Raw genomic sequence first — 144,179 nt, 5'->3', positions numbered from 1 at the left:
TGATCGCCTGAGTCGACCTCAGTCTCTTGGTAGGAACTAGACATTCCTACATTGGTGACCCCGACTTTTGCGAACGGTTTTCGCAGAAGGAACGAAGCATGGAAACAAACGCCGTTGCATTGAATCTACCGCAATTCTGGGAGCAACAAGTGACCACGTGGTTTATCCAGGTCGAAGCCCAGTTTGCATTACGGAACATCGTTGCGGATCAGACCCGTTACTTTTACGTGGTCTCCGCGTTAGACAGCTCCACCGCATCATGGATCGTCAGCCTGCTTGAGAACCCCCCGGACGACCGCAAGTATGAAACAATCAAGGCGCGGTTGTTACAGGTCTTCGGGCTCACGAGGTCGGGGTGCGCCCGCCGACTGCTCGCTATGCCCGGCCTCGGGGACTCCAAGCCGTCTGAACTCATGAGCCAAATGCTCACGCTCCTTGGTTCTGAACCAGAATGCTTCCTCTTTAGGGAGCTCTTCCTCAGCCAGTTACCGGAGCGAGTGCAAGCTGCCCTGGCCAGGTCCGAAGTCACAGACTGCGCAGCGCTTGCTGCCAAAGAGGACAAGATTTTCGCGGTGACGCAGCAATACTGCATTGCCACGAGGCGCCCATCCCCCACAGACGCCACCCCAGCTCCTCAACCTTCAGGGCTGTGCTCCTACCACGCGCGGTTTGGCGCGAAAGCCAGATGTTGCCGCCCTCCCTGCAGCTTCTCTCCCCCGCAAAAAAGTCAACTGCAACCCCGCCAAAAGAAGAATGGGTCTGACGGGCGCCCTGCGGCTGCGATGGCAATTGGAAATTCTGGAAAGCTCCTGTTTATCACCGACTCCCTCTCTGGTCGACATTTCCTATGCGACACCGGGGCGCAGTGTAGCATCCTATCCATGTCAAATCTTGATATACAGGCTGGGAGGCACGGCCTCTCCCTCGAGGCGGCTAATGGCGGGGCTATTCGGACCTTCGGCAGACGGCGGGTCCAGGTGTTTTTCGGCGGCCAGTGGTTTTACTGGGAATTCATCATGGCCAAAGTCTCTCAAGCCATCCTCAGTGCGGATTTCTTGTGCGCCAACAGCCTCCTGGTTGATGTAAGGCACCGACGGTTAATCAATGCGGCTACGTTCCAGTCCATCCCTTGCCACCGCAGCAACGCCATGTTGCGCACCGTCTCCTGTGCGTTCCTGCCTCCGGATGAGTTTGCTCGCCTGCTAGGAGAATTCCCAGACCTGACCAGACCCACCTTCTCCTCTACGGCCACGAAGCATGGTGTCAAACATCACATCGCTCCTACTGGCTCCCCGGTCTACGCACGGGCCCGGCGCCTCGAACCTGGCAAGTCGCGGCTGCGAAAGCGGAGTTCGCCACAATGGAACGGCTAGGGATTATTCGTTGGTCGAATAGTCCCTGGTCTTCACCTCTCCACATCGTCCCGAAACCTGGCGGCAGATAGCGGCCATGCGGCGACTACCGACACCTTAACGACGCCACTACTCCTGATCGGTACCCGATCCCTCATATCCAAGATTTCTCTGCCCATTTGGCAGGAAATACCATTTTTTCCAAAGTCGACCTTGTCCGTGGCTACCACCAGGTCCCCGTGCACCTGCAAGACGTCCCAAAAACTGCAGTCATCACCCCATTTGGCCTTTTCGAATTTCTGTGGATGCCGTTTGGACTGAAGAACGCTGCACAGGCTTTCCAGAGCCTGATGGACTCCGTACTGCGGGACCTCAAGTTTATATTCCTCTACCTCAACGACATCCTCATTGCCAGCCCTAGCAAAGAGGAGCACATCTGCCATTACGCACCCTCTTTAGACGCCTCAGGCAACACGGCCTGATCATCAACCCGGCCAAGTGCCAGTTTGGCCTGCAACAGATTGATTTCTTTGGCCATCGCATCACATCGGACGGCGCAATTCATTTGCAAATGAAGGTGGAGGTGGTAACATCTTTTCCACGCCCGCAGACCATCAAGGCCCTGCAGGAGTTCCTCGGCTACCACCGTTTCGTACCTCAGGCAGCTCTGCTCATGCAGCCCCTGTACGAGGCCCTCAAGGGCAAGTCTGGCAAGGATCCGGTAAGCTGGACGGTCGACATGGACCGGGCGTTCGTTGACACAAAAAGCGCCCTCGCCAACGCGACCATGCTGGCGCACCCGCTGCCAGGCGCCGCTATCGCCCACACCACCGACGCGTCAGACTACGCCATCGGCACAGTGCAGGAACAGTGGGTTAATGGAACGTGGCAACTGCTGGCGTTCTTCAGCCGTCAACTATGGCGAAACGAGCGGAAGTACAGTACCTTCGACCGGGAGTTGCTGGCTCTTTTTCTGGCCATCCACCATTTCCGGTTCTTGCATGGAAGGACGCCCCTTTACTGCTTTTGTGGACCACAAGCCACTAACGTTCGCTATGGCCAAGACCGCTGAACCGTGGTCAGCCCAACAACAACGTCAGCTAACGTTTATCTCTGAATTCACGACTGATATTCAGCACGTGGCTGGTAAAGACAACCTGGTGGAAGATTGCCTCTCCTGCGCGACCATTCAGGCAGTCCAGCTCGGCATCGACTATGCCCTCATGGCTGCGGATCAAGCCTCGGATCCAGAGGTACAAGCTTACCGAACCAGCCACTCTAGCCTCCAAGCAGCCGACGTCAAATTCCATGCCGCAGACATCACGCTACCTTGTGACGTCTCCATAGGAGATCCTTGCCCTATCGTGCCGGTCGCCTGGCGCCGCAAAGTTTTTGACGCCATACACGTGTTGTCCCACTCTGGCATGAAGGCCTCGCAAAGGCTGATGTCGTCCAAGTTCATTTGGCGGGGCATGCACATGGATGTCCACGACTGGGCCAACACCTGCGTGGTCTGCCAAAAGGCCAAGGTGCAGCGTCACGTCAAAGCTCCATTGGCCACCTTCGCTGTTCCGGAGCGACGGCTCGATCACGTGAATGTGGACCTGGTGGGGCCACTTCCACCTTCTCATGGGTTTACACATATCCTTATGATGGTAGATCGCACCAGTAGATGGCCAGAGGAGTCCCCTTGTCATCCACCACTTCGGCAGACATGGCCAGGGCATTCATCTCCTCTTGGGTTGCCCATTTCAGGGTACCGGCGGACATCTCTTCTGATCATGTACCGCAGTTTTCCTCTGAGCTCTGGAACGCAGTGGGTCATGGGGCTCAGCATCAAGCTACATCGCACCACAGCCTACCATCCACAGGCGAACGGCCTGTGCGAACGATTTCACCGGTCGCTCAAAGCCGCACTGAGGGCCAGCCTCCAAGGCACTGGATGGGTTGCCAGGCTACCATGGGTCCTGTTGGGTCTTCGCACGGCACCCAAGGAGGATCTTCGCTCGTCCTCGGCAGAGCTCATCTATGGCCAGCCGCTACGCGTACCAGGGGATTTCTTTCCGACTCCAACAGAGCCATGGTCCGCATCCAATCAACTCATCAGCCACCAGGAGGCAGCCAGGTGTTTTGCACCAGTACCAACGTCGCACCACGGCTTTCAGAGCTCCCACATCCCAGCAGAGCTGAAGAATGCTGAATATGTGTTCATCCGCCACGATGCTCATCGGGATCCGCTCAAGTCCCCTTACACTGGTCCTTTCCGCGTGATAGAGCCGGGAGACAAACCTTTCTCGGTGGATATCGGAGGTAAACCGGACCACATTTCGGTTGACTGTTTGAAGCCGGCACACTTGGACCTTGACCGCCTGGTCGAGACCGCACAGCAGCCAAAACGTGGCCGACTGCCCACAGTCGCCGTGCCAGATCAAGCGCAACCACCCGTCAGCCCACCTGCCGTCCAGCAGCTTCCACTTCAAGTGTGCAGAAGTCGCTCTGACAGGCTTGTCAGGCCTCCTCGCCGTTTCACTTTTTCTGTTAAAGACAATTCTGGGGGGGCGCATGTGGCGGAGCCACTAAGGGACTCCGATCAACTGTATATAATTCCCTTTAACAATATGTTAGCTACAGCCTGAGTCTGTATCTTTGTATATACTGTTTGCATGTACAGAGCGTGGTCCCTTTAAGAGCGTGGGCAAACAAGATGACGTCACGCCGTTCAGCACGTGATCCCCCACCGGTGGGAAAAACGTGATGATGTCATGTCACCAGCCACGGGACCGCCCAAGCAGTCCTCGTGGAGCCTCCGAACTGACTAGACCTGTATATGTAGTTCTCGTGCATTTGTTTGTTAAATTCTGTGGGCTAGATTTTCAGTATAGGCAGTTTTGGGGCGCTAACCTTAGCGCCCGCCCGAAGTTAGCGCCCGCCCCAAAGTAGCGCCCCGTTGCCGGAAATTCAGTGGCTTCGCCCTAAGAGGTTGGTGGAGCGCTAAAAGAGGCGTTCCACTACTATCTTTAGGCGCTAAGCCGGCGGTCCAGAGGGATAGCGCCCAGGCGGGGCGCAGCGCGGGTGCGGTCATTTTTGGACTGACAGCAGACCCCGTGGCGCCGACCAGCTCTTAAAGGGGGAAGGGACGAATTGGTCTGCTGCCACGCCCTGCACACTGCAGCCTTGCAAAGAGGCCTCAACACTGCTGCTCAGCCCCAGGGAGTCATGGCAACGCCAGAGAAAGCCCGTCAGCGTGCCCTGCGCTTCTCAGAGGGTGATCTGGACATAATGGTCACAGCTCTGGAGGTGAGGCGCAAGACCTTGTTCCCAGAGAGTGGGAGGAATCCAACCCACCACGACTACACCAAAGCCTGGAAGCAGATCGCCCAGAGGGTGACGTTGACCGGCGATGCCCCCAGGACCCACAAACAATGTTGTAAAAAATACAACGACCTGACCAGGATTGTCAGGGTGAGTACCCTTTCCAGTCTCCTCCTCATTCTTGCATGTACACCTGACATGATGGGCAAAGGGAGCTGAAAGTCCTATTGGCCAGCCCTCAGCCAGCAGCATTGGGACAGTCATGAGCATCAATTGGCCATTCGGCACTCTACACTCTGGCCAAGCTATTCCACCATGGGAGGCTGTGCACACTACATCAGGGCTTCACTCTGGCCAAGTTATTCCACCATGGGAGGCTGTGCACACTACATCAGGGCTTCACTCTGTCCAAGCTATTCCACCATGGGAGGCAGTGCACACTACATCAGGGCTTCACTCTGGCCAAGCTATTCCACCATGGGAGGCAGTGCACACTACATCAGGGCTTCACTCTGGCCAAGCTATTCCACCATGGGAGGCTGTGCACACTACATCAGGGCTTCACTCTGGCCAAGCTATTCCACCATGGGAGGCAGTGCACACTACATCAGGGCTACACTGCGCACTTACAGCCCGTCCTTTCTCTTGCAGGCTAAAGTAGCCTTTAATCGCCAGGCCCATGCCAGGGGTGGCCGCGCCAAGCTGCAGAAGCTCACTCGGCTGGAGGAGCGCGTGTGTGTGCTCATGGGAGCCCGTGTGATCATCCCCACAGCGTGCGGAGTAGCCGACCCTCCACTGCCCGGCAATGGTACGGACCTCGCCTTTTGGCCCTCTCGCGTCGCACTGGCCCATCCGAGCTACCTCCTTTGCCACTGTCCCACCAATGCGCTGAATGCCACCAGTCCTAACTCCCTCGCTGACGCCGTCTCCTCACTCTGAAGCTACTCTTGTGCATTCCTGCTTTCAGCTGGTGACGACCAGGACCCTGAAGCTGCCAGTGACAGCACCTCCGAGCAGGAGGAGGAGGAGGAGCAAGCTGGACCATCGGGGGAACAGTCACGCCCCGCAGGAGAGGAGGAAATGCTTGACACCTCCTCACTGGACGAGTGCCTGGAGGAACTGTCGCAGGGCAATGCAGCTTCTGGGACCAGTGGCGTCCAGCCACCCAGGAGCCGTGCGCGTGGCCCACGGCCTTCCCCCCAAAGGGGGGAAGGATCAGAGGGGAGTGCTGCTGATCGGCACACTCGCTGCCACCAACGTGGCAAGGGTCCCCTAGTTCGGCCCCCTCCTCCCCAGCAGGAGAGTCGCGACTCCAGTCCGGACACCTTCACCTCGGAGGAGGTGCGGAAGCTGGATAAGATGGCCGAGGATTTGGACCGGCGCCACACGGAGCTCATGAGCGTGGTGGGGCGCATGCCTGAGGCCATCGAGTCGCTGGCGACCAGTGTGCGCGAGTTCGGGGCAGCAACTGCCGCGAGTGGCGGCATGCTGACTGATGCCATCAAGACCCTGGCGGATGTGATGCGGGCGCACACCAGGACAACAGGGGCACTCACTGCTGCCACACGCGCTGTCTCAGGCAGGCATCGCCAGGGCAGCCGCCGCGCTGGACCATCCCAGCAAGCCGCCCCTCGGCTGATTGTTGCGGATCCTGCAGTGCGGGCCCGGCCGAGTGCCACCGCGCCACAGCACCAGCCAGCGCATCCCAGACGCCAGCTGGCCCACATTGCGCCATCCGTCGCCGCCATTCCCCCACTGGGGCGTCAAGGGCAAGCGGCTGCAGCTGATGGTGGCCAGGCTCAGGTGCGCCACTCAGCAGACGGCCCCTCGAGGCCCAAACGCCGTGTAGGCCGCCCCCCAGCGGCATCTGGCGGAAGGGCATCTGAGCCTCAGGCGCCTTCCCCCAGCCTCGCAGCAGCCACTGGGCAGAGCTTGCGAAGGAGCAGCAGGCCGGGCAGGGGAGGCAAAAGGCTGGGCAAGGTCTCGCCCTCGCGGGCCACTCAGTAGAGGGTGTGGCCAGCTTTCCTTTTATATGGCGGTGGCCATCTTTATTTTGCCCATGGTTGTGTTGTTGGAGGGCTTATTTTTTGCGTTAGGCCGACGTTGAGGCCCGGTTTGAAGAAATGTGCAGTGACTCCTCCCCAGTTTGTGGGAGTGAGTCGTTTGTTGGGCTTTTTGTGGGGCCCGTTTATTGTTTTTGGGGATTCATGTGGGAAGGGCTATTCATTTTTGTGTAATAAATAATTATCTTTATTCATGCAGTCTCCATGGTTGTTCTTCTTAGTGTTTGTTGGCTTCGCCGGCTGAGGGCTTGCGGAGCGGCTGCATTCATCTTCCCTCATGGCCCCTGGCCATTCCCTGACAGGGGGCTTAGAAGTACCGTGTAATAAGGTGGCGTCGTGCGGCCCTTGGGCCTGGTCGCTCCCTCCTGGGAACATACTCCTGCTCCTCCTCCTCCTCCTCCTCATGCTCCTCCTGCTCCTCCTCCTGAGGTGCTGGTCCAACGTCAGGTGGCAGTGCCTGAGTCCTGCGGATAGCCAGGTTGTGTAGCATGCAGCAAACCACCACAAATTGGGAGACCCGGTCCGGCGAATACTGGAGAGCTCCTCCGGAGCGATCAAGGCAACGGAACCGCTGCTTGAGGACCCCAATAGTTTGCTCGATGATGTTGCGGGTGGTTTGATGGCTCTCGTTGTAGGCCTCTTCAGCAGCGGTCCTGGGCGCGCGGAGCGGGGTCATGAGCCAGGTGCACAAAGGATAGCCTTTGTCCCCGAGTAGCCATCCTCTTGGGGGAGGCTGTGCCTGGAACATGTCATGCATAGTACTCTGTCGCAGGATAAAGGCATCGTGGCTGCTGCCTGGGAAGCTGGCATTGACTGCCATGATGCGCTGCTTGTGGTCACAGACCAGCTGCACATTCAGAGAATGGTAGCCCTTCCTGTTGCGATACTGCTCGCCATGCTCCAGAGGGGCCCGCAAAGCCACATGCATACAGTCAATGGCGCCCTGCACCAAGGGGAATTCCCCGAGTCTGGCAAATCCCAATGCACGCTGATGCTGGCTCGCCAGGGCCATGGGGAAGGAGATGAATTGGCTTCTCCTTCTGAACAGTGCTTCGGTCACCTGGCGGATGCAGCGATGCGCGCCGTACTGGGAGATGTTTGCTATGTCCCCAGCAGCGTATTGGAAGGAGCCGGTGGCATAGAAGTTCAATGCCACCGTCACCTTCACTTCCACCGACAGAGACGTCCTGCACCTGAGCTTTGGCCGCAGATCTCGGCAAAGCAGGTGGCAGATCTCTGCAATCACCTCCTTTCGGAATCGGAGCCTTTTAACACATCACGCGGCACTCATGTTTAGGTAGGAGCGCTGCTGGCGGTATAGCCTGACTGGGTAAGGCCTACGTGGCCGACGCCTGTAGCCCCCTCTGCCTCTAGCCAGGGCTGCCCCTCTCACAATGCGTCTGCGAGCCCTACGGACATGGAGCTGCAGCTCCGCGTTGGCACCCCATGCAACCCCCATCAAATCCTGGCAAACACTCCAATTTCCAAAAGGCCACTTGCAGCGCTTTGGCCTGAGTCCAAAAATACTTGAGCTCTTGCTGCTTGAAACCAGTTAGCTATCCTCCTTGTTGTGTCTCCAGAAATGCGTTGCACAAGAGTGTTTTCTGAAAAAAGGCTGGCCTTTATACTGGAGAGCACGTCCCCTTTAATTTGCGCCCCCCGGGGCCCGCGCTGGTTGTGTTGCGTTCCTTTTTCCAAATGCTCCGGCCGCCAGCCGCACAATGGGGCAGTCCGACTGAAGTTTGGAATCGGGGCGGCCAAAGGGCGTTGCACGAGGATGTGACGTCATTTTCTGCGCGCGCATCCGGGCGGGTGCTAAACTTTGCGCCGGCGCTAACGGGCAACTTAATTTGGGGCGGGGCGCAAACTGCGCTGCGCACGGGCGCTACATGCATAGCGCCCGAAAATCACTTCTCTTAAGGCGCTAACTGCTGGCGCTAGCAACTGAAAATCTAGCTCTGTTTGTTTTACATTAAACATCATTTGTTTGATCGCCTGAGTCGACCTCAGTCTCTTGATAGGAACTAGACATTCCTACAGTAGTGTATATTTTCCTGTCTCAAAATAAAGATCTGAATTCTTTTGACAAACCCAGGTATCTGTTGCAAGTTTTAGTACGACCCCTAAATAAGTCCAAAGTCTAGAACAAGGGAATGGGAGTGATTCAAACCGCTCAAAGGAGTCAGAGGTGAAGCTGACTGCACACACCACCCCCTACAATCCTGATGAACTAATCTTGAGTTTATGCATTTCTGATATATTTTACTATATATATATATGCTTTCATACTATGCTTAGCGATGTGAGTGGTTAATTATAGTGTAAGGGGTTTTCCTCGAGAGGTTTCCCTGAGGTTTCTCTCTCTAGAGGCCTCTCTCTCTTGCACAGTAAAACCTTGAGTGGTTCGACCCACTCGCCCCTTAGATTCTATACTCTGGACTTAGGGGCAGGAACTACAATGTAGAGAAAACTCTTGTCGACCAAGTTTGATGAAACAAAATGAAATTTTATTGCATAAGGAAAAATATCAATTCAAATGCAAGCAGGTAGGGGAGTACATGGGAGGAAAAACACACAAACAAATCATAATGACACAGTACTAACTAAGGCAAATACAGGCATCTTATACTCTACAGAAATCATTTTGAAATAAGGAAACACACGGAACATCGAGGGACAACAACTCATGTTAATTGTACCCTTAAATCCACCCCCTTATTAAACCTATCTAGATCTGATTGTGAAGGGCCAGAAACATGCTCACCAATCCCACTAGTAAGTGCAAGGTTTTGAAATCAAGTCTGTGTTTGGTCCTTTCAGGCGTTTCGTCTCCACGTGGATCGTGGATCCCCTGCGAGCTGCGCCACACCTCTCTCCTGAGGTGGGTGTTGGGGGCGGCTGGACACCGGCGGGCCTGGATGTCGGCGGGGTCGAGGATTGTCGGCTTGACCCTTGTTAGAGGAGCCTTGGGCTGGCTCCCATCGCTTCTTCAGGTTCCTTTTCTTTCTTCTCCTGAGCCGGGGTGGCTGGAAGGTTTCTTCTCTTGGGACTTTTATTTTTTTGTCTCTTCTCCCAAGTTGGGTCGATGGCCTCTCATTCCGGCAACGGCCTGGGGATGGTCGATGATCTCCCAATGTGTTTCCCCGGGGCGGGACGCCGGCTTCGAGACGGCCTTCTCGATGTTGGCTTTCTTCTTCCTCCTGCGATTGCCTGCTTCTTCTTCTGGGTGTCCGGATTCAAGCTGTGGGTTTCCAGCTCTCCAAGCCTGCGTGTCTGCCTGTGCGCCTGCGTGTCCAAGTGCCCAAAAAGTCTTCCAGATATACTTTCTTCCAGAAACCTCCGTCTCCTACCCAAAATCCTGTTAGTCTTTGTTTAATTTTTGGCGGGCTGGGAGCACAGTGGGGTAGTCATTATATTTTTAAATGTCTTAAATGGCTGGTAAGAGGCCCATCTCTGGTCTGGAATTAGCTTCATTGTTTTTAATGTCCTGCTGATCTCGTTACCTAGTCCTGGGTGCTGTTGTCATGAATATGAAATTGTTCCCTTTTGTCTGGGTCAACATTTAGATGGCCTCTGTCTCCAGGCCGATCTTGACTGGATCTGCATCTAATCCATATGCATACTAGCTGGGGAGCCCCACGTTGCGAGGGCAATTTTGGGGCGCGAGGGCAATTTTGGGGCGTTTGGTCTCCCTGCCCCTGTGTGTCCCCCCTCTCCCTGTCATGTCCTCTCCCTGTCCTATCCCTCCCTCCCCTCTCTCCCTCCCCTCCCCTCTCTCCCTCCCTCCCCTCCCCTCTCTCCCTCCCTCCCCTCTCTCCCTCCCCTCCCCTCCCTCACTCCCCCGCTCCCCCACTCCCCTCTGTCCCTCTCTTCGGCCCCTCCCCCTGTCTAGCGCCTGAGGTCCGGTGCCGTTGCTGAGGTCCCCCGCGTATCGCGCGGCTGATGGACGGCCGCTGCGTGTGGCGGGCGGCGCATGCGCGGTGAGTGCGGGCGGCGCATGCGCGGTGAGTGCGAGCGGCCCGCGGGAGCCGGCAAGGCCGTTAGCGAGCGGGAAACTTTGGGCGGCGCGTCCGCGCTCCGTCCGCGACACCTGAGAGGGGGAAGTAGAGAGAGACAGAGAGGGAAGAGGAGAAGGAGAGAGAGGGAAGAGGAGAGAGGGAAGAGGAGAAGGAGAGAGAGGGAAGAGGAGAAGGAGTGAGAGAGAGGGAAGAAAGAGAGAGAGAGAGAGAAATTTTTTCAGCTTCAGGCCCCGAGTCCCCCCTGCGCGAGGGTGAGGAGGGGGGGGGGTTGCTAAACACAATATAAATCTCAAATAAATTGTTAATTAATTGCCTAACACATAATTGAAATATTTACCTTAGTTCCCTAACACACAGAAATTGTGGGGGAAAAAATCGTGGAAAATCAAGATGGCGGCCACTCACCTCGGTTCAGAAGGATAAGGCCCGCCCACACACGCACCGATTGGTCGACCGGTCAGGTCACCGAAGCGTAGGATTGGTCAATCGTCGAGTCACTCGACACTCAACTGTAGGAAGACCTCGACGTCACACGGTCGCTAATGAGATGCTAATGAGCAGAACGCTGAACGTTTTTGGGATACCGCGGGCGGGATTTTTGTCCGGCCGAAACGTAAATACGCCTATGACCGGTCCGGAATCGCAAGCTTTCTTTTGAGGCGACGCGCGCGTCGGTACGCTCTGTAACTTCCAAACGTATAGAGACCAGGCGGACAGACAGACAGACAGACATCGGGACAGACAGAAGAGCCGATGCCACTTTTTCTGGTCTTCTTTTAAAACAGTATTTAATATCATGGCCTCTTCTGCCATTTGACCCTTATTAATATAAAGTCCAATTTTGCGAATCCTACATTAGAGCAATTTATTTTCTAAATATTATTGTGTCAGTTTAGTGCTGAACCTCTATTCACCATGCAATTACAATATTTAGTCATCCTTTCCTTCTCCTGGAAGAGTGCTGAAGGTTGTTTACTTGTTTCTGATTCTTACTTTCCTTTCTGCCTTTTGATAGCTGACTGCTGAATCCTTGTCGATTGTTTATCTACCTGACTTGGGAAGGAAGAAAGGGTGGCTTTTTATATCTTAAATCTCATTGAGGCAAGGCCCTTTCTGGGATTAAATCTCAATATCCAGTTCAAAGGGTTAACTGGATCATGTGAATCCATTCCAATTTGTCAATCAATTTCAGTAGGCATACGTCCGGACTTACGATCAATTTTTCATCTGTTTTGATGAATACCAAGAAAATCTGGCCTCTTACTTTTTAATATTCAATAGAAAGTAGCTATAACTTGTGGCCATTATTCAGACATCAATGTATCTTAAAGAGCAGACTTGATGGGCCATATGGCCTACTTCTGATCCTATTTCTTATGTTCCTATTTCTTATGTTTGTCACCAGTCAGTTCCCAAATAGATCTGTCCCATCCATCCATTTTCCAGCTGATTATGGGATAGTTCTGTAATAATAGTGTTTTCTGGAATGCTCAATTTGACAACAAAATCTAGTTTGATACTCCGGTGCAGTACTGAGGGAGCGCTGCACTGTCGGAGGTGCCGTCTTTCAGATGAGACGTTAAACCGAGGCCCCATCTGCTCTCTCAGGTGGATGTAAAAGATACCATGGCACTATTTTGAAGAAGAGCAGGGGAGTTCTCCTCGGTATCCTGGCCAATATTTATCCTGCAGCCAACTTAATTAAAATAGATTGTGCTAGAAATTTGTCTCCTTTGCGTCTCCAAAGGGTGCTCATGGGGTGCAAAGGCCTTATCGCCCATGGGGATGGGGGGGGGGGCAAAAAAAGCGCCTCACGAGGAATTCGGCGGGGCGTTGCCAAGGCGCTACCCGATAGCACTGCGCCCCCGCAAGTAGCACCTCGGGCCGCTGCGCCTCAGGTGATGACATCATCACTGTTGTATCTGTGTGTTAATAGAGACACGGAAGGCAGGAGTAGGTTTCACAGGTGTTTACTGAACAAAGTTTGGAGGTGAACTAACAGATACAAGTCAATATACAGGCTTATATAGCCTGAGTGGCCATTACCGGCATTACAGTAAACAGGGGGCTCTTAAAGGCACATACACCACAATTCCTCCCCTTTTAGACAACCAGTACATAATATTTTAAGTAATCATTAATTAACATGTTACAAGAACAATAATCTACACATTGCTGCAGTTAATCAATTATAAGTCAGTCTTTCTGGAGGCTTCCTGACTCGGTCCGGATAACGCCTCGGTGGTGTAGTAGTTTCTGGTGGTGTAGTAGGTTCTTTTGGCAAGGCTGATTTGGCTTGAATGCCAGTGTTGGGTTCATCTGGTTCCAGTATCACCGGATCGGAGGTAGATATTATGGGTATCTCTACTTCATCATTAGGCATATAGAGTTGTGGTGTAGGTTGTCCCTTTTCGGATGACTCTATGACCTGGTCAGCATGGCGCCTTATTATGCTTTCTCCAATGTCCACGGTATACATCAGCGGTCCTAGTCGTGTGCAAATAGTTCCAGGCTGCCATTTCTCGGTACGGCAGTCCCGGGCCAAAACTTGTTGACCTATCTGGAAGGTTCTAGTTGGCCTTTCATTCATGCCTTGAAATTGCCGGTTCGCCACGTCCCTTCTGATGTTTGGCTTGATCAAATCCAGCCGGCATCTTAGGTTTCTATTGAAGAACATCATGGCGGGAGTTTGGTTTGTAACCACATGTGTCGCATTCCTGTATGCAAACAAGAAGTTATCTACCTTATGCTGAAGTTTTATGTCTTCATTACCCATGGCCTTTATGGCCTTCTTGAAAGTCTGGACAAACCTTTCAGCCAATCCATTGGTGGCGGCATGGTATGGGGCGGACGTGTAGTGCTTAACCCCATTGTTTTTTAAGAACTTCCTGAATTCTTCGGACACAAATTGCGGTCCATTATCAGAACAGATCTGTTCAGGCAGCCCATTCCTGGCAAATATGGTCCTTAATACTGTGATGGTTTTTTCCGTGGTGGTGGAGGACATCTTTATTACCTCCGGCCACTTGGAGTGTGCATCAACCACGATTAAGAACATTGAGTCCATAAATGGAACAGCAAAGTCGATGTGTACCCTTTGCCTTGGAGATGAGGGCCACTCCCATGGATGTAGAGGGGCTTGTGGTGGGGCGTTTTGGACCTTCTGGCATCCTAGGCAGCTCTTGGTCATTTCTTCGATGTCTCCATCGATACCTGGCCACCACACAAATGCTCTGGCTAGGTTCTTCATTTTCACTCCACCCAGATGCCCCTCATGAAGCTCCTTTAGCACTTTATCCTGGAGTTTGGGTGGAATCACCACTCTGGATCCACACATCAAGGTTCCTCGGCACACTGACAGCTGTTCTCTTCTTTGCGAGAATGCTGGCAACAGTGGTTCACCATGTGCTGGCCATCCCTTCACTGTTAAATCGTAGACTCGTGAGAGAGTCGGGTCATTTCTCGTTTCCTTTTCAATGGCAGAATTTGTTACTGGTAGACATTCCACTATGGTTGAGTGGAACATCTCCACTGGGTCTACTGTAGGTGCCTCTTCTACCGTTGGCAACGGTAGGCGCGATAAACCATCAGCACTCCATGCTGTTTTGAACCTTTGTATTCTATGTCATATTTGTGTGCCCCTAGGAAAAGGGACCACCTCTGTAGCCTTTGCGCTGTCATAATGGGAACACCATTTTTAGGGTTGAATATGGAGACGAGGGGTTGATGGTCAGTTAACAAGGTAAATTTTTGTCCATGTAGGTAATGGTTGAATTTCTTCACTCCCCATACCAGGCTGAGTGCTTCCCTGTCGATCTGGGCATAGTTACGCTCAGCTGAGTTCAATGAGCGTGACGCAAAAGCTGTCGGCCGTTCTGAGCCATCAGGGAATCTATGTGATAATACCGCTCCTACGCCGTAAGGGGATGCATCGCACGCCAGTCTGATTGGCAGTGATGGGTTGTAATGAGCCAAAACTTCCTTGGATGTGATCAAGCCTTTACATTTATGGAAGGCACGTTTACAGTCCTCGCTCCATTCCCAAATTACTCCCGTTTGTAGCAGTTCGTTAAGGGGGTGCAGAATAGTTGACAAGTTCGGTAAAAATTTATGGTAGTAATTTATCAATCCCTGGAACGACCTTAATTGTGAGACATTTTCAGGTGCTGGTGCTTTTATGACCGCTTCAATTTTCTCAGGGGACTTATGCAACCCTTCTTCATTAATTATGTGGCCACAATATGATATTTGTTTCTGGAAAAATTCGCACTTGGCGCGGTTTGCTCGTAGGCCCCGTTCTCTCAGCCTAGTGAGTACCTTCTCCAAATTGGCAAGGTGTTCATTGTCGTTTTCTCCTGTTACAAGGATGTCGTCTAGGTAGCATTGAGTCCCAGGAATCCCTTGCAGGACTTGTTCCATAGCTCTTTGACAGATAGCTGGAGCAGATGCTATTCCGAAAACCAGTCGATTGTACTGGTACAGGCCTTTGTGTGTGTTTATTGTGAGATACTTTTTAGAGGCCTCCTCAACCTCCATCTGTAGATATGCCTGTGCCAAGTCAATTTTTGTGAAACGTTTCCCTCCGGATAGTGAGGCGAAAATTTCTTCTATCCTCGGAAGAGGATACTGTACCGTGTGAAGGACTGGGTTTACAGTCACCTTGAAGTCCCCACAGATGCAAATTTTCTCTGTTCTTCAGATTTATCATTATTTAATGTTTTCTTCATGACCGGGATGATGGGTGTTGCCCACTCGCTCCAATCTATCTTGGATAACACGCCTGTCTTTTCCAAATTCTCCAGCTCTGCCTCGACTGCTGGACGAATTGCGTATGGCACCGGCCTTGCCTTAAAAAACTTGGGAATTGCCGCATCATCCACCTTTATTGAGGCGGTGACGCCTTTCAAGGTTCCTAGTTCCTGTTGGAACACTTCTTTGGCGTTGGCCAAGATGTCTTTTAATCGTTCAGGTATGATGTCATCATCATTTTTTTTCTTACTGGCACCGTCAGTGCCTGAATGGAGTGCCAGTCCAAACGTATCTTCCTGATCCATTCACGTCCCAACAGCGGTGGACCACCATCTTGCAGAACGTATAAATACAACTTCTGTATTTCCTTGCCGTTGTATACAACAGGCACCTTTATTTTCCCTTTGGGGTATACTTTCTGCCCCGTATATGTTTTCAAGATAATGGATGTGTCTTTCAAAGGTATATGCGGAAATAGCCGCTCGTAATCCCGTCTACTTATGACGGTCAGAGCTGATCCTGTATCTAACTCCATTTTAACTGGGGACCCCGCTATCGTGAGGGTAACCCAAATGGTCCGGTAAACTTCTTTGGCAATTACATTATGTAATTTGAGAGAGCTTTGTCTCTTGTTTCCGGAGTCACTATCGCTCTTCTGGTCTTCGGAGCTACTGTCCGTCATCATTTGTACCTTACTGTACTTTTCCTTATTGATTTTTTTTCTGTCAGTGGATTTTTTGTTTCCAGATCGGCATACACGTGTAATGTGTCCCATCTTTCTGCATTGCCTGCATGCTTTGTCCTTGAACCAGCAGTCCCTCTGGTCATGGGTGGATCTGCCGCAGCGATAACATCTCTTGAAACCCCGTGTCATTTCATGGGTGCCGAAGTCCTGTGGCTTTTCCTGTATCTTTGCAGCTCCTCTTGCTGCTGCTTTGTATGATACAGCCACACTGAAAGCCTTGTCCAGTGTCAAATCTTTCTCAGAATGTAGCTTTTTTTGTGTTCCTTCACTTAGGAGACTGCAGGCGAATTTGTCTCATAGAGAATCTGCCAGTCCTGTCCCGAATTGGCAGTGTGGTGTATCAACAATCTCCTTAAAATTCTTGTCCATTGGTTTGGCTGGAGTGATTAAGTTTCGTAACAGCCCGTATGTCCTTGCGCCCATTAGATTTTGAAGTACCGATGCCTTTTTATCATCTTTTATTTCATTCGCTGTGCAATATTTCTCCACTCTTTCCACATATGTGGTCCAATCCTCTATATCGTTATCAAAAGCATCAATATTGCCAGCCTTAGGCATCCTGGAAAATAATGGCGCTTCCCGCGCTTTCCCGCCGCTGCTGCTGCTGACAAAGCTGTTTTCCGCGTTTAAAAAAAAAAATTATTTACAGGTGGAGACTCGTTCCCACCGGACTCTCTGGGACTTTTCCCCCCCTCTGCTAGGTCCGAACGCCGACCTGCTTTGCAGCGCTGGCCGTCTCCCGAGTGCTCCCCCCCACCTGTTTCTGCTTGCCTCTGCCTTCGCTGCTTGGCCTCGCTGCAGAGCCAGCCGATGGAGGCCCAGCCCACCGCCCAGGAAGGATTATTGCAGTACCTGCCAGCAGCTCGGCTAGCTGGTGAAACCAAAGCTTTTTTTTTTTTTCTTGCTTTTCTTCGACTTTGGACGTCTGAGGAATCGATGTCCTTGAGGTGCTGCCGAATTGCAGGTAAGTCCGTTTCCAATTCGTCGCCACTGTTGTATCCATGTGTTAATAGAGACACAGAAGGCAGGAGTAGGTTTCACAGGTGTTTACTGAACAAAGTCTGGAGGTGTACTAACAGATACAAGACAATATACAGGCTTATATAGCCCGAGTGGCCATTACCGGCATTACAGTACACAGGCGGCTCTTAAAGGCACATACACCACAATCACCATGTGCCATGACCCCTTTGCGCCACACAGCAGAAATTCAGCTGCGCCCCACGAGGTTGCTGCGGGCGATGTCAGCGGGTCGCAAGCTGGGCTGCAAGCTGGGCCAACCTCCACTCATGGAGCAGTATTTAAAGGGGAGATGTGACCGTGACCCGCGCCAACATTTTCTTTTTTTGGCCGACCTCCAGGTCGGCCCTCCGTGGTGGGCCGTGGCGTGGTACTGGCCGCCATTGCGCAGCTTGGTACCGCATCTCAGTGCTGGGCTGCGGCTGTGGCAACACGCCGCTCTGGTGGCCTAGTGTGGGCCATCGGAAGCCCTGCACATTGCACAGTGGCCCCTCCCCTTTAACTGAAGAGGCGGGGCGTAGAAACTCAGCAGCGCTCCATGGAGCCTCCGACATCACCTCGGTTACCACCCCACCAGGAACTGGAGTGCCCGAGATTGCGCTCCACTTTCTGGGCGGGGCGGTTAGCTGAATTTAGTGATCAGGGCACTACTTCCATGCCAGGCGCTAAATATTCACCCTTAACTCGGTTACCGTCCCCAAATGGGGCATAACTGAATTTCACGACCATTATCTGGTCATCAACACATTGCTGTTTGTGGGCCCTTGCTGTGTGCAAATTAGCTGCTGCCTTTCCTACATTACATAGAATTACATACATTTCATATCATTTACAGCACAGAAACAGGCCATTTGTCCAATTGGTCTCTGCTGGTCTTCATGCCCCACACAAGTCTCCTCTGACCCGACTTGATCTCATCCTATCAGCATATCCTTCTATTTCTTTCTTGCTCATGTATTTATCTAGCATCCTCTTAAATGCATCTATACTATTCGCCTCAACCACTCCGTATGGTAGCAAGTACCACATTCTAACCACTCCTGAATTACTTATTGGATTTATTAGTGACTATTTTATATTCATGGCCCCTAGTTTTGGACTATAAATACAGTAAACCCTTGTTTAAATATACCTAATTATCCGTATTTCTCTAATAATCGGCAAAATTCAGGAGTAGGTTTTGAGGCTTCCGTGTACTGTATATTTGTGGCTGTGTAACCGGGGTTCTCATACCTTTTGCCATGCAACCATGGCTCCTGCACCTCTGGTTGTGTAACCAGGTCCCCTGCACCTGTGGCTGTGTAACCAGGGCTCCAGCACCTGTGGCTGTGTAACCAGGTCCCCTGTACCTGTGGCTGTGTAACCAGGGCTCCAGCACCTGTGGCTGTGTGATCAGGGCTCCAGCACCTGTGGCCGTGTGATCGGGGCTCCAGCACCTGTGGCTGTGTGATCGGGGCTCCTGCACCTGTGGCTGTGTGATCAGGGCTCCAGCACCTGTGACTGTGTGACCGGGGCTCCAGCACTTGTGGCTGTGTGACCGGGGCTTCAGTACTTGCGGCCGTGTGATCAGGGCTCCAGCACTTGTGGCCGTGTGATCAGGGCTCCAGCACCTGTGGCTGTGTGATCAGGGCTCCAGCACCTGTGGCCGTGTAAACGGGGCTCCAGAACCTGTGGCTGTGTGATCAGGGCTCCAGCACCTGTGGCCGTGTGATCAGGGCTCCAGCACCTGTGGCCGTGTAACCGGGGCTCCAGCACCTGTGGCTGTGTGATCAGGGCTCCAGCACCTGTGGCCGTGTGATCAGGGCTCCAGCACCTGTGGCCGTGTAACCGGGGCTCCAGCACCTGTGGCCGTGTGATCAGGGCTCCAGCACCTGTGGCCGTGTGATCAGGGCTCCAGCACCTGTGGCCGTGTAACCGGGGCTCCAGCACCTGTGGCTGTGTGATCAGGGCTCCAGCACCTGTGGCCGTGTGATCAGGGCTCCAGCACCTGTGGCCGTGTAACCGGGGCTCCAGCACCTGTGGCCGTGTGATCAGGGCTCCAGCACCTGTGGCCGTGTGATCAGGGCTCCAGCACCTGTGGCCGTGTGATCAGGGCTCCAGCACCTGTGGCTGTGTGATCAGGGCTCCAGCACCTGTGGCTGTGTGATCAGGGCTCCAGCACCTGTGGCTGTGTGATCAGGGCTCCAGCACCTGTGGCTGTGTGATCAGGGCTCCAGCACCTGTGGCCGTGTGATCAGGGCTCCAGCACCTGTGGCCGTGTGATCAGGGCTCCAGCACCTGTGGCCGTGTGATCAGGGCTCCAGCACCTGTGGCTGTGTGATCAGGGCTCCAGCACCTGTGGCTGTGTGATCAGGGCTCCAGCACCTGTGGCTGTGTGATCAGGGCTCCAGCACCTGTGGCCGTGTGATCGGGGCTCCAGCACCTGTGGCTGTGTGATCAGGGCTCCAGCACCTGTGACTGTGTGATCAGGGCTCCAGCACCTGTGGCTGTGTGATCAGGGCTCCAGCACCTGTGGCTGTGTGATCAGGGCTCCTGCACCTGTGGCCGTGTGACCGGGGCTCCAGCACCTGTGGCTGTGTGATCAGGGCTCCAGCACCTGTGGCTGTGTGATCAGGGCTCCAGCACCTGTGGCTGTGTGATCAGGGCTCCAGCACCTGTGGCTGTGTGACCGGGGCTCCAGCACCTGTGGCCGTGTGATCAGGGCTCCAGCACCTGTGACTGTGTGACCGGGGCTCCAGCACCTGTGGCTGTGTGATCAGGGCTCCAGCACCTGTGGCTGTGTGATCAGGGCTCCTGCACCTGTGGCCGTGTGACCAGGGCTCCAGCACCTGTGGCTGTGTGATCAGGGCTCCAGCACCTGTGGCTGTGTGATCAGGGCTCCAGCACCTGTGGCTGTGTGATCAGGGCTCCAGCACCTGTGGCCGTGTGATCAGGGCTCCAGCACCTGTGGCTGTGTGATCAGGGCTCCAGCACCTGTGGCCGTGTGATCAGGGCTCCAGCACCTGTGGCTGTGTGATCAGGGCTCCAGCACCTGTGGCCGTGTGATCAGGGCTCCAGCACCTGTGGCTGTGTGATCAGGGCTCCAGCACCTGTGGCTGTGTGATCAGGGCTCCAGCACCTGTGGCTGTGTGATTAGGGCTCCAGCACCTGTGGCTGTGTGATCGGGTCTCCAGCACCTGTGGCTGTGTGATCAGGGCTCCAGCACTTGTGGCCGTGTGATCAGGGCTCCAGCACCTGTGACTGTGTGACCGGGGCTCCAGCACCTGTGGCTGTGTGATCAGGGCTCCTGCACCTGTGGCCGTGTGATCAGGGCTCCAGCACCTGTGGCTGTGTGATCAGGGCTCCAGCACCTGTGGCCGTGTGATCAGGGCTCCAGCACCTGTGGCTGTGTGATCAGGGCTCCAGCACCTGTGGCTGTGTGATCAGGGCTCCAGCACCTGTGGCTGTGTGATCAGGGCTCCAGCACCTGTGGCTGTGTGATCAGGGTTCCAGCACCTGTGGCTGTGTGATCAGGTCCCCTGTACCTGTGGCTGTGTAACCAGGGCTCCAGCACCTGTGGCTGTGTAACCAGGGCTCCAGCACCTGTGGCTGTGTGATCAGGGCTCCAGCACCTGTGGCTGTGTGATCGGGGCTCCAGCACCTGTGGCTGTGTGATCAGGGCTCCAGCACCTGTGGCCGTGTGATCAGGGCTCCAGCACCTGTGGCTGTGTAACCAGGGCTCCAGCACTTGTGGCCGTGTGATCAGGGCTCCAGCACCTGTGGCCGTGTGATCAGGGCTCCAGCACCTGTGGCTGTGTGATCAGGGCTCCAGCACCTGTGGCCGTGTGATCAGGGCTCCAGCACCTGTGGCCGTGTGATCAGGGCTCCAGCACCTGTGGCTGTGTGATCAGGGCTCCAGCACCTGTGGCTGTGTGATCAGGGCTCCAGCACCTGTGGCCGTGTGATCAGGGCTCCAGCACCTGTGGCCGTGTAACCGGGGCTCCAGCACCTGTGGCTGTGTGATCAGGGCTCCAGCACCTGTGGCCGTGTGATCAGGGCTCCAGCACCTGTGGCCGTGTAACCGGGGCTCCAGCACCTGTGGCCGTGTGATCAGGGCTCCAGCACCTGTGGCCGTGTGATCAGGGCTCCAGCACCTGTGGCCATGTGATCAGGGCTCCAGCACCTGTGGCCGTGTGATCAGGGCTCCAGCACCTGTGGCCGTGTGATCAGGGCTCCAGCACCTGTGGCCGTGTGATCAGGGCTCCAGCACCTGTGGCTGTGTGATCAGGGCTCCAGCACCTGTGGCTGTGTGATCAGGGCTCCAGCACCTGTGGCCGTGTGATCGGGGCTCCAGCACCTGTGGCTGTGTGATCAGGGCTCCAGCACCTGTGACTGTGTGATCAGGGCTCCAGCACCTGTGGCTGTGTGATCAGGGCTCCAGCACCTGTGGCTGTGTGATCAGGGCTCCAGCACCTGTGGCTGTGTGATCAGGGCTCCTGCACCTGTGGCCGTGTGACCGGGGCTCCAGCACCTGTGGCTGTGTGATCAGGGCTCCAGCACCTGTGGCTGTGTGATCAGGGCTCCAGCACCTGTGGCTGTGTGATCAGGGCTCCAGCACCTGTGGCTGTGTGACCGGGGCTCCAGCACCTGTGGCCGTGTGATCAGGGCTCCAGCACCTGTGACTGTGTGACCGGGGCTCCAGCACCTGTGGCTGTGTGATCAGGGCTCCTGCACCTGTGGCCGTGTGACCAGGGCTCCAGCACCTGTGGCTGTGTGATCAGGGCTCCAGCACCTGTGGCTGTGTGATCAGGGCTCCAGCACCTGTGGCTGTGTGATCAGGGCTCCAGCACCTGTGGCCGTGTGATCAGGGCTCCAGCACCTGTGGCTGTGTGATCAGGGCTCCAGCACTTGTGGCCGTGTGATCAGGGCTCCAGCACCTGTGACTGTGTGACCGGGGCTCCAGCACCTGTGGCTGTGTGATCAGGGCTCCAGCACCTGTGGCTGTGTGATCAGGGCTCCTGCACCTGTGGCTGTGTGATCAGGGCTCCTGCACCTGTGGCCGTGTGATCAGGGCTCCAGCACCTGTGGCTGTGTGATCAGGGCTCCAGCACCTGTGGCCGTGTGATCAGGGCTCCAGCACCTGTGGCTGTGTGATCAGGGCTCCAGCACCTGTGGCTGTGTGATCAGGGCTCCAGCACCTGTGGCTGTGTGATCAGGGCTCCAGCACCTGTGGCTGTGTGATCAGGGTTCCAGCACCTGTGGCTGTGTGATCAGGTCCCCTGTACCTGTGGCTGTGTAACCAGGGCTCCAGCACCTGTGGCTGTGTAACCAGGGCTCCAGCACCTGTGGCTGTGTGATCAGGGCTCCAGCACCTGTGGCTGTGTGATCGGGGCTCCAGCACCTGTGGCTGTGTGATCAGGGCTCCAGCACCTGTGGCCGTGTGATCAGGGCTCCAGCACCTGTGGCCGTGTGATCAGGGCTCCAGCACCTGTGGCCGTGTGATCAGGGCTCCAGCACCTGTGGCTGTGTGATCAGGGCTCCAGCACCTGTGGCTGTGTGATCAGGGCTCCAGCACCTGTGGCTGTGTGATCAGGGCTCCAGCACCTGTGGCCATGTGATCAGGGCTCCAGCACCTGTGGCCGTGTGATCAGGGCTCCAGCACCTGTGGCCGTGTGATCAGGGCTCCAGCACCTGTGGCCGTGTGATCAGGGCTCCAGCACCTGTGGCTGTGTGATCAGGGCTCCAGCACCTGTGGCTGTGTGATCAGGGCTCCAGCACCTGTGGCTGTGTGATCAGGGCTCCAGCACCTGTGGCCGTGTGATCGGGGCTCCAGCACCTGTGGCTGTGTGATCAGGGCTCCAGCACCTGTGACTGTGTGATCAGGGCTCCAGCACCTGTGGCTGTGTGATCAGGGCTCCAGCACCTGTGGCTGTGTGATCAGGGCTCCTGCACCTGTGGCCGTGTGACCGGGGCTCCAGCACCTGTGGCTGTGTGATCAGGGCTCCAGCACCTGTGGCTGTGTGATCAGGGCTCCAGCACCTGTGGCTGTGTGATCAGGGCTCCAGCACCTGTGGCTGTGTGATCAGGGCTCCAGCACCTGTGGCTGTGTGATCAGGGCTCCAGCACCTGTGGCTGTGTGATCAGGGCTCCAGCACCTGTGGCTGTGTGACCGGGGCTCCAGCACCTGTGGCCGTGTGATCAGGGCTCCAGCACCTGTGACTGTGTGATCAGGGCTCCAGCACCTGTGGCTGTGTGATCAGGGCTCCAGCACCTGTGGCTGTGTGATCAGGGCTCCTGCACCTGTGGCCGTGTGACCGGGACTCCAGCACCTGTGGCTGTGTGATCAGGGCTCCAGCACCTGTGGCTGTGTGATCAGGGCTCCAGCACCTGTGGCTGTGTGATCAGGGCTCCAGCACCTGTGGCTGTGTGATCAGGGCTCCAGCACCTGTGGCTGTGTGACCGGGGCTCCAGCACCTGTGGCTGTGTGATCAGGGCTCCAGCACCTGTGGCTGTGTGACCGGGGCTCCAGCACCTGTGGCCGTGTGATCAGGGCTCCAGCACCTGTGACTGTGTGACCGGGGCTCCAGCACCTGTGGCTGTGTGATCAGGGCTCCAGCACCTGTGGCTGTGTGATCAGGGCTCCTGCACCTGTGGCCGTGTGACCAGGGCTCCAGCACCTGTGGCTGTGTGATCAGGGCTCCAGCACCTGTGGCTGTGTGATCAGGGCTCCAGCACCTGTGGCCGTGTGATCAGGGCTCCAGCACCTGTGGCTGTGTGATCAGGGCTCCAGCACCTGTGGCCGTGTGATCAGGGCTCCAGCACCTGTGGCTGTGTGATCAGGGCTCCAGCACCTGTGGCCGTGTGATCAGGGCTCCAGCACCTGTGGCTGTGTGATCAGGGCTCCAGCACTTGTGGCCGTGTGATCAGGGCTCCAGCACCTGTGACTGTGTGACCGGGGCTCCAGCACCTGTGGCTGTGTGATCAGGGCTCCTGCACCTGTGGCCGTGTGATCAGGGCTCCAGCACCTGTGGCTGTGTGATCAGGGCTCCAGCACCTGTGGCCGTGTGATCAGGGCTCCAGCACCTGTGGCTGTGTGATCAGGGCTCCAGCACCTGTGGCTGTGTGATCAGGGCTCCAGCACCTGTGGCTGTGTGATCAGGGCTCCAGCACCTGTGGCTGTGTGATCAGGGGTCCAGCACCTGTGGCTGTGTGATCAGGTCCCCTGTACCTGTGGCTGTGTAACCAGGGCTCCAGCACCTGTGGCTGTGTAACCAGGGCTCCAGCACCTGTGGCTGTGTGATCAGGGCTCCAGCACCTGTGGCTGTGTGATCGGGGCTCCAGCACCTGTGGCTGTGTGATCAGGGCTCCAGCACCTGTGGCCGTGTGATCAGGGCTCCAGCACCTGTGGCTGTGTAACCAGGGCTCCAGCACCTGTGGCCGTGTGATCAGGGCTCCAGCACCTGTGGCCGTGTGATCAGGGCTCCAGCACCTGTGGCTGTGTGATCAGGGCTCCAGCACCTGTGGCCGTGTGATCAGGGCTCCAGCACCTGTGGCCGTGTGATCAGGGCTCCAGCACCTGTGGCTGTGTGATCAGGGCTCCAGCACCTGTGGCTGTGTGATCAGGGCTCCAGCACCTGTGGCCGTGTGATCAGGGCTCCAGCACCTGTGGCCGTGTAACCGGGGCTCCAGCACCTGTGGCTGTGTGATCAGGGCTCCAGCACCTTGGCCGTGTGATCAGGGCTCCAGCACCTGTGGCCGTGTAACCGGGGCTCCAGCACCTGTGGCCGTGTGATCAGGGCTCCAGCACCTGTGGCCGTGTGATCAGGGCTCCAGCACCTGTGGCCATGTGATCAGGGCTCCAGCACCTGTGGCCGTGTGATCAGGGCTCCAGCACCTGTGGCCGTGTGATCAGGGCTCCAGCACCTGTGGCCGTGTGATCAGGGCTCCAGCACCTGTGGCTGTGTGATCAGGGCTCCAGCACCTGTGGCTGTGTGATCAGGGCTCCAGCACCTGTGGCTGTGTGATCAGGGCTCCAGCACCTGTGGCCGTGTGATCGGGGCTCCAGCACCTGTGGCTGTGTGATCAGGGCTCCAGCACCTGTGACTGTGTGATCAGGGCTCCAGCACCTGTGGCTGTGTGATCAGGGCTCCAGCACCTGTGGCTGTGTGATCAGGGCTCCTGCACCTGTGGCCGTGTGACCGGGGCTCCAGCACCTGTGGCTGTGTGATCAGGGCTCCAGCACCTGTGGCTGTGTGATCAGGGCTCCAGCACCTGTGGCTGTGTGATCAGGGCTCCAGCACCTGTGGCTGTGTGACCGGGGCTCCAGCACCTGTGGCCGTGTGATCAGGGCTCCAGCACCTGTGACTGTGTGACCGGGGCTCCAGCACCTGTGGCTGTGTGATCAGGGCTCCTGCACCTGTGGCCGTGTGACCAGGGCTCCAGCACCTGTGGGTGTGTGATCAGGGCTCCAGCACCTGTGGCTGTGTGATCAGGGCTCCAGCACCTGTGGCCGTGTGATCAGGGCTCCAGCACCTGTGGCTGTGTGATCAGCGCTCCAGCACCTGTGGCCGTGTGATCAGGGCTCCAGCACCTGTGGCTGTGTGATCAGGGCTCCAGCACTTGTGGCCGTGTGATCAGGGCTCCAGCACCTGTGACTGTGTGACCGGGGCTCCAGCACCTGTGGCTGTGTGATCAGGGCTCCTGCACCTGTGGCCGTGTGATCAGGGCTCCAGCACCTGTGGCTGTGTGATCAGGGCTCCAGCACCTGTGGCCATGTGATCAGGGCTCCAGCACCTGTGGCTGTGTGATCAGGGCTCCAGCACCTGTGGCTGTGTGATCAGGGCTCCAGCACCTGTGGCTGTGTGATCAGGGCTCCAGCACCTGTGGCTGTGTGATCAGGGCTCCAGCACCTGTGGCTGTGTGATCAGGGCTCCAGCACCTGTGGCTGTGTGATCAGGGCTCCAGCACCTGTGGCTGTGTGATCAGGGCTCCAGCACCTGTGGCTGTGTAACCAGGGCTCCAGCACCTGTGGCTGTGTGATCAGGGCTCCAGCACCTGTGGCTGTGTGATCGGGGCTCCAGCACCTGTGGCTGTGTGATCAGGGCTCCAGCACCTGTGGCTGTGTGATCAGGGCTCCAGCACCTGTGGCTGTGTAACCAGGCTCCAGCACCTGTGGCTGTGTGATCAGGGCTCCAGCACCTGTGGCCGTGTGATCAGGGCTCCAGCACCTGTGGCTGTGTAACCAGGGCTCTCGTACCTGTGGCTGTGTGATCAGGGCTCCAGCACCTGTGGCTGTGTAACCAGGGCTCCAGCACCTGTGGCCGTGTGATCAGGGCTCCAGCACCTGTGGCTGTGTGATCAGGGCTCCAGCACCTGTGGCTTTGTGATCAGGGCTCCAGCACCTGTGGCTGTGTGATCAGGGCTCCAGCACCTGTGGCTGTGTGATCAGGGCTCCAGCACCTGTGGCTGTGTGATCAGGGCTCCAGCACCTGTGGCTGTGTGATCAGGGCTCCAGCACCTGTGGCTGTGTGACCGGGGCTCCAGCACCTGTGGCCGTGTGACCGGGGCTCCAGCACCTGTGGCTGTGTGATCAGGGCTCCAGCACCTGTGGCTGTGTGATCAGGGCTCCAGCACCTGTGGCTGTGTGATCAGGGCTCCAGCACCTGTGGCTGTGTGATCAGGGCTCCAGCACCTGTGGCTGTGCAATGGGGCTCCAGCACCTGTGGCTGTGTGATCAGGGCTCCAGCACCTGTGGCTGTGTGATCAGGGCTCCAGCACCTGTGGCTGTGTGACCGGGGCTCCAGCACCTGTGGCTGTGTGACCGGGGCTCCAGCACCTGTGGCTGTGTGATCAGGGCTCCTGCACCTGTGGCCGTGTGATCAGGGCTCCAGCACCTGTGGCTGTGTGATCAGGGCTCCAGCACCTGTGGCTGTGTGATCAGGGCTTCAGCACCTGTGGCCGTGTGATCAGGGCTCCAGCACCTGTGGCTGTGTAACCGGGGCTCCAGCACCTGTGGCTGTGTGATCAGGGCTCCAGCACTTGTGGCTGTGTGATCAGGGCTCCAGCACCTGTGGCTGTGTAACCGGGGCTCCAGCACCTGTGGCTGTGTGATCAGGGCTCCAGCACCTGTGGCTGTGTAACCGGGGCTCCAGCACCTGTGGCTGTGTGATCAGGGCTCCAGCACCTGTGGCTGTGTGATCAGGGCTCCAGCACCTGTGGCTGTGTGATCGGGGCTCCAGCACCTGTGGCTGTGTGATCAGGGCTCCAGCACCTGTGGCTGTGTGATCAGGGCTCCAGCACCTGTGGCTGTGTGATCAGGGCTCCAGCACCTGTGGCTGTGTGATCAGGGCTCCAGCACCTGTGGCTGTGTGATCAGGGCTCCAGCACCTGTGGCTGTGTGATCAGGGCTCCAGCACCTGTGGCTGTGTGATCAGGGCTCCAGCACCTGTGGCTGTGTGATCAGGGCTCCAGCACCTGTGGCTGTGTGATCAGGGCTCCAGCACCTGTGGCTGTGTGATCAGGGCTCCAGCACCTGTGGCTGTGTGATCAGGGCTCCAGCACCTGTGGCTGTGTGATCAGGGCTCCAGCACCTGTGGCCGTGTGATCAGGGCTCCAGCACCTGTGGCCGTGTGATCAGGGCTCCAGCACCTGTGGCTGTGTGATCAGGGCTCCAGCACCTCTGGCTGTGTGATCAGGGCTCCTGCACCTGTGGCCGTGTGATCAGGGTTCCAGCACCTGTGGCTGTGTGATCAGGGCTCCAGCACCTGTGGCCGTGTGATCAGGGCTCCAGCACTTGTGGCTGTGTGATCAGGGCTCCAGCACCTGTGGCTGTGTGATCAGGGCTCCAGCACTTGTGGCTGTGTGATCAGGGCTCCAGCACCTGTGACTGTGTGATCAGGGCTCCAGCACCTGTGACTGTGTGATCAGGGCTCCAGCACCTGTGGCTGTGTGATCAGGGCTCCAGCACCTGTGGCTGTGTGATCAGGGCTCCAGCACCTGTGGCTGTGTAACTGGGTCTCCAGCACCTGTGGCTGTGTGATCAGGGCTCCAGCACCTGTGGCCGTGTGATCAGGGCTCCAGCACCTGTGGCTGTATAACCGGGGCTCCAGCACCTGTGGCTGTGTGATCAGGGCTCCAGCACCTGTGGCTGTGTGATCAGGGCTCCAGCACCTGTGGCTGTGTGATCAGGGCTCCAGCCCCTGTGGCCGTGTGATCAGGGCTCCAGCACCTGTGGCTGTGTGATCAGGGCTCCAGCACCTGTGGCTGTGTGATCAGGGCTCCAGCACCTGTGGCTGTGTGATCAGGGCTCCAGCACCTGTGGCTGTGTGATCAGGGCTCCAGCACCTGTGGCTGTGCAATGGGGCTCCAGCACCTGTGGCCGTGTGATCAGGGCTCCAGCACCTGTGGCTGTGTGATCAGGGCTCCAGCACCTGTGGCTGTGTGATCAGGGCTCCAGCACCTGTGGCTGTGTGATCAGGGCTCCAGCACCTGTGGCTGTGTGATCAGGGCTCCAGCACCTGTGGCTGTGTGATCAGGGCTCCAGCACCTGTGGCTGTGTGATCAGGGCTCCAGCACCTGTGGCCGTGTAACCGGGGCTCCAGCACCTGTGGCTGTGTGATCAGGGCTCCAGCACTTGTGGCTGTGTGATCAGGGCTCCAGCACCTGTGGCTGTGTGATCAGGGCTCCAGCACCTGTGGCCGTGTAACCGGGGCTCCAGCACCTGTGGCCGTGTGATCAGGGCTCCAGCACCTGTGGCCGTGTGATCAGGGCTCCAGCACCTGTGGCCATGTGATCAGGGCTCCAGCACCTGTGGCCGTGTGATCAGGGCTCCAGCACCTGTGGCCGTGTGATCAGGGCTCCAGCACCTGTGGCCGTGTGATCAGGGCTCCAGCACCTGTGGCTGTGTGATCAGGGCTCCAGCACCTGTGGCTGTGTGATCAGGGCTCCAGCACCTGTGGCTGTGTGATCAGGGCTCCAGCACCTGTGGCCGTGTGATCGGGGCTCCAGCACCTGTGGCTGTGTGATCAGGGCTCCAGCACCTGTGACTGTGTGATCAGGGCTCCAGCACCTGTGGCTGTGTGATCAGGGCTCCAGCACCTGTGGCTGTGTGATCAGGGCTCCTGCACCTGTGGCCGTGTGACCGGGGCTCCAGCACCTGTGGCTGTGTGATCAGGGCTCCAGCACCTGTGGCTGTGTGATCAGGGCTCCAGCACCTGTGGCTGTGTGATCAGGGCTCCAGCACCTGTGGCTGTGTGACCGGGGCTCCAGCACCTGTGGCCGTGTGATCAGGGCTCCAGCACCTGTGACTGTGTGACCGGGGCTCCAGCACCTGTGGCTGTGTGATCAGGGCTCCTGCACCTGTGGCCGTGTGACCAGGGCTCCAGCACCTGTGGCTGTGTGATCAGGGCTCCAGCACCTGTGGCTGTGTGATCAGGGCTCCAGCACCTGTGGCTGTGTGATCAGGGCTCCAGCACCTGTGGCCGTGTGATCAGGGCTCCAGCACCTGTGGCTGTGTGATCAGGGCTCCAGCACCTGTGGCCGTGTGATCAGGGCTCCAGCACCTGTGGCTGTGTGATCAGGGCTCCAGCACCTGTGGCCGTGTGATCAGGGCTCCAGCACCTGTGGCTGTGTGATCAGGGCTCCAGCACTTGTGGCCGTGTGATCAGGGCTCCAGCACCTGTGACTGTGTGACCGGGGCTCCAGCACCTGTGGCTGTGTGATCAGGGCTCCTGCACCTGTGGCCGTGTGATCAGGGCTCCAGCACCTGTGGCTGTGTGATCAGGGCTCCAGCACCTGTGGCCATGTGATCAGGGCTCCAGCACCTGTGGCTGTGTGATCAGGGCTCCAGCACCTGTGGCTGTGTGATCAGGGCTCCAGCACCTGTGGCTGTGTGATCAGGGCTCCAGCACCTGTGGCTGTGTGATCAGGGCTCCAGCACCTGTGGCTGTGTGATCAGGGCTCCAGCACCTGTGGCTGTGTGATCAGGGCTCCAGCACCTGTGGCTGTGTGATCAGGGCTCCAGCACCTGTGGCTGTGTAACCAGGGCTCCAGCACCTGTGGCTGTGTGATCAGGGCTCCAGCACCTGTGGCTGTGTGATCGGGGCTCCAGCACCTGTGGCTGTGTGATCAGGGCTCCAGCACCTGTGGCCGTGTGATCAGGGCTCCAGCACCTGTGGCTGTGTAACCAGGGCTCCAGCACCTGTGGCTGTGTGATCAGGGCTCCAGCACCTGTGGCCGTGTGATCAGGGCTCCAGCACCTGTGGCTGTGTAACCAGGGCTCTCGTACCTGTGGCTGTGTGATCAGGGCTCCAGCACCTGTGGCTGTGTAACCAGGGCTCCAGCACCTGTGGCCGTGTGATCAGGGCTCCAGCACCTGTGGCTGTGTGATCAGGGCTCCAGCACCTGTGGCTTTGTGATCAGGGCTCCAGCACCTGTGGCTGTGTGATCAGGGCTCCAGCACCTGTGGCTGTGTGATCAGGGCTCCAGCACCTGTGGCTGTGTGATCAGGGCTCCAGCACCTGTGGCTGTGTGATCAGGGCTCCAGCACCTGTGGCTGTGTGACCGGGGCTCCAGCACCTGTGGCCGTGTGACCGGGGCTCCAGCACCTGTGGCTGTGTGATCAGGGCTCCAGCACCTGTGGCTGTGTGATCAGGGCTCCAGCACCTGTGGCTGTGTGATCAGGGCTCCAGCACCTGTGGCTGTGTGACCGGGGCTCCAGCACCTGTGGCTGTGTGATCAGGGCTCCAGCACCTGTGGCTGTGTGATCAGGGCTCCAGCACCTGTGGCTGTGTGATCAGGGCTCCAGCACCTGTGGCTGTGCAATGGGGCTCCAGCACCTGTGGCTGTGTGATCAGGGCTCCAGCACCTGTGGCTGTGTGATCAGGGCTCCAGCACCTGTGGCTGTGTGACCGGGGCTCCAGCACCTGTGGCTGTGTGACCGGGGCTCCAGCACCTGTGGCTGTGTGATCAGGGCTCCTGCACCTGTGGCCGTGTGATCAGGGCTCCAGCACCTGTGGCTGTGTGATCAGGGCTCCAGCACCTGTGGCTGTGTGATCAGGGCTTCAGCACCTGTGGCTGTGTGATCAGGGCTCCAGCACCTGTGGCTGTGTGATCAGGGCTCCAGCACCTGTGGCTGTGTGATCAGGGCTCCAGCACCTGTGGCTGTGTGATCAGGGCTCCAGCACCTGTGGCTGTGTGATCAGGGCTCCAGCACCTGTGGCTGTGTGATCAGGGCTCCAGCACCTGTGGCTGTGTGATCAGGGCTCCAGCACCTGTGGCTGTGTGATCAGGGCTCCTGCACCTGTGGCCGTGTGATCAGGGCTCCAGCACCTGTGGCTGTGTGATCAGGGCTCCAGCACCTGTGGCTGTGTGATCAGGGCTCCAGCACCTGTGGCTGTGTGATCAGGGCTCCAGCACCTGTGGCTGTGTGATCAGGGCTCCAGCACCTGTGGCCGTGTGATCAGGGCTCCAGCACCTGTGGCTGTGTGATCAGGGCTCCAGCACCTGTGGCTGTGTGATCAGGGCTCCAGCACCTGTGGCTGTGTGATCAGGGCTCCAGCACCTGTGGCCGTGTGATCAGGGCTCCAGCACCTGTGGCCGTGTGATCAGGGCTCCAGCACCTGTGGCTGTGTGATCAGGGCTCCAGCACCTCTGGCTGTGTGATCAGGGCTCCAGCACCTCTGGCTGTGTGATCAGGGCTCCAGCACTTGTGGCTGTGTAACCAGGGCTCCAGCACCTGTGGCTGTGTGATCAGGGCTCCAGCACCTGTGGCTGTGTGATCAGGGCTCCAGCACCTGTGGCTGTGTGATCAGGGCTCCAGCACCTGTGGCTGTGTGATCAGGGCTCCAGCACCTGTGGCTGTGTGATCAGGGCTCCAGCACTTGTGGCTGTGTGATCAGGGCTCCAGCACCTGTGACTGTGTGATCAGGGCTCCAGCACCTGTGACTGTGTGATCAGGGCTCCAGCACCTGTGGCTGTGTGATCAGGGCTCCAGCACCTGTGGCTGTGTGATCAGGGCTCCAGCACCTGTGGCTGTGTAACTGGGTCTCCAGCACCTGTGGCTGTGTGATCAGGGCTCCAGCACCTGTGGCCGTGTGATCAGGGCTCCAGCACCTGTGGCTGTATAACCGGGGCTCCAGCACCTGTGGCTGTGTGATCAGGGCTCCAGCACCTGTGGCTGTGTGATCAGGGCTCCAGCACCTGTGGCCGTGTGATCAGGGCTCCAGCACCTGTGGCTGTGTGATCAGGGCTCCAGCACCTGTGGCCGTGTGATCAGGGCTCCAGCACCTGTGGCCGTGTGATCAGGGCTCCAGCACCTGTGGCCGTGTGATCAGGGCTCCAGCACCTGTGGCTGTGTGACCGGGGCTCCAGCACCTGTGGCTGTGTGATCAGGGCTCCAGCACCTGTGGCTGTGTGATCAGGGCTCCAGCACCTGTGGCCGTGTGATCAGGGCTCCAGCACCTGTGGCTGTGTGATCAGGGCTCCAGCACCTGTGGCCGTGTGATCAGGGCTCCAGCACCTGTGACTGTGTGATCAGGGCTCCAGCACCTGTGGCTGTGTGATCAGGGCTCCAGCACCTGTGGCTGTGTGATCAGGGCTCCAGCACCTGTGGCTGTGTGATCAGGGCTCCAGCACCTGTGGCTGTGTGATCAGGGCTCCAGCACCTGTGGCTGTGTGATCAGGGCTCCAGCACCTGTGGCTGTGTAACCAGGGCTCCAGCACCTGTGGCCGTGTGATCAGGGCTCCAGCACCTGTGGCCGTGTGATCAGGGCTCCAGCACCTGTGGCCGTGTGATCAGGGCTCCAGCACCTGTGGCCATGTGATCAGGGCTCCAGCACCTGTGGCTGTGTGATCAGGGCTCCAGCACCTGTGGCCATGTGATCAGGGCTCCAGCACCTGTGTCTGTGTGATCGGGGCTCCAGCACCTGTGGCTGTGAGATCGGGGCTCCAGCACCTGTGGCTGTGTGACCGGGGCTCCAGCACCTGTGGCTGTGTGATCGGGGCTCCAGTACTTGTGGCTATGTAACAGGGGCTCCAGTACTTTTGACTGTGTAACAAGGGCTCCAGTACTTGTGTCTGTGTAACAGGGGCTCCAGTACTTGTGACTGTGTAACAGGGGCTCCAGTATTTGTAACTGTGTAACAGGGGCTCCAGTACTTGTGACTGTGTAACAGGGGCTCCAGTACTTGTGACTGTGTAACCGGGGCTGCAGTACTTGTGTCTTTGTAACAGTGGCTCCAGTACTTGTGACTGTGTAACAGGGGATCCAGTACTTGTGACTGTGTAACAGGGGCTCCAGTACTTGTGACTGTGTAACAGGGGCTCCAGTACTTGTGGCCGTGTAACAGGTGCTCCAGTACGTGTGGCCGTGTAACAGGGGCTCCAGCACTTGTGACTGTGTAACAGGGGCTCCAGTACCTGTGGCCTTGTAACAGGGGCTCCAGTACTTGTGGCCGTGTAACAGGTGCTCCAGTACTTGTGGACTTGTAACAGGGGCTCCAGTACTTGTGGCTGTGTAACAGGGGCTCCAGTACTTGTGACTGTGTAACAGAGGCTCCAGTACTTGTGGCTGTGTAACAGGGGCTCCAGTACTTGTGACTGTGTAACAGGGGCTCCAGTACTTGTGGCCGTGTAACGGGGGCTCCAGTACTTGTGACTGTGTAACAGGGGCTCCAGTACTTGTGACTATGTAACAGGGGCTCCAGCACTTGTGGCCTTGTAACAGGGACTCCTGTACTTGTGACTGTGTAACAGGGGCTCCAGTACTTGTGACTGTGTAACAGGGGCTCCAGTACTTGTGACTGTGTAACAGGGGCTGCAGTACTTGTGGCCGTGTAACAGGTGCTCCAGTACGTGTGGCCGTGTAACAGGGGCTACAGCACTTGTGACTGTGTAACAGGGGCTCCAGTACTTGTGGCCTTGTAACAGGGGCTCCAGTACTTGTGGCCGTGTAACAGGTGCTCCAGTACTTGTGGCCTTGGAAAAGGGGCTCCAGTACTTGTGGCTGTGTAACAGGGGGTCCATTACTTGTGACTGTCTAACAGGGGCTCCAGTACTTGTGGCCGTGTAACAGGGGCTCCAGTAATTGTGACTGTGTAACAGGGGCTCCAGTACTTGTGGCCGTGTAACAGGGGCTCCAGTACTTGTGACTGTGTAACAGGGGCTCCAGTACTTGTGACTGTGTAATAGGGGCTCCTGCACTTGAGGCCTTGTAACAGGGGCTCCTGAACTTGTGACTGTGTAACAGGGGCTCCAGTACTTGTGACTGTGTAACAGGGGCTCCAGTACTTGTGGCCTTGTAACAGGGGCTCCTGTACTTGTGACTGTGTAACAGGGGCTCCAGTACTTGTGACTGTGTAACAGGGGCTCCTGCACTTGAGGCCTTGTAACAGGGGCTCCTGAACTTGTGACTGTGTAACAGGGGCTCCAGCACTTGTGACTGTGTAACAGGGGCTCCAGTACTTGTGGCCTTGTAACAGGGGCTCCTGTACTTGTGACTGTGTAACAGGGGCTCCAGTACTTGTGACTGTGTCACAGGGGCTCCAGTACTTGTGACTGTGTAACCGGGGCTCCAGTACTTGTGACTGTGTAACAGGGGCTCCAGTACTTGTGACTGGGTAACAGGGGCTCCAGTACTTGTGACTGGGTAACAGGGGCTCCAGTACTTGTGACTGTGAAACAGGGGCTCCAGTACTTGTGTCTGTGTAACTGGGGCTCCAGTACTTGTGTCTGTGTAACAGGGGCTCCAGTACTTGTGGCTATGTAACAGGGGCTCCAGTACTTGTGTCTGTGTAACAGGAACTCCAGTACGTGTGGCTGTGTAACAGGGGCTCCAGCACTTGTGACTGGGTAACAGGGGCTCCAGTACTTGTGACTGGGTAACAGGGGCTCCAGTAATTGTGACTGTGTAACAGGGGCTCCAGTACTTGTGGCCGTGTAACAGGTGCTCCAGTACGTGTGGCCGTGTAACAGGGGCTCCAGCACTTGTGACTGTGTAACAGGGGCTCCAGTACCTGTGGCCTTGTAACAGGGGCTCCAGTACTTGTGGCCGTGTAACAGGTGCTCCAGTACTTGTGGACTTGTAACAGGGGCTCCAGTACTTGTGGCTGTGTAACAGGGGCTCCAGTACTTGTGACTGTGTAACAGAGGCTCCAGTACTTGTGGCCGTGTAACGGGGGCTCCAGTACTTGTGACTGTGTAACAGGGGCTCCAGTACTTGTGGCCGTGTAACGGGGGCTCCAGTACTTGTGACTGTGTAACAGGGGCTCCAGTACTTGTGACTGTGTAACAGGGGCTCCAGTACTTGTGACTGTGTAACAGGGGCTCCAGTACTTGTGGCCGTGTAACAGGTGCTCCAGTACGTCTGGCCGTGTAACAGGGGCTCCAGCACTTGTGACTGTGTAACAGGGGCTCCAGTACTTGTGGCCTTGTAACAGAGGCTCTTGAACTTGTGACTGTGTAACAGGGGCTCCAGTACTTGTGACTGTGTAACAGGGGCTCCAGTACTTGTGGCCTTGTAACAGGAGCTCCTGTACTTGTGACTGTGTAACAGGGGCTCCAGAACTTGTGACTGTGTAACAGGGGCTCCTGCACTTGAGGCCTTGTAACAGGCGCTCCTGAACTTGTGACTGTGTAACAGGGGCTCCAGTACTTGTGACTGTGTAACAGGCGCTCCAGTACTTGTGGCCTTGTAACAGGGGCTCCTGTACTTGTGACTGTGTAACAGGGGCTCCAGTACTTGTGACTGTGTAACAGGGGCTCCAGTACTTGTGACTGTGTAACCAGGGCTCCTGTACTTGTGACTGTGTAACAGGGGCTCCAGTACTTGTGACTGGGTAACAGGGGCTCCAGTACTTGTGACTGGGTAACAGGGGCTCCAGTACTTGTGACTGTGAAACAGGGGCTCCAGTACTTGTGTCTGTGTAACAGGGGCTCCAGTACTTGTGTCTGTGTAACAGGGGCTCCAGTACTTGTGGCTATGTAACAGGGGCTCCAGTACTTGTGTCTGTGTAACAGGGGCTCTAGTACGTGTGGCTGTGTAACAGGGGCTCCAGCACTTGTGACTGTGTAACAGGGGCTCCAGTACTTGTGACTGTGTAACAGGGGCTCCAGCACTTGAGGCTGTGTAACAGGGGCTCCTGTACTTGTGACTGTTTAACAGGGGCTCCTGCACTTGTGACTGTGTAACAGGGGCTCCAGTACTTGTGACTGTGTAACAGGGGCTCCAGTACTTGTGACTGTGTAACAGGGGCTCCAGTACCTGTGACTGTGTAACAGGGGCTCCAGTACCTGTGACTGTGTAACAGGGGCTCCAGTACTTCTGGCTGTGTAACAGGGGCTCCAGTAATTGTGACTGTGTAACAGGGGCTCCAGTACCTGTGACTGTGTAACAGGGGCTCCAGTACTTGTGACTGTGTAACAGGGTCTCCAGTACTTGTGACTGTGTAACAGGGGCTCCAGTACTTGTGACTGTGCAACAGGGGCTCCAGTACTTGTGACTGTGTAACAGGGGCTCCAGTAATTGTGGCTGTGTAACAGTGGCTCCAGTGCTTGTGTCTGTGTAACAGGGGCTCCAGTACTTGATGTGCCTCAATTATTCCGAGACTCGAAGTTAGCAGAACAAAAGTAAGGCTTTTATTAACTCAGAACATAACGCTTAAAATAGAGAGATGTCTACCTTCAGGAGGCTGATGCCCGACTGAAGTTAGATTACAAAGGAGCCAGGTATGGGCGGAGCCCTGCACACAACCAGTTCCAGCACATTCCAATACATAATACATGAGGACTGGGGGAAGGGAAAAGACACAGAAAGCAGGCAGTTACAGGACACAGAAAACAGGCAGTGATGAATGGAATATATTTCATCACATTCACCCGTTCTATAGATTTAGTCTGTTCGGGGGTTTGATAGTCCTCTGCGACCGACGTGGCTGTTGTGCTGCCGCGGGTGTCGGCTGGGTGTCCCCGGTAGCCTCCTGGGTCTCTGCCGGGGGTGCCGCCGGGGTTGTTGAAGGGGTAGTTGGTGGGGGTGCCGTTGGTCGTTGTTCTTCCGGGGGTGATGAAAGAATAGTGGGTGGGTAAGGGTTGCTGTGATCGTCGTCGCTGCTATTGCCGTGGTTGTTGTCGATGCCGGCTGGGGCGACGTCTTTTATGGACACGGTGTCCTCCCTTCCGTCGGCGTGCCGGACATATGCGTATTGGGGGTTGGCGTGGAGTAGGTGTACTGGCTCCACGAGAGGGTCCGTCTTGTGGCCCCTCACATGCCTTCGCACGAGTACCGGACCTGGGGTGGAGAGCCATGACGGCATGGATACGCCTGAGGTGGATTTCCGAGGAAAGACAAACATTCGTTCATGAGGCGTGGCATTAGTGGCCGTACACAATAGCGACCGTATCGAATGGAGCACATCCGAGAGGACTTCCTGCCAGCGGGAGATAGGGAGGCCCTTGGTCCTTAGAGCTAGAGTGACTGCTTTCCACACTGTCCCGTTCTCTCGCTCCACCTGGCCGTTACCCCGGGGGTTGTAGCTGGTGGTACGGCTCGTGGCGATCCCCTTGGACAGCATGTACTGGCGTAGCTCTTCACTCATGAAGGACGCCCCCCTATCCGTGTGGATATAGCTCGGCATACCGAACAGGCAGAACAGGCTGTTGAGGCATTTAATGACCGTGGCGCTGGTCATGTCTGGGCAGGGGAAGGCGAATGGGAAACGGGAGTATTCGTCCACAATGTTCAGGAAGTAAACATTGCGGTCGACGGACGGGAGGGGGCCCTTGAAATCTAAGCTGAGCCGCTCGACGGGCCGTGTAGCTTTGATTAAGTTGGCTCTATCTGGGCGGTAGAACCGAGGCTTGCACTCAGCGCAAGTGCGGCAGTTCCTGGTCAGAGACCGAACTTCCTCAATCGAGTAGGGTAAGTTACGGGACTTTATGAAGTGGAACAGCCGCGTGACCCCTGGGTGGCAGAGGTCGTCGTGGAGGGTCTGTAGCCGATCCTCGGTGGCGCTGGCACACATCCCTCGTGAGAGGGCGTCAGGGGATTCGTTAAGGGCCCCTGGCCGGTAAATGATGTCGTACTCGAAAGTGGAGAGCTCGATCCGCCACCTAAGAATCTTATCATTTTTAATCTTCCCCCTCTGCTTATTGTTGAACATAAACGCTACCGATCTCTGGTCGGTAAGTAGGGTGAAGCGTTTGCCGGCTAGGTAGTGGCGCCAGTGGCGCACTGCCTCCACGATGGCTTGGGCCTCCTTTTCCACGGAGGAGTGTCTGATCTCGGGGCCTTGGAGGGTCCTCGAGAAGAAAGCTACGGGCCGCCCCGCCTTGTTGAGGGTGGCCGCCAAGGCGAAGTCGGACGCATCACTTTCCACTTGAAATGGAGTGTTCTCATCCACTGCCTGTAGCGTGGCCCGCTCAATATCCTGCTTAATGCTTTTGAAGGCGGCGTGGGCCTCAGCAGAAAGCGGAAAAGAGGATGCTTTCAAGAGGGGGCGGGCTTTGTCGGAGTAGTTGGGGACCCATTGGGAATAGTAAGAAAATAACCCCAGGCACCTTTTCAGGGCTTTGGGAGTGTTGGGCAGGGGCAGCTCCCGTAGGGGGCGCAATCGGTCGGGGTCTGGTCCGATTTCCCCATTCTCCACCACGCTGCCCAGTATGCAGAGGCGCGTGGTGTTGAAAACGCACTTGTCCTCGTTATAGGTGAGGTTGAGTTTTTGTGCGGTTTTCAGGAACCTCTCGAGGTTTGAGTCGTGATCCTGCTGGTTGTGACCGCAGATGTTGACGTTGTCGAGGTAGGGGAAGGTTGCCTGCAAGTGGTGGTCATCGACCATGCGATCCATCTCCCTCTGAAAGACCGAGACCCCGTTCGTCACCCCAAAGGGGACTCTGAGGAATTGGTAGAGGCGTCCGTTCGCCTCGAAGGCGGTGTACGGGCGGTCCTCTGGTCTGATAGGGAGCTGGTGGTACGCTGACTTGAGGTCGATGGTGGAGAACACCCGGTATTGGGCGATTTGGTTCACCATTTCTGATATGCGGGGTAGCGGGTAGGCGTCTAGTAGGGTGTACCTGTTGATCGTTTGACTATAGTCGATCACCATCCGTTTCTTCTCGCTACCCCTTACCACTACCACTTGGGCGCGCCACGGGCTGTTGCTGTGTTCAATAATGCGCTCTTTCAGGAGCCTGTCTACCTCGGTCGCGATAAACCGCCTGTCCTCCCAGCTGTACCTCTTGCTTTTGGTCGCTATTGGCCGGCAGTTAGGGGTAAGGTTCGCGAATAGCGAAGGCGGCTTTGCCTTCAGGGTAGCCAGACCGCACACTGTGAGGGGCGGCTGGGACCCACCGTACTTGAGCGTGATGCTTTGGTGGTTGCACTGGAAATCCAAACCCAAGATCACGCTCGCACATAGATTCTTCATGATTAATACTTTAAAATTATCATACACAGTTCCGTTAACGCACAATTGTACCATGCAGTAACCCAGAATGGTCGATGTCTGGGTTTTATCGGCCATAGAGATGGTACCCTGAGCAGGGACCACCTTTAGGGAGAGTTGTTGTGCCAGTTCAGGGTGGATAAAACTCTCCGTGCTTCCACTGTCAATTAAGCATTTAACCCGGCACCCATTTACCTCGATGTCCACCATTGATTTGGATAGCGGATGCGGCCTGGTCTGGTCCACTGTGACCGATGCCACTGTAGGGCCCTGATCGAGACAAGATGGCGTCCACGCTGTCTGCTCATAAGATGGCGGACCCCACGAGGTCGGGCAAGATGGCGTCCAAGATGGCCGCTCCCACGGCGCACACGCGGCGGTGGCGGGTTTTCCGGCGGTTGGTTTTCCGGCGGGGTTCCCTCTGCACACCTTCCCGAAGTGCCCCTTCTTACCGCACTTAAAGCAGGTGGTGCCTTTCGCCGGGCACAGGTTTCTGGTGTGCTTTGGCTGCCCGCAGAAGTAGCAGTTGGGTCCTTGACGCGTCGCGGCTGTCGTAGGGCTTCTGGGGGGAGAGCTGGGCCCCGCCGGTGTCAGGCTGCCGGGCGGGGAAGATGCCTTCCAAGATGGCAGCACCCTCGGCGCACACGTGGCGGCGTGGGCGGCGCGGGCTGAAGAGTAGGCGTCCGAGTTTCTCTGGGCCATCTCCAGGGACCGCGCGGTGTCCGCAGCCTGTTTCAGGTCCAACTCCGTTTTTTCCAGCAGTCTTTGCCGGATGTGAGTGGAGCTGAGGCCTGTGATAAAGGCATCGCGAACAAGCTCATCGGTGTACACTGCGGCTTTTACATCTCGGCACTTACAGTCCTTGCCAAGCTTTTTCAGGATGCTTAGGAACTCCTCCACCGATTCCCCAGGTCGCTGTGCGCGAGTAGCGAGTAGATGCCTAGCATACACCTCATTCGTAGGCTGCTGGTAATGCGCCTTTAAGGTGTTGCAGGCGGCCAGGTACGTATCGGCGTCTTGGATGAGGGGGTAAACCCGGTGGCTTACCCAATTCCGTAGCATTCCGAGTCTCATCTTCGCAGTGTCCGTAGCGTCTTTGACGGCTGCGGAATTGTCCAGGAAGAATTCCATACAGTCAAACCAGTGCCCGAAGCGTGCTGATGCGTCCGGAGCATGTTGATCCAAATCCAAACGTTCGGGTTTCAGGAGTTGATCCATAGTGTTGAAAATGGAGTTAATAAAATTGATGTGCCTCAATTATTCCGAGACTCGAAGTTAGCAGAACAAAAGTAAGGCTTTTATTAACTCAGAACATAACACGTAAAATAGAGAGATGTCTACCTTCAGGAGGCTGATGCCCGACTGAAGTTAGATTACAAAGGAGCCAGATATGGGCGGAGCACTGCACACAACCAGTTCCAGCACATTCCAATACATAATACATGAGGACTGGGGGAAGGGAAAAGACACAGAAAGCAGGCAGTTACAATACACAGAAAACAGGCAGTGATGAATGGAATATATTTCATCACACTTGTGACTGTGTAACAGGGGCTCCAGTACTTGTAACTGTGTAACAGGGGCTCCAGTACTTGTGACTGTGTAACAGGGGCTCCAGTACTTGTGACTGTGTAACAGGGGCTCCAGTACTTGTGACTGTGTAACAGGGGCTCCAGTACTTGTGACTGTGTAACAGGGGCTCCAGTACTTGTGACTGTGTAACAGGGGCTCCAGTACTTGTAACTGTGTAACAGGGGCTCCAGTACTTGTGACCGTGTAACAGGGGCTCCAGTAATTGTGGCTGTGTAACAGGGGCTCCAGTACTTGTGTCTGTGTAACAGGGGCTCCAGTACTTGTGACTGTGTAACAGGGGCTCCAGTACTTGTAAATGTGTAACAAGGGCTCCAGTACTTGTGACTGTGTAACAGGGGCTCCAGTACTTGTGACTGTGTAACAGGGGCTCCAGTACTTGTGGCCGTGTAACAGGTGCTCCAGTACTTGTGTCTGTGTAACAGGGCCTCCAGTACTTGTGGCTGTGTAACACGGGCTCCAGTACGTGTGGCCGTGTAACAGGGGCTCCAGCACTTGTGACTGTGTAACAGGGGCTCCAGTACTTGTGACTGTGTAACAGGGGCTCCAGCACTTGAGGCTGTGTAACAGGGGCTCCTGTACTTGTGACTGTGTAACAGGGGCTCCTGCACTTGTGACTGTGTAACAGGGGCTCCAGTACTTGTGACTGTGTAACAGGGGCTGCAGTACTTGTGGCCGTGTAACAGGTGCTCCAGTACGTGTGGCCGTGTAACAGGGGCTACAGCACTTGTGACTGTGTAACAGGGGCTCCAGTACTAGTGGCCTTGTAACAGGGGCTCCAGTACTTGTGGCCGTGTAACAGGTGCTCCAGTACTTGTGGCCTTGGAAAAGGGGCTCCAGTACTTGTGGCTGTGTAACAGGGGGTCCATTACTTGTGACTGTGTAACAGGGGCTCCAGTACTTGTGGCCGTGTAACAGGGGCTCCAGTACTTGTGACTGTGTAACAGGGGCTCCAGTACTTGTGACTGTGTAATAGGGGCTCCTGCACTTGAGGCCTTGTAACAGGGGCTCCTGAACTTGTGACTGTGTAACAGGGGCTCCAGTACTTGTGACTGTGTAACAGGGGCTCCAGTACTTGTGACTGTGTAACAGGGGCTCCAGTAATTGTGGCTGTGTAACAGGGGCTCCAGTACTTGTGTCTGTGTAACAGGGACTCCAGTACTTGTGACTGTGTAACAGGGGCTCCAGTACTTGTAAATGTGTAACAAGGGCTCCAGTACTTGTGACTGTGTAACAGGGGCTCCAGTACTTGTGACTGTGTAACAGGGGCTCCAGTACTTGTGGCCGTGTAACAGGTGCTCCAGTACTTGTGTCTGTGTAACAGGGCCTCCAGTACTTGTGGCTGTGTAACACGGGCTCCAGTACGTGTGGCCGTGTAACAGGGGCTCCAGCACTTGTGACTGTGTAACAGGGGCTCCAGTACTTGTGACTGTGTAACAGGGGCTCCAGCACTTGAGGCTGTGTAACAGGGGCTCCAGTAATTGTGACTGTGTAACAGGGGCTCCAGGACTTGTGTCTGTGTAACAGGGGCTCCAGTACTTGTGACTGTGTAACAGGGGCTCCAGTACTTGTGACTGTGTAACAGGGGCTCCAGTACTTGTGACTGTGTAACAGGGGCTCCAGTAATTGTGACTGTGTAACAGAGGCTCCAGTACTTGTGACTGTGTAACAGGGGCTCCAGTACTTGTGGCCGTGTAACAGGTGCTCCAGTACTTGTGTCTGTGTAACAGGGGCTCCAGTACTTGTGGCTGTGTAACACGGGCTCCAGTACTTGTGTCTGTGTAACAGGGGCTCCAGTACTTGTGTCTGTGTAACAGGGGCTCCAGTACGTGTGGCCGTGTAACAGGGACTCCAGCACTTGTGACTGTGTAACAGGGACTCCAGTACTTGTGACTGTGTAACAGGGGCTCCAGCACTTGAGGCTGTGTAACAGGGGCTCCTGTACTTGTGACTGTGTAACAGGGGCTCCTGCACTTGTGACTGTGTAACAGGGGCTCCAGTACTTGTGACTGTGTAACAGGGGCTCCAGTACTTGTGTCTTTGTAACAGTGGCTCCAGTACTTGTGACTGTGTAACAGGGGATCCAGTACTTGTGACTGTGTAACAGGGGCTCCAGTACTTGTGACTGTGTAACAGGGGCTCCAGTACTTGTGACTGTGTAACCGGGGCTCCAGTACTTGTGTCTTTGTAACAGTGGCTCCAGTACTTGTGACTGTGTAACAGGGGATCCAGTACTTGTGGCCGTGTAACAGGTGCTCCAGTACTTGTGGCCTTGGAAAAGGGGCTCCAGTACTTGTGGCTGTGTAACAGGGGGTCCATTACTTGTGACTGTCTAACAGGGGCTCCAGTACTTGTGGCCGTGTAACAGGGGCTCCAGTACTTGTGACTGTGTAACAGGGGCTCCAGTACTTGTGACTGTGTAATAGGGGCTCCTGCACTTGAGGCCTTGTAACAGGGGCTCCTGAACTTGTGACTGTGTAACAGGGGCTCCAGTACTTGTGACTGTGTAACAGGGGCTCCAGTACTTGTGGCCTTGTAACAGGGGCTCCTGTACTTGTGACTGTGTAACAGGGGCTCCAGTACTTGTGATTGTGTAACAGGGGCTCCTGCACTTGAGGCCTTGTAACAGGGGCTCCTGAACTTGTGACTGTGTAACAGGGGCTCCAGCACTTGTGACTGTGTAACAGGGGCTCCAGTACTTGTGGCCTTGTAACAGGGGCTCCTGTACTTGTGACTGTGTAACAGGGGCTCCAGTACTTGTGACTGTGTCACAGGGGCTCCAGTACTTGTGACTGTGTAACCGGGGCTCCAGTACTTGTGACTGTGTAACAGGGGCTCCAGTACTTGTGACTGGGTAACAGGGGCTCCAGTACTTGTGACTGGGTAACAGGGGCTCCAGTACTTGTGACTGTGAAACAGGGGCTCCAGTACTTGTGTCTGTGTAACTGGGGCTCCAGTACTTGTGTCTGTGTAACAGGGGCTCCAGTACTTGTGGCTATGTAACAGGGGCTCCAGTACTTGTGTCTGTGTAACAGGAGCTCCAGTACGTGTGGCTGTGTAACAGGGGCTCCAGCACTTGTGACTGGGTAACAGGGGCTCCAGTACTTGTGACTGGGTAACAGGGGCTCCAGTAATTGTGACTGTGTAACAGGGGCTCCAGTACTTGTGGCCGTGTAACAGGTGCTCCAGTACGTGTGGCCGTGTAACAGGGGCTCCAGCACTTGTGACTGTGTAACAGGGGCTCCAGTACCTGTGGCCTTGTAACAGGGGCTCCAGTACTTGTGGCCGTGTAACAGGTGCTCCAGTACTTGTGGACTTGTAACAGGGGCTCCAGTACTTGTGGCTGTGTAACAGGGGCTCCAGTACTTGTGACTGTGTAACAGAGGCTCCAGTACTTGTGGCCGTGTAACGGGGGCTCCAGTACTTGTGACTGTGTAACAGGGGCTCCAGTACTTGTGGCCGTGTAACGGGGGCTCCAGTACTTGTGACTGTGTAACAGGGGCTCCAGTACTTGTGACTGTGTAACAGGGGCTCCAGTACTTGTGACTGTGTAACAGGGGCTCCAGTACTTGTGGCCGTGTAACAGGTGCTCCAGTACGTCTGGCCGTGTAACAGGGGCTCCAGCACTTGTGACTGTGTAACAGGGGCTCCAGTACTTGTGGCCTTGTAACAGAGGCTCTTGAACTTGTGACTGTGTAACAGGGGCTCCAGTACTTGTGACTGTGTAACAGGGGCTCCAGTACTTGTGGCCTTGTAACAGGAGCTCCTGTACTTGTGACTGTGTAACAGGGGCTCCAGAACTTGTGACTGTGTAACAGGGGCTCCTGCACTTGAGGCCTTGTAACAGGCGCTCCTGAACTTGTGACTGTGTAACAGGGGCTCCAGTACTTGTGACTGTGTAACAGGCGCTCCAGTACTTGTGGCCTTGTAACAGGGGCTCCTGTACTTGTGACTGTGTAACAGGGGCTCCAGTACTTGTGACTGTGTAACAGGGGCTCCAGTACTTGTGACTGTGTAACCAGGGCTCCTGTACTTGTGACTGTGTAACAGGGGCTCCAGTACTTGTGACTGGGTAACAGGGGCTCCAGTACTTGTGACTGGGTAACAGGGGCTCCAGTACTTGTGACTGTGAAACAGGGGCTCCAGTACTTGTGTCTGTGTAACAGGGGCTCCAGTACTTGTGTCTGTGTAACAGGGGCTCCAGTACTTGTGGCTATGTAACAGGGGCTCCAGTACTTGTGTCTGTGTAACAGGGGCTCTAGTACGTGTGGCTGTGTAACAGGGGCTCCAGCACTTGTGACTGTGTAACAGGGGCTCCAGTACTTGTGACTGTGTAACAGGGGCTCCAGCACTTGAGGCTGTGTAACAGGGGCTCCTGTACTTGTGACTGTTTAACAGGGGCTCCTGCACTTGTGACTGTGTAACAGGGGCTCCAGTACTTGTGACTGTGTAACAGGGGCTCCAGTACTTGTGACTGTGTAACAGGGGCTCCAGTACCTGTGACTGTGTAACAGGGGCTCCAGTACCTGTGACTGTGTAACAGGGGCTCCAGTACTTCTGGCTGTGTAACAGGGGCTCCAGTAATTGTGACTGTGTAACAGGGGCTCCAGTACCTGTGACTGTGTAACAGGGGCTCCAGTACTTGTGACTGTGTAACAGGGTCTCCAGTACTTGTGACTGTGTAACAGGGGCTCCAGTACTTGTGACTGTGCAACAGGGGCTCCAGTACTTGTGACTGTGTAACAGGGGCTCCAGTAATTGTGGCTGTGTAACAGTGGCTCCAGTGCTTGTGTCTGTGTAACAGGGGCTCCAGTACTTGATGTGCCTCAATTATTCCGAGACTCGAAGTTAGCAGAACAAAAGTAAGGCTTTTATTAACTCAGAACATAACGCTTAAAATAGAGAGATGTCTACCTTCAGGAGGCTGATGCCCGACTGAAGTTAGATTACAAAGGAGCCAGGTATGGGCGGAGCCCTGCACACAACCAGTTCCAGCACATTCCAGTACATAATACATGAGGACTGGGGGAAGGGAAAAGACACAGAAAGCAGGCAGTTACAGGACACAGAAAACAGGCAGTGATGAATGGAATATATTTCATCACATTCACCCGTTCTATAGATTTAGTCTGTTCGGGGGTTTGATAGTCCTCTGCGACCGACGTGGCTGTTGTGCTGCCGCGGGTGTCGGCTGGGTGTCCCCGGTAGCCTCCTGGGTCTCTGCCGGGGGTGCCGCCGGGGTTGTTGAAGGGGTAGTTGGTGGGGGTGCCGTTGGTCGTTGTTCTTCCGGGGGTGATGAAAGAATAGTGGGTGGGTAAGGGTTGCTGTGATCGTCGTCGCTGCTATTGCCGTGGTTGTTGTCGATGCCGGCTGGGGCGACGTCTTTTATGGACACGGTGTCCTCCCTTCCGTCGGCGTGCCGGACATATGCGTATTGGGGGTTGGCGTGGAGTAGGTGTACTGGCTCCACGAGAGGGTCCGTCTTGTGGCCCCTCACATGCCTTCGCACGAGTACCGGACCTGGGGTGGAGAGCCATGACGGCATGGATACGCCTGAGGTGGATTTCCGAGGAAAGACAAACATTCGTTCATGAGGCGTGGCATTAGTGGCCGTACACAATAGCGACCGTATCGAATGGAGCACATCCGAGAGGACTTCCTGCCAGCGGGAGATAGGGAGGCCCTTGGTCCTTAGAGCTAGAGTGACTGCTTTCCACACTGTCCCGTTCTCTCGCTCCACCTGGCCGTTACCCCGGGGGTTGTAGCTGGTGGTACGGCTCGTGGCGATCCCCTTGGACAGCATGTACTGGCGTAGCTCTTCACTCATGAAGGACGCCCCCCTATCCGTGTGGATATAGCTCGGCATACCGAACAGGCAGAACAGGCTGTTGAGGCATTTAATGACCGTGGCGCTGGTCATGTCTGGGCAGGGGAAGGCGAATGGGAAACGGGAGTATTCGTCCACAATGTTCAGGAAGTAAACATTGCGGTCGACGGACGGGAGGGGGCCCTTGAAATCTAAGCTGAGCCGCTCGACGGGCCGTGTAGCTTTGATTAAGTTGGCTCTATCTGGGCGGTAGAACCGAGGCTTGCACTCAGCGCAAGTGCGGCAGTTCCTGGTCAGAGACCGAACTTCCTCAATCGAGTAGGGTAAGTTACGGGACTTTATGAAGTGGAACAGCCGCGTGACCCCTGGGTGGCAGAGGTCGTCGTGGAGGGTCTGTAGCCGATCCTCGGTGGCGCTGGCACACATCCCTCGTGAGAGGGCGTCAGGGGATTCGTTAAGGGCCCCTGGCCGGTAAATGATGTCGTACTCGAAAGTGGAGAGCTCGATCCGCCACCTAAGAATCTTATCATTTTTAATCTTCCCCCTCTGCTTATTGTTGAACATAAACGCTACCGATCTCTGGTCGGTAAGTAGGGTGAAGCGTTTGCCGGCTAGGTAGTGGCGCCAGTGGCGCACTGCCTCCACGATGGCTTGGGCCTCCTTTTCCACGGAGGAGTGTCTGATCTCGGGGCCTTGGAGGGTCCTCGAGAAGAAAGCTACGGGCCGCCCCGCCTTGTTGAGGGTGGCCGCCAAGGCGAAGTCGGACGCATCACTTTCCACTTGAAATGGAGTGTTCTCATCCACTGCCTGTAGCGTGGCCCGCTCAATATCCTGCTTAATGCTTTTGAAGGCGGCGTGGGCCTCAGCAGAAAGCGGAAAAGAGGATGCTTTCAAGAGGGGGCGGGCTTTGTCGGAGTAGTTGGGGACCCATTGGGAATAGTAAGAAAATAACCCCAGGCACCTTTTCAGGGCTTTGGGAGTGTTGGGCAGGGGCAGCTCCCGTAGGGGGCGCAATCGGTCGGGGTCTGGTCCGATTTCCCCATTCTCCACCACGCTGCCCAGTATGCAGAGGCGCGTGGTGTTGAAAACGCACTTGTCCTCGTTATAGGTGAGGTTGAGTTTTTGTGCGGTTTTCAGGAACCTCTCGAGGTTTGAGTCGTGATCCTGCTGGTTGTGACCGCAGATGTTGACGTTGTCGAGGTAGGGGAAGGTTGCCTGCAAGTGGTGGTCATCGACCATGCGATCCATCTCCCTCTGAAAGACCGAGACCCCGTTCGTCACCCCAAAGGGGACTCTGAGGAATTGGTAGAGGCGTCCGTTCACCTCGAAGGCGGTGTACGGGCGGTCCTCTGGTCTGATAGGGAGCTGGTGGTACGCTGACTTGAGGTCGATGGTGGAGAACACCCGGTATTGGGCGATTTGGTTCACCATTTCTGATATGCGGGGTAGCGGGTAGGCGTCTAGTAGGGTGTACCTGTTGATCGTTTGACTATAGTCGATCACCATCCGTTTCTTCTCGCTACCCCTTACCACTACCACTTGGGCGCGCCACGGGCTGTTGCTGTGTTCAATAATGCGCTCTTTCAGGAGCCTGTCTACCTCGGTCGCGATAAACCGCCTGTCCTCCCAGCTGTACCTCTTGCTTTTGGTCGCTATTGGCCGGCAGTTAGGGGTAAGGTTCGCGAATAGCGAAGGCGGCTTTGCCTTCAGGGTAGCCAGACCGCACACTGTGAGGGGCGGCTGGGACCCACCGTACTTGAGCGTGATGCTTTGGTGGTTGCACTGGAAATCCAAACCCAAGATCACGCTCGCACATAGATTCTTCATGATTAATACTTTAAAATTATCATACACAGTTCCGTTAACGCACAATTGTACCATGCAGTAACCCAGAATGGTCGATGTCTGGGTTTTATCGGCCATAGAGATGGTACCCTGAGCAGGGACCACCTTTAGGGAGAGTTGTTGTGCCAGTTCAGGGTGGATAAAACTCTCCGTGCTTCCACTGTCAATTAAGCATTTAACCCGGCACCCATTTACCTCGATGTCCACCATTGATTTGGATAGCGGATGCGGCCTGGTCTGGTCCACTGTGACCGATGCCACTGTAGGGCCCTGATCGAGACAAGATGGCGTCCACGCTGTCTGCTCATAAGATGGCGGACCCCACGAGGTCGGGCAAGATGGCGTCCAAGATGGCCGCTCCCACGGCGCACACGCGGCGGTGGCGGGTTTTCCGGCGGTTGGTTTTCCGGCGGGGTTCCCTCTGCACACCTTCCCGAAGTGCCCCTTCTTACCGCACTTAAAGCAGGTGGTGCCTTTCGCCGGGCACAGGTTTCTGGTGTGCTTTGGCTGCCCGCAGAAGTAGCAGTTGGGTCCTTGACGCGTCGCGGCTGTCGTAGGGCTTCTGGGGGGAGAGCTGGGCCCCGCCGGTGTCAGGCTGCCGGGCGGGGAAGATGCCTTCCAAGATGGCAGCACCCTCGGCGCACACGTGGCGGCGTGGGCGGCGCGGGCTGAAGAGTAGGCGTCCGAGTTTCTCTGGGCCATCTCCAGGGACCGCGCGGTGTCCGCAGCCTGTTTCAGGTCCAACTCCGTTTTTTCCAGCAGTCTTTGCCGGATGTGAGTGGAGCTGAGGCCTGTGATAAAGGCATCGCGAACAAGCTCATCGGTGTACACTGCGGCTTTTACATCTCGGCACTTACAGTCCTTGCCAAGCTTTTTCAGGATGCTTAGGAACTCCTCCACCGATTCCCCAGGTCGCTGTGCGCGAGTAGCGAGTAGATGCCTAGCATACACCTCATTCGTAGGCTGCTGGTAATGCGCCTTTAAGGTGTTGCAGGCGGCCAGGTACGTATCGGCGTCTTGGATGAGGGGGTAAACCCGGTGGCTTACCCAATTCCGTAGCATTCCGAGTCTCATCTTCGCAGTGTCCGTAGCGTCTTTGACGGCTGCGGAATTGTCCAGGAAGAATTCCATACAGTCAAACCAGTGCCCGAAGCGTGCTGATGCGTCCGGAGCATGTTGATCCAAATCCAAACGTTCGGGTTTCAGGAGTTGATCCATAGTGTTGAAAATGGAGTTAATAAAATTGATGTGCCTCAATTATTCCGAGACTCGAAGTTAGCAGAACAAAAGTAAGGCTTTTATTAACTCAGAACATAACACGTAAAATAGAGAGATGTCTACCTTCAGGAGGCTGATGCCCGACTGAAGTTAGATTACAAAGGAGCCAGATATGGGCGGAGCACTGCACACAACCAGTTCCAGCACATTCCAATACATAATACATGAGGACTGGGGGAAGGGAAAAGACACAGAAAGCAGGCAGTTACAATACACAGAAAACAGGCAGTGATGAATGGAATATATTTCATCACACTTGTGACTGTGTAACAGGGGCTCCAGTACTTGTAACTGTGTAACAGGGGCTCCAGTACTTGTGACTGTGTAACAGGGGCTCCAGTACTTGTGACTGTGTAACAGGGGCTCCAGTACTTGTGACTGTGTAACAGGGGCTCCAGTACTTGTGACTGTGTAACAGGGGCTCCAGTACTTGTGACTGTGTAACAGGGGCTCCAGTACTTGTAACTGTGTAACAGGGGCTCCAGTACTTGTGACCGTGTAACAGGGGCTCCAGTAATTGTGGCTGTGTAACAGGGGCTCCAGTACTTGTGTCTGTGTAACAGGGGCTCCAGTACTTGTGACTGTGTAACAGGGGCTCCAGTACTTGTAAATGTGTAACAAGGGCTCCAGTACTTGTGACTGTGTAACAGGGGCTCCAGTACTTGTGACTGTGTAACAGGGGCTCCAGTACTTGTGGCCGTGTAACAGGTGCTCCAGTACTTGTGTCTGTGTAACAGGGCCTCCAGTACTTGTGGCTGTGTAACACGGGCTCCAGTACGTGTGGCCGTGTAACAGGGGCTCCAGCACTTGTGACTGTGTAACAGGGGCTCCAGTACTTGTGACTGTGTAACAGGGGCTCCAGCACTTGAGGCTGTGTAACAGGGGCTCCTGTACTTGTGACTGTGTAACAGGGGCTCCTGCACTTGTGACTGTGTAACAGGGGCTCCAGTACTTGTGACTGTGTAACAGGGGCTGCAGTACTTGTGGCCGTGTAACAGGTGCTCCAGTACGTGTGGCCGTGTAACAGGGGCTACAGCACTTGTGACTGTGTAACAGGGGCTCCAGTACTAGTGGCCTTGTAACAGGGGCTCCAGTACTTGTGGCCGTGTAACAGGTGCTCCAGTACTTGTGGCCTTGGAAAAGGGGCTCCAGTACTTGTGGCTGTGTAACAGGGGGTCCATTACTTGTGACTGTGTAACAGGGGCTCCAGTACTTGTGGCCGTGTAACAGGGGCTCCAGTACTTGTGACTGTGTAACAGGGGCTCCAGTACTTGTGACTGTGTAATAGGGGCTCCTGCACTTGAGGCCTTGTAACAGGGGCTCCTGAACTTGTGACTGTGTAACAGGGGCTCCAGTACTTGTGACTGTGTAACAGGGGCTCCAGTACTTGTGACTGTGTAACAGGGGCTCCAGTAATTGTGGCTGTGTAACAGGGGCTCCAGTACTTGTGTCTGTGTAACAGGGACTCCAGTACTTGTGACTGTGTAACAGGGGCTCCAGTACTTGTAAATGTGTAACAAGGGCTCCAGTACTTGTGACTGTGTAACAGGGGCTCCAGTACTTGTGACTGTGTAACAGGGGCTCCAGTACTTGTGGCCGTGTAACAGGTGCTCCAGTACTTGTGTCTGTGTAACAGGGCCTCCAGTACTTGTGGCTGTGTAACACGGGCTCCAGTACGTGTGGCCGTGTAACAGGGGCTCCAGCACTTGTGACTGTGTAACAGGGGCTCCAGTAATTGTGACTGTGTAACAGGGGCTCCAGGACTTGTGTCTGTGTAACAGGGGCTCCAGTACTTGTGACTGTGTAACAGGGGCTCCAGTACTTGTGACTGTGTAACAGGGGCTCCAGTACTTGTGACTGTTTAACAGGGGCTCCAGTAATTGTGACTGTGTAACAGAGGCTCCAGTACTTGTGACTGTGTAACAGGGGCTCCAGTACTTGTGGCCGTGTAACAGGTGCTCCAGTACTTGTGTCTGTGTAACAGGGGCTCCAGTACTTGTGGCTGTGTAACACGGGCTCCAGTACTTGTGTCTGTGTAACAGGGGCTCCAGTACTTGTGTCTGTGTAACAGGGGCTCCAGTACGTGTGGCCGTGTAACAGGGACTCCAGCACTTGTGACTGTGTAACAGGGACTCCAGTACTTGTGACTGTGTAACAGGGGCTCCAGCACTTGAGGCTGTGTAACAGGGGCTCCTGTACTTGTGACTGTGTAACAGGGGCTCCTGCACTTGTGACTGTGTAACAGGGGCTCCAGTACTTGTGACTGTGTAACAGGGGCTCCAGTACTTGTGACTGTGTAACAGGGGCTCCAGTACTTGTGACTGTGTAATAGGGGCTCCTGTACCTGTGACTGTGTAACAGGGGCTCCAGTACCTGTGACTGTGTAACAGGGGCTCCAATACTTGTGGCTGTGTAACAGGGGCACCAGTACTTGTGACTGTGTAACAGGGGCTCCAGTACTTGTGACTGTGTAACAGGGGCTCCAGTACCTGTGGCTGTGTAACAGGGGCTCCAGTACTTGTGACTGTGTAACAGGGTCTCCAGTACTTGTGACTGTGTAACAGGGGCTCCAGTACTTGTGACTTTGTAACAGGGGCTCCAGTACTTGTGGCTGTGTAACAGGGGCTCCAGTACCTGTGACTGTGTAACAGGGGCTCCAGTACTTGTGACTGTGTAACAGGGGCTCCAGTACTTGTGACTGTGTAACAGGCGCTCCAGTACTTGTGACCGTGTAACAGGGGCTCCAGTACTTGTGGCCGTGTAACAGGGGCTCCAGTACTTGTGACTGTGTAACAAGGGCTCCAGTACTTGTGACCGTGTAACAGGGTCTCCAGTACTTGTGACTGTGTAACAGGGGCTCCAGTACTTTGACTGTGTAACAGGGGCTCCAGTACTTGTGACTGTGTAACAGGGGCTCCAGTAATTGTGGCTGTGTAACAGGGGCTCCAGTACTTCTGTCTGTGTAACAGGGGCTCCAGTACTTGTCACTGTGTAACAGGGGCTCCAGTACTTGTAACTGTGTAACAGGGGCTCCAGTACTTGTCACTGTGTAACAGGGGCTCCAGTACTTGTGACTGTGTAACAGGGGCTCCAGTACTTGTGACTGTGTAACAGGGGCTGCAGTACTTGTGACTGTGTAACAGGGGCTCCAGTACCTGTGACTGTGTAACAGGGACTCCAGTACTTGTGACAGTGTAACAGGGTCTCCAGTACTTGTGACTGTGTAACAGGGGCTCCAGTACTTGTGACTGTGTAACAGGGTCTCCAGTACTTGTGACTGTGTAACAGGGGCTCCAGTAATTGTGGCTGTGTAACAGGGGCTCCAGTACTTGTGTCTGTGTAACAGGGGCTCCAGTACTAGTGACCGTGTAACAGGGGCTCCAGTACTTGTAAATGTGCAACAAGGGCTCCAGTACTTGTGACTGTGTAACAGGGGCTCCAGTACTTGTGACTGTGTAACAGGGGCTCCAGTACTTGTGGCCGTGTAACAGGTGCTCCAGTACTTGTGTCTGTGTAACAGGGCCTCCAGTACTTGTGGCTGTGTAACACGGGCTCCAGTACGTGTGGCCGTGTAACAGGGGCTCCAGCACTTGTGACTGTGTAACAGGGGCTCCAGTACTTGTGACTGTGTAACAGGGGCTCCAGCACTTGAGGCTGTGTAACAGGGGCTCCTGTACTTGTGACTGTGTAACAGGGGCTCCTGCACTTGTGACTGTGTAACAGGGGCTCCAGTACTTGTGACTGTGTAACAGGGGCTCCAGTACTTGTGACTGTGTAACAGGGGCTCCAGCACTTGAGGCTGTGTAACAGGGGCTCCAGTAATTGTGACTGTGTAACAGGGGCTCCAGGACTTGTGTCTGTGTAACAGGGGCTCCAGTACTTGTGACTGTGTAACAGGGGCTCCAGTACTTGTGACTGTGTAACAGGGGCTCCAGTACTTGTGACTGTGTAACAGGGGCTCCAGTAATTGTGACTGTGTAACAGAGGCTCCAGTACTTGTGACTGTGTAACAGGGGCTCCAGTACTTGTGGCCGTGTAACAGGTGCTCCAGTACTTGTGTCTGTGTAACAGGGGCTCCAGTACTTGTGGCTGTGTAACACGGGCTCCAGTACTTGTGTCTGTGTAACAGGGGCTCCAGTACTTGTGTCTGTGTAACAGGGGCTCCAGTACGTGTGGCCGTGTAACAGGGACTCCAGCACTTGTGACTGTGTAACAGGGACTCCAGTACTTGTGACTGTGTAACAGGGGCTCCAGCACTTGAGGCTGTGTAACAGGGGCTCCTGTACTTGTGACTGTGTAACAGGGGCTCCTGCACTTGTGACTGTGTAACAGGGGCTCCAGTACTTGTGACTGTGTAACAGGGGCTCCAGTACTTGTGACTGTGTAACAGGGGCTCCAGTACTTGTGACTGTGTAATAGGGGCTCCTGTACCTGTGACTGTGTAACAGGGGCTCCAGTACCTGTGACTGTGTAACAGGGGCTCCAATACTTGTGGCTGTGTAACAGGGGCACCAGTACTTGTGACTGTGTAACAGGGGCTCCAGTACTTGTGACTGTGTAACAGGGGCTCCAGTACCTGTGGCTGTGTAACAGGGGCTCCAGTACTTGTGACTGTGTAACAGGGTCTCCAGTACTTGTGACTGTGTAACAGGGGCTCCAGTACTTGTGACTTTGTAACAGGGGCTCCAGTACTTGTGGCTGTGTAACAGGGGCTCCAGTACCTGTGACTGTGTAACAGGGGCTCCAGTACTTGTGACTGTGTAACAGGGGCTCCAGTACTTGTGACTGTGTAACAGGCGCTCCAGTACTTGTGACCGTGTAACAGGGGCTCCAGTACTTGTGGCCGTGTAACAGGGGCTCCAGTACTTGTGACTGTGTAACAAGGGCTCCAGTACTTGTGACCGTGTAACAGGGTCTCCAGTACTTGTGACTGTGTAACAGGGGCTCCAGTACTTATGACTGTGTAACAGGGGCTCCAGTACTTGTGACTGTGTAACAGGGGCTCCAGTAATTGTGGCTGTGTAACAGGGGCTCCAGTACTTCTGTCTGTGTAACAGGGGCTCCAGTACTTGTCACTGTGTAACAGGGGCTCCAGTACTTGTAACTGTGTAACAGGGGCTCCAGTACTTGTCACTGTGTAACAGGGGCTCCAGTACTTGTGACTGTGTAACAGGGGCTCCAGTACTTGTGACTGTGTAACAGGGGCTGCAGTACTTGTGACTGTGTAACAGGGGCTCCAGTACCTGTGACTGTGTAACAGGGACTCCAGTACTTGTGACAGTGTAACAGGGTCTCCAGTACTTGTGACTGTGTAACAGGGGCTCCAGTACTTGTGACTGTGTAACAGGGACTCCAGTACTTGTGACTGTGTAACAGGGGCTCCAGTAATTGTGGCTGTGTAACAGGGGCTCCAGTACTTGTGTCTGTGTAACAGGGGCTCCAGTACTAGTGACTGTGTAACAGGGGCTCCAGTACTTGTAAATGTGCAACAAGGGCTCCAGTACTTGTGACTGTGTAACAGGGGCTCCAGTACTTGTGACTGTGTAACAGGGGCTCCAGTACTTGTGGCCGTGTAACAGGTGCTCCAGTACTTGTGTCTGTGTAACAGGGCCTCCAGTACTTGTGGCTGTGTAACACGGGCTCCAGTACGTGTGGCCGTGTAACAGGGGCTCCAGCACTTGTGACTGTGTAACAGGGGCTCCAGTACTTGTGACTGTGTAACAGGGGCTCCAGCACTTGAGGCTGTGTAACAGGGGCTCCTGTACTTGTGACTGTGTAACAGGGGCTCCTGCACTTGTGACTGTGTAACAGGGGCTCCAGTACTTGTGACTGTGTAACAGGGGCTGCAGTACTTGTGGCCGTGTAACAGGTGCTCCAGTACGTGTGGCCGTGTAACAGGGGCTACAGCACTTGTGACTGTGTAACAGGGGCTCCAGTACTCGTGGCCTTGTAACAGGGGCTCCAGTACTTGTGGCCGTGTAACAGGTGCTCCAGTACTTGTGGCCTTGGAAAAGGGGCTCCAGTACTTGTGGCTGTGGAACAGGGGGTCCATTACTTGTGATTGTGTAACAGGGGCTCCAGTACTTGTGGCCGTGTAACAGGGGCTCCAGTACTTGTGACTGTGTAACAGGGGCTCCAGTACTTGTGACTGTGTAATAGGGGCTCCTGCACTTGAGGCCTTGTAACAGGGGCTCCTGAACTTGTGACTGTGTAACAGGGGCTCCAGTACTGGTGACTGTGTAACAGGGGCTCCAGTACTTGTGGCCTTGTAACAGGGGCTCCTGTACTTGTGACTGTGTAACAGGGGCTCCAGTACTTGTGACTGTGTAACAGGGGCTCCTGCACTTGAGGCCTTGTAACAGGGGCTCCTGAACTTGTGACTGTGTAACAAGGGCTCCAGTACTTGTGACCGTGTAACAGGGTCTCCAGTACTTGTGACTGTGTAACAGGGGCTCCAGTACATATGACTGTGTAACAGGGGCTCCAGTACTTGTGACTGTGTAACAGGGGCTCCAGTACTTGTCACTGTGTAACAGGGGCTCCAGTACTTGTAACTGTGTAACAGGGGCTCCAGTACTTGTCACTGTGTAACAGGGGCTCCAGTACTTGTAACTGTGTAACAGGGGCTCCAGTACTTGTCACTGTGTAACAGGGGCTCCAGTACTTGTGACTGTGTAACAGGGGCTCCAGTACTTGTGACTGTGTAACAGGGGCTGCAGTACTTGTGACTGTGTAACAGGGGCTCCAGTACCTGTGACTGTGTAACAGGGACTCCAGTACTTGTGACAGTGTAACAGGGTCTCCAGTACTTGTGACTGTGTAACAGGGGCTCCAGTACTTGTGACTGTGTAACAGGGGCTCCAGTACTTGTGACTGTGTAACAGGGGCTCCAGTAATTGTGGCTGTGTAACAGGGGCTCCAGTACTTGTGTCTGTGTAACAGGGACTCCAGTACTTGTGACTGTGTAACAGGGGCTCCAGTACTTGTAAATGTGTAACAAGGGCTCCAGTACTTGTGACTGTGTAACAGGGGCTCCAGTACTTGTGACTGTGTCACAGGGGCTCCAGTACTTGTGGCCGTGTAACAGGTGCTCCAGTACTTGTGTCTGTGTAACAGGGCCTCCAGTACTTGTGGCTGTGTAACACGGGCTCCAGTACGTGTGGCCGTGTAACAGGGGCTCCAGCACTTGTGACTGTGTAACAGGGGCTCCAGTACTTGTGACTGTGTAACAGGGGCTCCAGCACTTGAGGCTGTGTAACAGGGGCTCCTGTACTTGTGACTGTGTAACAGGGGCTCCTGCACTTGTGACTGTGTAACAGGGGCTCCAGTACTTGTGACTGTGTAACAGGGGCTGCAGTACTTGTGGCCGTGTAACAGGTGCTCCAGTACGTGTGGCCGTGTAACAGGGGCTACAGCACTTATGACTGTGTAACAGGGGCTCCAGTACTTGTGGCCTTGTAACAGGGGCTCCAGTACTTGTGGCCGTGTAACAGGTGCTCCAGTACATGTGGCCTTGGAAAAGGGGCTCCAGTACTTGTGGCTGTGCAACAGGGGGTCCATTACTTGTGAGTGTGTAACAGGGGCTCCAGTACTTGTGGCCGTGTAACAGGGGCTCCAGTACTTGTGACTGTGTAACAGGGGCTCCAGTACTTGTGACTGTGTAATAGGGGCTCCTGCACTTGAGGCCTTGTAATAGGGGCTCCTGAACTTGTGACTGTGTAACAGGGGCTCCAGTACTTGTGACTGTGTAACAGGGGCTCCAGTACTTGTGACTGTGTAACAGGGGCTCCAGTAATTGTGACTGTGTAACAGGGGCTCCAGTACTTGTGACTGTGTAACAGGGGCTCCAGTACTTGTGGCCGTGTAACAGGTGCTCCAGTACTTGTGTCTGTGTAACAGGGGCTCCAGTACTTGTGGCTGTGTAACACGGGCTCCAGTACTTGTGTCTGTGTAACAGGGGCTCCAGTACTTGTGTCTGTGTAACAGGGGCTCCAGTACGTGTGGCCGTGTAACAGGGACTCCAGCACTTGTGACTGTGTAACAGGGGCTCCAGTACTTGTGACTGTGTAACAGGGGCTCCAGCACTTGAGGCTGTGTAACAGGGGCTCCTGTACTTGTGACTGTGTAACAGGGGCTCCTGCACTTTTGACTGTGTAACAGGAGCTCCAGTACTTGTGACTGTGTAACAGGGGCTCCAGTACTTGTGACTGTGTAACAGGGGCTCCAGTATTTGTGACTGTGTAACAGGGGCTCCTGTACCTGTGACTGTGTAACAGGGGCTCCAGTACCTGTGACTGTGTAACAGGGGCTCCAATACTTGTGGCTGTGTAACAGGGGCACCAGTACTTGTGACTATGTAACAGGGGCTCCAGTACTTGTGACTGTGTAACAGGGGCTCCAGTACCTGTGGCTGTGTAACAGGGGCTCCAGTACTTGTGACTGTGTAACAGGGTCTCCAGTACTTGTGACTGTGTAACAGGGGCTCCAGTACTTGTGACTGTGTAACAGGGGCTCCAGTACTTGTGGCTGTGTAACAGGGGCTCCAGTACCTGTGACTGTGTAACAGGGGCTCCAGTACTTGTGACTGTGTAACAGGGGCTCCAGTACTTGTGACTGTGTAACAGGCGCTCCAGTACTTGTGACCGTGTAACAGGGGCTCCAGTACTTGTGGCCGTGGAGCAGGGGCTCCAGTACTTGTGACTGTGTAAAAAGGGCTCCAGTACTTGTGACCGTGTAACAGGGTCTCCAGTACTTGTGACTGTGTAACAGGGGCTCCAGTACTTATGACTGTGTAACAGGGGCTCCAGTACTTGTGACTGTGTAACAGGGGCTCCAGTAATTGTGGCTGTGTAACAGGGGCTCCAGTACTTGTGTCTGTGTAACAGGGGCTCCAGTACTTGTCACTGTGTAACAGGGGCTCCAGTACTTGTAACTGTGTAACAGGGGCTCCAGTACTTGTCACTGTGTAAAAGGGGCTCCAGTACTTGTGACTGTGTAACAGGGGCTCCAGTACTTGTGACTGTGTAACAGGGGCTGCAGTACTTGTGACTGTGTAACAGGGGCTCCAGTACCTGTGACTGTGTAACAGGGACTCCAGTACTTGTGACAGTGTAACAGGGTCTCCAGTACTTGTGACTGTGTAACAGGGGCTCCAGTACTTGTGACTGTGTAACAGGGGCTCCAGTACTTGTGACTGTGTAACAGGGGCTCCAGTAATTGTGGCTGTGTAACAGGGGCTCCAGTACTTGTGTCTGTGTAACTGGGCTCCAGTACTTGTGACTGTGTAACAGGGGCTCCAGTACTTGTAAATGTGCAACAAGGGCTCCAGTACTTGTGACTGTGTAACAGGGGCTCCAGTACTTGTGACCGTGTAACAGGGGCTCCAGTACTTGTGGCCGTGTAACAGGTGCTCCAGTACTTGTGTCTGTGTAACAGGGCCTCCAGTACTTGTGGCTGTGTAACACGGGCTCCAGTACGTGTGACTGTGTAACAGGGGCTCCAGTACTTGTGACTGTGTAACAGGGGCTCCAGCACTTGAGGCTGTGTAACAGGGGCTCCTGTACTTGTGACTGTGTAACAGGGGCTCCTGCACTTGTGACTGTGTAACAGGGGCTCCAGTACTTGTGACTGTGTAACAGGGGCTGCAGTACTTGTGGCCGTGTAACAGGTGCTCCAGTACGTGTGGCCGTGTAACAGGGGCTACAGCACTTGTGACTGTGTAACAGGGGCTCCAGTACTCGTGGCCTTGTAACAGGGGCTCCAGTACTTGTGGCCGTGTAACAGGTGCTCCAGTACTTGTGGCCTTGGAAAAGGGGCTCCAGTACTTGTGGCTGTGTAACAGGGGGTCCATTACTTGTGACTGTGTAACAGGGGCTCCAGTTCTTGTGGCCGTGTAACAGGGGCTCCAGTACTTGTGACTGTGTAACAGGGGCTCCAGTACTTGTGACTGTGTAATAGGGGCTCCTGCACTTGAGGCCTTGTAACAGGGGCTCCTGAACTTGTGACTGTGTAACAGGGGCTCCAGTACTGGTGACTGTGTAACAGGGGCTCCAGTACTTGTGGCCTTGTAACAGGGGCTCCTGTACTTGTGACTGTGTAACAGGGGCTCCAGTACTTGTGACTGTGTAACAGGGGCTCCTGCACTTGAGGCCTTGTAACAGGGGCTCCTGAACTTGTGACTGTGTAACAAGGGCTCCAGTACTTGTGACCGTGTAACAGGGTCTCCAGTACTTGTGACTGTGTAACAGGGGCTCCAGTACTTATGACTGTGTAACAGGGGCTCCAGCACTTGTGACTGTGTAACAGGGGCTCCAGTAATTGTGGCTGTGTAACAGGGGCTCCAGTACTTGTGTCTGTGTGACAGGGGCTCCAGTACTTGTCACTGTGTAACAGGGGCTCCAGTACTTGTAACTGTGTAACAGGGGCTCCAGTACTTGTCACTGTGTAACAGGGGCTCCAGTACTTGTGACTGTGTAACAGGGGCTCCAGTACTTGTGACTGTGTAACAGGGGCTGCAGTACTTGTGACTGTGTAACAGGGGCTCCAGTACCTGTGACTGTGTAACAGGGACTCCAGTACTTGTGACAGTGTAACAGGGTCTCCAGTACTTGTGACTGTGTAACAGGGGCTCCAGTACTTGTGACTGTGTAACAGGGGCTCCAGTACTTGTGACTGTGTAACAGGGGCTCCAGTACTTGTGTCTGTGTAACAGGGACTCCAGTACTTGTGACTGTGTAACAGGGGCTCCAGTACTTGTAAATGTGTAACAAGGGCTCCAGTACTTGTGACTGTGTAACAGGGGCTCCAGTACTTGTGACTGTGTCACAGGGGCTCCAGTACTTGTGGCCGTGTAACAGGTGCTCCAGTACTTGTGTCTGTGTAACAGGGCCTCCAGTACTTGTGGCTGTGTAACACGGGCTCCAGTACGTGTGGCCGTGTAACAGGGGCTCCAGCACTTGTGACTGTGTAACAGGGGCTCCAGTACTTGTGACTGTGTAACAGGGGCTCCAGCACTTGAGGCTGTGTAACAGGGGCTCCTGTACCTGTGACTGTGTAACAGGGGCTCCAGTACTTGTGACTGTGTAACAGGGGCTCCTGCACTTGTGACTGTGTAACAGGGGCTCCAGTACTTGTGACTGTGTAACAGGGGCTGCAGTGCTTGTGGCCGTGTAACAGGTGCTCCAGTACGTGTGGCCGTGTAACAGGGGCTACAGCACTTATGACTGTGTAACAGGGGCTCCAGTACTTGTGGCCTTGTAACAGGGGCTCCAGTACTTGTGGCCGTGTAACAGGTGCTCCAGTACATGTGGCCTTGGAAAAGGGGCTCCAGTACTTGTGGCTGTGTAACAGGGGGTCCATTACTTGTGACTGTGTAACAGGGGCTCCAGTACTTGTGGCTGTGTAACAGGGGCTCCAGTACTTGTGACTGTGTAACAGGGGCTCCAGTACTTGTGACTGTGTAATAGGGGCTCCTGCACTTGAGGCCTTGTAACAGGGGCTCCTGAACTTGTGACTGTGTAACAGGGGCTCCAGTACTTGTGACTGTGTAACAGGGGCTCCAGTACTTGTGACTGTGTAACAGGGGCTCCTGCACTTGAGGCCTTGTAACAGAGGCTCCTGAACTTGTGACTGTGTAACAGGGGCTCCAGCACTTGTGACTGTGTAACAGGGGCTCCAGTACTTGTGGCCTTGTAACAGGGGCTCCTGTACTTGTGACTGTGTAACAGGGGCTCCAGTACTTGTGACTGTGTCACAGGGGCTCCAGTACTTGTGACTGTGTAACCGGGGCTCCAGTACTTGTGACTGTGTAACAGGGGCTCCAGTACTTGTGACTGGGTAACAGGGGCTCCAGTACTTGTGACTGGGTAACAGGGGCTCCAGTACTTGTGACTGTGAAACAGGGGCTCCAGTACTTATGTCTGTGTAACAGGGGCTCCAGTACTTGTGTCTGTGTAACAGGGGCTCCAGTACTTGTGGCTATGTAACAGGGGCTCCAGTACTTGTGTCTGTGTAACAGGAGCTCCAGTACGTGTGGCTGTGTAACAGGGGCTCCAGCACTTGTGACTGGGTAACAGGGGCTCCAGTACTTGTGACTGGGTAACAGGGGCTCCAGTACTTGTGACTGTGTAACAGGGGCTCCAGTACTTGTGGCCGTGTAACAGGTGCTCCAGTACGTGTGGCCGTGTAACAGGGGCTCCAGCACTTGTGACTGTGTAACAGGGGCTCCAGTACCTGTGGCCTTGTAACAGGGGCTCCAGTACTTGTGGCCGTGTAACAGGTGCTCCAGTACTTGTGGACTTGTAACAGGGGCTCCAGTACTTGTGGCTGTGTAACAGGGGCTCCAGCACTTGTGACTGTGTAACAGAGGCTCCAGTACTTGTGACCGTGTAACAGGGGCTCCAGTACTTGTGGCTGTGTAACAGGGGCTCCAGTACTTGTGACTGTGTAACAGGGGCTCCAGTACTTGTGGCCGTGTAACGGGGGCTCCAGTACTTGTGACTGTGTAACAGGGGCTCCAGTACTTGTGACTGTGTAACAGGGGCTCCAGTACTTGTGACTGTGTAACAGGGGCTCCAGTACTTGTGGCCGTGTAACAGGTGCTCCAGTACGTGTGGCCGTGTAACAGGGGCTCCAGTACTTGTGACTGTGTAACAGGGGCTCCAGTACTTGTGACTGTGTAACAGGGGCTCCAGTACTTGTGACTGGGTAACAGGGGCTCCAGTAATTGTGACTGTGTAACAGGGGCTCCAGTACTTGTGACTGTGAAACAGGGGCTCCAGTACTTGTGTCTGTGTAACAGGGGCTCCAGTAATTGTGTCTGTGTAACAGGGGCTCCAGTACTTGTGGCTATGTAACAGGGGCTCCAGTACTTGTGTCTGTGTAACAGGGGCTCCAGTACGTGTGGCTGTGTAACAGGGGCTCCAGCACTTGTGACTGTGTAACAGGGGCTCCAGTACTTGTGACTGTGTAACAGGGGCTCCAGCACTTGAGGCTGTGTAACAGGGGCTCCTGTACTTGTGACTGTTTAACAGGGGCTCCTGCACTTGTGACTGTGTAGCAGGGGCTCCAGTACTTGTGACTGTGTAACAGGGGCTCCAGTACTTGTGACTGTGTAACAGGGGCTCCAGTACCTGTGACTGTGTAACAGGGGCTCCAGTACCTGTGACTGTGTAACAGGGGCTCCAGTACTTCTGGCTGTGTAACAGGGGCTCCAGTAATTGTGACTGTGTAACAGGGGCTCCAGTACCTGTGACTGTGTAACAGGGGCTCCAGTACTTTTGACTGTGTAACAGGGGCTGCAGTACTTGTGACTGTGTAACAGAGTCTCCAGTACCTGTGACTGTGTAACAGGGACTCCAGTACTTGTGACAGTGTAACAGGGTCTCCAGTACTTGTGACTGTGTAACAGGGGCTCCAGTACTTGTGACTGTGTAACAGGGGCTCCAGTACTTGTGACTGTGTAACAGGGGCTCCAGTAATTGTGGCTGTGTAACAGGGGCTCCAGTACTTGTGTCTGTGTAACAGGGACTCCAGTACTTGTGACTGTGTAACAGGGGCTCCAGTACTTGTAAATGTGTAACAAGGGCTCCAGTACTTGTGACTGTGTAACAGGGGCTCCAGTACTTGTGACTGTGTAACAGGGGCTCCAGTACTTGTGGCCGTGTAACAGGTGCTCCAGTACTTGTGTCTGTGTAACAGGGCCTCCAGTACTTGTGGCTGTGTAACACGGGCTCCAGTACGTGTGGCCGTGTAACAGGGGCTCCAGCACTTGTGACTGTGTAACAGGGGCTCCAGTACTTGTGACTGTGTAACAGGGGCTCCAGCACTTGAGGCTGTGTAACAGGGGCTCCTGTACTTGTGACTGTGTAACAGGGGCTCCTGCACTTGTGACTGTGTAACAGGGGCTCCAGTACTTGTGACTGTGTAACAGGGGCTGCAGTACTTGTGGCCGTGTAACAGGTGCTCCAGTACGTGTGGCCGTGTAACAGGGGCTACAGCACTTATGACTGTGTAACAGGGTCTCCAGTACTTGTGGCCTTGTAACAGGGGCTCCAGTACTTGTGGCCGTGTAACAGGTGCTCCAGTACTTGTGGCCTTGGAAAAGGGGCTCCAGTACTTGTGGCTGTGTAACAGGGGGTCCATTACTTGTGACTGTGTAACAGGGGCTCCAGTACTTGTGGCCGTGTAACAGGGGCTCCAGTACTTGTGACTGTGTAACAGGGGCTCCAGTACCTGTGACTGTGTAATAGGGGCTCCTGCACTTGAGGCCTTGTAACAGGGGCTCCTGAACTTGTGACTGTGTAACAGGGGCTCCAGTACTTGTGACTGTGTAACAGGGGCTCCAGTACTTGTGGCCTTGTAACAGGGGCTCCTGTACTTGTGACTGTGTAACAGGGGCTCCAGTACTTGTGACTGTGTAACAGGGGCTCCTGCACTTGAGGCCTTGTAACAGGGGCTCCTGAACTTGTGACTGTGTAACAGGGGCTCCAGCACTTGTGACTGTGTAACAGGGGCTCCAGTACTTGTGGCCTTGTAACAGGGGCTCCTGTACTTGTGACTGTGTAACAGGGGCTCCAGTACTTGTGACTGTGTCACAGGGGCTCCAGTACTTGTGACTGTGTAACCGGGGCTCCAGTACTTGTGACTGTGTAACAGGGGCTCCAGTACTTGTGACTGGGTAACAGGGGCTCCAGTACTTGTGACTGGGTAACAGGGGCTCCAGTACTTGTGACTGTGAAACAGGGGCTCCAGTACTTATGTCTGTGTAACAGGGGCTCCAGTACTTGTGTCTGTGTAACAGGGGCTCCAGTACTTGTGGCTATGTAACAGGGGCTCCAGTACTTGTGTCTGTGTAACAGGAGCTCCAGTACGTGTGGCTGTGTAACAGGGGCTCCAGCACTTGTGACTGGGTAACAGGGGCTCCAGTACTTGTGACTGGGTAACAGGGGCTCCAGTACTTGTGACTGTGTAACAGGGGCTCCAGTACTTGTGGCCGTGTAACAGGTGCTCCAGTACGTGTGGCCGTGTAACAGGTGCTCCAGCACTTGTGACTGTGTAACAGGGGCTCCAGTACCTGTGGCCTTGTAACAGGGGCTCCAGTACTTGTGGCCGTGTAACAGGTGCTCCAGTACTTGTGGACTTGTAACAGGGGCTCCAGTACTTGTGGCTGTGTAACAGGGGCTCCAGTACTTGTGACTGTGTAACAGAGGCTCCAGTACTTGTGACCGTGTAACAGGGGCTCCAGTACTTGTGGCTGTGTAACAGGGGCTCCAGTACTTGTGACTGTGTAACAGGGGCTCCAGTACTTGTGGCCGTGTAACGGGGGCTCCAGTACTTGTGACTGTGTAACAGGGGCTCCAGTACTTGTGACTGTGTAACAGGGGCTCCAGTACTTGTGACTGTGTAACAGGGGCTCCAGTACTTGTGGCCGTGTAACAGGTGCTCCAGTACGTGTGGCCGTGTAACAGGGGCTCCAGCACTTGTGACTGTGTAACAGGGGCTCCAGTACTTGTGACTGTGTAACAGGGGCTCCAGTACTTGTGACTGTGTAACAGAGGCTCCAGTACTTGTGACCGTGTAACAGGGGCTCCAGTAATTGTGGCTGTTTAACAGGGGCTCCAGTACTTGTGACTGTGTAACAGGGGCTCCAGTACTTGCGGCCGTGTAACAGGGGCTCCAGTACTTGTGACTGTGTAACAGGGGCTCCAGTACTTGTGACTGTGTAACAGGGGCTCGTGCACTTGAGGCCTTGTAACAGAGGCTCTTGAACTTGTGACTGTGTAACAGGGGCTCCAGTACTTGTGACTGTGTAACAGGGGCTCCAGTACTTGTGACTGTGTAACAGGGGCTCCAGTACTTGTGACTGTGTAACAGGGGCTCCAGTACTTGTGGCCTTGTAACAGGGGCTCCTGTACTTGTGACTGTGTAACAGGGGCTCCAGTACTTGTGACTGTGTAACAGGGGCTCCAGTACTTGTGACTGTGTAACCAGGGCTCCTGTACTTGTGACTGTGTAACAGGGGCTCCAGTACTTGTGACTGGGTAACAGGGGCTCCAGTACTTGTGACTGGGTAACAGGGGCTCCAGTACTTGTGACTGTGAAACAGGGGCTCCAGTACTTGTGTCTGTGTAACAGGGGCTCCAGTAATTGTGTCTGTGTAACAGGGGCTCCAGTACTTGTGGCTATGTAACAGGGGCTCCAGTACTTGTGTCTGTGTAACAGGGGCTCCAGTACGTGTGGCTGTGTAACAGGGGCTCCAGCACTTGTGACTGTGTAACAGGGGCTCCAGTACTTGTGACTGTGTAACAGGGGCTCCAGCACTTGAGGCTGTGTAACAGGGGCTCCTGTACTTGTGACTGTTTAACAGGGGCTCCTGCACTTGTGACTGTGTAGCAGGGGCTCCAGTACCTGTGACTGTGTAACAGGGGCTCCAGTACTTCTGGCTGTGTAACAGGGGCTCCAGTAATTGTGACTGTGTAACAGGGGCTCCAGTACTTGTGGCTGTGTAACAGTGGCTCCAGTGCTTGTGTCTGTGTAACAGGGGCTCCAGTACTTGATGTGCCTCAATTATTCCGAGACTCGAAGTTAGCAGAACAAAAGTAAGGCTTTTATTAACTCAGAACATAACGCTTAAAATAGAGAGATGTCTACCTTCAGGAGGCTGATGCCCGACTGAAGTTAGATTACAAAGGAGCCAGGTATGGGCGGAGCCCTGCACACAACCAGTTCCAGCACATTCCAATACATAATACATGAGGACTGGGGGAAGGGAAAAGACACAGAAAGCAGGCAGTTACAAGACACAGAAAACAGGCAGTGATGAATGGAATATATTTCATCACATTCACCCCTTCTATAGATTTTGTCTGTTCGGGGGTTTGATAGTCCTCTGCGACCGACGTGGCTGTTGTGGTGCCGCGGGTGTCGGCTGGGTGTCCCCGGTAGCCTCCTGGGTCTCTGCCGGGGGTGCCGCCGGGGTTGTTGAAGGGGTAGTTGGTGGGGGTGCCGTTGGTCGATGTTCTTCCGGGGGTGATGAAAGAATAGTGGGTGGGTAAGGGTTGCTGTGATCGTCGTCGCTGCTATTGCCGTGGTTGTTGTCGATGCCGGCTGGGGCGACGTCTTTTATGGACACGGTGTCCTCCCTTCCGTCGGCGTGCCGGACATATGCGTATTGGGGGTTGGCGTGGAGTAGGTGTACTGGCTCCACGAGAGGGTCCGTCTTGTGGCCCCTCACATGCCTTCGCACGAGTACCGGACCTGGGGTGGAGAGCCATGACGGCATGGATACGCCTGAGGTGGATTTCCGAGGAAAGACAAACATTCGTTCATGAGGCGTGGCATTAGTGGCCGTACACAATAGCGACCGTATCGAATGGAGCACATCCGAGAGGACTTCCTGCCAGCGGGAGATAGGGAGGCCCTTGGTCCTTAGAGCTAGAGTGACTGCTTTCCACACTGTCCCGTTCTCTCGCTCCACCTGGCCGTTACCCCGGGGGTTGTAGCTGGTGGTACGGCTCGTGGCGATCCCCTTGGACAGCATGTACTGGCGTAGCTCTTCACTCATGAAGGACGCCCCCCTATCCGTGTGGATATAGCTCGGCATACCGAACAGGCAGAACAGGCTGTTGAGGCATTTAATGACCGTGGCGCTGGTCATGTCTGGGCAGGGGAAGGCGAATGGGAAACGGGAGTATTCGTCCACAATGTTCAGGAAGTAAACATTGCGGTCGACGGACGGGAGGGGGCCCTTGAAATCTAAGCTGAGCCGCTCGAAGGGCCGTGTAGCTTTGATTAAGTGGGCTCTATCTGGGCGGTAGAACCGAGGCTTGCACTCAGCGCAAGTGCGGCAGTTCCTGGTCAGAGACCGAACTTCCTCAATCGAGTATGGTAAGTTACGGGACTTTATGAAGTGGAACAGCCGCGTGACCCCTGGGTGGCAGAGGTCGTTGTGGAGGGTCTGTAGCCGATCCTCGGTGGCGCTGGCACACATCCCTCGTGAGAGGGCGTCAGGGGATTCGTTAAAGGCCCCTGGCCGGTAAATGATGTCGTACTCGAAAGTGGAGAGCTCGATCCGCCACCTAAGAATCTTATCATTTTTAATCTTCCCCCTCTGTTTATTGTTGAACATAAACGCTACCGATCGCTGGTCGGTAAGTAGGGTGAAGCGTTTGCCGGCTAGGTAGTGGCGCCAGTGGCGCACTGCCTCCACGATGGCTTGGGCCTCCTTTTCCACGGAGGAGTGTCTGATCTCGGGGCCTTGGAGGGTCCTCGAGAAGAAAGCTACGGGCCGCCCCGCCTGGTTGAGGGTGGCCGCCAAGGCGAAGTCGGACGCATCACTTTCCACTTGAAATGGAGTGTTCTCATCCACTGCCTGTAGCGTGGCCCGCTCAATATCCTGCTTAATGCTTTTGAAGGCGGCGTGGGCCTCAGCAGAAAGCGGAAAAGAGGATGCTTTCAAGAGGGGGCGGGCTTTGTCGGAGTAGTTGGGGACCCATTGGGAATAGTAAGAAAATAACCCCAGGCACCTTTTCAGGGCTTTGGGAGTGTTGGGCAGGGGCAGCTCCCGTAGGGGGCGCAATCGGTCGGGGTCTGGTCCGATTTCCCCATTCTCCACCACGCTGCCCAGTATGCAGAGGCGCGTGGTGTTGAAAACGCACTTGTCCTCGTTATAGGTGAGGTTGAGTTTTTGTGCGGTTTTCAGGAACCTCTCGAGGTTCGAGTCGTGATCCTGCTGATTGTGACCGCAGATGTTGACGTTGTCGAGGTAGGGGAAGGTTGCCTGCAAGTGGTGGTCATCGACCATGCGATCCATCTCCCTCTGAAAGACCGAGACCCCGTTCGTCACCCCAAAGGGGACTCTGAGGAATTGGTAGAGGCGTCCGTTCGCCTCGAAGGCGGTGTACGGGCGGTCCTCTGGTCTGATAGGGAGCTGGTGGTACGCTGACTTGAGGTCGATGGTGGAGAACACCCGGTATTGGGCGATTTGGTTCACCATTTCTGATATGCGGGGTAGCGGGTAGGCGTCTAGTAGGGTGTACCTGTTGATCGTTTGACTATAGTCGATCACCATCCGTTTCTTCTCGCTACCCCTTACCACTACCACTTGGGCGCGCCACGGGCTGTTGCTGTGTTCAATAATGCGCTCTTTCAGGAGCCTGTCTACCTCGGTCGCGATAAACCGCCTGTCCTCCCAGCTGTACCTCTTGCTTTTGGTCGCTATTGGCCGGCAGTTAGGGGTAAGGTTCGCGAATAGCGAAGGCGGCTTTGCCTTCAGGGTAGCCAGACCGCACACTGTGAGGGACGGCTGGGACCCACCGTACTTGAGCGTGATGCTTTGGTGGTTGCACTGGAAATCCAAACCCAAGATCACGCTCGCACATAGATTCTTCATGATTAATACTTTAAAATTATCATACACAGTTCCGTTAACGCACAATTGTACCATGCAGTAACCCAGAATGGTCGATGTCTGGGTTTTATCGGCCATAGAGATGGTACCCTGAGCAGGGACCACCTTTAGGGAGAGTTGTTGTGCCAGTTCAGGGTGGATAAAACTCTCCGTGCTTCCACTGTCAATTAAGCATTTAACCCGGCACCCATTTACCTCGATGTCCACCATTGATTTGGATAGCGGATGCGGCCTGGTCTGGTCCACTGTGACCGATGCCACTGTAGGGCCCTGATCGAGACAAGATGGCGTCCACGCTGTCTGCTCATAAGATGGCGGACCCCACGAGGTCGGGCAAGATGGCGTCCAAGATGGCCGCTCCCACGGCGCACACGCGGCGGTGGCGGGTTTTCCGGCGGTTGGTTTTCCGGCGGGGTTCCCTCTGCACACCTTCCCGAAGTGCCCCTTCTTACCGCACTTAAAGCAGGTGGTGCCTTTCGCCGGGCACAGGTTTCTGGTGTGCTTTGGCTGCCCGCAGAAGTAGCAGTTGGGTCCTTGACGCGTCGCGGCTGTCGTAGGGCTTCTGGGGGGAGAGCTGGGCCCCGCCGGTGTCAGGCTGCCGGGCGGGGAAGATGCCTTCCAAGATGGCGGCACCCTCGGCGCACACGTGGCGGCGTGGGCGGCGCGGGCTGAAGAGTAGGCGTCCGAGTTTCTCTGGGCCATCTCCAGGGACCGCGCGGTGTCCGCAGCCTGTTTCAGGTCCAACTCCGTTTTTTCCAGCAGTCTTTGCCGGATGTGAGTGGAGCTGAGGCCTGTGATAAAGGCATCGCGAACAAGCTCATCGGTGTACACTGCGGCTTTTACATCTCGGCACTTAGAGTCCTTGCCAAGCTTTTTCAGGATGCTTAGGAACTCCTCCACCGATTCCCCAGGTCGCTGTGCGCGAGTAGCGAGTAGATGCCTAGCATACACCTCATTCGTAGGCTGCTGGTAATGCGCCTTTAAGGTGTTGCAGGCGGCCAGGTACGTATCGGCGTCTTGGATGAGGGGGTAAACCCGATGGCTTACCCAATTCCGTAGCATTCCGAGTCTCATCTTCGCAGTGTCCGTAGCGTCTTTGACGGCTGCGGAATTGTCCAGGAAGAATTCCATACAGTCAAACCAGTGCCCGAAGCGTGCTGATGCGTCCGGAGCATGTTGATCCAAATCCAAACGTTCGGGTTTCAGGAGTTGATCCATAGTGTTGAAAATTGAGTTAATAAAATTGATGTGCCTCAATTATTCCGAGACTCGAAGTTAGCAGAACAAAAGTAAGGCTTTTATTAACTCAGAACATAACACGTAAAATAGAGAGATGTCTACCTTCAGGAGGCTGATGCCAGACTGAAGTTAGATTACAAAGGAGCCAGATATGGGCGGAGCCCTGCACACAACCAGTTCCAGCACATTCCAATACATAATACATGAGGACTGGGGGAAGGGAAAAGACACAGAAAGCAGGCAGTTACAATACACAGAAAACAGGCAGTGATGAATGGAATATATTTCATCACACTTGTGACTGTGTAACAGGGGCTCCAGTACTTGTAACTGTGCAACAGGGGCTCCAGTACTTGTGACTGTGTAACAGGGGCTCCAGTACTTGTAACTGTGTAACAGGGGCTCCAGTACTTGTGACTGTGTAACAGGGGCTCCAGTACTTGTGACTGTGTAACAGGGGCTCCAGTACTTGTAACTGTGTAACAGGGGCTCCAGTACTTGTGACTGTGTAACAGGGGCTCCAGTAATTGTGACTGTGTAACAGGGGCTCCAGTACTTGTGGCCGTGTAACAGGTGCTCCAGTACTTGTGTCTGTGTAACAGGGGCTCCAGTATTTGTGGCTGTGTAACACGGGCTCCAGTACTTGTGTCTGTGTAACAGGGGCTGAGTACTTCTGTCTGTGTAACAGGGGCTCCAGTACATGTGGCCGTGTAACAGGGGCTCCAGCACTTGTGACTGTGTAACAGGGGCTCCAGTACTTGTGACTGTGTAACAGGGGCTCCAGCACTTGAGGCTGTGTAGCAGGGGCTCCTGTACTTGTGACTGTGTAACAGGGGATCCTGCACTTGTGACTGTGTAACAGGGGCTCCAGTACTGGTGACTGTGTAACAGGGGCTCCAGTACTTGTGACTGTGTAACAGGGGCTCCAGTACTTGTGGCCTTGCAACAGGGGCTCCAGCACTTGTGACTGTGTAACAGGGGCTCCAGTACTTGTGACTGTGTAACAGGGGCTCAAGTACTTGTGTCTGTGTAACAGGGGCTCCAGTACTTGTGACTGTGTAACAGGGGCTCCAGTACTTCTGACTGTGTAACAGGGGCTCCAGCAATTGTGAGTGTGTAACAGGGGCTCCAGTACCTGTGGCTGTGTAACAGGGGCTCCAGTACTTGTGACTGTGTAACAGGGGCTCCAGTACTTGTGACTGTGTAACCGGGGCTCCAGTACTTGTGACTGTGTAACAGGGGCTCCAGTACTTGTGACTGGGTAACAGGGGCTCCTGTACTTGTGACTGGGTAACAGGGGCTCCAGTACTTGTGACTGTGTAACAGGGGCTCCAGTACTTGTGGCTGTGTAACAGGGGCTCCAGTACTTGTGTCTGTGTAACAGGGGCTCCAGTACATGTGTCTGTGTAACAGGGGCTCCAGTACTTGTGGCTGTGTAACAGGGGCTCCAGTACGTCTGGCTGTGTAACAGGGGCTCCAGCATTTGTGAATGTGTAACAGGTGCTCAAGTACTTGTGACTGTGTAACAGGGGCTGCAGCACTTGAGGCTGTGTAACAGGGGCTCCTGTATTTGTGACTGTGTAACAGGGGCTCCTGCACTTGTGACTGTGTAACAGGGGCTCCAGTACTTGTGACTGTGTAACAGGGGCTCCAGTACTTGTGACTGTGTAACAGGGGCTCCAGTACTTGTGGCTGTGTAACAGGGGCTCCAGTACCTGTGACTGTGTAACAGGGGCTCCAGTACCTGTGATTGTGTAACAGGGGCTCCAGTACTTCTGGCTGTGTAACAGGGGCACCAGTACTTGTGACTGTGTAACAGGGGCTCCAGCACTTGTGACTGTGTAACAGGGGCTCCAGTACTTGTGACTGTGTAACAGGGGCTCCAGTACTTGTGAATGTGTAACAGGGGCTCCAGTACCTGTGACTGTGTAACAGGGGCTCCAGTACTTGTGACTGTGTAACAGCGTCTCCAGTACTTGTGACTGTGTAACAGGGGCTCCAGTACTTGTGACTGTGGAACAGGGGCTCCAGTAATTGTGGCTGTGTAAAAGGGGCCCCAGTAATTGTGTCTGTGTTACAGGGGCTCCAGTACTTGTGACTGTGTAACAGGGGCTCCAGTACCTGTGACTGTGGAACAGGGGCTCCAGTACCTGTGATTGTGTAACAGGGGCTCCAGCACTTCTGGCTGTGTAACAGGGGCACCAGTACTTGTGACTGTGTAACAGGGGCTCCAGCACTTGTGACTGTGTAACAGGGGCTCCAGTACTTGTGACTGTGTAACAGGGGCTCCAGTACTTGTGAATGTGTAACAGGGGCTCCAGTACCTGTGACTGTGTAACAGGGGCTCCAGTACCTGTGACTGTGTAACAGGGTCTCCAGTACTTGTGACTGTGTAACAGGGGCTCCAGCACCTGAGGCTGTGTAACAGGGGCTCCTGTACTTGTGACTGTGTAACAGGGGCTCCTGCACTTATGACTGTGTAACAGGGGCTCCAGTACTTGTGACTGTGTAACAGGGGCTCCAGTACTTGTGAATGTGTAACAGGGGCTCCAGTACCTGTGACTGTGTAACAGGGGCTCCAGTACCTGTGACTGTGTAACAGGGTCTTCAGTACTTGTGACTGTGTAACAGGGGCTCCAGTACTTGTGACTGTGTAACAGGGGCTCCAGTACTTGTGACTGTGTAACAGGGTCTGCAGTACTTGTGACTGTGTAACAGGGGCTCCAGTACTTGTGACTGTGTAACAGGGGCTCCAGCAATTGTGGCTGTGTAACAGGGGCTCAAGTACTTGTGTCTGTGTAACAGAGGCTCCAGTACTTGTGCCTGTGTAACAGGGGCTCCAGTACTTGTGACTGCGTAACAGGGGCTCCAGTAATTGTGGCTGCGTAACAGGGGCTCCAGTACTTGTGACTGTGTAACAGGGGCTCCAGTACTTGTGACTGTGTAACAGGGGCTCCAGTATTTGTGACTGTGTAACAGGGGCTCCAGTACTTGTGACTGTGTAACAGGGGCTCCAGTAACTGTGTCTGTGTAACAGGGGCTCCAGTGCTTGTGACAGTGTAACAGGGTCTCCAGTACTTGTGACTGTGTAACAGGGGCTCCAGTAATTGTGACTGTGTAACAGGGGCTCCAGTAATTGTGGCTGTGCAACAGGGGCTCCAGTACTTGTGTCTGTGTAACAGGGGCTCCAGTACTTGTGACTGTGTAACAGGGGCTCCAGTACTTGTAACTGTGTAACAAGGGCTCCAGTACTTGTGACTGTGTAACAGGGGCTCCAGTACTTCTGACTGTGTAACAGGGGCTCCAGTACTTGTGGCCGTGTAACAGGTGCTCCAGTACTTGTGTCTGTGTAACAGGGGCTCCAGTACTTGTGGCTGTGTAACACGGGCTCCAGCACTTGTGTCTGTGTAACAGGGGCTCCAGTACTTGTGTCTGTGTAACAGGGGCTCCAGTACTTGTGACTGTGTAACAGGGGCTCCAGCACTTGAGGCTGTGTAACAGGGGCTCCTGTACTTGTGACTGTGTAACAGGGGCTCCAGTACTTGTGACTGGGTAACAGGGGCTCCAGTACTTGTGACTATGTAACAGGGGCTCCAGTACTTGTGGCTGTGTAACAGGGGCTCCAGTACTTGTGTCTGTGTAACAGGGGCTCCAGTACTTGTGTCTGTGTAACAGGGGCTCCAGTACTTGTGTCTGTGTAACAGGGGCTCCAGTACTTGTGACTGGGTAACAGGGGCTCCAGTACTTGTGACTGTGAAACAGGGGCTCCAGTACTTGTGGCTGTGTAACAGGGGCTCCAGTACTTGTGTCTGTGTAACAGGGGCTCCAGTACTTGTGTCTGTGTAACAGGGGCTCCAGTACTTCTGACTGGGTAACATGGGCTCCAGTACTTGTGTCTGTGTAACAGGGGCTCCAGTACGTGTGGCTGTGTAACAGGGGCTCCAGCACTTGTGACTGTGTAACAGGGGCTCCAGCACTTGTGACTGTGTAACAGGGGCTCCAGCACTTGAGGCTGTGTAACAGGGGCTCCTGTACTTGTGACTGTGTAACAGGGGCTCCTGCACTTGTGACTGTGTAACAGGGGCTCCAGTACTTGTGACTGTGTAACAGGGGTTCCAGTACTTGTGACTGTGCAACAGGGGCTCCAGTACTTGTGACTGTGTAACAGGGGCTCCAGTACCTGTGACTGTGTAACAGGGGCTCCAGTACCTGTGACTGTGTAACAGGGGCTCCAGTACTTCTGGCTGTGTAACAGGGGCACCAGTACTTGTGACTGTGTAACAGGGGCTCCAGTACTTGTGACTGTGTAACAGGGGCTCCAGTATTTGTGACTGTGTAACAGGGGCTCCAGTACTTGTGACTGTGTAACAGGGGCTCCAGTAACTGTGTCTGTGTAACAGGGGCTCCAGTACTTGTGACAGTGTAACAGGGTCTCCAGTACTTGTGACTGTGTAACAGGGGCTCCAGTAATTGTGACTGTGTAACAGGGGCTCCAGTACTTGTGACTGTGTAACAGGGGCTCCAGTAATTGTGGCTGTGCAACAGGTGCTCCAGTACTTGTGTCTGTGTAACAGGGGCTCCAGTACTTGTGACTGTGTAACAGGGGCTCCAGTACTTGTAACTGTGTAACAAGGGCTCCAGTACTTGTGACTGTGTAACAGGGGCTCCAGTACTTCTGACTGTGTAACAGGGGCTCCAGTACTTGTGGCCGTGTAACAGGTGCTCCAGTACTTGTGTCTGTGAAACAGGGGCTCCAGTACTTGTGGCTGTGTAACACGGGCTCCAGCACTTGTGTCTGTGTAACAGGGGCTCCAGTACTTGTGTCTGTGTAACAGGGGCTCCAGTACTTGTGACTGTGTAACAGGGGCTCCAGCACTTGAGGCTGTGTAACAGGGGCTCCTGTACTTGTGACTGTGTAACAGGGGCTCCAGTACTTGTGACTGGGTAACAGGGGCTCCTGTACTTGTGACTATGTAACAGGGTCTCCAGTACTTGTGGCTGTGTAACAGGGGCTCCAGTACTTGTGTCTGTGTAACAGGGGCTCCAGTACTTGTGTCTGTGTAACAGGGGCTCCAGTACTTGTGTCTGTGTAACAGGGGCCCCAGTACTTGTGACTGGGTAACAGGGGCTCCAGTACTTGTGACTGTGAAACAGGGGCTCCAGTACTTGTGGCTGTTTAACAGGGGCTCCAGTACTTGTGTCTGTGTAACAGGGGCTCCAGTACGTGTGGCTGTGTAACAGGGGCTCCAGCACTTGTGACTGTGTAACAGGGGCTCCAGCACTTGTGACTGTGTAACAGGGGCTCCAGCACTTGAGGCTGTGTAACAGGGGCTCCTGTACTTGTGACTGTGTAACAGGGGCTCCTGCACTTGTGACTGTGTAACAGGGGCTCCAGTACTTGTGACTGTGTAACAGGGGCTCCAGTACTTGTGACTGTGCAACAGGGGCTCCAGTACTTGTGACTGTGTAACAGGGGCTCCAGTACCTGTGACTGTGTAACAGGGGCTCCAGTACCTGTGACTGTGTAACAGGGGCTCCAGTACTTCTGGCTGTGTAACAGGGGCACCAGTACTTGTGACTGTGTAACAGGGGCTCCAGTACTTGTGACTGTGTAACAGGGGCTCCAGCACTTGTGACTGTGTAACAGGGGCTCCAGTACTTGTGAATGTGTAACAGGGGCTCCAGTACCTGTGACTGTGTAACAGGGGCTCCAGTACTTGTGACTGTGTAACAGGGTCTCCAGTACTTGTGACTGTCATAGAGTCATAGAGTCATAGAGTTTTACAGCACAGAAAGAGGCCCTTTGGCCCATCGTGTCTGCGCCGCCCATCCATCCCTGTCCAGTCTAATCCCATTTTCCAGCATTTGGTCCATCGCCTTGTATGCAATGGCATTTCAAGTGCTCATCCAATTGCTTCTTGAATGTTGTGAGGGTTCCTGCCTCCACCACCCTTTCAGGCATTGAGTTCCACATTCCAACCACCCTCTGGGTGAAAAAGTTCCTCCTCAAATCCCCTCTAAATCTCCTGCCCCTTACCCTGAATCTATGCCCCCTTGTTATTGACCCCCCCACTAAGGATAAAAGTTCCTCTTTATCTACCCTATCTATGCCCCTCATTATTTTGTACACCTCAATCAGGTCCCCCCTCAGCCTTCTCTGCTCCAAGGAAAACAACTCCAGCCTGTCCAGCCTCTCTTCATAGCTGAGGCGCTCCATCCCAGGTAACATCCTGGTGAATCTTCTCTGCACCCTCTCCAAAGCAATCACATCCTTCCTATAGTGAGGCGACCAGAACTGCACACAGTACTCCAGCTGTGGCCTCACCAGCGTTTTGTACAGCTCCATCATAACCTCCCTGCTCTTATATTCTATGCCTCGGCTAATGAAGGCAAGTATCCCATATGCCTTTTTAACCACCTTATCTACCTGCTCCGCTGCCTTCAGGGATCTATGTACATGTACACCAAGGTCCCTCTGACCCTCTGTACTTCCTAGGGTCCTACCACTCATTGTGTATTCCCTTGCCTTATTTGTCCGTCCAAAATGCATCACCTCGCACTTTTCAGGGTTAAATTCCATTTGCCACTTTTCCGCCCATCTGACCAACCCGTTTATATCGTCCTATAGCCGAAGGCTTTCCTCCTCGCAATTTACCACCCCACCAATTTTCGTGTCATCTGCGAACTTACTGATCATACCTTTTACATTCTCATCCAAATCATTTATGTAGATCACAAACAATAAGGGACCCAGCCCCGATCCCTGAGGTACCCCACTGGACACAGGCTTCCAGTCACAAAAGCAACCTTCGACCATCACCCTCTGCCTCCTGCCACTCAGCCAGTTTAGGATCCAACGCGCCAAGGCACCCTGGATCCCATGGGCTCTTACCTTCTTGACCAGTCTCCTATGCGGGACTTTGTCAAAAGCTTTACTGAAGTCCATGTAAACCACATCCACAGCATTTCCCTCATCCACCCCACTAGTCACCCACTCGAAAAATTCGATCAGATTTGTTAGACATGATTTACCCTTGACAAAGCCATGCTGACTATCCCCGATTAATCCTTGCCTCTCCAAGTGGAGATTAATTTTGTCCCTCAGAATTTTTTCCAATAATTTCCCCACCACAGATGTTAGACTCACTGGCCTGTAATTCCCTGGTTTATCCCTGCTACCCTTCTTGAATAATGGTACTACGTTAGCTGTTCTCCAGTCCTCTGGTACATCCCCTGTGGCCAGAGAGGTTCTGAAAATTAGCGTCAGAGCCCCTGCAATCTCCTCCCTTGCCTCCCACAGCAGCCTGGGATACATCTCGTCCGGGCCTGGGGATTTATCCAATTTTTGGCCCGCTAAAACCGCTAGCACCTCCTCCCTCTCGATGCTAATATGTTCGAGTATGTCACAGTCCCCTTGCCCGATTTCTATGTCTGCATCGTCTTTCTCCATAGTGAACACAGATGCAAAAAATTCATTTAAAACCCCGCCTACATCCTCTGGCTCTACACACAGATTGCCACTTTGGTCCCTAATGGGCCCTACCCTTTCCCTGGTTATCCTCTTGCCCTTAATATACTTATAAAACATCTTAGGATTTTCCTTTATTTTGCTCGCCAGTGTTATTTCATGGCCCCTCCTCGCCCTCCTAATTTCTTTTTTAAGTATGCCCCTGCACTTTTTATACTCCTCTAGGGCTTCTTCTGTCTTTAGTCTTTTGTAACTGCCAAAAGCCCCCCTTTTATTTCTAATGCATTTTTGTATATCCCTTGTCATCCAAGGTTCCCTTTGCTTGTTGGTCCCACCCTTGACCTTTACAGGAACATGTTGGCGTTGTACTCTCTCTATTTCCCTTCTGAAAGTCTCCCACTGTTTTGATGTGGATTTTCCTATAAGCAGCTGCTCCCAGTCCACTTTGGCCAGATCCTGCCTTATCATATTAAAATCGGCCTTCCCCCAATTTAGAACCCTTATTTCCGGGCCGTCTTTGTCTTTTTCCATGACCACCTTAAATCTCACCGAATTATGGTCACTGTCGCCAAAATGCTCTCCTACTGACACTTCCACCACTTGCCCGGCTACATTCCCCAGAATTAGGTCCAGTATCGCCCCCTCTCTTGAAGGACTTTCTACATGTTGGCTCAAAAAGCTCTCCTGGATGCACTTTAAGAATTCTGCACCCTCTAAGCCTTTCACACTCTGACTGTCCCAATTTATATTGGGGAAGTTGAAATCCCCCACTATTATTACCCTATTATTTTCGCACTTCTCTGAGATTTGCCTACATATCTGTTCCTCTATCTACCCCTGACTGTTTGGGGGCCTATAGTACACTCCCAGCAAAGTGCTTGCCCCCTTTTTGTTTTTAAGTTCTACCCATATGGCCTCATTAGAGGAACCCGCTAATATATCATCCCTCCTTACAGCAGGGGCTCCAGTACTTGTGACTGTGTAACAGGGGCTCCAGTACTTTGATTGTGTAACAGGGGCTCCAGTACTTGTGACTGTGTAACAGGGGCTCCAGTACTTGTGGCCTTGTAACAGGGGCTCCAGCACTTGTGTCTGTGTAACAGGGGCTCCAGTATTTGTGACTGTGTAACAGGGGCTCCAGTACTTGTGTCTGTGTAACAGGGGCTCCAGTACTTGTGACTGTGTAACAGGGGCTCCAGTACTTGTGACTGTGTAACAGGGGCTCCAGTAATTGTGACTGTGTAACAGGGGCTCCAGTACCTGTGACTGTGTAACAGGGGCTCCAGTACTTGTGACTGTGTAACAGGGGCTCCAGTACTTGTGACTGTGTAACCGGGGCTCCAGTACTTGTGACTGTGTAACAGGGGCTCCAGTACTTGTGACTGGGTAACAGGGGCTCCAGTACTTGTGACTGGGTGACAGGGGCTCCAGTACTTGTAACTGTGAAACAGGGGCTCCAGTACTTGTGTCTGTTTAACAGGGGCTCCAGTACTTGTGGCTGTGTAACAGGGGCTCCAGTACTTGTGTCTGTGTAACAGGGGCTCCAGTACTTGTGACTGTGTAACAGGGGCTCATGCACTTGAGGCTGTGTAACAGGGGCTCCTGTACTTGTGACTGTGTAACAGGGGCTCCTGCACTTGTGACTGTGTAACAGGGGCTCCAGTACTTGTGACTGTGTAACAGGGGCTCCAGTACCTGTGACTGTGTGACAGGGGCTCCAGTATTTGTGACTGTGTAACAGGGTCTCCAGTACTTGTGACTGTATAACAGGGGCTCCAGTACTTGTGACTGTGTAACAGGGGCTCCAGTACTTGTGACTGTGTAGCAGGGGCTCCAGTAATTGTGGCTGTGTAACAGGGGCTCCAGTACTTGTGGCTGTGTAACAGGGGCTCCAGTACTTGTGACTGGGCAACAGGGGCTCCAGTACTTGTAACTGTGTAACAGGGGCTCCAGTACTTGTGACTGTGTAACAGGGGCTCCAGTACTTGTGACTGTGTAACAGGGGCTCCAGTACTTGTGACTGTGTAACAGGGGCTCCAGTACTTGTGACTGTGTAACAGGGGCTCCAGTACCTGTGACTGTGTAACAGGGGCTCCAGTACTTGTGACTGTGTAACAGGGTCTCCAGTACTTGTGACTGTCTAACAGGGGCTCCAGTACTTGTGACTGTGTAACAGGGGCTCCAGTACTTGTGTCTGTGTAACAGGGGCTCCAGTACTTGTGACTGTGTAACAGGGGCTCCAGTACTTGTAACTGTGTAACAGGGGCTCCAGTACTTGTGAGTGTGTAACAGGGGCTCCAGTACTTGTGACTGTGTAACAGGGGCTCCAGTACTTGTGACTGTGTAACAGGGGCTCCAGTACTTGTGGCCGTGTAACAGGTGCTCCAGTACTTGTGTCTGTGTAACAGGGGCTCCAGTACTTGTGGCTGTGTAACAGGGGCTCCAGTACTTGTGACTGTGTAACAGGGGCTCCAGCACCTGTGACTGTGTAACAGGGGCTCCAGGACCTGTGACTGTGTAACAGGGGCTCCAGTACTTGTGGCTGTGCAACAGGGGCACCAGTACTTCTGACTGTGTAACAGGGGCTCCAGTACTTGTGACTGTGTAACAGGGGCTCCAGTACTTGTGACTGTGTAACAGGGGCTCCAGTAACTGTGGCTGTGTAACAGCGGCTCCAGTACCTGTGACAGTGTAACAGGGTCTACAGTACTTGTGACTGTGTAACAGAGGCTCCAGTACTTGTGACTGTGTAACAGGGGCTCCAGTACTTGTGACTGTATATACAGGGACTCCAGTACTTGTGGCTGTGTAACAGGGGCTCCAGTACTTGTGACTGTGTAACAGGGGCTCCAGTACTTGTGGCTGTGTAACAGGGGCTCCAGTACCTGTGACTGTGTAACAGGGTCTCCAGTACTTGTGACTGTGTAACAGGGGCTCCAGTACTTGTGACTGTGTAACAGGTGCTCCAGTACTTGTGACTGTGTAACAGGGGCTCCAGTACTTGTGGCCGTGCAACAGGGGCTCCAGTACTTGTGACTGTGTAACAGGGGCTCCAGTACATGTGACTGTGTAACAGGGGCTCCAGCACTTGTGACTGTGTAACAGGGTTTCCAGTACTTGTGACTGTGTAACAGGGGCTCCAGTACTTGTGACCGTGTAACAGGGGCTCCAGTACTTGTGGCCATGTAACAGTGGCTCCAGTACTTGTGGCCGTGTAACAGGGGCTCCAGTACTTGTGACTGTGTAACAGGGGCTCCAGTACTTGTGACCGTGTAACAGGGTCTCCAATACTTGTGACTGTGCAACAGGGGCTCCAGTAATTGTGGCTGTGTAACAGGGGCTCCAGTACTTGTGGCTGTGTAACAGGGGCTCCAGTACTTGTGACTGGGCAACAGGGGCTCCAGTACTTGTAACTGTGTAACAGGGGCTCCAGTACTTGTGACTGTGTAACAGGGGCTCCAGTACTTGTGACTGTGTAACAGGGGCTCCAGTACTTGTGACTGTGTAACAGGGGCTCCAGTACTTGTGACTGTGTAACAGGGGCTCCAGTACCTGTGACTGTGTAACAGGGGCTCCAGTACTTGTGACTGTGTAACAGGGTCTCCAGTACTTGTGACTGTCTAACAGGGGCTCCAGTACTTGTGACTGTGTAACAGGGGCTCCAGTACTTGTGTCTGTGTAACAGGGGCTCCAGTACTTGTGACTGTGTAACAGGGGCTCCAGTACTTGTAACTGTGTAACAGGGGCTCCAGTACTTGTGAGTGTGTAACAGGGGCTCCAGTACTTGTGACTGTGTAACAGGGGCTCCAGTACTTGTGACTGTGTAACAGGGGCTCCAGTACTTGTGGCCGTGTAACAGGTGCTCCAGTACTTGTGTCTGTGTAACAGGGGCTCCAGTACTTGTGGCTGTGTAACAGGGGCTCCAGTACTTGTGACTGTGTAACAGGGGCTCCAGCACCTGTGACTGTGTAACAGGGGCTCCAGGACCTGTGACTGTGTAACAGGGGCTCCAGTACTTGTGGCTGTGCAACAGGGGCACCAGTACTTCTGACTGTGTAACAGGGGCTCCAGTACTTGTGACTGTGTAACAGGGGCTCCAGTACTTGTGACTGTGTAACAGGGGCTCCAGTAACTGTGGCTGTGTAACAGCGGCTCCAGTACCTGTGACAGTGTAACAGGGTCTACAGTACTTGTGACTGTGTAACAGAGGCTCCAGTACTTGTGACTGTGTAACAGGGGCTCCAGTACTTGTGACTGTGTAACAGGGTCTCCAGTACTTGTGACTGTGTAACAGGGGCTCCAGTACTTGTGACTGTGTAACAGGTGCTCCAGTACTTGTGACTGTGTAACAGGGGCTCCAGTACTTGTGGCCGTGCAACAGGGGCTCCAGTACTTGTGACTGTGTAACAGGGGCTCCAGTACATGTGACTGTGTAACAGGGGCTCCAGCACTTGTGACTGTGTAACAGGGTTTCCAGTACTTGTGACTGTGTAACAGGGGCTCCAGTACTTGTGACCGTGTAACAGGGGCTCCAGTACTTGTGGCCATGTAACAGTGGCTCCAGTACTTGTGGCCGTGTAACAGGGGCTCCAGTACTTGTGACTGTGTAACAGGGGCTCCAGTACTTGTGACCGTGTAACAGGGTCTCCAATACTTGTGACTGTGCAACAGGGGCTCCAGTAATTGTGGCTGTGTAACAGGGGCTCCAGTACTTGTGGCTGTGTAACAGGGGCTCCAGTACTTGTGACTGGGCAACAGGGGCTCCAGTACTTGTAACTGTGTAACAGGGGCTCCAGTACTTGTGACTGTGTAACAGGGGCTCCAGTACTTGTGACTGTGTAACAGGGGCTCCAGTACTTGTGACTGTGTAACAGGGGCTCCAGTACTTGTGACTGTGTAACAGGGGCTCCAGTACCTGTGACTGTGTAACAGGGGCTCCAGTACTTGTGACTGTGTAACAGGGTCTCCAGTACTTGTGACTGTCTAACAGGGGCTCCAGTACTTGTGACTGTGTAACAGGGGCTCCAGTACTTGTGTCTGTGTAACAGGGGCTCCAGTACTTGTGACTGTGTAACAGGGGCTCCAGTACTTGTAACTGTGTAACAGGGGCTCCAGTACTTGTGAGTGTGTAACAGGGGCTCCAGTACTTGTGACTGTGTAACAGGGGCTCCAGTACTTGTGACTGTGTAACAGGGGCTCCAGTACTTGTGGCCGTGTAACAGGTGCTCCAGTACTTGTGTCTGTGTAACAGGGGCTCCAGTACTTGTGGCTGTGTAACAGGGGCTCCAGTACTTGTGACTGTGTAACAGGGGCTCCAGCACCTGTGACTGTGTAACAGGGGCTCCAGGACCTGTGACTGTGTAACAGGGGCTCCAGTACTTGTGGCTGTGCAACAGGGGCACCAGTACTTCTGACTGTGTAACAGGGGCTCCAGTACTTGTGACTGTGTAACAGGGGCTCCAGTACTTGTGACTGTGTAACAGGGGCTCCAGTAACTGTGGCTGTGTAACAGCGGCTCCAGTACCTGTGACAGTGTAACAGGGTCTACAGTACTTGTGACTGTGTAACAGAGGCTCCAGTACTTGTGACTGTGTAACAGGGGCTCCAGTACTTGTGACTGTATATACAGGGACTCCAGTACTTGTGGCTGTGTAACAGGGGCTCCAGTACTTGTGACTGTGTAACAGGGGCTCCAGTACTTGTGGCTGTGTAACAGGGGCTCCAGTACCTGTGACTGTGTAACAGGGTCTCCAGTACTTGTGACTGTGTAACAGGGGCTCCAGTACTTGTGACTGTGTAACAGGTGCTCCAGTACTTGTGACTGTGTAACAGGGGCTCCAGTACTTGTGGCCGTGCAACAGGGGCTCCAGTACTTGTGACTGTGTAACAGGGGCTCCAGTACATGTGACTGTGTAACAGGGGCTCCAGCACTTGTGACTGTGTAACAGGGTTTCCAGTACTTGTGACTGTGTAACAGGGGCTCCAGTACTTGTGACCGTGTAACAGGGGCTCCAGTACTTGTGGCCATGTAACAGTGGCTCCAGTACTTGTGGCCGTGTAACAGGGGCTCCAGTACTTGTGACTGTGTAACAGGGGCTCCAGTACTTGTGACCGTGTAACAGGGTCTCCAATACTTGTGACTGTGCAACAGGGGCTCCAGTACTTGTGACTGTGTAACAGGGGCTCCAGTACTTGTGACTGTGTAACAGGGGCTCCAGTAATTGTGGCTGTGTAACAGGGGCTCCAGTACTTGTGTCTGTGTAACAGGGGCTCCAGTACTTGTGGCCGTGTAACAGGTGCTCCAGTACTTGTGTCTGTGTAACAGGGGCTCCAGTACTTGTAGCTGTGTAACACGGGCTCCAGTGCTTGTGTCTGTGTAACAGGGGCTCCAGCACTTGTGTCTGTGTAACAGGGGCTCCAGTACATGTGGCCGTGTAACAGGGGCTCCAGCACTTGTGACTGTGTAACAGGGGCTCCAGCACTTGAGGCTGTGTAACAGGGGCTCCAATACCTGTGACTGTGTAGCAGGGGCTCCAGTACTTGTGACTGTGTTGATGTGCCTCAATAAATCCGAGACTCAATGTTAGCGGAACTAAGCAAGGCTTTTATTAACTTAGAAGGTAACACACAGTGGAGAAGTGTCTCCCATCCAGATGTCTGCTGTACTGGATGTGCGACACGCTGGGCCTGCTTACATAGGGGCCAGGTATGGGCGGAGCCCTACACACAATACAATACAAGTGAGGAAACGGAACTGAGGTGAGGGAAATGAAACTGAAACTAAACCACAGTCACAGGCACGATCACACACAGAGAATACAGATGAGTGATGAATGGCATATTTCATCACATGTGTAACAGGGGCTCCTGTACTTGTGACTGTGTAACAGGGGCTCCAGTACTTGTGACTGTGTAACAGGGGCTCCAGTACTTGTGACTGTCTAACAGGGGCTCCAGTACTTGTGACTGTGTAACAGGGGCTCCAGTACTTGTGACTGTCTAACAGTGGCTCCAGTACTTGTGACTGTGTAACAGGGTGATGTACCTTAAATAACTACAGAGACTGGTAGTTATAACTCAAACAGTTGGCTTTTATTAGCTTAGAACTGGACAGAACAGAACACACATGTTAGGCTACTGACCAGCTTCCCAGAACTGCCAGGAGGCGGAGCCAGGGGCGAAGTAACAGTATCAGGACAATCAATGGCACAGCAGAGTGGTATACAGTACATCAGCATTCCTGGCCAACCAAGAAAGCCGCAGGGTTACAATAGATTACAATAAGAAACTATACACAGGTAGAATAAGGTATATACTTATGACTTATTTCACCACATTCACCCCTCCTATAAGTTAAGTCTGACCGGGTGTATTACAGTTCGTAGTGAGCGACGTAGCGTCGGCCGAGGAACCTCCTGGGGAACTTGCTCAGGTTCCTCCGCCGTCCTGGCGTCTGCTGGGTTTTCCAAAACAACGTTTTGTACGTCTTGTACCTCCGGGCATCCCACCCCCACAGGCGGCGCATCACGGTGCTCCACACCCGCATCTTCACTAGCAGCATCGCTCTCTCTCTCTTCTCCTGCCGGAGCCAGGTCCTTTATTGAAACAGTATCCTCACGTCCATCAGGGTATTGGATATATGCGTACTGAGGATTGGCGTGGAGGAGCTGTACTTCCTCCACTAGGGGATCAGTCTTATGACCTCTCACATGTTTTCGTAACAGTACAGTGCCCGGGGACATCAACCACCCGGGTAGTGAAATACCTGAGGAAGATTTCCTGGGGAAACCGAACATCCTCTCATGAGGAGTAGCATTTGTTGCGGTGCACAGCAGAAACCTTATGGAATGCAGTACATCGGGGAGAACTTCCTGCCAGCGAGAGGTCGGTAGGCCTTTCGATTTTAAAGACAGGACGACTGCCTTCCACACTGTCGCATTCTCCCTCTCAACCTGCCCATTGCCCCGGGGGTTGTAGCTGGTGGTTCTACTAGTAGCAATCCCTTTTGATAGTAAGAACTGGCGTAACTCATCACTCATAAATGACGTTCCTCTGTCGCTATGGATATAGTTGGGCATACCGAACAGACAGAATAAGTTGCAGAGGCTTTTGATTACCGTAGCACTGGTCATGTCCGGGCAGGGAATGGCAAAGGGGAAATGAGAGTATTCATCTATAACGTTGAGGAAGTAGACATTACGATCAGCCGATGGGAGAGGACCTTTGAAATCAAGGCTTAGGCGCTCGAATGGCCGAGTTGCCTTGATGAGGTGAGCTTGTTCGGGGTTTGCATTCCGCACAAACGCGGACCTCCTCAATGGAGTAGGGTAAGTTGCGAGACTTGATGAAGTGATTCAATCGGGTGATTCCTGGGCGGCAGAGTGCGTCGTGGAGACTTTGGAGCTTGTCAGTACTAAGGCTGGCACATACCCCTCGAGATAGGGCATCGGGTGGCTTGTTGAGTGCTCCTGGCCTGTACATAATAACATAGTCGTAAGTGGACAGTTCTATCTGCCATCTTAGGATCTTGTCATTTTTTATCTTGCCTCTCTGCTTTGTGTTAAACATGAAGGCCACAGACCGCTGGTCAGTGAGGAGTGTGAAACGTTTGCCGGCGAGATAATGTCTCCAATGTCTGACCGCCTCGATAATTGCTTGTGCTTCCTTCTCAACGGAAGAATGCCTGACTTCAGGACCCTGGAGGGTACGGGAAAAGAAGGCTACCGGTCTCCCGGCCTGGTTGAGGGTTGCAGCCAACGCAAAATCAGATGCATCGCTCACTACCTGGAAGGGTATCCTCTCATCTACAGCACATACCACGGCCTTTTCAATGTCCCGTTTGATGTTGGTGAATGCCTCCTGCGCTTCTACTGATAGAGGGAAAGACGTCGAATTGAAAAGGGCTCGGGCTTTTTCCGAGTAGTTGGCCACCCACTGAGAAGAATCCCAGACACCTTCTTAAGGCCTTAGGGTTATGTGGCAGTGGTAGTTCTTTAAGCGGGCGTAATCGTTCAGGGTCGGGCCCGATTACCCCATTCTCTACCACACAGCCGAGAATACACAGACGAGTAGTGTTGAAAGTACATTTGTGCTCGTTATAGGTCAGGTTTAGACTTTTGGGCAGTCTCTAGAAATTTAGCGAGATTCCGGTCATGCTCCTGTTGGTCGCGTCCACAGATAGTAACATTGTCCAGGTACGGAAATGTTGCCTCCAACGCATTCTCATCTACCATACGGTCCATTTCCCGTTGGAAAACGGAAACTCCATTCGTGACCCCGAAGGGTACCCTAAGGAATTGGTACAGGCGCCCATTTGTTTCAAAAGCCGTATAAGGACTGTAATGATATCAGCAAATAGAGATGGTATTTGCCTGTTCGATTATGATGCCTTACCAGCATGATTGCATGTATTGATTGCTTGTGCCTGACCAGCAGAGGGCATGTGACCGAGACAAGCAAGGCAGTTTAGTTTAGTTTCAGTTTCGTTCCAGATGCATCACTAGCAGGGTGTCTCCTGAAATGCTGTATAAAGAGTTGAACAGACTTTAGATTAAAACTCATTGGCCTAGAAATTCAGTTGGGCGCGCCAGCCATTAGCGCCTTAGGAGGAGTAGATCTCATGCGCTAGGCACTTAGCGCCCGGGCGCAGCGCGATCTGCGCCTTGCCCCAACTTCAGTAGACATTTAACGCCGGCGCAAAGTCTTAGCGTGCGCCCTGCTGCGCGCGCAGATCATGACGTCATTTCGTCGTGCAACGCCCTTTGTGCGCCCGGAACCGGAACTTCACTCGCGCCGCCCCATTGTGCGCCGGGCGGCCCTAACGACTGTGAAGTGGAACGGTACACAGCCAAGGCGGGCCGCGGGGAGCAAAAATTAAAGGGCACTTACCCTGCACGATAAATGGCAGCCATTTTGCAGCATTCACTCTTGTGCAACGGATTTTTGGAGAGAGACCAAGGAAGAGAGCTTACTGCTTTGGCCCAACACTAGGACAGGTATTTTTGGCTCAGGCCAGAGCTGTGCAATTCTCTTTGCCTTCATTGAGATCTCAGTGTTTGCCAGCATATAATGGGGGCTGCATTGGGTGCCAACGCTGAGTTTCAGCCTTATGCCGGAAGGGCTTACAGGCGCCGTGAGAGAGTGGCAGCCCTGGCTAGACACAGAGGGGGCAACAGGCATCGCCAAGTGAGGCCTTACCCACCCAGGGTATACCGCCAGCAGTCCTCCTATCTGACCATGTCTGCCGCACAGTGTGTTAGGAGGCTGCGATTCAGAAGGGAGGTGGTTGCAGACATCTGCCAGCTGCTGCACAGAGATCTGCATCCACAGCTGATGCGCAGGACGTCTCTGTCGGTGGCAGTGAAGGTGACGGTGGCTCTCAACTTCTATGCCACCGGCTCCTTCCAATCCGCTGCTGGGGACATCGCTAACATCTCCCAGTTCGCCGTGCATTGCTGCATCCGCCAGGTGACCAATGCACTTTTCAGAAGGAGACATCAATTCATCTCCTTCCCCATGAGCCTGGACAAGCAGCAGCAGCGTGCAATGGGATTTGCAAGAATAGCGGGCTTCCCCATGGTGCAGGGCGCCATTGACTGCACGCATGTGGCTTTGCGGGCACCTCTGGAGCATGCCGAGGATTACCGCAACCGGAAGGGCTACCATTCCCTCAATGTACAGCTGGTGTGTGACCACAGGCAGCACATCCTAGCTGTCAATGCCCGCTTTCCAGGCAGCAGCCACGATGCCTTTATCCTGCGACAGACAACTGTGGCTGACATGTTCCAGGCACAGCCTCACCCAAGAGGATGGCTTATCGGGGACAAAGGCTATCCTTTGTGTACCTGGCTCATGACCCCGCTCCGCGCGCCCACGACCCCTGCTGAAGAGGCATACAACGAGAGCCATCAAGCGACTAGGAACATCATAGAACAAACAATCGGCGTCCTCAAGCAACGGTTCCGCTGTCTCGATCGCTCCGGGGGAGCACTCCAGTATTCGCAGGAGCGAGTCTCCCAATTCATCGTCGTTTGCTGCATGCTGCACAACCTGGCTATCCGCAGGACTCAGGCACTGCCACCTCACGTTGGACCACCACCTCAGGAGGAGGAGCAGGAGGAGGAGGAGGACGAGGAGTACCAGCCCAGGAGGGAGGCAGAAGGTCCAAGAGCCGCCCGTCACTTCTAGGCCCCCTGTCAGGGAATGGCTTGTGCCAATGAAAGAACATGATTGCAGCCGCTCCGCAAGCCGTCAGCCGGTTAAGGCAACAAACACTTCAAAGATCAAACATGGACAATGTGAATAAATAAAATGGTTTATTGTACAAACTCAGGGCCCTTCCCACATGAAAACCAAAAACAGGCGAAACCCCCAAAAAACACTCACACACATGACTCACTCCCACAACCTGGGGAGCATTAACAAAAGATGTAAACAAAAATGGCCTTCATCCTCGGCCTTCACAAAACACACATTCCAGAAAACACAACATTTGGGCACACCCTCTACTTAGTGGCCCGCGAGGGCGATGCCTTCTGCAAACTTTGGCGGCCCCTGCACGCCCTGCTGCTCCTCCTCAAAGTGAGGCCATTGGCTGCTGTAAGGCTGGGGGCAGGCTCCTGAGGGGCACATGTCGTGATGGCAGATGCCCTTAGGGGTCGGCCTAGACGAGGTCTGGCCGTCGAGGGGCCAGCTGGTGAATGCTGCAGCTGTGGCTGGCCAGCATCAGTCGCTGCAGCAGCTCTTGGCAGCTCCACTGGGGGAGTGGCAGTGGCGGCTGGAGGAATGGGGGCAAGCTGGCGGATGGCAGGCGCTCGCTGGTCACCTGAGACACTGGCACTCGGCCGGGCCAGCACTGCAGCATGCGCACCACTCTGCCGAGGGACAGACCGCTGTGCTGCTGCAGCACGCCGGGTGCCCTGGCGATGCCTGGCTGACACAGCGAGTGTGGCAGCAGTGAGTGCCCGTGTTGACCTGTTCAGTGACCGCATCAGAGCACCCAGTGACTGCACGGCACCACTGATCACCTGGCCACTCGCTGCCTGAGCTGCCCCGAATTCCGTCCGACTGGTGGCCTGTGAGGCCCCGAACTCGGTCACACTCAGAGACAGGGACTCGATGGCCTCAGGCAACCGTGCCACTACCCCCATGAGCTCTGTGTGCCGGCGCTCCGAGTCCGTGGACAAGTCCTCGAGGCGGCGCATCTCCTCGGCGTTGGCCGTCTCCGGACTGGAGGCCGGACTCTCCCTCTGGGGAGAAGGCCGCCGAGCTGGCCGACCCTTCCTGCGTTGCTGGACGCCGCTGGGCCCAGCAACTGGACTCCCCTCCGACCCTTCCCCCCTCTGGGGAGAAGGCCGCTGAGCTTCCACCCCCCTCCCGCGTTTCTGCAAGCCGCTGGTCCCAGGAGCTACCCTCCCCTCCGACACTTCCCCCACGCTCCCCTCCAGGGAAGACGTGTCCCCTACATTGGCATGGGTTGCCGCGGCTGAGGGTTCCCCTGATGGGCCGCCTTCCTCTTGCTCCTCCTCCTCCTCCTCTTCTGAGGGGCTGTCACTGGCAACTTCAGGGACCTCCTCCTCACCATCTGAAAGCAGGAAGGCACAAGAGTAGCTTTAGAGTGAGGAGAGGGCATCAGTGAGGGATGCATGAGTGGTGGCATTCAGCGCATTGGTCGGACAGTAGCAAAGGATGTAGATCTGATGCGCAAGTGGGACGAGAGAGGTCCAAAAGGTGATGTCCTTACCATTGGTGCCCAGAACAGGGTCGGCATCTCCAGATGCAATGGGGCCAATCACCCGGGCACCCATGATGCGCTCCACGCGATGTTGCAGCTCGGTGAGCGGCTGGATCTGGGGTCCGCCTCCCCCGGTTCCAGTCCGGCTCCTCTTATTATTGGCCAGCTTGGCCTGCAAGAGAAAGGACGGCCTCTAAGTACAGTGTGTAGCCCTGATCTTGTGTGCACTGCCTCCCATGGTCGAATAGCCTGGCCAGTGTGTAGCCCACATCTTGTGTGCACTGCCTCCCATGGTCGAATAGCCTGGCCAGTGTGTTAAGTGCACAATGTGCAATTGATGTTCATGAGTGTCCCATAGCTGCTGCATGAGGGCTGGCCATTAGGGCTTTCCGGTCCCTTTGCCCATAATGTGAGGTGCACATGCAAGGATGAGGAGGACACTGGAAAGGGTACTCACCCTGACAATCCTGGCGAGGTCATTTAGCTTTTTGCGGCATTGGACACCACTCCTGGGGACCTCGCTGTTGGATGACACCTTGGTGGCGACATGCCTCCAGGCTCTCCGGTAGACGTGGGCCGGCGGCTTCCTGCCATTGTCCGGAAACAAAATATGGCGTCTCTTCTCCACAGCACCAACCAGCACCCTCAGATCATGCTCTGAGAAGCGCTGCGCTCGTTCACGGGCCTTCTCCATGGTTTCAGGCACTATTTGGGTCCAGCAGCAGTGTTCAGGCCTAGCTGCAGGGCTCCACTATCCAGGGCGTGGCAGCAGACCAAGTCGACCCTTCCCCCTTAAGAGCTGGCCGGCGCCAGGGTGTCTGCTGTCAATCAAGAAATGGCTGCACCTGCGCTGCGCCTGGCCTCGGCGCTCTTGCTCAGCACCTCCGGCTTAGAGCCTAAAGAGAGACGTGCATCGCCAGTTTTAGTGCTCGAGCAAACTCTTAGGGCGAAGCTAATGAATATCGGAGAAGTGGCTCGAATTTGCGCCGGGCGCAAACTTTAGCGGCCGCCCGACTTTACCGCCCCAAAAGTGGCTATAATGAATTTCTAGGCCATTCTCTTTCATAAATGTCTCGTCATTGAACCCACAAAGAAATCAATACAAGGACGGTCATCTACTTTTATGGGGAGCTGGTGATAGGCAGACTTTAAGTCAATAGTGGAAAACACATGATACTGGGCAATCTGGTTCACCATCTCGGAGATGCGAGGCAAGGGATAAGCGTCTAGTTGCGTATATATGTTGATGGTCTGGCTGTAGTCAACCACGAGCCGTTTCTTTTCGTTAGTTTTAACCACCACTACCTGAGCACGCCACGGGCTATTACTATTTTCGATGATACCCTCCCGCTGTAGCCTTCCTACTTCTTCTTTTATAAATTTTTTATCTTCCGAACTGTACCGTCGACTTTTGGTCACGATAGGTCTACAGTTTGGGGCGAGATTCGCAAACAGAGATGGCGGGCTTATCTTTAAAGTGGAGAGGCCGCAAACTGTGAGCGGGGGCTGGGATCCGCCATATGCAAGTGTGACGCTCTCGTGGTGGCACTGGAAATCTAGGCCTAGAATTAGTTTCACGCAGAGCTGTGGCGACACAAGGAGTTTAAAATCTTTATACTCTGTGCCCTTAACAGTCAGTGTTACTTTACAGAATCCGCTTACCTCCAAAGTGAGGGACTTAGATGCCATTGCGACTTTGCTCCGGGTAGGGTACAGCTTTAGTGAGTACGGTTTGATGAGGCTAGCGTGAATAAAACTCTCAGTACTCCCGCAATCGATTAAACACTTCGTCGGGTGTCCGATTACCTTAACGTCCATCATAGACTTTGATAGTGGATGCGGTCTGGACTGGCCAACCGTGACTGAGGCTATCGTAGATCCGTAGGCGGCCGCTGAGACTGGGACCACGTGTAGGGCCGCGGAGACTGTATCAGGTATGGGATTCCCCTTACATACCTTGCTGAAATGTCCCCTTTTCTTGCACTTGAAACATGTGGCATCTTTCGCAGGACATCGGTGTCTGGGGTGCTTGAGCTGGCCGCAGAAGTAGCATCTTGGTCCGCGGGACATCGCTGCAGTGGTGGGGCTGGGTGGAGACTCCCGTGGTGTAGGGCTGGTCCGAGGCCCAGGCGGAGAGGATGGCGCCTCCTCGCTCGGCGCGCACAAGGTTGAGAGGGCCGCATGGCCTGACGCATAGGTCTCGGAGTTCTTCTGCGCCACATCCAGCGATCGAGCTGTAGCCACGGCTGTCTTTAGATCCAGAGTGTCCCTTTCAAGCAACCTCTGCCTAATGTAATTCGATCGAAGGCCCGATATAAACGAATCGCGAACCGCTTCTTCCTGGTACAAAATGGCCGTCACAGCCTTGTAGTTGCAGTCCTTCGCCAGGGCCTTTAGATTCTGTAGAAAATCATCCAGCGATTCCTCCGGTAGTTGCCTGCGGGTAGCCAAGAGATGCCTGGCATACACCTCATTAACCGGCTTCAGGTATTGGGCCTTGAGAGTCGCGAGTGCATCCTTGTATGTAGGAGCGTCCTCGATTAGCGAGTAGGTCCGATGACTTACTAGATTAGTCAGTAGGCCCAGTTTGTTGGCCTCATCATCGAGCAATGCAATGAAATGTTCGAAACACCGGAGCCAATGTGCGAATTTCTTCGATGCGTCCGCCGAATGTGGATCACTGTCCAGACGCTCCGGCTTCAGGAATCTGTCCATCCCTGGAAGTAATAAGCTAATAAAATTGATATACCTTAAATAACTACAAAGACTGGTAGTTATAACTCAAACAGTTGGCTTTTATTAGCTTAGAACTGGACAGAACAGAACACACATGTTAGGCTACTGACCAGCTTCTCAGAACTGCCAGGAGGCGGAGCCAGGGGCGAAGTAACAGTATCAGGACAATCAATGGCACAGCAGAGTGGTATACAGTACATCAGCATTCCTGGCCAACCAAGAAAGCCGCAGGGTTACAATAGATTACAATAGGAAACTATACACAGGTAGAATAAGGTATATACTTATGACTTATTTCACCACACAGGGGCTCCAGTACTTGTGACTGTGTAACAAGGGCTCCAGCACTTGTGACTGTGTAACAGGGGCACCAGTACTTGTGACTGTGTAACAGGGGCTCCAGTACTTGTGGCTGTGTAACAGGGGCTCCAGTACTTGTGACTGTGTAACAGGGGCTCCAGTACTTGTGGCTGTGTAACAGGGGCTCCAGTACTTGTGACTGTGTAACAGGGGCTCCAGCACTTGTGACTGTGTAACAGGGGCTCCAGCACTTGTGACTGTGTAACAGGGGCTCCAGTACTTGTGGCTGTGTAACAGGGGCTCCAGCACTTGTGGCTGTGTAACGGGGCTCTCGTACCTTGGGCCATTGTCACTCCATGTCCCTTCTTCTGGTCTGAGGTCGGCCGGTATATAAATTGCCTCGGTAGGTATACCTCTCCGGTATCCAGAATTTTTAATCAACCGGCACCATCCTGGTTCCGTAGGTGCCGGATACGAAAGAGTTTACTGTATAGGCATTATTGGGTCTGACAACCCCTGGATGAATTTTGGGTTGTCTTCCCCAGCAGTGAAACAAATTTTCATGTATCGTAGTAATATTACAAATGGATTCCTCCAATTCAGAGGTCAGCCTTTCTAAAGTTGACTCTTGCAGGTACATTGTTTTGCTGGGTTGATCTACAGCTTCAGTTGTCACTTATAATGGTCTATGCTGCAATTTTGGGATCACAACCATGACATCCCTTCTGAAGCTGCCTGTATCTCCAGTTGGAGGATTTCTGGAAGGAGTTGTGACTGTTGAAGTGGACTATGAGAAGGTATGGTTTTCCTGGCAGGGCAAAGTCAGTTGGCCATACAACTGGTGGTTTGTAAATAGAAACTACAACTATATGGGTATGTTCAACTATGATAAATTCCATTGTACCATGGTGTTTCACAGTAGTGTTTTTCAAAAGTCGTTTGTCACATGCAAGTATCATGCTGCCATAGATGTTGCAGCAATGTTTATGCCAGTGATGTTTGGCGTTGTTGTCTCTCTATGTGTCTCTCGCAAGGACAGGCCTGGAGTTTCCGCTAGGATGCCCTGGTTTTTTCACTGTAATTCGGCCAAAATTGGCGTAACCGATGCAAAAGTTCACGGAACTTTAAGCGCAAATTACGATCAGCGCCAATCAAGTTTCTGTGACCTTTTGCACTAGTGTAAAAAACATTGCGCTAGAAGCAGGCTCCGCCCACAAAACTGGACATGCCCCCAGTGTGAATTAATCACCACTGGGAGTTTACGCTAATTACGCTTATTTGCAGGCCTTTGAGGAGGTTCTTTTGGATGCAAGGACACTAATAGGAATATTGTAAACATTTTGAATGTAATTTTATTTAATGTACTAAGAAACTGACTACTGCAACCCAATGGAATTGGTTCTGTATATTTTTAAAAGTCATTTTACTCTCAGGTGGTGGATTGACACTGTGATTAAAAGTGCTAATTCTTTTGTGATAAATGGATTTTTAACTGTATTAATCAAACTGCACCGAGTTACCACTCTTAAATATATCAAGGAATTTTCTTTAAAGCAAATTTTTTTTTTTAAATGTTACGTTTTGAAACGCTACCCGATTGCGCTAGTTCATGGCAGATTTTGCGTTCGGTGATATGCAAATGACTTTGAGTGGAAACTCGACAAAGAAACATTTTTCAAACATGCGAATTTTTGTGACTGTTTTGCCGATTGCACCCAAAGCAGAAACTCATGCCAGATAGAATGTTCTTCTCTGGAGAGAATCAGTCTATATTGAAGCTGGCAATTTTAAATGCTGGAATAAAAACAGAAAATGCTGGAAATACTCAGCAGGTCAGGCATCATCTGTGGAGAGCGAAACAGAGTTATAGTTTCAGGTCTGACGAAGGGTCATCGACCTGTAGGGGGTGGTATGTGCAGTCAGCTTTGCCCCTGACTGTTTTTGAGCGGTTTGAATCACTCCCACACCCCTGGGTTCTAGACACCGGACTTAGGTACAGGCGGCGATACAGAATTGGAATAGACAACTGGTTTGGTGCAAGAAAACTGTATTTTATTTAGAGTCACAATAAAATTACACACTTAGATTACTGGAGTAATTACAGGCATACAAAAGTACACTTAATGAAGAATGGGGAACACACAGCACAACAAGGGAAAATCAAATTAATAAACCCCCTACCCTTGTCCCACAACCAATACCTAACTAAATTGTACTACAAGAGCCAGGGATTATGCTCACCAATAGGGGTTTCTTGACAGGTCGAATCCTGTCAATTAAGTCGGTTGCGTTTTGGGGTTCGCTCTTTGTGTCCTTTGGGGCCTGCCGTCATCACATGTTCCCAGTCTTAGAATCTGTGAAGATTCTTCAGTTGGGTGGAGTCCGCAGATGCGGTAAGGGCACGGTTGTGGATTTGTCTGGGTAAGTACCTTCTTTTCTCCATTAGAGATAGGGAGTAAAGTCTTTGTTGGGTACTTTAGCTTGTAGAGTGTAAAACTTCGGGTTTTGTTCCTCCAGTGGTGGTCTGGTCATCGAGTTTTGTTGCGGTTGGGGTTCGGTTGGCGGTCTTCGGTGTCGGCTCGGTCGTGGTGGCCTAGATCATTACCTGTGCAGTGGTAAATGATCTGAAGGTATGGTTTACCCAGCCCTTTGTTACCATGGTGCTCGTGGTCGGTCTCTGTGTAAGGCTGCGGTTGCGGCCTAGTCATCTTCGGTCGAGCCTGCCCCACCATGCCTCCTCGCCGTGATGTTCCCTGAGCCTTCCGGTTAGACGCCCCTGTGGCCTGAAAGTTTCTGCGAGTGTTGTCAGCGTACCTGCCATCTCCCTGCTTCTTTGAGTTTCAAGTGTCCCTGCCTGCTTGTCCTTGGTTACCGGTTGGCCTACAATTATACTATTTTTGAGTTTGTTATCTAGTTCTTTGTCTGATTTTTGGCAGGCTCATTAAGGTGATTATAGTCATTCGCCTTAACTGATTTTTTGGGCGGTTGTCCCATTGTTAAATGGTTTTTAATGTCTTGTTGTTTGTTTATGCATAATGTAAATTGGTGCCTTCCTGGCTTGGTAGCTAATTTGAACTCTAGGCGATCATATATGCATAGTCTTGATGGGTTTTAAGTTTGTGCAAGATTAAGCCTCTTCCTGAGTTGAATTGTTTTAAAGGGAAGAAGGTGTGTTCTATCTCCGTTAGCCATCTGGTTTGAAATCACAAATCAAAGCTGTCTCCCACAGGCCCGGGCATGTCAAGTTTGAGTTTTGAATTTGACATGCTGCGCAGGGCCCTGCTTTTAACCTTGCAGGTCTTTGCCATAAAGTCCAAAAGCCATTGTCCTTCAGGGTTCCCTTATTGAGTAACTTGTCCTTCAGGGTCCCTTATTTAATAACTTGGGAAATGTGGGAATTTTGAGAATCCTACAGACTTGAATCGTTAACTCTGTTTCTCTCTCCACAGATGCTGCCTGACCTGCTGGGTATTTCCAGCAGTTTCTGGTTTTATTCCAGATTTCCAGCATCCGCAGTATTTTGCTTTTTTAATTTTAAATGCTGTCTTTAGCCGAGGCACTAAAGAGGGCTGTTTATGTCGAGTTCTATGTCTACATCTACGTCTTCTGTTGCAGTCTCAGTGACTGTTGTCAGATTTGATCTCCCCCATAGTTAGTTACAATGGGAGATTAACAGGGGTCACAGGTATCTGACTCGAGCCCCGCTGCCCTTGCTGAGGTCAGCTAACTCGGAACAGACCAGAAGTCGAACCTGGGACATACTAATATGGACTTTATCAATTTAGCCACCGGAGAATCTACAAGACAAATCTTAAGTAAACTACTCACCTTCTCATTAGTTTGCTTCCAAAAACAGCCAGCTATGAAGACCACTGCAATTGGGGGTTTCAGGTAGGAGATGATGGACTGGATGTACATGAAGAGCTGGCCACCTTGAATCATTTGCACCAGAGGAATCCACATAACAGACACCACCACCAGGATCAGCATAAACACCCTCCCTAAATTACAACATGACTACACTTCAAAAGTATTTTATTGACTATAAAGTGCTTTGGGCCATCCTGAGGTTGTGAAAGGTGCTATATAAATACAAATCTTTTTTATTTTTTTATCTTTGTGTGATAGTCTCTGCATCCAGCTTTTCTTGGAGATGTGGCTTCCCCAGAATTCCAGTATTAACTCTTTGGGCTTTTGCAGAATTCAGTAATTTGGTACAGCAGATCACCATCCTACAAACTCTTTCATGGTCCTCCTTTGGTGGCCAGTGTCTTGATCACTCTTCACATTATCACTTCTCATGGAGGACTAATCCTAGCATTAAGGTTCACTTTGATTGGCTTAAGCCAGTGCAGCTTTGTGATTGGCTGCAAAAATAGCGCAAAGTTATGGTCCTCTTTGGAAGTACAAATTTTCTGGTCACTCTTGGCAATCAGGAGGCAATTTTGTGAGACTCTATTGATTCAAGGCACAGAGCCTTGCCAGTAGAGGTTAGCAAAATCAGGACAACAATGTTGTTAGCTTATCTCCCCTAGCACACTTGCTGTTGCTAAGGCTCTTCCTCGCTGGATGTCTTGATCTTGGCAAGGAGAAAAATGTAGATGAATTGGAGAAGGTCACCTTCAGGGGCAATAGAAACAAAAAATGATCCCATTATGTGCTGTTAATACCAATGTGTCGGGGGTGCTGTCTTCTGGATGAGATGTAAAACCAAGGCTTGTTTAGGTGGATATAAACATCCCATGATGCTATTCAAAGAACCGCAGGGTGTTTGTCGGCTATCCTGGAGAAAATTTTTCTCTTAATGTACACCATTAAAAATAAATTAACTGACCATTCATCAGTGATCTGGGGATGATATAAAGATGTATGTGGGTGTTTGGATCTTAGATGAGAAAAATAAATCACAAGCAGCTCCAGAGGGAATGGGACCATTTCCAGCAGTTATCATTTAATATAGATAAATGTACTGTAATATATGTGGGGATGGCCATCACCAAGCATGTGAACACCATGCAGGCTTGCGAACTTAAGGTTGTTGAGTGGGAGAAAGATCTAGGTGTTGTAAGATTCGCAAAATTCAGCAGATTCCCAAAAACCAAGAAGAATACCCTAAAGGAGGGATTTTTGGACTGTTAATAAACCATGTCAGATGGTATAAGAATATTGGGCTGAAGGGAGATTTAAAATCAAAGACACCAGGATTTTGGTTTTATTTTAAAAGCATGTTCGAGCCTGTGGAAGGAAAAAGGCTGGAACAAAAGAATTGGGATTGGCCTCTGTAAACGGACAGTTTTGGGTATTGGGATTCAAATCAAATCAAAATCAAATCAACTTTTATTGTCATTGTTAGTGCACAAGTGCAGTACAACGAAATGTAGGCTTGCGGCTCCCGAGAGTGTACATTTAGATTAAGACATTTAAACATTCCACATACATTTGGCTTGTAATACATTAACATAAACATAACCATAATAAAGTGCATTGGCAGATGTGCAGGCTTTAGAGTTTATTTGTGGAGTTCAGTAGGATGACAGCCCTGGGAAAGAAGCTGTTCCTAAATCTGGTCGTACGGGTGCGAATGCATCTGTAGCGTCTCCCAGATGGCAGGAGGGCGAACAGACTGTGGCTGGGGTGGGTAGGGTCTTTGATGATGGACCGTGACCACTGTAAACAGCGTTTCTGGTATATGTGCTCTATGGTTGGTAGCCGGGTGCCGGTAATGTGTTGGGCAGTTTTGACTACCCGCTGCAGGGCTTTCCGGTCATAGTAGCTACAGCTGCCATACCATACTGTGATACAGTTTGTCAGGATGCTCTCTATTGTGCAGCGGTAAAAGTTAGAGAGGATCAGGGGTAACAGGTTACATCCCTTCAGCCTCCTTAGGAAATATAGGTGCTGCTGGGCCTTCTTCACCATAGAGGAGGTATTGAGGGACCAGGAGAAGTCTTCCATGATGTGGACTCCGAGGAACTTAAAGCTGTCCACCCTTTCCACCACAGCCCCATTGATGTGGATGGGGGTGTGACTTCCGCCTTTAGACTTCCTGAAGTCCACAATGATTTCTTTGGTTTTGTTGCTGTTAAGGGCCAGGTTGTTATCGGCGCACCACTTCACGAGATGCTGGACCTCCTCCCTGTAGGCTGACTCATCGTTGTTGGTGATCTGGCCTACTACCGTGGTATCATCCGCAAACTTGATGATGGTGTTGGAACCATGAACAGCCACACAGTCGTGGGTGAAGAGGGAGTAGAGGAGGGGGCTCAGCACACATCCTTGTGGGGCCCCCGTGTTCAGGGTCGGGGGGGGCGGAGGTGTGGTTACCTAATTTGACAGACTGGGGTCTGTTTGTCAGGAACTCCAGGGTCCAGTTGCAGAGGGAAGTGTTCAGGCCAAGAGTTTGGAGTTTGGTGGCCAGCTTGTTGGGGACGATAGTGTTGAATGCTGAGCTGTAGTCTATGAACAGCATTCTGGTGTAGATCTCCTTACCATCTAAGTGATTCAGTGCCGAGTGTAGAGCAGTTGTGATTGCATCCTCCATTGATCTGTTTGCATGATAGGCAAACTGGTGTTGGTCAAGAGAGGCGGGAACACTGGCTTTGATGTGAGCCAGGACCAGTCTCTTGAAACACTTCATTATGATGGGTGTGAGTGCGACAGGTCGATAGTCGTTCAGGCACGTCACAGCCGTTTGTTTTGGCACAGGAATAATGGTAGCAGTCTTGAAGCATGTAGGGACTACTGCCTGGGCCAATGACAGATTGAAGATGGCGGTGAAGACATCAGCCAGCTGATCAGCACATTCCTTGAGTACCTGTTCAGGGATGCTATCCGGTCCAGCAGCCTTTCGTGTGTTCACTCCGCGTAGAACACCCCTTACGTCGAAGGTCGACAGAGTGAGCACCTGGTCTTCCGGGGGTGGCAAAGCTTTGGTAGCCGGCTCCCTGTTGTCCCTGTCGAAGCGAGCGTAGAAGTTGTTAAGCTCCTCCGGAAGGGAGGCATCGCTAACCGAAGGGCTGGTGTTTTTGCCCTTGTAGTCAGTGATGGACTGGATGCCTTGCCACATGCGCCGGGGGTCCGAGTTGTTGTGGAAATGATCCTCTATCTGCAGTGTCTGTTTCCTTTTGGCAGTCCTGATACCCTTTTTTAGGTTGGTCCTAGCTGCACTGTAAGCCGCCGCGTCGCCAGATTTAAATGCTGCGTCGCGTGCTTTCAACAGTGAGCGGACCTCTCCGTTCATCCAGGGTTTCTGGTTGGGGTATGTCCTGATATTTTTATGGGTCGTGACGACCTCGACGCAGCTGTTAATGTAGAATAGCACTGTGGATGTGTATTCCTCGATGTCATTATGGGCAAACATGCCCCAATCAGTGCGTTCAAAGCAATCCTGAATCTCCGATACTGCCCCCTCTGGCCATACTTTCACTGCTCTCACTGATGTTCTCCCTCTTTTGATGAGCGGTTTGTATGCCGGGGCTAGAAACAGGGAGAGGTGGTCAGACTTCCCAAGGTGGGGGCAGGGAATGGCCTTATAAGCGTCTACAATGCTCATGTAGACTTGATCCAGTGTGTTCTCCCCTCTTGCGTGGCAGGAAACATTCTGGTGGAATTTCGGTAGTACAGTTTTTAAGTTTATGTGATTGAAGTCCCCCGTGATGATAAAAGCTCCGTCTGGGTGTGCAGTTTGTTGTTCGCTGATGGCCCTGTAGAGGTCCTTCAGTGCTAGTTTGGCATTAGCGTGGGGTGGGATGTAGACTGCAGTGATGATAACAGCTGTGAATTCCCGAGGCAGGTAGAAGGGTCTGCACCTTACCATGAGGAATTCCAAATCAGCCGAGCAGGATCTATCGATTATGTCCGTGTTAGTGCACCAGGCATTGTTAGTGTAAATGCACAAACCGCCTCCCTTGCTCTTACTGGAGTCTGCAGTTCTGTCGGCGCGGAAGACCATGCGTCCTTCTAGTTGGATGGTGGTGTCAGGGATGCCGTTGTTCAACCAGGTCTCTGTGAAGATCATGGCGCAGCATTCCTTTGTCCTTTTCTGTGAGCAGAGATCAAGTTTGATCTCATCCATTTTGTGTTCTAGTGACCTGACTTTGGGCAGGAAAATACTTGGGAGGGAGGGTTTGTGTGGGGCCCTCTTCAGCCTGTTTTGGATACCGGCCCTCTTACCCCGCTTCTGCTTGCGTTCCCTGCGCGGTCTGCGCCGACTTCCAGCTGGGGAAGGTCGCCACGCTGGTCCTGGGGGTCGGGCGATGTCGGGAGGCAGATCAATGTCAGCGAGTGTGAGCTGCACGCAGTCGGCCCCGATGTCTAGGAGCGTCTGCCGGCTGTACGGTAGGTCTGCCCTCAATTCCCATATCAGCAGAGTCCAGAAGAGACTCAGAAGGAGGGTGAAAACGCTCAGTCTCGGGAGAGACAAAGCCGCAGCGTCCGTGCACGCCGCCATTTTTTTGGTGAGCCATTTTCACCAAGCTGTCTGGGAACTATCTAGAATGTCTCAGTCATTTTACATAATGACAATAGACCAACGGAAAAGCAGTTCCCGCCAAAATTACAGAACCATCCAAAATCTTGCATAATGCAAAACATGCCACTAACCAACAAAAGAACCTTGGCCCCCACAGGAAAAGACAACTTTACTGCAATTAAACAAGAGGTTAAGCAATCAATGGGACCAACCCGAAACCACTTCACATGTACTTAAAATAACTTAAGATCGATGGGACCATCCCGAAACCAATTAAGCAATTCACACCAATCAATATTAACGAGCCCGCCAAAACTAACAATAAGCCAGAACTGATTTGGTGCACAGATTAGCAGGCCTCAATCAGTATAATTGAAGGCCTGTTTTCACAGCAGTCAGTCTCAAAGAGTTCAGTTCAGAGAGGCGTTCAGTTCGTTCGAGTTCAAGTTCGAGTGAGAAGATTCGTCGACCCAGAAGAGATTCACCAACATTGGGATCAAGAAGTCCATCTCGAAGCAGTTCTCCCTCTCAAAGAAGTAACACACCATCACAGCAGACCAGGGCCCCATGAAACAAACAACCAAAAATATTACCAGCAACCGGGTAATATTGGGCCACCACGACCAACAAGAAACCAACTTGGAAGAAACCGAAGATCGGCAAGTTTTTCCACTCTACAAACTATCCTGACTTACCCCTGGGTAAGATATTACTGAAGAGACTCTAAACCCTAATTCTAACCAAAAGAAATTGGGTATGTTGTGTATGTACCTTTAAGAGAGAACTGTTTTACAGCTCCTGTATACTGTAGTACCGGCAGTGACCACACCTATATATGAAGCCGGAGCAGGCTTCTGTACTTCAGTCGTGAGACTACTCTACTCTAGTAAACACCTGTTGATTGTTAGGTTACAGCCTCTGTGTAGTTCTTGGGGAAACATCCTATTTAAAGAATCACGGATCTAACAGTGGCGACGAGGTTGATTCGAATCTGCCTGCAACTCTGCATTTCCCATCAAGGAGTCGCTCCGGGAGGACGGTGGAAGAAAGTCGAGGCCAGAAGCATGGGCGTCGACCACGAGCAACCACCCAGTCATCCGGCAGCAAGTGAACATAGAAGGACTGGCTGTTGAGAGCCACGACGATCCAGCAACAGACTGGCAACAGGTGCAGCGCACACCCTTCCCGGACAGTGGCGGCGGGAGCCAACCGACAGCATAGAAAAGCCGAGCAGCGTCGACAGGGTAAGAGAGAGGGTGAAGCGCAAAGGGCGCGGCCGGGGGTTAAAGAACCGAGTGGAGTTGAGGAAAAACAAGCAAAGAGAGAGAGAGGGTAAAGCAGCAGCCAGGTTCAGGACCGAGCGACGGCAACGTGAAATGCGCACAGGAGAATGCGCAGAGCACAGCCAGGGCTCAAGGGCTGAACCGCGTCCGCGGGGAGAAGAAGGGAGAGCGCGGGAGATGCCATTGAGCCGCGGAGAAGAAGGGAGAGCGTGGGAGATGCCATTTTTTCTTTGAAGGAGCAGCAGAGAAGAATGGCGAGCGTGGGAAGGAAGGAAAGCGCGGGAGATGCCATTTTGTTCCAGTGGAGAAGAAGGGAGAGCGTGGGAGACGCCATTTACACAGTTAAATTACACCCAGGGATGGCGAAGAATGGCAGTGTCATGGCGTTCGACAATGAAGTCGAAGATTGGGCAACATATGTGGAACGCATTGAGGTGTACTGCAGGGCGAACGAAGTGCCAGATGCTAGGAAAGCACTGGTTTTGTTAAATTCCATGGGTGCAAAAACTTATGGCTTACTGCGAAACCTGATAACCCCAGAGAAGCACGTGGAGAAGAATTTTGAAAGTATAGTAGAAATCCTACAGGACCACTTAAGCCCCACACTGCCGCTGATAGCAGAAAGATTTAAGTTCCACAAAAGGAACCAGCAAGTAGTGCTGAGTACTTAACGGAACTGCGCAATTATCGAAACACTGCCAGTTTGGAGCGGGACTATCAGATACGTTAAGGGACAAGTTTGTGTGTGGGCTTCAAAGTGAAGGAACCCAGAAACGGCTTCTATCAGAAAAGGATCTTACGCTGGACAAGACTTTCAGCATGGCAGTATCACACGAAGCAGCCGCACGGGGCGCTGCAGAGATACAACGGAGACTGCAAGAATACGGCACCAATGAAATGTCATATGGAACAGGGAAGTGTTATCGCTGCGGCAGAACAACACACAATCAGAAGGATTGTTGGTTCAAGGACCAAGTGTGCAGACAGTGTGGAAAAGCAGGACATATAGCAAGAGTCTGCAGGTCAGGGAAGAAAACCAACAGCAAGAAATCTCCACAGGAGAAGTACAAAAAGGTACATAAGGTGATGGACAGTAGTTCAGACGAACAGGGAAATGATACAGACTCCGGAAGCAAGGAGCTGGGTTGTCTGAAACTACATAAGGTAACCAAAATGGAGGATCACCAGACTATCTGGGTCACACTCAAGATAGACGGAGTCCAAGTGAAAATGGAATTGGACACTGGATCAGCCCTAACAGTCATAAACCAAAGGGACTACAAGCGGCGATTTCCACATATACCCTTGAAAGCTACAGAGATTGTTTTGAAGACGTACACGGGGCAAAAAGTCTACCCCAAAGGAAAAATAAGGGTGAAAGTGATATACCAAGGCCAGGAAATACCTAAAATGGACCTATATGTATTGCCAGATGGAGGACCACCACTACTAGGACGTGAATGGATCCGGAAGATACAATTAGATCGGCATTCCATACAGGCACTGAAGGTTGAGGCCAAAAAGGATGACGACGCCACACCTGGATGACTGTCAAAAATGCTAACTGACGCACAAGAAGTGTTCCAGGAGGGACTCGGAACACTAAAAGGCATAACAGCAATGATTAAAATAGAGGAAAATGCAAGTCCAAAGTTTTTTAAGGCCAGACCGGTGCCTTATGCGATCCTACCAGCCGTTGAAGCAGAGCTGGAAGGGTTGGAACGTTCAGGAGTACTGTCCAAAGTAGACTGGAGCGAGTGGGCTACACCCATCGTCCCTGTAATGAAGAGATCATTGAGTAATATGCCTGGGGAACCAAAGAAGGTCCGCATCTGTGGGGATTTTAAGGTGACAGTGATCCCAGTCCTTCACATGATGCAATATCCGCTTCCACGGATTGAGGATATTTTCGCCTCGCTATCTGGAGGTAAACGCTTCACCAAAATTGATTTGGCCCAGGCGTACTTGCAAATGGAGGTAGAAGAAGCCTCGATACAATACCTCACGATCAACACTCATAAAGGTCTCTATCAATACAACCGACTGGTTTTCGGTGTAGCATCGGCTCTGGCTATTTGGCAAAGGGCAATGGATTAAGTCCTGCAAGGGATTCCAGGGACCCAGTGTTATTTGGACGACATCCTGGTCACGGGCGAAAATGACAGTGATCACATCGCCAACCTGGAGAAGGTGCTCACTAGATTAAAGGAATATGGGCTACGAGCTAATCGCCACAAGTGCGAGTTTTTCCAGAAGCAGATCTCGTATTGTGGCCACATTATTGATGAAGAAGTGTTACATAAATCTCCTGAAAAGATTGAGGCAGTAGTCAAGGCTCCAGCACTGGAAAATGTGCCACAACTGAGGTCATTCCTCGGGCTGGTAAACTACTACCATAAGTTCTCACCAAATTTGTCTACAGTACTACACCCACTGAATATCCTAATGCAAACGGGGGTACCATGGAAGTGGAATGGCGAATGTAAACAAGCTTTCCAGAAGTGCAAAGAATTGATCACATCAAAAGAGGTGTTGGCCCATTTCAACCCAGCATTACCAATTCGGTTGGCATGTGATGCATCACCCTATGGTGTTGGAGCAGTGCTGTCGCACAAATTCCCAGACGGGTTGGAGAGGCCAGTAGCCTTTGCGTCTCGGTCACTAACCTCAGCCGACCGCAACTACGCCCAGATTGACAGGGAGGCCCTCAGCCTAGTATGGGGAGTAAAAAAATTCAACCACTATCTGCATGGGCAGAAGTTCACCTTGCTGACTGACCACCAACCACTTGTCTCCATCTTTAGTCCAAAGAAGGGCGTTCCGGTGATGACTGCACAACGGTTACAAAGATGGTCCCTTTTTCTAGGGGCGAACCAATATGAAATAGAATATAAAGGCACGAAACAGCATGGAAACGCTGATGGGCTATCACGCTTGCCACTGTCTACTGTGGAGGAAGCACCAGCAGTGGACCCTATCGAGATATTTTATTCGTCAATAATTGAACGATTGCCAGTAACTAACGCGGATATAAAGAAGGAGACCCGCAATGACCCGACACTGTCTCGGGTATATGATTTGATGGTGAGGTGATGGCCAACACATGGCGACTCACTGTTGCCAGCATTCTCATCCAGAAGAGAACAGCTGTCAGTATGCCAGGGGACAGTGATGTGTGGATCCCGAGTGATAATTCCACCCAAGTTAAGGGAGAGAGTGCTCAATGAGCTTCACGAAGGTCATCTGGGAGGGGTAAAAATGAAAAGCCTTGCTAGTGCTTATGTGTGGTGGCCGGGAATTGATCAACAAATCGAGGACCTAAACAAGAGCTGCTCAGGATGCCAGAAGGTGCAAAATGCACCACCACATGCCCCTCTACACCCATGGGAGTGGCCCTCCACTCCATGGCAACGGGTGCATATTGATTTTGCTGGTCCATTCATTGACTCAATGTTTTTAATAGCCGTGGATGTGCACTCGAAATGGCCTGAGGTGATAAAAATGTCCTCAACCACTGCAGAGAAAACGATTGCAGTCCTACGGACCATATTTGCCAGGAACGGCTTGCCAGAGCAGATTTGCTCTGATAATGGACCACAGTTTGTGTCCGGAGAGTTTCAGAAATTTATGAGAAGGAATGGGGTAAGGCATTACACATCCGCCCCGTATCATCCAGCCACAAATGGACTGGCTGAGAGGTTCGTACAAACCTTTAAAAAAGCGATAAAGGCCATGTGCGATGATGAAATTCCACTACAGCATAAGGTGGACAATTTCCTGTTAGCCTACAGAAATGCGACACATGCAGTTACCAACCAGACCCCGGCCATGATGTTCTTTAACCGAAGGTTGAGACCTCGTCTGGATTTGCTCAGACCAAATGTGCGAAGAAATGTTGAGGATAAACAATTCCAGCACATCAATGAGAAGCCGACAAGGAGCTTCAATGTAGGGCAACCAGTCTTGGCCCGTGACTACCGAACAGAGAAATGGCAACCCGGAATGATATGCACACGGCAGGGGCCATTAATGTACACAGTGGATGTCGGGGAGAACATTGTGAGACGCCACGCCGACCAGATCTTAGCGTCACAGGAACGAGTCAACCCCATGTCTCGCGTACCTGGGGATGAACCCGACATACCGGTAGCATCTACCTCAGAAACAGTAGCAGTGGAAACTGATGAACTAACCGACGAAAGGGGGCCAGAATTGCCTCCGCACCAAGAACAAGAACCTCAGGGAAGGCGCTATCCAGAAAGGATCAGGAAGCCGCCCCAAAGACTGAATTTATAAATGGACTATTTTCAGTTAATGTTGCATGTTAAAAATATTAATTGTTAAATGAATGTTATGGTACTGTTAATCTAAAAGGGGAGGAATTGTTGTGTATGTACCTTTAAGAGAGAACTGTTTTACAGCTCCTGTATACTGTAGTACCGGCAGTGACCACACCTGTATATAAAGCCGGAGCAGGCTTCTGTACTTCAGTCGTGAGACTACTCTACTCTAGTAAACACCTGTTGATTGTTAAGTTACAGCCTCTGTGTAGTTCTTGGGGAAACATCCTATTTAAAGAATCACGGATCTAACAGGGTACTCACCTGTTAGATCCAGTACGCACACTACCGCATCAGCGGACTCGCGAAGACTGACCAGCTACGCAGATGAAGTCCTCTACAGCGTCTGGGGTACGGCATGCTCCAATCGCCACATCTAGAGAACCCCAAAATCGCGAACCTCTACAACTGTCAAAAGAAGTCATTTTGGTGAGCATTATCCCTGGTGCTCTGGAGCCCAACATAGCAAGTGAAGTGGGATTGGGAGGGGTGAATTATTCTGTCTACTGTTATTTCCCTCATATATTCTGAAGTGTTCCCCCAATTTAGAGTGTTAAGATTATTTTGTGGTGTATTCCTTTTCTCAAATAAAGATCAAAGCTCTTTCACCAAAAATCAGTTGTCTGCTGCACTTTTCATCACAACCCCCAAATAAGTCTCAGGTCTAGAACCAAGGGACTGGGAACGATTTGAACCACTCATAAGTCAGAAGTGAAGCTGACCCACACACCACCCCCTACAATGTCATTGTGCATGAATATCTGAAGGTTCACAACCAGTGCTGCACGTTTCTGCAGAAGCAAATAGAGTATTAGGATGTATAACCAGGAGGAATAAATACTAAACTATATTGTCCATAAATAAGATCTGGGTTAGGCCTCATTTCGAATACCTGATGAAGGAATAGAGACTTGTACATCTAAGTTTGCAGGTAACACTAAGTTAGGAAGGACAGCAAGTAGTGCAGATAGGAACAGGATGTTAAAAAGGGACATTATTATTGGAGCCAATAATAATTCTGAGGCGGGCAGATAGTGGGGGTGGTGGGGGTGGAAATTGCGGATGGGAAACCCAGAAGTACAGGTTTTCCGCAGGTCATGCTGAATTTAACATCAGGGCCTGTTTAAAACTTTTCAATAGGTTTCCCACCCAATAGCCAGCCAGATTGACAGGCTGGTGGCTGCCAGAGGGCAAGAAAGCAGCCGAGGAGTGATCGGGATCTTTGGGGTTTGGATGGGTGGGGTGTGGTGGATTGGAGTGATCGGGATCGTCGGGGTCTGATTACACTCCATTGAGGTGCCTTGCGACATTTTACTACATTAAAAGTGCTATATCAATGCAAGTTGCTGTTTTGTTGAGCAGAACTGCTCTTCCTGGTTCCACAAAACAACCAGCCCATCATCACCACATCTCAATCACCTTCCCTCCCCCTGGATTTCTGTTTGGTCCTCGGCACAGTCAAAATTGATAAGGCCCCGACATGCGAGCTGTGTCAGGGTGCCTCATTGGCACCCTTGGCGGACCATTTCTATTCTGATAATTCCCTAGGACAAATTTATTTCCATCTCCGTTCCAGCATGCTGTTGTCTGTACCGCCCAAACCATGGCTGGTTTGGAACACCAAGGAAATTGGGGTGCCAATGTGTCCAAATTTGTCCCCTCACATGTGTGTGATATGGTGGCTGTGGAAAAGGTTCAGACAAGAGCCATTAGACTGATACCTATTTTAAAAGCACTTAATTCCCATGAATAGCTTAGAGAGTTGGGCATTTTTCTCTAAAAAAGCATAGACTTCTAGGAGATTTGATTGAGGTACATTCCCCAGAATTTATAATGGGCGCGTTGAAGTTAACATTATTTGCCCATTATATGTGCTGAAAGGTAAAACCAAAAAGGTAGGCAGCCAAAATATTTTTAAAATCACGAAATCTCACTGAGCAACTGCCTCTCCTAATTGTGAGCAGTTGAATCCAGAATCTCATCGCTAATTCTTATCACTTTAACCTGCTGTGATTAGCTGATTGAATCACTTGAAGATCCAACTTTGCCTGAAGTCAGCAGAACCTTTTAAAAGAGGAAATACAGGGTGAGCCACTTCTGACAGGTGTGCAAGGGCAAAGATGGTGGGTGAAGGTGGGCTGGCTGTTGGTGAGTGAAGGCATAGCAGGGTCACGAATCAATACTTCAACATGCTATGGTTGTGAATTGGTGCACTGATCATTTGCCTCCTTGCAGGCAATGTGGTAAGTTAAGTTTGCTGCAGTTGTGGATTCTGCTAACCATCTGTGCTCTGCTCATCCATGCCTTTGTTACCTCTAGGCTTGATTATTCCAACGCACTCCTGGCCGGCCTCCCATTTTCTACTCTCTGTAAACTTGAGGTCATCCAAAACTCTGCTGCCCACACTCCTCCAATTTTGACCTCTTGAGCACCCCGGATTTTAATCGCACCACCATTGGCGGCCATGCCTTCAGCTGCCAAGGCCCTTAGCTCTGGAATTCCCTCCCTAAGTCTCTCCACCTCTCTTTCCTCCTTTAAGACACTCCTTAAAACCTACCTCTTTCACCTGTCCTTATATCTCCTTATATGGCTCAGTGTCAAATTTTGTTTGATAACACTCATGTGAAACACCTTGGGAAGTTTTACGACACTAAAGGCGCTGCATAAATACAAGTTCTTGTTGTTGTTGTTATGAAGCCAGAGTTGTGTGCTGTACAGGTAACCATTGATCACCATCAGTTGTATCATCAGGGCGATCTCAGCCACACAGATTGGAAGCAGACTGAAGCATCTCTCAGGAATGTTTCCACTGATGATGATGGAGTCCAAATTCAAGACATGGTAACAGCTGCCCTTCCACCCCCCTTCCCTCCAAAGCAGGGAGGCACTTCCAGCCATAGTAAGGGAACAGTAGCCTAATAGTGGGCTTTCAACACAGTGGTCATGAGTTCAAATCCCAACATGGCAAATTATGACATTGAATTCAATAAATATGTTAATGTTTTGGGCAAGCACCAGAAAAGTCCAACTAGTTCAATTATATCCTTCTGCCATCCCTACCCGGCCTGATCTACATGTAACTCCGTTCTTACACTAGGTGATTGACTTTTAATGGTCTCAGAGCATTTAGGGATGGGCAATAAATACTGCATTGCCAGTGCCACCCATATCCTAAGAACAATTTTTTTTTTAAAAGGCACAGTAAGGCAGGCAATTCCTGGCACAGAGGGAGGACCATGTGGGGCTGTAGTGCAAAGAGGCAAGCTGACAGTGGAATCACTTGCTTGTTTTTAGAAGACCTCTCAGGAACCTTCCACATCTATTCCTTTCATATGTGTTGAATGCAAACCATTTAGTCCCTCTAAGTGAAATAAAATCACATCTCCTGAAACTTGGCAGACATTATTTCTATTACAAAATTAATGTTTCCCAATAAAAAGTAGTAACAAGGAATTATTCATAAAGAGCAAATCATGCCCAAACACATATAAAGACAGGCTTCAAAGGAAGAAATCTTCAATCAGAACCTGCTGAACACATGCTGCTTCCTGCACTGGTTACTCTGCTTCTGCAAGCTCTTCTTCATCAACTTCCTCCTCCTCCTGTGTCAAGCTTGTTCCTACTCCTCATCTACAAGATCTACAAATCAGGGACAGTCAGCATGGATTTGTTAAGCGAAGGTCATGTCTAACTAACTTGATTGAATTTTTTGAGGAGGTATTAAGGAGGGTATATGAGGGTATTGCATTTGATGTAGTCTATATGGATTTTAGCAACACTTTTGATAAGGTCCCGCATGGCAGACTGGTCATGAAAGTAAAAGCCCATGGGATCCAAGGCAAAGTGGCAAGTTGGGTCCAAAATTGGCTCAGAGGCAGGAAACAAAGGGTAATGGTCAAAGGATGTTTTTGTGACTGGAAGGCTGCTTCCAGTGGGCTTCTGCAGGGCTCAGTACTGCGTCCTTTGCTTTTTGTGGTATATATCAATGATTTGGACTTGAATGTAGGAAGTATGATTAAGAAGTTTGCAGATGATACAAAAATTGGCCATGTGGTTGATAATGAAGAAGGAAGCTGCAGACTGCAGGAAGAAATCAATGGATTGATCAGGTGGGGAGTACAGTGGCAAATGGAATTCAATCTGGAGAAGTATGAGTTAATGCATTTGGAGAGGGCTAACAAGGAAAGGGAATACACTATAAATGGTAAGACACTGAGAAGTGCAGAAGATCAGAGGGACCTTGGAGTGCATGTCCACAGATCCCTGAAGGTAGCAAGACAGGTAGATAAGGTGGTTAAGAAGGCATACAGGATACTTGCCTTTATTAGCCAAGGCATAGAACACAAGAGCAGGAGGGTTATGCTTGAACTGTATAAAACACTAGTTAGGCCGCAGCTAGAATACTACATGCACTGCTGGGCACCACATTACAGGAAAGATGTGATTGCACTAGAGGGGGTGCAGAGGAGATTTACAAGGATGTTGCCTGGGCTGGGGAATTTTAGCTATGTGGAAAGATTGGATAGGCTGGGGTTGCTTTCTTAGGAACAGAGGAGGCTGAGAGGGGATGTAATTGAGGTGTATAAAGTTATGAGCGGCCTAGATAGAGTGGATAGGAAGGACCTATTTCCCTTAGCAGAAGGGTCAATAACCAGGGGGCATAGATTTAAAGTAATTGGTCAGAGGTTTAGAGGGGATTTGAGGAGAACCTTTTTCACCCAGAGGGTGGTGGGGGGGTCTGGAACTCACTGCCTGAAAGGATGGTACAGGCAGAGACCCTCATGGCATTTAAAAAGTACTTGGATATGCACTTGAAGTACCATAACCTACAAGGCTACAGACCAAGTGCTGGAAAGTGGGATTAGGGTGGATAGCTCTTTGTTGGCCAGCACGGATATGATGGGCCGAATGGCCTCCTTCTGTGCTGGAAATTTCTATGATTCTATGATTCTATGAGTAGGTTAATAGCTTTTTATCATTGCTAATATTGCAGCACACCACTACCATTCTGCCCACTCTATCTGGGACATATTGTAGAACACTTCGGGTGTAATCCAAACATCAGGAACATTTTCTCAGGACAAATGCTGATAAGTTGATGTTCTAAACACTCTTGTGTGATTCATGATGGGCTATTTTCTGAGGGGTATAGGGTTGCATAGCTGTGTTACAAGTCAAGTGGGTAACCTGTATCTCCGAGAAGCAGACCACTCATTTCTCTCTCCCTCTGGAATAAGTGGAATCCATGATTCCTTTAAGGTACAAGTGTTGTGGACATTTCCCGAGAACAATGCTTTGATCAGTAACATTGCACACCATATGAACATTTATAAGAGATGTGCTTTTCTGTTAATCAATGTCCTGGGATGATAGTGCTTCAGTGGCCACATGTGCACAGTTGATAGTGCTCTGTATCCTGAAAATGCCACAGCTTTCATAAAATCCTGTGTGCCTTTCCTGTCCTTGCTGCATTCTGGTGCTTATTTTTATGTAATCGCCAAACAGCCATTTATGCCTTTGATTATATGTGGTACAATACAAAATGGCTCATAGTTATCAAGTTTCCAGCCATTTGATTACAAAAATATTTTTGGGGTCAAACTAGTGATAGCCCAAGAATGTTGTGCCTTAGCTGCAGTTCTGAGTACCAGGAGACAGGACAAGTCATCTGTGACTTTCTTTCTGAAGCATAGCCTTCTTACATATCTTTTCCTCAGCGAGGACAAGCAGCTCTATTACCAGAGGTAGACACATTGCCTGGAACAGTAACGACTCCTAGTGATCCTCCTCCTGAGGCCTCTGACTTCCCTGGCACCCCTTTATTTTGCATCCTCTCCATCCTCCTCTTCCAACATATCCAGCAATTTGAGACTGAAGTTGTAGAATTGCTCCTTTCAGTGTCTCTTGCTCTGTTGTGCCTCTGCTAACGAACACAATTTTTGTCCGAATGTCATTAAAACATGTGTTCTTAAAGCCAAGCATGATTTAATTTAATCTTATGCCAAAAAATGCTAGTACTGTGCGATAACATGGATTAAACTGTATTACTTTCTGGAGAAAACAGCAGCAAAAATTAGCAAAAACTCCATTTGTGCTAATGCATAAATTCCTACAAATTAATGCACATATCGCACGTGTGGGACCTCTCCAGTTTATTTACTGCATTTTTTTCATCAGCAACATCATTAGCAAGCATGGGGTCAGCTTCTGCATTACCCTGACTAACACCCAACTCCATTTCTCCAGCACTAATGATTCCACACCTGTTACTGTACTACTCCAATTACATTTCTTGGATGTGTCAACCAATGCTCAACCTGTTTGATCCAGTCGCACTCCTCTGGTCCAGCAGAGGTGTCCACAAAACACGTTTGCCTTCTTTAGTGACAGGTGGAAATTGGACTATACTTACACCAGTCAGTATAGGCAACACTGATCTGCCCTTGAGTTGTGGACTAGCAGAGGCAATGGCCACATTTTCAGAACCATGCTTAGAATCTTGGGCCGTGAAATTGGACCCATTTGCTCTGGCCATTAAGGCCGGTTTGGAAAAAATAATGGCGGCTGCCTCGCTTCAGCCCACTTCCGGCGGGACCCACAGCGGCTGCCATTTTGGGCAGGTTAGCAGCACTGCCGTTGCCTGCGTTCGTTGCAGATATGGAAATGAGGCAGATCATGATGTCAATCAGCTTGCAACGCTGATTTGACGCACGACCTGCCATTTTGGACATCGCTGTTCCTTTTAACGCCCTCTCCAAATCACGACGATCTGTTCATGTGTTCAGAAGCAGGAAGGTTCCCCCACCAGCGCTATTTAAAGGAATCATCAACAACTTGCAGCTGACTTGCTTTTTCATTTCTACTGGCTCTGTGTAAGTTTGTGCAACTGTTTGGAGCTTTCTACAGTTATTTAAAGTTGCTGAGGTGACAGGGAGTGTTGCTGCAAGTGGAGAACACCTTGTTTCTTATTTAAAGGGTTCTGCTCACACCACCTGCTCCCAGTCAGGGGGGCTCTACTTGCAGTGCCCCTCGCTCTCAAGTATGACAGGGAGATGGAGTGGAGACAGTGAAGAAGAAGACAAGATGCTCGCAGAGGGAGGAGGGGCAGGAGGGCTCTCAGCAGGAGGACTTACCCACCTAGGGTCTTCTCAGAACACTTCTCCTACCTGCGCTTAAGCCAGGAGCAGTGTATTAGGTGGCTCCACTTCACCAAGGAGGTGGTCACAGAAATCTGACACCTCCTGCAAACAGACCTGCAGCCTCAGAGCAGGGCAATGATGGCGCTGCCAGTGGCCCTCAAGGTCACCGTGGCTATTATGTCCGTGAATGATTGAGACACGGACAGCAGGAGTTGAACAAAACAAGTTTTTACTGATGGAAGTCAATAGTGAAACTGAAAACAACAGAGGCTCACTAGCGTCTTTTATACAGGGGTGGTCACTGCCGGTACTGCAGTCTGAGACCAGTTATTCTCTTAAAGGTACATACACAACAATTCCTCCCCTTTTAGATAAACAGTACATAACATTCATTTAACAACTAAATGATAACTAATTACAATCACAATTACGGTTGCTAGATACATTGGTTAAGTTTAAGCAATTATAAGTTCAGTCTTTGAGGAGGCTTCCTGATTCTGTCTGGATAAAGCCTCTTTGGTGTATCAGGTTCTTCTGGCAATGTTGAGTCGGGATCAATGTCGTTGTTTGGTTCATCTGCTTCCAATATCACCGGTTCTGCGGTAGCTGCAATTGGAACGTCGATTTCATTGCCAGGTGTATCAGATCGTGGTGTGGAGTTGACGTTTTCCAGTGACTCTAGAATCTGGTCAGCATGGTGTCTTACAATGCTCTCTCCAACGTCCATGGTATACATGAGAGGTCCTTGCCGTGTACAAATCATTCCTGGCTGCCATTTCTCAGTGTGGTAGTCCCGGGCCAAAACTGGTTGACCTATCTTAAAACTCCTGGTCGGCCTTTCATTCATATCCTGAAACTGCCTGTTCTCCACATCTCTTCGGACGTTTGGCTTAACCAAATCCAAGCGGCATCGTAGTCTTCGATTGAAGAACATCATGGCTGGAGTTTGGTTGGTAACCGCATGTGTCGCATTCCGGTAGGCAAACAAGAAGTTGTCCACCTTGTGTTGTAGGGGTATATCTTCATTACACATTGCCTTGATAGCTTTCTTGAATGTTTGGACAAACCTCTCGGCCAATCCATTAGTGGCTGGATGATATGGGGCAGATGTGTAATGCTTAACACCATTGTTCTTTAAGAACCTCCGGAACTCTTCAGACACAAACTGTGGTCCATTGTCAGAGCAAATCTGTTCAGGCAGCCCATTCCTGGTGAATATGGTTCGTAAAACTGTGATAGTTTTTTCCGTGGTGGTTGAGGACATATTTATTACCTCTGGCCACTTTGAATGTGCATCCACCGCAATTAAAAACATCGAGTCCATGAAGGGACCAGCAAAATCAATGTGCACCCTTTGCCATGGAGATGAGGGCCACTCCCATGGATGCAGAGGAGCTTGTGGTGGGGCGTTTTGGACCTTCTGGCATCTTGCACAGCTCTTGGTCATCTCTTCGATTTCTCTATCGATTCCCGGCCACCACACAAACGCTCTGGCTAAGTTCTTCATTTTTACCCCACCCAGATGACCCTCATGAAGCTCATTGAGCACTCTATCCGTCAACTGAGGTGGAACTACTACTCTGGATCCACTCATCAAGGTTCCTCTGCACACTGACAGCTGTTCTCTTCTTGGCGAGAATGCTGGCAGCAGTGGTTCGCCATGTGCTGGCCATCCCTTCACCGTTAAATCATAGACCCGTGATAGTGTCGGGTCATTCCGTGTTTCCTTTTCTATGTTTGCATTCATCACAGGGAGACATTCGACTGTGGTCGAGTGGAATAACTCCATTGGATCCACTGCAAGGTCTTCTTCTTCCACCGTCGGCAACGGTAGGCGTGACAATCCATCAGCATTCCCATGCTGTTTAGTTCCTTTGTACTCGATGTCATATTGGTGTGCCCCTAGGAAAAGGGACCACCTCTGCAGCCGTTGTGCTGTCATTATCGGTACGCCCTTCTGAGGGTTGAAAATGGAAACAAGAGGTTGATGATCGGTTAGTAGAGTAAATTTTTGACCGTGCAGGTAGTGATTGAACTTCTTAACCCCCCACACTAGGCTGAGGGCCTCTCTGTCAATCTGGGCGTAGTTACGCTCGGCAGAAGTTAACGAGCGTGACGCAAAAGCTATCTGCCTTTCTAAATGATCAAGGAATTTACGTGACAGTACCGCCCCAATGCCATAGGGAGACGCATCACACGCCAGTCTGATCGGCAGTGCTGGGTTGTAGTGAGCCAATACTTCCCTTGAAGTGATTAAGTCCTTACTCTTCTGAAAGGCCTGCTTACAATCATCGCTCCATTTCCATGCTAACCCCGTTCGTAGCAGGGCGTTCAGTGGGTGCAGAATTGTCGACAAATTCGGCAAAAACTTATGGTAGTAATTCACCAATCCGAGGAATGACCTCAGTTGCGACACATTTTCAGGTGCTGGGGCCTTAACAACCACTTCAATTTTGTCAAGGGACTTATGTAACCCCTCTTCATCAATCACGTGGCCACAATACGATATCTGTTTCTTAAAAAACTCGCACTTGGGGCGGTTGGCTCATAGCCCATGTTCCCGTAGTCTAGTGAGCACCTGTTCTAGGTTGTTAAGGTGTTCACTGTCATCTTCACCTGTCACAAGGATGTTGTCCAAGTAACACTGAGTCCCCGGAATCCCTTGCAGGACTTGTTCCATCGCTCTTTGCCATATCACCGGAACTGATGCTACTCCGAATACCAATCGATGATACTGGTAAAGACCTTTGTGAGTGTTTATCGTGAGATACTTCCTAGAGGACTCTTCAACCTCCATCTGCAAATATGCTTGTGCTAGGTCAATTTTTGTAAAACGCTTCCCTCCAGACAGTGAGGCGAAGATGTCTTCTATCCTTGGAAGAGGATATTGTACTGTGTGAAGGACTGGGTTCACCGTCATCTTGAAATCCCCACAGATGCGAATCTTCCTTGGCTCCCCGGACTTATTGCTTCACGTTCTCTTCATGACAGGAACGATGGGTGTCGCCCACTCGCTCCAGTCGACCATAGACAACACGCCTGCCATCTCCAGATTCTCCAGCTCTGCCTCGATGGCTGGGCGGATTGCATATGGTACCGGTCTTGCTTTGAAAAACTTGGGAACTGCATTCTCTTCTATTTTTATCAAGGCGGTTACGCCTTTAAGCGTGCCCAGTTCTTCTTGAAATACCTCTTTGGCATTAGCTAAGATTGTTGACAATCGTCCCGGAGTGACGTCTTCATCTTTTTCACCGTCCACTGTCATTGCATGAATGGAGTGCCAATCTAAGTTTATCTTCCTGATCCATTCCCGTCCCAATAATGGTGGTCCACCATTTGGCAGTATGTAGAGATAAAATTTCTGTATTTTCTTGCCGTTGTATTCGACAGGCACCCTTATTTTTCCTCTGGGGTATACTTTTTGCTCCGTATACGTCGTCAAGACGATGGATGTCTCTCTCAAGGGTATGTGTGAGAATAGCCGCTCGTAGTCTCGTCGATTCATTACGGTTAGCGCTGATCCTGTATCCAATTCCATTTTAACTTGGGACCCTGCTTTCGTGAGGGTGACCCAAATGGTTCGGTGATCCTCTTTTGCGATTACATTGTGAAGTTTGAGACAGCTTAGTCTCCTGTTCCCGGATTCACTATCGCTCATCTGGTCTTCGGAACTACTGTCCGTCATCTTTTGTACTTTCTTGTACGGTCCCTTAGTAGCCTTTTTGTTGTCGCTGGTCTTCTTCCCAGACCTGCAAACTCATGCAATGTGTCCCATCTTTCCGCATTGCCTGCATATTTTGTCTTTGGCCCAGCAGTCCTTCTGGTCATGGGTTGTTCTGCCGCAGCGATAACATTTTGCAAATCCCCGTGTCATTTCGTGGGTGCCGTATTCCTGTGGCTTTTGTTGAATTTCTGCAGCTCCCCTGGCTGCTGCTTCATACGATACTGCCACGCTGAAAGCCTTATCTAGCGTCAGCTCTTTCTCTGATAGTAACTTCTTCTGTGTTCCTTCACTCAGGATTCCACAGACAAATTTGTCCCGTAGGGTATCTGCCAGTCCTTCTCCGAACTGGCAGTGCTTTGATAGCTTGCGTAGTTCCGTAAGGTACTCAGCATTGCTCTCATCTTTATGCTGAGTTCTCCTGTGGAATTTAAATCTTTCTGCTATCAACAGCGGTGCAGGGTTTAGGTGTTCCTGTAGGACAGCAACAATTTCGTTAAAACTCTTCGCCTTCGGTTTGGCTGGAGTAATCAGGTCCCGCAATAGGCCGTACGTTCTAGCGCCCATTACGTTTAGCAATACCGATGCCTTTTTCTCATTAGCTATTTCGCTTGCCTCGAAATATACCTTGACTCTTTCCACATACGTGGTCCAGTCCTCTATTGTATTATCAAAAGCAGTGATACAGCCAGTCTTCGGCATCTTGCAAATCTAAAATGGCGCCTCCCACGCTTTGCCTTCTTCCCCGATTTAACAAAATGGTGCCTCCCACGCTTTGCCTTCTTCCCCGCTGATTAAGATGGCGCCTCCCGCGCTTTGCCTTCTTCCCCGCTGTTGCTAGCGCTGCTTTCCGCGGTTCCCATTGCAACCTGCAGCTCCTCACGGTTTCTTGCGCGTTTAATATTTCTTTTTTTATTATTTTCCCGTCGTGGGACAACCCTGTGGGACTCTTGCCTCCCTCTTCTCGGGTCTATACGCAGCCCGGCTTCGTAGCACCGGCCGCGCCCTATGTGCTCCACCCTCTCTCTCTCTTCTTCCCGACAACGCTGCTCGGCCCCGTTGCAAGCCACCTGCTCGAGTTCACGACCGCCACAGCCCAGGAAGGATCAGTGTACTACCTGCCACCAGCCTGATTAGCTGAACACCGTCGACAGGAACCAGGCCCCGCTTTCGACAGCTTCTCCAGCAATCTTCAACTCCGCTAACACAGGGGCGGATGCCCACGGTCGACGCCCGTTTCTACTGCTTCTTACTGTTTTTTTTTCTTTCTGGCCTCGACCTCTGCTCACTTCGCTGTAGGAATGGATCCCAGGAGGTGGTGCAGACTGTAGGTAAGTTCGTATCTGCTCGTCGCCAGTATTATTTCCATGAATGATTGAGACACGGACAGCAGGATTTGAACAAAACAAGTCTTTACTGATGGAAGTCAATAGTGAAACTGAAAACAACTGAGGCTCACTAGCGCCTTTTATACAGGGGTGGTCACTGCCGGTACTGCAGTCTAAGACCAGTTATTCTCTTAAAGGTACATACACAACAGTGGCCTTCAAATTTTTTGCCACTGGATCCTTCCAGTCTGGAGCAGGAGACAGTTTGCCGTCCATCGCTGCATCATGGAGGTCACAGAAGTTCTATACTCCAGGAGAAGGGATTTAATTTTCTTCTCTCTGAACAGAGAGAAGCAGGAGGAGTGTTCATGTGGCTTTGCCAGGATATCAGTCACCCCCATGGTGCAGGGTGCCAGTGACTGCACACATGTGGCTTTGAGAGCACCACATACAAATCCTGAGATGTACCGCAACCGCAGAGGCTACCACTCTCTTAATGTGCAGTTGCTGTGCAACCATGCCCAGCGCATCATGATGGTGAATGCCCAGTATCCTGGCAGCAGTCATGATGCCTTCATCCTGTGCCAGTCCGGTGAGCTAGCAATCTGCCAACCTCCAGATCAAACTCAAGGGTGTCTGCTCGGAGGCAAAGGCTATCCACTCAGCATTCGCTCAGACTCCCATCCGCAATCTCAGCACTTGTGGCCAGCACTCATATAATGAAAGCCATGCTGCCACAAGGAACCTCATCGAGCAGACCGTCGGGGTACTCAAGCAATGGTTCCGATGCCTTGACCACTCGAGAGGAGCCTTCCTGTACTCGCTGGAGCGGGTGTCCCATTTTGTGGTGGACTGCTGCATGTTCCACAACTTGGCCATCATGAGGACACAGCCCTTATCACCACAGGTTCTGGGACCAATTCAGGAGGAGGAGGAGAAAGAGGAGGAGGAGAAGGAGGAAGAGGATCAGGTGGAAGCAGAAGAGGAGGAGGAGGAAGAAGGGAGGAGGCAGGCAACAGATCCCTGGATTAGCACCTCAGCATTACTAGCCATCTGTTGGTGGACAGATTTATGGACTGCTGTGACACCCTGCAAGTCCCTTTCCACATTGGTAAACCCAGCCATGATGGCAGCAGTCTGAGATTCCACTGTAACACTGAGATGTTGGGTCACTTCTGCCTGTGCTGCAATGGAAGCTGCGACATCGGCCATCATGTAGTGTATGTGCCTTTAAGTCAGAACTACTTTTACAGCTCCTGTATACTGTAGTACCGGCAGTGACCACACCGGTATATAAGCTTTGCGCATGCATCTGTACCCCCTGTCTTGAGACTACCCTCCTCCAGTAAAGACCTGTTTATTGTTAATGTACAGCATCCGTGTGATTATTTAATAATAGCATATCCACTGAACCACGGATCTAACAGTGGCGACGAGTGTCGATTCGAATCTACCTGCAACATAAAAAAAAAAAAATAGTCGAGGCCAGGAACACGGGCATCGACCACAAGCAACCGCCCAGCAGTCAGGCAGAGATTGAACTTCACAGGGGAGGCTGTGGAGAGCCGGGCTTGGTTCCCCAGCCATGACGAGCAGCAAGAGACAGACGACAGGTCCAGCGCAGACCCTTCCCGAGCAGCGGCGGCTGGAGCCGACCGACGGCGGAGAGAAAGCCGAGCAGCGTCGATGGGGTAAGACAGAGGGTGAAGGGCGCAGGGCGCAGCCGGGGGTTGAACACCGAGCGGCATCAAGAAAAAGAAACAAACCGGAGAGAGAGAGGGTAAAGAAACAGCCGGGTTCTAGACTGAGTGTCGTCGAAAAATATAAAAAGAAGAACACGCAGAGCACAGCCAGGGCTCACGGGCTGAACAGGGTCCGCGGGGCGAAGAAAGGGGAGCGCGGGAGACGCCATTGAGCCACGGAGAAGAAGGAAGAGCGCGGGAGACGCCATTTTTAGAAGCCGCAGCGGAGAAGAAGGGCGAGCGCGGGAAGGAAGGAAAGCGCGGGAGCTGCCATTTTGTGCCAGCGGAGAAGAAGGGGAAGCACGGGAGGCACCAATTTTGACAGTTAACTCACACCCAAGGATGCCGAAGAGTGGCAGTATCTCTACGTTCAACAATGAAGTCGAAGATTGGGCGACATATGTGGAACGTATTGAGGTGTACTGCAGGGTGAATGAAGTGCCAGATGCTAATAAAGCACTGGTTCTGTTAAATTCCATGGGTGCAAAAACTTATGGGTTACTGCGAAATCTAAAAACCCCAGAGAAGCCGGTGAACAAGAATTTTGAAAGCATAGTAGAAATCCTACAGGACCACTTAAACCCCACACCGCTGCTGATAGCAGAACGATTTAAGTTCCATAAAAGGAACCAACACAAAGATGAAAGCAATGCTGAGTACCTAACGGAACTGCGCAAGCTATCGAAATACTGCCAGTTTGGAACGGGACTAGCAGATACGTTAAGGGACAAGTTTGTGTGTGGGCTACAAAGTGAAGGAACCCAGAAATGGCTTCTATCAGAAAAGGACCTTATGCTGGACAAAGCTTTCAGTATGGTAGTATCACACGAAGCAGCCACAAGGGGCGCTGCAGAGATACAACGGAGAACGCAAGAATTTGGCACCAATGAAATGTCCTATGGAACAGGGAAGTGCTATCGCTGTGGCAGAATAACACATGACCAGAAAGATTGTTGGTTCAAGGGCCAAGTGTGCAGACAGTGTGGGAAAGCAGGACACATAGCAAGAGTCTGCAGGTCTGGGAAGAAAACCAACAGTAAGAAATCTCCACAGGAGAAGCACAAAAAGGTACACCAGGTGATGGACAGTGGTTCAGACGAACAGAAACGTGACACAGACTCCGGAAGCAAGGAGCTGGGTTGTCTGAAACTACATAAGGTAACCGAAATGGAGGATCACCAGACTATCTGGGTTACACTCAAGATAGATGGAGTCCAAGTGAAAATGGAATTGGACACAGGGTCAGCTGTAACAGTCCTAATTCAAAGAGACTACAAGCGGCTATTTTCACACATACCCTTGAAAGCTACAGAGATTGTCTTGAAGACGTATACGGGGCAAAAAGTCTACCCCAAAGGAAAAATAAGGGTGAAAGTGACATATAAAGGCCAGGAAATACCTAAAATGGATATATATGTATTGCCAATTGGAGGAACACCACTGCTAGGACGTGAATGGATCTGGAAGATACAATTAGATTGGCATTCCATACAGGCACTAAAGGTTGAGGCCAAAAAGGATGACGACGTCACACCTGGACGACTGTCAAAAATGCTAACTGATGCAAGAGAAGTGTTCCAGGAGGGACTAGGAACACTAAAAGGAATAACAGCTACGATTAAAATAGAGGAAAATGCAAGCCCAAAGTTTCTGAAGGCCAGACCAGTGCCTTATGCGATCAGACCAGCTGTTGAAGCAGAGCTGGAAGGGTTGGAACGTTCAGGAGTACTGTCCAAAGTGGACTGGAGCGAGTGGGCTACACCCATCGTTCCTGTAATGAAGAGGTCATTGAGTAATACGCCTGGGGAACCAAAGAATGTCCGCATCTGTGGGGAATTTAAGGTGACAGTGAACCCAGTCCTTCACACGGTACAATATTCGCTTCCACGAATTGAGGAAATTTTCACCAAGCTATCTGGAGGTAAATGCTTCACCAAAATTGATCTAGCCCAGGCGTACTTGCAAATGGAGGTAGAAGAAGCTTTGAAACATTACCTTATGATCAACACTCATAAAGGTCTCTATCAATACAACTGGCTGATGTTTCGAGTAGCCTCGGCTCTGGCTATCTGGCAAAGGGCGATGGATCAGGTCCTGCAAGGGATTCCAGGGACCCAGTGTTATTTGGACGACATCTTGGTCACGGGCGAAAATGACGGTGATCACCTCGCCAACTTGGAGAAGGAGAAGATGCTCACCAGATTAAAGGAGTATGGGCTGCGAGCTAAACGCCACAAGTGCGAGTTTTTCCAGAAACAGATCTCGTATTGTGGCCATGTCATCGATGAAGAGGGGTTACATAAGTCCCCTGACAAGATTGAGGCAGTAGTCAAGGCTCCAGCACCGGAAAATGTGTCACAACTGAGATCGTTCCTCGGGCTGGTAAACTACTACCACAAGTTCTTACCAAATTTGTCTACGGTATTACACCCACTGAACACCCTACTGCAAACAGGGGTACCAGGGAAGTGGGATGATGAACGTAGATGAGCTTTCCAGAAGTGTAAAGAATTGATCACATCAAAAGAGGTGTTGGCCCATTTCAACCCAGCACTACCAATTCGTTTGGCATGTGATGCATCACCCTATGGTATTGGAGCGGTGCTGTTGCACAAATTGCCAGACGGGGTGGAGAGGCCAGTAGCCTTTGCGTCTCAATCACTATCCTCAGCCGAGCGCAACTATGCCCAGATTGACAGGGAGGCCCTCAGCCTAGTATGGGGAGTCAAAAAATTCAACCACTATCTGCATGGGCAGAAGTTCACCTTGCTGACTGACCACCAACCACTGGTCTCCATCTTTAATCCTAAGAAGGGCGTTCCAGTGATGACTGCACAGCGGTTACAAAGATGATCCCTGTTTCTAGGGGCGAATCAATATGAAATAGAATATAAAGGCACGAAACAGCATGGGAACACTGATGGGCTATCGCGCCTGCCACTGCCTACTTTGGAGGAAGCACCAGCAGTGGACCCTATCGAGATATTTTATTCGTCAATAATTGAACGATTGCCAGTAACAAACGCGGATATAGAGAAGGAGACCCGCAATGATCCGATGCTGTCTCGGGTATATGAATTGACGGTGAGGGGATGGCCAACACATGGCGAGTCACTGTTGCCAACATTCTCATCCAGAAGAGAAAAGCTGTCAGTATGCCAGGGGACAGTGATGTGTGGATCCAGAGTGGTGATTGCACCCAAGTTAAGGGAGAGAGTGCTAAATGAGCTACATGAAGGCCATCTGGGGGGAGTGAAAATGAAAAGCCTAGCTAGGGCTTATGTGTGGTAGCCAGGAATCGATCAACAAATCGAAGACCTAACTAAGAGCTGCTTAGGATGCCAGAAGGTCCAAAATGCACCACCACATGCCCCTCTTCACCCATGGGAGTGGCACTCCTCTCCATGGCAATGGGTGCATATAGATTTCGCTGGTCCATTCATGGACTCAATGTTCTTAATAGCAGTGGATGCTCATTCAAAGTGGCCTGAGGTGATAAAAGTATCTTCAACCACTACAGAGAAAACGATTGCAGTCCTGCGGACCATATTTGCCAGAAACGGTTTGCCAGAGCAGATTTGCTCTGATAATGGACCACAGTTTGTGTCCAACGAGTTACAAAAATTTATGAGAAGGAATGGGGTAAGGCAATACACATCCACCCCGTATCAATCAGCCACAAATGGATTGGCTGAGAGGTTCGTACAAACCTTTAAGAAGGCGATAAAGACCATGTGCGACGATGAAATTCCACTACAGCATAAGATGGACAATTTCTTATTAGCCTACCGAAATGCGACACATGCAGTTACCAACCAGACCCCAACCATGATGTTCTTTAACCGAAGGTTGAGATCTCATCTGGACTTGCTCAGACCAAATGTGCGAAGAAATGTTGAGGAGAAACAATTCCAGCACATCAATGAGAAGCCGACAAGGAGCTTCAATGTAGGGCAACCAGTCTTGGCCCGGGACTATCGAACAGAGAAAAGGCAACCCGGAACAATATGTACAAGGCAGGGGCCATTAATGTACACAGTGGATGTCGGGGAGAACATTGTGAGACTCCACGTCGATCAGATCTTAGCGTCACAGGAACGCATCAACCCCATGTCTCGAGTACCTGGGGATGAACCCGACATACGGGTAGCATCTACTTCAGACCCAGTAGCAGTGGAACCCGATGAACTACCCAATGAAAAGGGGTCAGAATCGCCTCTGCCCCAAGAACAAGAACCTCCGGAAAGACGCTATCCCGAAAGGGTCAGGAAGCCGCCCCAAAGACTGAATCTATAAATGGACTTTTGTTGTTTAATGTACATGTTGAAATGTTAATTGTTATTTGAATATTAGGGGTACTACTAATCTAAAAGGGGAGGAATTGTAGTGTATGTGCCTTTAAGTCAGAACTACTTTTACAGCTCCTGTATACTGTATTACCGGCAGTGACCACACCGCTATATAAGCTTTGCGCATGCCTCTGCACCCACTGCCTTGAGACTACCCTCCTCCAGTAAAGACCTGTTTATTGTTAATGTACAGCATCCATGTGATTATTTAATAATAGCATACCCACTGAACCACGGATCTAACACATCACACCCAGCATCATGGTTGGGTCCACAAGATCTCTCATGGAGTTGCCCATCATTTCCACCCTTGAAATCACCAGCTCCAAGCTCCATGCAAAGCCCCTTGCAATGTTGGAGCCAGACTCCTCCATGCTCCTTGACACTGACAATGTTTGCCTTTGCACCAAGCATTTCTGTTTGCATGCCCATCACCCTTCTTCTGAAGGCTGCCCCATCATGGTTATCATCTGAGTCCAGTGCAGCAGAAGTTGTGTGTGAATTCGCCCTCTGTGGAGCTTGTACCCGAGCTACCCTTTTCTTCTGGCCTGCCTGCAGCCCACTCGTGCCCGGTGAATCACCATGGGCAGATCCCACCTCCATACTCCCCTCTAAAGTCCATGCAGTGCCATTTTCTGAGCTGGTGCCTGCGAGTGTCAGATGCAGTGACGGTGTTTCTTCTTCTCCTTCACTCTCCTCCTCCAACTGACTATGTTGGTGGGATGTCTTGGGTATCTGAAAGGAAAAAGGCACAAGTGTCGGGTTGTGGTGAGGGGGAGGGGTGAAAGCAAGATATCCATGCATACACCATCAGCAGCTTGTAAGTGAGAAGAGATTGTGGGCTGAGGAGGAAGTGGGATGTGAGAAGAAGGATTAGGTATGAGCATACTGTTATCATCAATAATGCTTTCAACTTCGTCGCTCACCACGGACTCAGTGACAGCCCCTCTAATGATCTCCAGCACTGCTTCCTCCAGCTCCATCAGGTTCTGCAGTCGGGCTTCCACACCACCCATCTGTTGCTGCTCCTGGCAGCTATGAGCCATATTTGCCTGCAAGAGAAAGGGAATTGTGTCAATGAGTGTGCTGCAATGCGTTTGGGTGATGTGCCTGCCATGGTTGAAGAGCTGGCAGTATGTGCAAGGTGTGAGATGTTGGTGTGAGTCTTGCAGCAGTGGTAAGTGTATGAGGGTGAGGTGAAGCTATGATTGTCAGGTATGAGTGGTGATTGCTAGAGATTGTTGGTAGGTAAGTGATGGGGGTGGTGCATTGAGAAGTATGTGAGGCTAGTGGTGCACTTGGTAGGATTTGGCATTTGAAGATGCATTCACACACCTTGACCCCTCATGCGAGGTCATTAAACTTCTTGCGGCACTGGATCCAGATCCTGGGGATAATAGATGTTCTGTCTGGAAGGCTTCCTGCCCTCCTGTGGGTAGAGGACCAGATGGCATCTTTGAACCCCCAGGACCAAGACCTCCAGTGCCACATTGGAAAATCTCCTCGCCCTCTCTCTTGGCTGTTGGGGCTGTAAGGGGTTTTCCTGAGAGATGTCCCTGAGGTTTTCTCTCTAGAGGCCTCTCTCTCTTGCACAGTAAAACCTTGAGTGGTTCGACCCACTCGCCCTTAGATTCTATACTCTGGACTACGGGGCAGGAACTACAATGTAGAGAAAACTCTTGTAGACCAAGTTTGATGAAACAAAATGAAATTTTATTGCATAAGGAAAAATATCAAATCAAATGCAAGCAGATAAGAGAGTACATGGGAGGGAAAAACACAAAACAAATCATAATAACACAGTACTAACTAAAGCAAATACAGGCATCTTATACTCTACAAAGATCATCATGAAATAAGGAAACACACGGAACATCAAGGGACAACAACTCATGTTAATTTTACCCTTTAAATCCACCCCCTTATTAAACCTATCTAGATCTGATTGTGAAGGGCCAGAAACATGCTCACCAGTCCCACAAGGAAGTGCAAGGTTTTGAAACCGAGTCTATGTTTGGTCCTTTCAGGCGTTTCGTCTCCACGTGGATCACGGAGCCCCTGCGAGCTGCGCCACACCTCTCTCCTGAGGTGGGGGTCGGGGGCGGCTGGACACCGGCGGGCCTGGATGTCGGCGGGGTCGAGGACCGTCGGCTCGACCCTGGTCAGAGGAGCCTTGGGCTGGCTCCCATCGCTTCTTCAGTTTGTTTTTATTTCTTCTCCTTCCAACTGGGGTGGCTGGAAGGTTTCTTCTCTTGGGGTTTTTATTTTTTTGTTTCTTCTCCCAAGTTGGGTCGATGGCCTCTCGTTCCGGCAATGGCCCAGGGATGGTCGATGATCTCCCGATGTGTTTCCCCGGGGCAGGACGCCGGCTTCGAGACGGCCTTCTTGATGTTGGCTTTCTTCTTCCTCCTGCGAGTGCCTGCTTCTTCTTGTGAGTATGTCTTCCATCTGAGCTCAAGCTTTCCCCAACTGCCAAAAAGTCTTCCAGATATACCTTTCTTCCAGAAGCTTCCGTCTCCCGCCCAAAATCAGGTTAGTCTTCATTTTAATTTTGGCGGGCTGTGAGCACAGTGGGGTAGTTATTATATTTTAAAAGGTTTTCGATGGCCGGTAAAGGCACATCTCTGGTCTGGAATGACCTTCATTGTTATTAATGTCCTGCTGATCTCGTTATCTAGTCCTGGGTGCTGTTCTCATGAATATGAAATTGTCCCCTTTTGTCTGGGTCAACATTTAGATGGCCTCTGTCTCCAGGCCGATCTTGACTGGATCTGCATCTAATCCATATGTATATGTGTGGGTCTGGTTTCGTTCTCTCAGAAACGGCTTCCAGAACTTGCTGTGGGTTGAATCCACAAAGCTGTCTGAGGTTGCGCAGGAACCATTTTAAAGTGTCCCAATAAGCTGGTCACATGGTATGGTGGCCATTTTTTAATGCCCCTTTTCCTGGGCTTCATTTAAAACAGTCTTTAAAATCACGGCCTCTTCTGCCATTTGACCCTTATTAATATAAAGTCCAATTTTGCGAATCCTACACTCCCCCCTGATGATACTGTAACTTGCTTGAAGTATCATAATTCTGGGTGAGCAAAATTTTCTGACTTTCCACAATCCAACCATCCCCAGTATTTACCTATCTATGACCCCACGACACGTGCATTTCCCATTTAAGAAAAATCTAGTGTACATTAAGCATCTATAGATGGCAATATCTTGGAGTTAAAATCTAACAACTTACTTCCAGGCATGGAGGGGGGCCTTATACCCCTATATAACCTAGTGTATACACATTACTTTCTAATAATAACATCACATCTAATAGAACTTCAATAATAAAATAAAGTACACACACGAAAATTTCAAAATGCACTTGAATACATATCAAAAAAATAATACAGAGGAGAGAGGGAAAACTTTTAACTTCATACAAAGCAGCAAAATCTAAACGGGTGTCTCTTCTTCTACCGGCAAGTAATGCTCCGTCCATTCCCCTCTATTCTCGTACTTTTGCGAAAGTTTGACCTTTTTACAGTGTACAAACTGTAAATAAACTACAATGATATCCTGGCACACTACAAGAATGTGGGAGGCTATCCTAATCCAAGAAGGGACATCTATATTAGTGAACAGGTCCCACCATGGTGGGGTCACTATGTCCAATATGCCTGCCCCTATCTCTAAATTCTTCTGCTCCAGTGTATAGAAATGTTTCTGTGAAACAACAACAGCTTTTAATATCTTGGTGAGGTGTTCAGGGAGAGGGGGAATGATATATCCAAAATGTGCAACGAATCACTACAGATCGGTGAAATTCTCTTTCACAGTGATGTGAACAGTGGAAGGTTCAGGAATGGGGACAATTCGTTCTTGGGACACTTGAACTTCTGCCCTGGGCTTGAAACAGAATCTGCTGTCACTAACCGGACACCAACCGTGCTGTCCATGTTGGTAGTGGGGCGCTGCAGTGGTGACACAGTACATCCCACCTCCTATATATGCCACCTGCGGGGGCACATGGCCTTGTGCCATTGCCTCCATGGTGCAATTTATAGGCTTCGCGCCAGCAGTTCTGAACCTGCACTGTGGTTTTGAATGGGCATTCAAGTGCTGGGGACACAGGATGATGTGTGCTCCCCAGCTCCGGCACCCCGAGAGGTCGGTACCCGTCATTGCATGCTCCCATCAAATGACGTAAGGTGGGACCCCTGTGTAGCGAATGTTCGCACCCCCCTGAATGACTCCAATGTTCTCCACCCTGTATACCAGGGCGGGTTTTGCTGTCTTTCACATCACCGGCATTCTTACCACTATACCCATAATGGTGTGATTAGACCGTCCGCAGTCCATTGGGACTGGTAGGCCTCTGAAGCTAGTCTGAGCTGGCACGGACTCAATGTATTCTCAAAAGGGTGGAGGGCTGCGAGGTGCTTGTTGCTGATCCAGGAGGGGACTAAACCTTGTTTTAAATCCTCCAGATTACTGCGGCCCTTGCCCAGTCACCACGCCCCATATAGCACACAAGCTTCGTTCTGCGCAGCCTGATCGGACGCATTCTGATCCTCTCTGATGAGAGCATTTACCGTTCTGGCGTGTTTCTCCAGCTCAGATATTATCTCTTTTAAGTGTAGTGTCATGGCCTGGTCCTCTTGTAACTCAGAACCCACTACCTTATTCTCATCAGTCAGTATCTTTCTTAACTGTGTTTTCAAACCATTGATCTGGGTTTGCAGCTCCACATCATCCAGTGTGTTGATGACGGAAGTTCCTGTATTAAAAGCTGTGAAAATATCATTTACTGCACCCCTTCTTTGTCTCCCTACTCTATCCAAGACCTCATGTGGTGTGGAGTACAATTCGGCCCTGTCGACATCGGCAAAGTCGAATTCGTAAAACTGTTTAAACATGTTTGTTAACAGGACCTGGTATAATTGCTCCATTTCCCTGGGGCACCATGCTGGCAATCGTACCTCAGTGAGGTTTAAAATCACCAAAGCCACCGCGTAGTGGACCCCTTGGTACAGTACCTGACATGTGGGTACCAATACCAATCCGTTCCCGGGTCCCTTTGTCATGGTGGGGCACCCTTCCTTGAGGGCTTTCGCAGCCACCACCAACAGTCCAAAGGTACATGTCCCAAACAGTTCAAGCAAAACTTCTTGCCCACGGTGACGCTGATCCTGGGCGCAATGATCCGCACCCTGGGGCACATCAGAGATGTTTCTTTGTATGCAAACCCCGTCTGGCTGGAGTATTCAGTAGAGTTCGACCCCAGTCAGCCTGGCCATCTCCCTTCATGGAAGTAGGCAGCAGTCTCTTCAGCGTCCCGTGAGCCGGTTCCGTCAGTCACGTTGGGGCCTCTGTCCCCAGAGCACCCATAAATCGTGGAGTCCTTGGTGCGGCCCCGATAGGCCCAGCTCCACCCGATCGTCATGAACGCGACGAGGATCCCTCTCATCTTTCTCCTGGTTCCTGCAATAACCTGCAATAAATCAAACAATATAGCCAGGCTCCCGAGAGATTCTGGCTTGGGTGACGGCATGATCGGGTCTTTCGACCTCGATCCAAAAACACACACCTACTGGGCAGATTTAAAACTACTTAAACTCTAATCATTTTAATATTTACACACCTTAAACTTAAACCTAAACTTATGTACAGCGCCGCCCATCCCCGGGCGGCTTGCCTAATCCCTGATTGGACTGCAGCTCGTCGCTCCCTGTGGCGGGGCTGCAGTGACCTGTGGCTCGGGTTCCCCGCAGCCTTTTGCTGTTAATCGGGGACTGTGTTTTTTCATGGATTTCTGAAGTCGGCGTCTACAGGGGGCGGGGGAATCGGGCCAAGGTTTTACTGGCTGAGGCGTTCGAGTCGACCTGCGAAAAGGTGCTTTGGGCGTGGCTCCCTTAGCGAATGGACCTTAGGGTGGGACTTTAGCTCTCACAGTCCATGGCTCTTCCACGACTGTAAGCTTCGGCTCCCTTCCCTCAGGCTCCGCCCCTTTGGGATTTGGCAGGCTCCCTTGGCGAGTGGACCTTCGGGTGGGACTTCAGCTCTCACAGCCCGTGGCTCTTCCACGACTGTGGGCTTCAGCTCCCTCCCCTCAGGCTCCGCTCCTTCGGGAATTGGGCCTGTGGCAGACGGCTCCTCCTCACCTGTCCCTACAGGTGGAGAATCTCTGCCCCCAATTTCTACCTCCCCCACGCTCGAGTCGAGGGCGGGATCTCCGTCCTCCAACTTCACCTCCTCCAGAATCGTGTCGAGGGCGGGACCTTTTTGTTCGGGCCCCTCCTCGTCCGATTCCCAGGCCATCGGGGAAACCTCCCCCGAGGTGGGCGGGACAGCTTCTCCTTACAAGCAGGCTACAAAGCCAGCTTGTGTGGTCTGTGACTCATCGCACGCCTCAGGCTGAGGATCTTTATCCTCAGACCTGGCTTCGGTTGCTGATGCTCTTGCACCCGGTTTAAACAGTTTGCATTGATTGATGTGAAACCATTTAGTGTGCCGGGGCAACTTCACTGCATATACCATGGGGCTGGCTTTGCCTACACTCCTGTAGGGTCCCCTGTACAGTGGTTCTGAACTCCCCACTCGGGCAGAGTCTCCTACCATGACCTTATCTCCTACTTCCCACTCTTGGGCTCCGGTGGTGGGGATCGATAGATCTTGTATCGATTCCCGTCTGGCCTTATCTATGGCTCTCTCACCGGCGCGCATGGTCAGACCCAGGAATTTCAAATCCTGCTGGCCAATCCGTGCCTTCTTTGGGTTTACTTTGAAACCCTTTCTTCCTAACAGCTCCAATAACTCGGCCAATAGTGGGCCATGCTCCTCTCTCGAGTCTGTGAACAGGAGCAGGTCGTCCACATAATGCACTAGCTGATTGGTCTGGCTGAACTCTTTTAAACTCCCTGCCATGCATTGATGGAAAATGCTGGGGCTGTTGTGGAAACCCTGTGGCAAGCAGTTCCAGGTGTACTGTTGCCCTTTAAACGTAAAGGCAAACTTGTACTGATCCTCCCTCCGTAAAGGGATGGACCAAAACCCATTAGAAATATCCAGCACCGTGAACGTGGTCGCGGAGGCTGGAATACTTCCTATCAGGTCAGCAACTGCTGCTACTATCGGCGCACAGGCTGGGATGTTGCTATTGAGGACTCTGTAGCCCACCGTGGCTCTCCAGGAATCGTCCGGCTTCCTCACCAGCCATAATGGAGAGTTCACATGGGTGGCTATCGGTCTCAACACGCCCTGCAGCACCAGTGAAGATATTGCTGTCTCCATGTCGGGCTCCGCTTCCCGGGCGAAGTTGTACTGTTTTTGGGGACGTGCCATGGGGTCCCCATCTACGCTGACCTCAAACCCCGTGACCCTCCTGCAATTGTGCTTGTGAGTGGCAAACGTCATCAGGTGGTCGCACACGAATGCCTGCAAATCTTGTGGGACGCCCGTGACCATGAGCTCGAGGTCGTAGCCCTCTTTTGGCTTCACGGTACACAGGATCCCTCTTTCTCCTTCCCCTGGGATGATGACTACCCTACCCGGCTCACCCTTACCCACTCCCCAAAGACAATGGTTTCTTAGGTCCACGAGGATCCCGTGTTCGACCAAGAAATCAGACCCGAGGACCCCTTTCCCATTCTCCACCTCCCACTTCATCAGTATACACCTCCACTTGGTGCGGAGTGGTCCTAAATGAATGGAGAGGGGAATGGAATGTGCGCCAGCCTGTTCCTTGCCTGTGAAGCCCAACAGAATATATGGAACCCCGGTGGACAGAGGCGAGGTGGCGGGGTTATCTGTGTGGATCACGGTGCACGATGCCCCTGTATCCAACAAATAGGTCCCTTTTACCTCCTGCACTTCCATCTCCACGAGGGGTCGCCTCCATATATCATATCGCAGCGCACACAAGTAAACGGGCTGCGCCAGCTCTAGCCATTTGGGCACAGCGGTCGGGGTTTCGGAAGCGACAAGACCGGTGGTGACAGCTAGTTTCCACTGCGAAATCATCAGAGACCGCATTGTCTCTAAAATCGATTCAATCGCAGGGGATCCATAACTGCACCAGTTCCTTGTGCTGGGGCAGGAGCTACGGCTTGGGTTTGGCCTGGTGCTGGGGCGGCAGTCTGGGCTTGGGCTTGGGCTGCGGGAAATCTCCCTTTACTATCCTTCCACGGATTTCTACAGTCCTTGCGCCAATGTCCATCCTTCCCACACCCGTAGTAATTGAGCTAGGCTTGGACAGGGCAATTCCCCTCCTGACGCCACTCCTTCTTGCTTGGGGCTGCGGGTTCTGCCTCATGCATCTTTCCCTTCTGGGGAGGTGTTTCCTGACCTATACAATTCTGGTACGCCACATTTAGCTGACGGAGTACCGTCTCCTCCGTGACGCCGGGATCTTGGGGATCAAACCATGATCTGGCTAGGGCCCGTATCTCTGGCAAGCTGTTGGTAACCAAGCAATGGAGCCAAAGAACCCGCTGTTTGTCGCTCATTACAGCCCGTTCAGGCATACCCGGATAGCTGCGTCGATACACTGGCCACAGTCTTTCTGTGAAAACCCGTGGGGGTTCTCCAGATAGCTGCACGGTCCCTTCCACACGGTCGAATGGACTACTGTCGTCCACTCCCATTACTTCTAAAACTTCCTCCCTGAGATCCGCATACCCTTTCCGTCCCCTCTTACTATCCTCTGAGAGGCACTGAAGGATTGTGGAATCCAGGGAGAAAAGCAACAGTTTTACGTGTTCCTGATCATCACAGTCATTGATTGCTGCTGTTTCCTCTATCTCCCTGAAATGAAGCGAGGGATCTCCCTTTACTGTGAGTCGTGTGAGGTGGCTCACCATGGACCTTAATTGTGGGCCAGCGTAGAGCACCATGAGCTGGTTCTGGTGGGGTCCAATACTGCCATCGGCAGCGTTGGGACCGAACCTCTGGTGCCGAGCGGGACACATTGGTGCCGGTCCCGGCTTTGCTACCAGTGGTTCTTCCTCACACTCCACCTCAGCTACCTCCTCTTTCACTGCCCCCTGTTTTCCCGGCCAAGTCTCGCTATAGCACGGCGGTGCTGAGGGCTCGGTGGCTGGTACCACAATTACCTCAGCTGGAATCGGCTGTTTTGATTCCTTTAAAAAGTCCATGTGACTGGCCTTCGGGCTGACGAGACACACCGTGCCTTTTGCCTTAACCAGGGCCGTTCTTAGGTCCTCTATGGTCTTTTGGCAGGGGCCATGGTCTGTGCTCTCAAACCTGTGCTCGAGGGCTAGCTTGCAAGCTGCCTTAACCGCCACTATTCTCTCCTCCTGCGCTCTTAGCTGTTGTGCGAGGCGGGCGTTTTTCTCCCGCATCCTCATTTCATTAATCTTTGCCTCAGTAACCTGGCACTCCAGGTACTCTATCCTAGCCTGATGTTGACTAGCTACCACTTGGCGTTCCTGATTCAGCGCATGAAGCGCTGTGATGAGTTTTTCCCCACCCATGGCCTTTTCCTCTATCTCTGCTGCCTGGGTTGTGATCATGGCTGCCTGTGCTGCAACGACCCGGTCCAAGATCTGGACCTGCTTCTTGTAACACATCAGCCACACTGCCTTCTCCACTGACTTCTTATGCTCTTTGCTCTCTGTCCACCTGATGGCTGCATCCACCGGATGCCCATCCAGCAAGAGATCGGAAATCCACTGTTTAGTGAGATTTACCTTGCCAAAGACATAACCCACTATCCTCTCATCCATTGCATTTCGACCATTCAAACTTGGATCTACTACGTTGCAATTCTACTGCCAGAGTCCTGCCGCGGTCGCCATTTCCTGGAAGGGGTTTTCCTGAGAGATGTCCCTGAGGTTTCTCTCTCTAGAGGCCTCTCTCTCTTGCACAGTAAAACCTTGAGTGGTTCGACCCACTCGCCCCTTAGATTCTATACTCTGGTCTTAGGGGCAGGAACTACAATGTAGAGAAAACTCTTGTAGACCAAGTTTGATGAAACAAAATGAAATTTTATTGCATAAGGAAAAATATCAAATCAAATGCAAGCAGATAAGAGAGTACATGGGAGGGAAAAACACAAAACAAATCATAACGACACAGTACTAACTAAAGCAAATACAGGCATCTTATACTCTACAAAGATCATCCTGAAATAAGGAAACACACGGAACATCAAGGGACAACAACTCATGTTAATTGTACCCTTTAAATCCACCCCCTTATTAAACCTATCTAGATCTGATTGTGAAGGGCCAGAAACATGCTCACCAGTCCCACTAGGAAGTGCAAGGTTTTGAAATCGAGTCTGTGTTTGGTCCTTTCAGGCGTTTCACCTCCACGTGGGTCGCAGAGCCCCTGCGAGCTGTGCCACACCTCTCTCCTGAGGTGGGGGTCGGGGGCGGCTGGACACCAGTGGGCCTGGATGTCAGCGGGGTCGAGGATCGTCGGCTCGACCCTGGTCAGAGGAGCCTTGGGCTGGCTCCCATCGCTTCCTCAGTTTGTTTTTATTTCTTCTCCTTCCAGCTGGGGTGGCTGGAAAGTTTCTTCTCTTGGGATTTTTATTTTTTTGTTTCTTCTCCCAAGTTGGGTCGATGGCCTCTCGTTCCGTCAACGGCCCGGGGATGGTCGATGATCTCCCGATGTGTTTCTCCGGGGCGGGACGCCGGCTTCGAGACGGCCTTCTTGATGTTGGCTTTCTTCTTCCTCCTGCGAGTGCCTGCTTCTTCTTCTGAGTATGTCTTCCGTCTGAGCTCAAGCTTGCCCCAACTGCCGAAAAGTCTTCCAGATATAACTTTCTTCCAGAAGCTTCCGTCTCCCACCCAAAATCAGGTTCGTCTTCATTTTACTTTTGGCGGGCTGGGAGCACAGCGGGATAGTTATTATATTTTTTAAGGTTTTCGATGGCCAGTAAAGGCCCATCTCTGGTCTGGAATGACCTCCAATGTTTTTAATGTCCTGCTGATATCGTTATCTAGTCCTGGGTGCTGTTCTCCTGAATATGAAATTGTCCGCTTTTGTCCGGGTCAACATTTAGATGGTGTGGAGTGCCGGAGTTGGACTGGGGTGGACAAATGTAAGAAATCACACAACACCAGGTTATAGTCCAACAGCTTTATTTGGATGGCGTTGCGTTGTGCTCGGGTGACATTCTGGACTGTCTTGTGAGTGAGGCAGATGAATCTGGTGTTGATGCATCTCCTGACAGCTTGAGCATACATGTCAAGCTTAGCGCAGCGACCCTCCGGTCACCCGAGCATAACGCAACGCCATCCACGCTCTCAAGACCAACTGCAACATTGTCATCAAACCAGCAGACAAAGGAGGTGCCACCATCATACAGAACAGAACGGACTATTGCAAAGAAGTATACCGACAACTGGACAACCAGGAACACTACAGACAGTTACCCGCAGGTCCGACCAAAGAACACACCCGCCAACTCAACAGACTGATCAAGACCTTCGATCCAGACCTTCAAAGCATCCTACATGCTCTCATCCCACGTACTCCCCGCGTGGGAGACTTCTACTGCCTCCCAAAGATACACAAAGCCAACACACCTGGATGTCCTATCGCATCAGGCAACGGAACCCTGTGTGAGAAACTCTCTGGATATGTCGAGGGCATCCTGAAACCCATCGTACAGGGAACCCCCAGCTTCTGTCGCGACACAGCAGACTTCTTACAGAAACTCAGCACCCACAGACCAGTTGAACCAGGAACACTCCTCGCCACGATGGACGTCTCGGCACTCTACTCCGGTATCCCCCACGATGACGGCATCACTGCGACAGCCTCAGTACTCAACACCAACAACAGCCAATCTCCAGACGCCATCCTACAACTCATCCGCTTCATCCTTGACCACAATGTCTTCACCTTCGACAACCAGTTCTTTACCCAAACACACGGAACAGCCATGGGGACCAAATTCGCACCCCAATACGCAAACATCTTCATGCACAAGTTTGAGCAAGACTTCTTTGCTGCACAGGATCTCCAACCAACGCTATACACCAGATACATCGATGACATTTTCTTCCTATGGACCCACGGCGAAGAATCACTGAAAAGACTACACGATAACATCAATAAGTTCCATCCCACCATCAAACTCACCATGGACTACTCCTCAGAATCGGTTTCATTCTTGGACACACGAATCTCCATCAAAGACGGACAGCTCAGCAATTCACTCTACCGCAAGCCCACGGACAATCTCACGATGCTTCACTTCTCCAGCTTCCACCCTAACCACGTTAAAGAAGCCATCCCCTATGGACAAGCCCTGCGAATACACAGGATCTGCTCAGACGAGGAGGAACGTGATGGACACCTACAGACACTGAAAGACGCCCTTGTAAGAACGGGATATGACGCTCGACTCGTCGATCGACAGTTCCGATGGGCCACAGCGAAAAATCGCATCGACCTCCTCAGAAGACAAACACGGGACACAACCAACAGAGTACCCTTCGTTGTCCAGTACTTCCCCGGAGCGGAGAAATGACGCCATGTTCTTCGCAGCCTTCAACATATCATCGATGGCGACGAACACCTCGCTAAGGCCATCCCCACGCCTCCACTACTCGCTTTCAAACAGCCGCCTAACCTCAAGCAGACCATCGTTCGCAGCAAATTACCCAGCTTTCAGGAGAACAGCGACCACGACACCACACAACCCTACCACAGCAACCTCTGCAAGACATGCCAGATCATCAACACAGATACCATCATCACACGTGAGGACACCACCCACCAGGTACATGGTACATACTCATGTGACTCGGCCAACGTTGTCTACCACATACGTTGCAGGAAAGGATGCCCCGGAGCATGGTACATCGGCGAGACCATGCAGACACTGCGACAACGGATGAACGGACACCGCACAACAATCACCAGGCAGGACTGTTCCCTCTCAGTCAGGGAACACTTCAGCAGTCAAGGACATTCAGCCTCCAATCTTCGGGTAAGCATTCTCCAAGGCGGCCTTCGAGACACACGACAACGCAAAATCGTCGAGCAGAAACTGATAGCCAAGTTCCGCACCCATGAGGACGGCCTCAACCGAGATCTTGGGTTCGTGTCACGCTACATGTAACCCCACCTGACGCAGGGTCATCCAGACTCGAGTCGACATTGGCTTGTTCTCTCTACACAGATGCGGCTGGACCTGCTGTGATTTCCAGCAAAAGAGATGTTTTTGGTCTGTTTTTTTGTTTTTCATACAGACCCCAGTATCTGCAATATTTGACCCCTTGTGACCCCACCTCATTGTTCTTTGATGTAATGTTTTCCTGACTGACACCATTCACACCTTTGATTGCTGTGATTATCTCTCTGCCGAGGTATGATAAATGGCAGTTGGAAAGATTACCTGTAAACATCTGGCATTATTCTCTGACTATGTAAGCTGTGTCTTTATGCATTTCTCCACTTCACCTGAAGAAGGAGCAGCGCTCCGAAAGCTTGTGATTTCAAATAAAGCTGTTGGACTATAACCTGGTGTTGTGTGACTTCTAACATTTAGATGGCCTCTGTCTCCAGGCCGATCTTGACTGGATCTGCATCTAATCCATATGTATATGTGTGGGTCTTGTTTTGTTCTCTCTGAAACGGCTTCCAGAACTTGCTGTGGGTTGAATCCACAAAGCTGTCTGAGGTTGCGCAGGAACCATTTTAAAGTGTCCCAATAAGCTGGTCACATGGTATGCTGGCCATTTTGTATGCCCCTTTTCCTGGGCTTCTTTTAAAACAGTCTTTAAAATCACGGCGTCTTCTGCCATTTGACCCAAATTAATATAAAGTCCAATTTTGCGAATCCTACAGGGCCAATGCTTCTGCAACAAAGCACCTCCCCTTTAAGTAGTGCAAAGAGCATAGGCCAAACTTTGTTGCCCCGCTGTTCAGTGCTAAGCCAATCAGTAGCTTGTTTAGCGCTGAGATCAGCACAGCAATAGTTATAATGAGCAGGCAGCATGAATTTTGCGTACTGCCTGCTCCACTTTGAACGGGTGTGGGCACATCGTGCTTCGCGCTGCCTGAGCCCGTTTTCGGACATTATCCGATTTCTAGGCCATAGAATCTTATGGCACAGAAGGAGGCCATGCAGCCCACTTTATCTGTGCTCGCTCTTTGAAAAAGCTACCCAATTAATCTTATTCTCTTGCTCTTTCTTCATAGCCCTGAAAATCTTTCCTTTTCAAGTATATATCCAATTCCCTTTTAAAAGTTGCTATTAAAAATGTTTCCACCAACCTTTCAGGCAGTGCATTCTGCTTAGTTTGATGGTTTGATTCCAACTATCTTTGCATATTGTAGGGGGAGGTGGGTGGTGCTTGCGCCCAGTCAGTTATGCCCCTGACTGTCTGTGAGCGGTTCGAATTGCTCCCATGCCCCTGGGTTCTAGACAGCAGACTTAGGTACAGGCGGCGATACAGAAAACTCGAGTAGACAGGTGGTTTGGTGTAAGAAAACCAAGATTTTATTAAAACAGGAACGAAGACAGTCTTATGAGAAAAGTTACTGCTTGAGAAACAATTACAGGCATATAACACTATAACTATACTTATACAGGGAATGGATAACACACGGCACATTGAGGGTAATACAACTACGTTAACAATTCCCTTATCCTTATCCCACCCCTATACCTAACTAGATTAAGCTATGAGGGGTCAGATTTCATGCTCACCAATCCAAAGCAAAGCCAGCTGTTTTAACGGATGCGGGTTTTGGGGTTTGGTCTTCTGTTCTTTTAGGTACCCCGTCACCACGTGGCCTCAGGGCGCGGTGCTGGATCTGCTGCTGTGACACACCTTTCTTTTCCTGAGCTACCGTCGTCGTCTCGTCACAATGGGTTTTCTTCTTCTTCTCCCTCGGGTGGTCGTCGGCGGTATCGTTATATTTATCAGACAGTTGGCAGTCTTTACTGCTTAGATTTTACTAAGCATTGTTGGAATGCCAGTATATTCGTTGTGGCATAGACACCTGCGTTTATTCGCAGTGTTCAACAAGATTCTTCCCCCAAGCGCCAGCTTATAACTAGGCACTTGGCCTTTATCAATACGTCTTTCGCTGCTCTGCTCTGCACTTATCGAGTGGTTACCTTCTTCTTCGTCTCTCCTCGTCTCATCTCGTCGGGCTACTATATAAGTCCTGGGCTGCCTGCTCAGTTTTGTCTCACCCCTTTTTGCGGCCTGGGTGTCCTGGATGACTATGGACTCGGACCTCATTCCCCTTCCCAGCGATTGGTATGGTTGTCCTTGACTGCTGAAATCTGACTGCGGGAAGCGAGGAGAGACCCGCCACGAGGCCAGGGCACAAGTACGAGCGGCGGCAGCCCCAAGAGGCCGGAGCCACGAGAGCAAGAGCAAGGGGCAAGAGCAAGAGCCAAGAGAGTGATTGCTACAGAGGGCCTACAGTTATACTCCTTTCGAATGGCCCTTATCTGCGCACCAAATCAGGTTAGTCCATTGTTTCAATTTTGGCGGGCTGTTTTAAATGATTATAGCAATCTTAAATAACTGGCTTTAGATGGTTGTTTATCGCACCTAATGGCCTGATGTCTGGGCTGTATTGTCATTAATGCATTTTAATCGGCCTGTTCAGCCTTGATGGCTTCCTTAAGCTGTTTCCGATTATTTATGCGGACAAACTAATGGCCTCATGCTTAGGCCTAACTGGGTTGATCTGTTCCAATTTGAAGTAAATGCATATTCAAATGTTTGTTTAGCTGTCTGGCCCTTCAAACACAAAAGTCCTTTTCACAGAAATGCATTTTAAGTTTTGATTTCCCAAAACAGCTTGTTCTGAGCTGCAGAGTCCAAGCTTTTAAATTCTTTCAGGCTTTTGGTTACGAGGTGCGGACACCTTCTTTGGGTACCCTTTTTAAATTGTCCATAGGGTCCCTTTTATTAATAACCCGGGGAGAATGTTAAAATTTTGCGAATCCTACACCCCCCCCTGTGATACTAATACTTGATTGAAGTATCATCCTTACAAGGTGTGCAAAACTTTCTGACCCTCCATAGTCAACCTTCCCCTGTAATTAGCTGTCTAACATACCCACGACACGTGCACTTCCCATTCCGTGAAAATGTAGTGTACATAAGCATACATAGGATAATTACAGTCTTTTAAACACATCCAAGCATGGAGGGGGTCCAACACACCTGCACCAATTGGCACACATACATCTTTATTATCAATGCGTCTCAAAATCTTTATTATAAACAACAAACACAAAAAAGATCTTTAATCAAAAATGCAAAGAAATATCAAGCAGGCGCATCTCCCACCACCTTCACATAATGTTCCTTCCAGATCCTCTGGTTTCGGAACTCTACCAACTGACCTTTTCCTTTACATTGAATGCAAACTAGATACAGCACTATCCCTAACTGGCAAACCACGAGAATGTGGGAAGCCAGTCTGATCCACGAAGGGGCCTCTATGTTATTGAAAATGTCCCACCAGGGTGGAATCACAATATCCAATACCTTAGCCCCTATCTCTACTGTTTTCTGCTCTAGAGTGTAAAAGTGTTTCTGCGAAACTAGAATGGCTTTGAGTATTTTGGTCAGGTGTTCAGGGAGAGGGGGAATTTCATAGCCAAAATGTGCTACATACTTCTGCAAGTTGGTAAAATTCTCCTTCACAGTGAGGTGAACAGTGGAGGGTTCAGGAATGGGGACAATTCGCTCCTGGGCCACTTGAACTTCTGCCTCGGTTTAAAACAGAAACTGCTGTCACTAACCAGACACCAGCTATGCTGTCCATGCTGGTAGTGAGACGCTCCTCTGGTGACACAATATGTCCCACCTCCTATATATGCTACCTGCGGGCGAACATGGCCTTGTGCCATTGCCTCCATGGTACAATTTATAGGTTTCGCGCCAGCAGCTCTGAACCCACACTGCGGTTTTGAATAGGCATTCAAGTGCTGGGGACAAAGGATTATGTGTGCTCCCCGGCTCCGGCACCCTGAGAGGTCAGTACCTGTCATAGCGTGCTCCCACTTAATGACGTAAGGTGGAACCGCTGTGAAACGAATGTGTGCACCCCCTTGAATGACTCCAATGTTCTCAACCCTGTATACCGGTGTGGGTCGGGCTTTCCTACCCATGACTGGCATCCTAACTACTATTCCCATGATTATGTGGTTGGACCGCCCACAATCCACTGGGACTAGGCAGACTTCGGAATCTAGCCTGATTTGGCACGGGCTTAATGCATTCTCAAATGGATGGAGGGCTGTGAGGTGCTTGTTGCTGATCCAGGAGGGGAGTAAACCCTGTTTTAAATCCTCCAGATTACTGCGGCCCTCGCCCAGTAACCACGCCCCATACAGCACGCACACCTCATTCTGCGCAGCCTGATCAGAAGCATTTCTTCCTCCCTTATGAGGGCATTTACCATCTTTGCGTGCTTCTCCAACTCCGCTATAATCTCCTTTAAATGGACCATCATGGCCTGGTCCTCATGCAACTCCGAGCCCACTACGTTTTTCTCATCCATTAATATCTTGCTTAACTGTGTTTTTAAACCATTTATCTGGGTCTGCAGCTCTATGTCATCCAGACTGTTGATGACAGAGGACCCAGTGTTAAACACAGTAAAAACATCATTCCATACACCACTTCTTTGCCTCCCTGCACTACCCAAAAACTCACGTTGTGTGGTGTACAGTTCGGTTTTGTCCACATTGGCGAAATCGAACTCAT

The sequence above is a fragment of the Somniosus microcephalus genome, chromosome 1, assembly GCF_052327205.1.
Source record: "Somniosus microcephalus isolate GS21.2 chromosome 1, FLI_Smic_1.0, whole genome shotgun sequence".
Lineage (NCBI taxonomy): Eukaryota > Metazoa > Chordata > Chondrichthyes > Squaliformes > Somniosidae > Somniosus > Somniosus microcephalus.
This window is presented reverse-complemented; position numbering follows the sequence as displayed.